We start from the raw sequence: 144,179 nt of genomic DNA, 5'->3' as shown, positions 1-144,179 counted from the left end.
GAGCGTCGGTCACGTGATCCCTGTAAAAGAAATATTTAATCCAAAAGGTGATCCTGAAGGTTAAGTGAACGGCCTTAACTGGCATATAAAGTTTTAATGAAACGGATTTTTGTTTTGATGTACAATTTTCATTCAATTTTCTTTTCATGTTTGCTTGCTTTTCATTTAAACTGTACAAAAGCCGCCATTTATATGTATTTTTCTAGAAAACTGTAAACACCACTACAGTGGACGCCGCTTAATAAAACCGCGGTTAATAGAGCCAGCCGCTTATAAAAGCCGATTTCAGACGATCCGGATTTATCACTATATCTTATGTATTAGAAAAAGCCGGTTAATAAACCCAACCCGCCGCTTATTAAAGCCAGTTTTCTCAGAGAAATCACGAAAGCGCAGAAAAAGATTCTCCAATGAGAAAACGACAGCGGTTTGGTAAAGAAAAAGAAGTTGAGGAGGGTTTTCTCAGATGGTTTCAGCAAATGATCAAAGTACACGTACATGTACATAATTAAAACAAAAGTTCAACATCCTTCGTGAAGTTTTGTTTAGATTCAAACAAGTGTAAATGACGAAAGAAAGTGACTGAGTGACGTAAATAAAAGAGAAGATTTTTTTTCTTTCGAAAATGACGTATTCCTGAACCGCCGGTTAATAAATCCGCCGCTTATTAAAGCCATTTTTGGTCGGTCCAGAAGTGGCTTTATTAAGCGGCGACCACTGTATAAGCATTATGCTTGTTGTTGTTTACTCAATATGCGTTTTTTGTAAATAATGCACAAACGTTGAATAGAACAGTTTAAACCAAATGACACGGGGATTAATGCTTTAATTTGGGTTTGAAATTTGTTGCAATAGTTTGTTTGCCAAGTTTATATGTGTGTGTGTGTGTGTGTGTGTGTGTGTGTGTGTGTGTGTTTTATCTTTGCTCAGATTTTGATGAGATTTTCTTCAGCGTTTGACAGTTGTGTCACTCATTGTCTTTTGCCTGCTGATGTTATGAATAGGCAAGTTTGGCGCAGGCCTTCTGAACAGTTCCCCACAGTTTTACATCTGAAATTGTGATCTTTGACCAGTTCAGGTCGCGCAAGGGGGTGGGATGGGGGGGTGGGGGATTCAAGGTGAGGGCACGCTTGTAGAACGTGTTTCGGAATCTGTTCTTCCTCGCCTCAGTCACACAGAGCTGATGGTGCAACGCCTATCCTTTTGAGGTGTGTCTTCAAATCGCAGTGTCCCGTGCGAAAGCGGAAGATGGCTGTCTGCTCTGTGCGAGTGGGATAGAAGATAGGATCTTGGTTGGGCTGGTGGTCATAATATGTCTTCTCTTTGAAAGTCGACGCCCAGCGGTTTGTGATGAGGGATTTTCCTCTCGGTAGGAAAGGGTTGGTTTGGGCTGTGGTTGTCTTCCGCTCGTTTCCAGGAATGCCACAATGTGCTGGGATCCACTGAAGCACGTTGGCGGATTTCTGTGACAAGTAGTACAGAGTCCCCTTCAGGTCTGTTAGGGACTTCTTGGCCGTGTCTGCTGCTAAGCCCGTCCTTAATATGAGTTATTTCTAATATGCTGACTGTTAGCAAATGATAACAGGCATGTCGGACTTCGTCTAAGCTTCGACGAAGTCTAGTTCCGGTAGCTTCGCGAAGTGAGCTACGCGAAGTCCACTTCGTCCAATTAAGGACAGGCTTTAGAGCTTGAAGTGAAGACAGGCAGTCTGTGAAGAAGGCAACTTTTTCCGGTGTGTTCTCCATTGAGGTTGAGATGTTCCGCTGCTTTTGGGGGCCAACCACGTCTGCTCGGAAGTTGGAGCAAAGGGTTTCATTGGCGGCAGAGACAGTCTCAGAGGGTCTTCCTGGGTGTCAGTACAGAAACCCACTCCCTCCGTTTCTTGTTGCTCCTTCGCCCGAGCCATCGGTGAAGATATGCGTCCACGTTTTGACTGGAAACCTTTGGTGTATCTCGTTCTGGGTGAGGGCTTTCAGAGCTACATCACTCTGTTGTTATTTTCAACCTGTGCAAGAACCGTCTCTCCGATCTCTATCTTGATCTTCTTCTTGGGATGTGGAGAAGGAAAAGTCTGTGGAAAAAAAAGAGACTCGGTTGAGCCGGCTCTAGCCCCTAATCTTCGGTCCACTGTGATGTGCTCTGCAGAGCTCCAGGTGGTCAGATCTTCTGCTATACTTTGCCTGCAAATCAAATGAAAATCCGGAAGAAAAAATGTGGGAGCAAAATGAAAATAGTTACATCGTTATGGATCACCCTGTAAATATCGTATTTACATCTGAGCAAAGATAAAACACACACACACACAAACACACACACAAACACACATTGACACACATAATTATGGATGAACCCATGCACACTGAAATGCACAATAAACATTCTGTGATTTGCTGGCTGACTGACTTTTGGTATTTTCAGTAATTATGATGAGTTAGGATCTGATATTTCTGACTCGAACATGACAAATTTGACAGTCTTTTTTCACTCGCCGGCATTCAACCGGCTTGTCTCGGTAAAGTATCGATATACGATGAGTATGATCAGATAATGAGTAATAATGATGTATGCGCATGTTCATGATTTTCAAGCCCTGATACTTTCGCTGTGAGCCGAGGCTGTTTATGGTACACATGTGTGCACACGCCAGGGGTGTTTGAACAGCTGGGAGAGAGAGACTGAGAGAGAGAGAGAGAGAGAGAGAGAGAGAGAGAGAGAGAGAGAGAGAGAGAGAGAGAGAGAGAGAGAGAGAGAGAGAGAAATTGTAATGTGCCGTGTCGGTGCAGTAAAGTTGTGTAGACTGCACAGTTTTCAGGAATTATAATCTTGCATCATATCATTATCAATCATAGCATTATCATATAATTTATACCATATCATATCATACCATCATATGTACGGCCTATAGGCAAGATGAGCTCTTTGGCTACTGAAGAGATTTTTTCAGGCGCCGACGATTTGAGCTGCGACACCTTAACTACAGCAGAGGCGACGTGTAACACCCAAGGTGGCTATGTCGTGCACAGTGACATCGGCAGCGATACGGAGGTTTGCATCGACGTCGCCTGTTTCGGTACGTGCGACTAAAAGGTGGAATGCGCCTCAGAGCACACAAGTTAAAGAAACGATTTGTCACAGACATATCAACAGTAAAAAGATTCAGACAACTATTAGTCCAAGCAAATAAGAGAACAACGTTGAAGTGACAATGACTAGGTTTAAAATGTCCCTTATCAGAAAGTTCAACCTCAGTCCTTTGATGTTTATTAAACACATTTTCATATAAAGTTGGCGCTTCATATGGAAAAGTGGCTTTGAAATTGACCCTAATCCTTCTTTGGGCTCTGTAAATGTCGTTTGGGGCTATGGTTGTAAAACGGTATCTACTGGTCACCCCAATGTATAAACTGAAAACTCTTTCTGCACCAGAACACGCAGAAAGGATTGTATCTGCCTGATGTCTGATGCCTTTCAAAATCCCCAACCACTAACACCTTCAAAACGGACATTAACTGACACTGTTGTTTTTCCCTATATAATCCTTACTATTTTTCCGAGACGTCGTCGTGTTGTGTATTTAGCTTGCCACAACCTCATACATGGTCCTAAAAGTTAAAGTTGAAGAAAATACTAAAGATAAATGAACAAGCTGACGCAGTGTCATTCGCACCGTGAATCCCCCCATGGGAACATACTAAAGTCTGGTTCCAAATAGGCTCAATTTCCTTCTATTTCTTTGTATTTCTGCATCGTAGGGGTAGGGGTGTTCAAACCAAAGGCACCTTTAAACCAAAATTCAAATCACACATCTTACAATACTAAGACACTCAGCAGTGAAAGGGTGTCTGCTGGTAAAAAATTCCAAACAATCCTAAAAGTACTTCACTACTAAACGTGCTTTTAAAAAGAGCCGTTATTTTTCCCTCTATAATCAGTATTGTGTTTTCTGCGAACATGTAGTCTATTTAGATGGTTGTCATGTGCACATGAGTTGCTAAAGCGTTTTCAGTTGGGCATATGTCGAAAAGCAAAGAATTAGCCCTTTGAAAACCATCAGAACTGTCACACAAAAATAACATTTACCTATCTCACCAACTGACCAAACATAGGGCTTTTCCTTATGTATTATGTATTGTCGTGTTTTTTGTAGCATACTTGTGAAAACAGCCACCACTGTTGTAAATGATACTTTAAAGAGCATTATTTCATTTTTACAGTTGAAGGACAACCTGGACTGCCGTATATTACAGCTGTTTTACAATCAGCCAAAATTTTCTTAACAAACGTATGTTAAGAACAACTCCCATAGTGAAATTGAAGGAAAACAAAGTGAAAACCCCCCTGCCATAGAGGAGCTAAAGAATCAACAATAAACGACTGCATGGATAGCTTGATGCACGAATGCATTGCGGACATGTTTGTCTCCAACCAAGAGAAAGTTCCAAAAAATTCCTTTTGTGCTTCTTATTATACAGTGACGTCAAAGACAGCCTTTTCTGCTGTTCATACATTCAGGGGTTATGGTTACACTAAACGACGTAGTTGTAGCCATACTGCCATCCAGATTTATTTTTTCCTTGCGAGCAGTCACAGGGTGTTTGTGCTGTCTGCCAACCGTCAGACGACCCCGCCCAAGTCTGTTAAGGGACCGTTTGACCGTTATAGAACGCGTCTTTTTGATTTTTTAGCACATTTGGAAACGGTTGATTTTTATCCCAACCATTGTTTCCAAACATTATATAGGAATGTTTTGTGAACAACAGATAATAGCCGCTACTCGCATGTGTAGCAAAAGTGAGCGTACATACTCACCCTGGTCGTACAGCCGTTGTCCGTTGCCCGTCTTCATCTGTCTGGCATTACCTTTCGATTTTTCTCGAACGCTATGAAGTGAAGAAACACCAAATGTTGCAAAATGTTGTATGACCCCAAGAGCTCAAAAAAGATACTTGAGAACCTTGACCTTACCTTAAGGTCAAGGTCACAGGGAGAATGAATGTGGTCTAAAAACTGCAAAATTTCACATTGTGCCAGTTTTCTGGAAAACAAATTAAAAACAGCGGGCTTAGTTTTGTATGGTATACAAGAAAAAGAAAGCCTTATCTTCTGATACCATTTTGGTTGACCTCGCTTCAATGTCAAGGTCACAGGAGTCCTTCAAAGTTGAATTGTATACATGTTTTGAAGTGACCTTGACCCTGAACTATGAAAAAAATCTTTCAAACTTCATAATTGTGTGGGGCACATGTTATATACTGATATTGGGCCACATTTAGTCACATACCATCAAGGTCAAGGTCACTTTGCCCCTTATGAAATGTGACTGAAACGGGCAATTGAATCACTAAAAGTGACAATGTCTCTTTGTAGAAAGTGCCAATAAGTATGTTTATGCTTCCTATGTCTTGAATTGATAGCCTTGTGATGTGTGACCTTTGATGATCTTGACCTTGGCCAAAGGTCATGTGTAATTTGGTAGGAAAAATCTGTAAACCAGTTCTAATAGTGTACAATGTCCTTGCCAGCTTCAGTTGTTAGACCTTCACCTTCAAGGTCACCTGAAGGTCAAGGTCACTTTAAGACAAAGGTCAAGCATGAGAGTCGCATGGGCTTTGCTTTGTTAAGATTTTTTACCAAGACACATGGATTTCTTTACCCGGCTTGGTCACATTTTTCATAGGGGTCAATGTGACCTTGACCCTAACGATATGTGACCAGATGTGGCTCACTATGAAATTCTAACAAACGCCCCACTCAGTGTTTAAGTTTGTAAGAGATATCGTCCATAGTAAAGCTAAAGGGGCAAGCTCACATCAAAATATGTCTACAATTCAACTTTGAAGGGCTCCTCTGACCTTGACATTGAAGCGAGGTCAACCAAAATGGTATCAGAAGATAAGGCTTTCTTTTTCTTGTATACCATGCAAAACTAAGCCCGCTGTTTTTAATTTGTTTTCCAGAAAACTGGCACAATGTGAAATTTTGCAGTTTTTAGACCACATTAATTCTCCCTGTGACCTTGACCTTATGGTAAGGTCAAGGTTCTCAAGTATCTTTTTTGAGCTCTTGGGGTCATACAACATTTTGCAACATTTGGTGTTTCTTCACTTCATAGCGAATGGTGACAGTGATCGACCTATTGCTAAATGCATCGATATTTGTGTCGCGGCAGAAAGGGTCTCTGGGCGCGAGACGGTTCTCGGTGCTCAAAACATCAAAGGTCTATGGAGAATCTACCCTGCCTCCACTGAGGCTCGTAACACTCTTTTGGTCAAGGGACTTTCCCTCAGAGGGGTCTCTCTGCAAGTCGCAGGCACTAACCCCTTCATCTTGCGCAACGAAACTGGAGAAGAGAAACCTTCGACGAAAGTTTGGGTGGACGACATTCCTATATCTGTGGCCGATTCTGAAATCGAAACTGCCCTCATCAGGGTTGGAGTAGAACTCCGATCAGCCATCAAACAAGAAAGGGCCAGAGACGTTGATGGAAAACTAACCCGGTTTCTCACGGGGAGAAGATTTGTGTTCATTTCCACACCAAACACCCCACTAGAGAAAACACTCAAAGTCAGTTTCTTCACTGCCAAAGTGTATCACCGCGAACAAAACCAGAAAAAGACCGTGATCTGTTTAAAGTGTCTGGAGACGGGTCACCATGTCTCCATGTGTCAGGGGGACGTGGTGTGTAGATCATGCAAAAAAACGGGCCACAAGAGTGGCGACCCATGTTGTGATCTTGACGTCAACTCTGGTTCCGCCTCAGGAGACCAGCAGAAGCCAGAACAGCTGTCCGCGGCTGCGGGTAACAACAGCGAACAAAGCAGAAACTCAATATCTCACACAACTGACCGCGGGCGTCTTGGAAACCGCGCTCGCACCCAGAGCAGAAGTCGCTCCTTCACTCCCAAGCGGGACCGTTCTGGTAGCCCGCTAGGAACACCGACGAAGATGGCGAAGGTGGCCTCTCACGATGAAGAAGGCCAGGAGAAAGGCTGACCGACCGACTAACTGACCGACTGACCCAACGACGACGGCCCGGCTTTGGCTTACGGACTTACGTACTACGGCTCGGCGATTTCACCAGTTGTTTTATTAGTATTTACACTATCTCACTCCAGCGATGGCAGATGGTGTCAAAGCGTTCTCCTTAAATGTTAGAGGACTCCGGAATACATTAAAACGCAAAAAGATATTCAGAATGTTAAAGGAAAAGAAATATGACATTGTATGTGTGCAAGAGTCGTACATAATGCCCGAAGATGCAGAGCAGTGGAAGAAAGAATGGGGTGGTGAGGTTGTGTACTGTGCTGGTACTCGTCATAGTAGAGGCCAGGTAATACTGGTGAGAAAAAACTTTCCCCATGCATGGTCCACAGAAATAATTTCTGATAGAATTCTGATGGTAAAAGTTAACATTGGCACTAAAGAAATGGCTATCTTCAATGTGTACGCCCCGTGTAACTTAGCTGACACTAAACATTTTCTGACTTCTCTTTCAGATACAATTAGTGATTGTGGTTGTGATCTTAAAGTAGTCTGCGGTGACTTTAACGCAGTGATGGACAATAAATTAGACATCATCGCAGGCGAAAATCACTCGCCAGCACTCGTTAAACTTTTCAACGACTTTGTTACTGAGTGCGATCTATGTGACGCGTGGCGGGTGCTAAACCCTCTATGCAAGGAATTCTCCTGGTCAAGAATCAGCAACGGCAAACTAACTGCAAGAAGACTCGACTACGTGTTTTTGAACGATGCTGCAATGGACAGTGTGTTGGAAACGGAGATTTACTCTGTTCCCTCCTCTGATCACAGGGGGGTGCTTGTGTCTTTAAAATGTTCCGAAGTGACCAGAGGTCCCGGCTTCTGGAAGTTCAACAACGCCTTGTTAAAGGACAGTGTATTTGTAGAAAGAATGAATAACCTTATTGACTCTTCCCTTCGCACAGACACACCAGAGAGTGCTGAGAACCGGTGGGAATTACTTAAGTTAGAGATAAGGGACGAAACTATTCAGTACAGCAAAAACCTGGCAGTTTTAAAGAAAAACAAGTATTTGCACTTACAAGATAAACTGGCACAGTGTGAATCATCACTTGCCAAACAACCGCTTGATGAAAATCTGCTTCGTAATCGCGAGGCACTAAAGTTTCAACTGGAAGTCTTTGAGCATGAACGCTTAAAAAGTGCCCAAACACGATCTAGAATGAAATGGATTGATGAAGGGGAAAAAAATACAAAGTACTTTTTAAACCTTGAAAAATCTCGAGCCAGTGCAAAATTGTTTCCCAGCATCAAGCTTGATAATGGCGATGTATTAGTCGATCAGTTTGACATACTGCAGGCTCAAAAACACTACTTTGAAAACAAATATGCGTACAGTGACAATAGCATCAACATTGATAACGATACAGATTCTTTTTTGCAAAATTGTGAAACCCCTCGTCTGACAGAGGAGGAGAAGAAAGTTTGTGAAGGTGAAATAAGTGTTGAAGAGGCCTCTAGGGCGCTAAGTAAGTTAAATAACGGCTCATCTCCTGGCACTGACGGTCTTACAACTGAATTTCTGAAATTTTTCTGGGTCAAGCTAAAGGGCCTTGTTGTTCACTCCTATAATGCGTCGTTTCAAAACGGTCACTTGTCGCACTCACAAACGGCGGCTGTGTTAACCCTTATTCATAAAGGGAAAAACCTCCCGAAAGACAAACTCTCAAACTGGAGGCCAATTTCACTGACAAATGCACTAGATTACAAAGTGTTAGCAAAATGTTTAGCGAATCGACTATGTACTGTTATAGATAGCGTTGTACACGAGGACCAGTCGGGTTATATAAAAGGTCGGAACGTTAGTACTCATATAAGAACAATTGATGATGTAATTGAATATTTCAGACTTAAAGAAAAACCTGGTGTACTATTAGCACTCGATTTTCAGGCTGCTTTTGACTCTATTTCCAAAAAATACATGCTTAGTGCCTTTAGAAGGCTAGGCTTCGGTCTAGACTTTGTTCAGTGGGTCCAAGTTCTTTTTGCTAATACAAGAAGTTGTATTGGCTATAACGGGTGGCTTTCCGAAGACTTTGAAGTGAATTCCGGGATTCGTCAGGGGTGTCCTTTCTCACCTCTGGCCTTCGTGATCGGTGTAGAACTTCTAGCGATTCGTTTTAGACAGAGTGTAGAGCTAAAAGGGCTAAACGTAGCAGACAACATATTAAAAGTATTGTTATATGCTGATGACATCACCATGTTTCTAAGAGACGAAGAAGACATTAACTGTGTTTTAGAAATACTGGAGCAATTTACTTTAATATCATGTCTTAAGTTAAACATGCACAAGTCCGAAATGATGTTGATTGGTTCCAAAAGAAATGAAAACATGGATGATTTTGGCTTTAAACGTGTAAACCAGATAAAAAATCTTAGGAATTTACTTCTCAAACGCTAAAAGCGCACCCGAAATTGAGATGAACTGGCAAGAAAAAATCGCTAAAGTTAAAAGAATAATTCTAAACTGGGAAAAACGAAATCTGGGTATTCTCGGAAAAATCTGCGTAATTAAGAGTTTTTTGTTATCACAGTTTGTGTATGTGTTACAGTCCATCTGCTTGCCAGATAAGGTGCTGAAAGAAATCAACACTCTACTGTATAGGTTTTTGTGGAGGAAACGGGACTGTAATAAGAAAGCATTTGAAAAGGTGAAAAGGGTAGTAGTCAACAGTAACACAGACCAGGGTGGGGTAAATATGATAGATATCAAGGTGATGCAAGACTCATTCCTGTGTCAATGGTTTATTAAACTGTCGAGTAAGGATGTGAATGGCACGTGGACATGGATACCAAGAGGAACTTTTCAATCTTTTGGAAGGAACTTAGCTTGTTTTAGTACTACTATAGGAACAAAAAAATTCAAAGGCTTTCATCAGATTAAGTCTGTTTTTTGGCAACGTGTTGCCTCGACATGGCTAGATTATAGTAAAACTCCATGGCATGGATCGTTAAAAATAACGTGTCTTTGGAATAATAGTGGTATAGTCTACCAGAATCAGGCTATTTATTATCAGAAATGGGCTCAGAAAGGGTTTACATATGTGAATGATGTGTTGCATAACAATGCTATTATGCCATTTGAAATGGTAAATGAAATTTTAGGGCCCTCGCCAAATCTCTATCTGGAATACTTGGTCGTTAGAGCCGCTGTCTCCAGATACTTGAGAAACAACCCAGAGTTTGTGACATCTGATATTAACGAACAACACTATTTAACCTTTAACGGTACGAACCATATGACTGCAAACCTGATTAGGCAATTTATTGTAAAGACGAAGTATTCCACTCCCTGTTCTGTTTTATTTTGGAAAAATACATTTAATTTTGACGTCAATGAAACATGCTGGTCTATAGCAAAAAACGCAACAAAAGAGTCAAGACTACGAGAATTGCACTGGAAAATTGTTCACAACATCTATCCCACAAACATTCTTCTACAAAAAATGGGACTGTCTGACAGTGAATATTGTCCATACTGCACACACGAAAGAGACTACATCGAACATTTTTTCTATGAGTGTAGTAAAGTTAAGCCTTTATGGAAACACGTCGAAAACACTATACTAGATAAAACTGGTGTACGTGTTAAACTTAACGCAAAATCTGTACTACTTGGGGTTGTTTGTGTTGAAAATGCAGGCAACGTATGTCTAGATATCATTAACCATTTAGTTCTTATTGCTAAAATGTGCATTAGCAAATTTAGATACGGTACTCCCGTAAATTTAACACTCATGTTTGAAAATGAAATGAAACTTCGTGTTTCATAATAATAAAAAAAATAAATAAAAAAAGGAAAAAAACAAAAAACTTAAAATTAAAAAAATCTGTGGTGGTTTACATGCTTATTTACACAGGTTGGAAGATTTTTTTTTACTTCTGTAGACTTTGTATCTTCTTGTTGTGGCGATAAACCTCCATCTCCACATTGAAGCTGAATCTTGGTTTTTGAGCAGAGATGTTATTACTGAACTCTTCTCATCCTTTGTCTTTTGGGTTTTTCCATTATTGATGAAAACTGTCACTCCTGCTTATAATTATTATATATTGTACATATGGTCATGCATGATATTATTAGAGAATAAAAAAAAAATAAAAAAATAAAAATAAAAAAACGGTTGGCAGACAGCACAAACACCCTGTGACTGCTCGCAAGGAAAAAATAAATCTGGATGGCAGTATGGCTACAACTACGTCGTTTAGTGTAACCATAACCCCTGAATGTATGAACAGCAGAAAAGGCTGTCTTTGACGTCACTGTATAATAAGAAGCACAAAAGGGATTTTTTGGAACTTTCTCTTGGTTGGAGACAAACATGTCCGCAATGCATTCGTGCATCAAGCTATCCATGCAGTCGTTTATTGTTGATTCTTTAGCTCCTCTATGGCAGGGGGATTTTCACTTTGTTTTCCTTCAATTTCACTATGGGAGTTGTTCTTAACATACGTTTGTTAAGACAATTTTGGCTGATTGTAAAACAGCTGTAATATACGGCAGTCCAGGTTGTCCTTCAACTGTAAAAATGAAATAATGCTCTTTAAAGTATCATTTACAACAGTGGTGGCTGTTTTCACAAGTATGCTACAAAAAAACACGACAATACATAATACATAAGGAAAAGCCCTATGTTTGGTCAGTTGGTGAGATAGGTAAATGTTATTTTTGTGTGACAGTTCTGATGGTTTTCAAAGGGCTAATTCTTTGCTTTTCGACATATGCCCAACTGAAAACGCTTTAGCAACTCATGTGCACATGACAACCATCTAAATAGACTACATGTTCGCAGAAAACACAATACTGATTATAGAGGGAAAAATAACGGCTCTTTTTAAAAGCACGTTTAGTAGTGAAGTACTTTTAGGATTGTTTGGAATTTTTTACCAGCAGACACCCTTTCACTGCTGAGTGTCTTAGTATTGTAAGATGTGTGATTTGAATTTTGGTTTAAAGGTGCCTTTGGTTTGAACACCCCTACCCCTACGATGCAGAAATACAAAGAAATAGAAGGAAATTGAGCCTATTTGGAACCAGACTTTAGTATGTTCCCATGGGGGGATTCACGGTGCGAATGACACTGCGTCAGCTTGTTCATTTATCTTTAGTATTTTCTTCAACTTTAACTTTTAGGACCATGTATGAGGTTGTGGCAAGCTAAATACACAACACGACGACGTCTCGGAAAAATAGTAAGGATTATATAGGGAAAAACAACAGTGTCAGTTAATGTCCGTTTTGAAGGTGTTAGTGGTTGGGGATTTTGAAAAGCATCAGACATCAGGCAGATACAATCCTTTCTGCGTGTTCTGGTGCAGAAAGAGTTTTCAGTTTATACATTGGGGTGACCAGTAGATACCGTTTTACAACCATAGCCCCAAACGACATTTACAGAGCCCAAAGAAGGATTAGGGTCAATTTCAAAGCCACTTTTCCATATGAAGCGCTAACTTTATATGAAAATGTGTTTAATAAACATCAAAGGACTGAGGTTGAACTTTCTGATAAGGGACATTTTAAACCTAGTCAATGTCACTTCAACGTTCCCTTCACTAAAGTGGCTAAGATGCCTGGACTATATCCCACAAATCACAAGTGCATATGATCATCTAACACTTGAAGTTCTCTTTGCTCCTCATTGTCCCTATGGACGCCCGTTTTCAATCGATTGCTTCCCTTCATATTCACGACTTGTTTGCTTGACCTTTCGGATTTCATGGGGGCTGCCTTTTTGGTTTTGATGCGCTTCCTTATCCGGTTTACGTATTTTCCGGTTTAACATAGAACTTGCGTGTTTTTGTCAGAAGAGTGATATTTGGTTAAGAAGGAAGTCAAGTCCGCCATTACCTGCAACCTCAGTTGAGTGTTTACTTTGAACTTAAACTTTAACCGTAACAGTGTGTAGCCAGTTCGCAAGACCTGTTCATCTTCCTACCAGTTCCAACTGTTGTTATCAATGGGTCGCGCAGCTGGAGGAAGTGTTTATTTCCATTCGGAGCCCAACTTCAGTTCAAAACAAGAGGCGAAGCCATCAAGGCTCACGTAAGAAATCGACAAACAGTAACACAAACTCAATCACTCCGTCACACACACACACACACACACACACACACACACACACACACACACACACACACACACACACACACACATACACACAGAAAGAGCATAGGTGAAACTGTGCAAGAAAGCGAGACACTAGATCTAGATCTGTCTGTCTGCATGTAGCCTACTTACAGGGACACGATTGCCAACTAGTCTCGGCCCGCTCAAAATAATAATGACCGAGACTTTCAGTACTTTCTTCGCGTGACGTCTAACCCTCTTACGTCATAATGTGACGTCAATGTAATGTGACGTCTTCAAATGTTAGAGTTTCTACCACAGACATACACACGCACGCACGCACGCACGCACATACGCACGCACGCACAGACAGACAAAGTTACGATCGCATAGGCTACACTTACGTGAGCCAACCAGTCAAAAACTGGCCTTGACATTCCCACCCTTGAATGACATTAGATCTACGTCATTTCCGCTTGCCAAAATCCCACATGTTACATGTCTGCTCTTCGAGTTGTTTGGAACTCGCGCGAAGAATGCTGAACGGGCAGCGAGGACTAGCTCTTCTTCAAAGTAATAAACTACCCCCCAAACCCTGCAAGTTTGTGCGATTTACTTTGTGGACATGAAGCCAGCAGAGGACTCAGGAATGCCCACTTAATTCCTTGATTTTACTTCCGTCACAAGAACTAAAAGAACATTCAATGTTCGTTAAATCTGTGGATCAAGTGACTCACGAAGCGGAGGAAATGAAAATCACCGGCAGATCTGTACAAGATGTTGAATTCTGCCAGGGAAACGAAGCCGCTGTCACGGCAGAGAAGTCTCCGCCTACGAAAATCGGTAGATCTAGAGCAAGGTAAACATACGTTTTTCAACGCTTGTTCACAAACACACACACACACGTACACAAACACACACACGCTCACACCATCACACACACACATATGAAAGAGATGGAATAGCTGATCGAGTGATGACAATGTTGATTGATAAGTATTTTTTGGTGCGGTGAACTTGAGGCTATATTGTTCCATCAATCCATCGATATATTTTACACTTTCACCCCAGAAAGGAAGCACGTGTACACATATTGAACAAAAGAATCATGTTAAGCTTCCATTGGCATTGTTTCCTTTTTTCTGCAGACATGTTGGCAGGAAGTGAGTGTTTCACCCCACTCTTGCAAGGTAGGTTGATCACTGATGACAAGTTCTGATTGTTTTTCCTTTTTAAACGGATGACAATCCGTACTCTGCAGATGGATCTAACCGAGATGGATCTAACCGATACACGGAAGCAACATTGGGAACAAACTGTTATTCAGTCTGTGAATATTTCATGTGTGAGGGGTAGGCTATTACTGCAAGTACGTTCGCTAATGTAGATAAATAATTTTTGACTCAAACTTCAAGTTAAATTGTTTCTGCTGTCAGAGCCATCTTTCTGAAGGAACAGTATTTTACATGCCACTGGATTGTTGTATATTCCTTCTTATTTTGCAATGACAGGCTCAGCTTTCATTTGATTGTAATGTGTTTCTTATTTGAAGCTTTGTATCATAAAAGCTCTGTAGAAGTGTTGCACTTGTTTTGCAGACTGCATTAGGCGTGGTAGCTATTGCACACCCCCCCCACCCCCCCCCCCCTCCCGCCTATTTATCTAACACACCCATACACAGGGTGCTGACAAAGGATTGTTTTCCATTCTCCTTCAAGCCATCGCTTATTTTCTTGCAGACTGAGGAGCAATGGACGTTTGAGCAGCTCCTAAACCTGGGGCACACAAGCCACAAGGTAAATAAGGTATCAGTATATAAACAAATGTTTTCACTTTGATTTTTATTGCATCATTGACTCACATGCGAAGCAAAAGTGAGTCTGTGTACTCACCCGAGTCGTCCGTCCGTCTGGACGTCCGTCCGTCCGGCCGTCCGGAAAACTTTAACGTTGGATATTTCTTGGACACTATTCAGTCTATCAGTACCAAATTTGGCAAGATGGTGTATGATGACAAGGCCCCAAAAAACATACATAGCATCTTGACCTTGCTTCAAGGTCAAGGTCGCAGGGGCCATAAATGTTGTCTAAAAAACAGCTATTTTTCCCATTTTTCCCATTTTCTCTGAAGTTTTTGAGATTCAATACCTCACCTATATATGATATATAAGGCAAAATAAGCCCCATCTTTTGATACCAGTTTGGTTTACCTTGAGTCAAGGTCAAGGTCACAGGAGCTCTTCAAAGTTGGATTGTATACATATTTTGAAGTGACCTTGACCCTGAACTATGGAAGATAACTGTTTCAAACTTAAAAATTTTGTGGGGCACATGTTATGCTTTCATCATGAGACACATTTGGTCACATATGATCAAGGTCAAGGTCACTTTGACCCTTATGAAATGTGACCAAAATAAGGTAGTGAACCACTAAAAGTGACCGTATCTCATGGTAGAAAGAGCCAATAAGCACCATTGTACTTCCTATGTCTTGAATTAACAGCTTTGTGTTGCATGACCTTGGATGACCTTGACCTTGGGTCAAGGTCACATGTATTTCGGTAGGAAAAATGTGTAAAGCAGTTCTTACTGTATGATGTCATTGCTAGGTTTAGTTATTTGACCTTGACCCTGAAGGTCATGTAAAGGTCAAGGTCAAGCATGTGAGTCGTATGGGCTTTGCCCTTCTTGTTTTTTCATAAAACTCTGTAAATTGTGGCAATTACACATTATGCCAATAACATTATTATGAAGAATGAAGATTTTCAACTTATCATTGAAGAAATGAAATCAAGCATTTTTGTTCATTCTGTATTTGATTATTATTTTTCAGTCTTTGGGTTGGCATAGTGGGTGAAATAAGGGTGAGGAGTGTCGGTTGGTGTTATTTTTTTGGTCTTGGTGATGTCATATTTTTCCCACGGTATTATTCGTGGTTATCATTGACTTTAGTGCAGATTCCAGAGAAACATTTTTTTGAACAGCCGCTTAAACTGAAAAGCTACAAGGTCAACAACATAAACACTAAAACAGGTTACTGGTGTCTCAGGCATTGATGTTTTTAAAAAGATTTGCACAGCAATTTTTGTGTGTGTAAAGAGATAATGAAAATAAAGCATTACAACTTTTATATTTTTGATTAAGTGGAATTAAATGTTTTCATTTTTGACTCACATGCGAAGCAAAAGTGAGTCTATGTACTCACCCGAGTCGTCCGTCCGTCCGGACGTCCGGACGTCCGTCCGTCCGTCCGTCCGGAAAACTTTAACGTTGGATATTTCTTGGACACTATTCAGTCTATCAGTACCAAATTTGGCAAGATGGTGTATGATGACAAGGCCCCAAAAAACATACATAGCATCTTGACCTTGCTTCAAGGTCAAGGTCGCATAAATGTTGCCTAAAAAACAGCTATTTTTCACATTTTTCCCATTTTCTCTGAAGTTTTTGAGATTGAATACCTCACCTATATATGATATATAGGGCAAAGTAAGCCCCATCTTTTGATACCAGTTTGGTTTACCTTGCTTCAAGGTCAAGGTCACAGGAGCTCTTCAAAGTTGGATTGTATACATATTTTGAAGTGACCTTGACCCTGAACTATCGAAGATAACTGTTTGAAACTTAAAAATTATGTGGGGCACATGTTATGCTTTCATCATGAGACACATTTGGTCACATATGATCAAGGTCAAGGTCACTTTGACCCTTATGAAATGTGACCAAAATAAGGTATACCGGTAGTGAACCACTAAAAGTGACCATATCTCATGGTAGAAAGAGCCAATAAGCACCATTGTACTTCCTATGTCTTGAATTAACAGCTTTGTGTTGCATGACCTTGGAGGACCTTGACCCAAGGTCAAGGTCACATGTATTTTGGTAGGAAAAATGTGTAAAGCAGTTCTTAGTGTATGATGTCATTGCTAGGTTTAGTTATTTGACCTTGACCCTGAAGGTCAAGGTCATGTAAAGGTCAAGGTCAAGCATGTGAGTCGTATGGGCTTTGCCCTTCTTGTTTATTTTGAAGTGTTTTTTGTATTCAGGTTTTATTGGATGGGTGGGGGGTGGTTTTGGTGGTTCTGATTTTTTATGATGTAAGGTTTTTGACTCACATGCGAAGCAAAAGTGAGTCTATGTACTCACCCGAGTCGTCCGTCCGTCCGTCCGTCCCCCCCGTCCGTCCGTCCGTCCGGCCGGCCGTCCGGAAAACTTTAACGTTGGATATTTCTTGGACACTATTCAGTCTATCAGTACCAAATTTGGCAAGATGGTGTATGATGACAAGGCCCCAAAAAACATACATAGCATCTTGACCTTGCTTCAAGGTCAAGGTCGCAGGAGCCATAAATGTTGTCTAAAAAACAGCTATTTTTCCCATTTTTGAGTCACTTGAAAAAAAGTGACTCTATGTAATCGGTCAGTGTTAGTCTGGCCGGCCGTCCGTAGACACCACCTTAACGTTGGACTTTTCTCGGAAACTATCAAAGCGATCGGGCTCATATTTTGTTTAGTCGTGACCTCCAATGACCTCTACACTTTAACGATGGTTTCGTTGACCTTTGACCTTTTTCAAGGTCACAGGTCAGCGTCAAAGGAAAAATTAGACATTTTATATCTTTGACAAAGTTCATCGGATGTGATTGAAACTTTGTAGGATTATTCTTTACATCAAAGTATTTACATCTGTAGCCTTTTACGAACGTTATTAGAAAAACAAGGGAGATAACTAGCCTTTTCTGTTCGGCAACACACAACTTAACGTTGGGCTTTTCTCGGAAACTATAAAAGTGACCGGGCTCAAATTTTATGTGAACGTGACTCATTGTGTTGTGAATAGCAATTTCTTCCTGTCCATCTGATGCCTCATATAATATTCAGAACTGCGAAAGTGACTCGATCGAGCGTTTGCTCTTCTTGTTCCCATTTTCTCTGAAGTTTTTGAGATTCAATACCTCACCTATATATGATATATAGGGCAAAGTAAGCCCCATCTTTTGATACCAGTTTGGTTTACCTTGCTTCAAGGTCAAGGTCACAGGAGCTCTTCAAAGTTGGATTGTATACATATTTTGAAGTGACCTTGACCCTGAACTATGGAAGATAACTGTTTGAAACTTAAAAATTATGTGGGGCACATGTTATGCTTTCATCATGAGACACATTTGGTCACATATGATCAAGGTCAAGGTCACTTTGACCCTTATGAAATGTGACCAAAATAAGGTATACCGGTAGTGAACCACTAAAAGTGACCATATCTCATGGTAGTGTGGCAGTTCTCCTAATTCTACAGCTTACTATGTTGTTGTTTCTAAGCTAATTGCCGGCGAGAACTAGTAAAAGTTGTAAAGAGGAACAGAGAGAGATAAATTTGCCTAGACTATATGTTTCTCTCTGCCCAGCGTTGCAGACTAGTGCATGCAGTTGATGTTATTTTTCTTTTATGATGTTACCTCGCGTTGTGTTTTTCCCTATCTCCTAGTGCAATGCAAATCTAACCCTAGTCTATTGCTATCTCTTCGCTTTTCCTAAGATTCCGGCTTGACTGGTCAACAATTAATTCTATAAACTGAACAGGAACTCAATCAACTTGAACACCGATCAAACATGAAGGGAGTCCACACATGGGTTGTAATATTTCGAGCAGGTTTATTTATCAAAACGGTCAAACGACCAGCATAAAATGGTAAGTCAAATACAAATTACATGCTACAAAATTCACCTTACAGGCACACGCTTTCGTTCAAGTAATATGTCATCTAAAATACCTACTCTCCCAACCCCCGAATCTATCTAAGATGAGGTTCTGCAGTCTGACGCCTAACTAACTAATCTTTGATCCACACAGGATATCTTTATTCCCTAACTAGCTAAAGTTGGATATCTAGAATTTCGATAGGGATGCTACTTATTTTTCCTGGCTGCAAACGGAAGAACAGTTCTTTCCTCACCAGGCTAAAGGTTTATTAAAGGGATAGTCTGAGACTTCCTACTGCTATTTTTGATCCTTGGGAGACCCAGGCCTCGGCCCTTATCTCGTCAACGATATTTTTAGTCCCTATTCTCAAAATGCTACTCCTATTTAGGAATGTACAAGACGATGTCCGAACCCGACTGCAATGGGTTTAACCAACGCACATGTACTTCCACTAGGTTTACTGTCGCCTAACTACCTAAGTTTGTCGGACCTACCCGGTCCGATTTGGTTTAGTTTCTATCTGTCTACGATGATTTTTCTCCTAACCTAACTTTTGGATCGCTCGGAACCAGACAATTCGACTGGCCCGAGTGGTGATGATCGTCCTTTGAAACTAATCGTACTCCTACTCTGCCTATTTGAATGAAAGAGAATCTCAAGATTCTTTACTGCTAGCAAATTTACCCTACTCTGTCAAATTTATCCTGCAAAACCTAACGTCCTTTCTTCGCTCCGGTCTTTTATACCCCTTCTTTCCTAGCAACTCTAAAATAATGTTCTGATGTTTCGCATTGGCTAAATTAGCAACAATGGCCGACTCTCTCGCGGACTCATCCGCAGTAAAATATAATCCCTCATTATCCCTACTTTACCCACAATTACGATGTCCGCAGACATCGTTTCATTAACATTTCAACACACTTGCTTGCTCTACAATTTTATTCTATTCAAAAGAGCTTCAATCGCCCATTAGATCAACATTTCGTCTGCTCCGGTCGTCAGACCGTTGTTCGATAGAACACAAACTTTCGTCGGTCGCTAAGCCGATCGTGTCTCCTACCGAGCATTAAAACGGGCTCTAATGACCCGGGAACATATTTATTATAACTTCTCCTACTGCTTAAAATGTTCAACTATTCAACCAACGCTACAATAACAGGTTTGTTAACTTTTCGTCTTATTCCCAGCATCTAACTTGCTGATAAAACAACATGGCGGCCATCGCCCATATCGAAACTACAACTTACTCCTTACGGAAATCCTAACTACATCATTCTCATGCATTATGACATACGGGGAAAAGCTGGCCTTTTGCAATGACAATCCAGATTCCATTCTGGATTGCCTTTGCTATTGCAAACTTTATCGTGTTGACGGCATTCCCGTCACAGTAGAAAGAGCCAATACGCACCATTGTACTTCCTATGTCTTGAATTAACAGCTTTGTGTTGCATGACCTTGGATGACCTTGACCTTGGGTCAAGGTCACATGTATTTTGGTAGGAAAAATGTGTAAAGCAGTTCTTAGTGTATGATGTCATTGCTAGGTTTAGTTATTTGACCTTGACCCTGAAGGTCAAGGTCATGTCAAGGTCAAGCATGTGAGTCGTATGGGCTTTGCCCTTCTTGTTTTTTCTTTCCTTAATTAGTTATTTAATTGGTTTGCTCGAGGGGAGGGGGATTTAAAGTGTGTTTCTGGCTTTCGGAGAAGTGCTAAATCTGTTAAAATGGAAATGAAATAAAACAATTGGTGGTGAGGGTTATTACAAAAAAGTAAGGATTATTTCTCATACCTTTTGAATCATTTAAAATTGATTTTTTACTTAGAAAAATTGAAGTCATGCATCGTCAATAATTATGACTACAATCACAAACTGAATAAGGGGAAATCTTGTCAATTTGGTGGTCTGGATCATCAGCTAGCTAGCTGTTGCTCATTCGCTATAATGGCCTACTTGACAAAGCCCGTCTTCATGTGCTTCTTTGTTTCTGTACACCTAGTGTCGACAACATGTAGGCGTTTGCAGACTGTTTATTGTATTGCTGTTGTTTGTTTGTGAGTAAAACTATGGTGTGACCTCAATTGTTTGGAATTTGTTGTGTATGTTCTACTTTGTGTAAGGTGTTTCTCCGTGCCCCCAGAAGAACCGACATCATATTAAAACCTTCATACCCTGAAAATACTTGAATACTAGATGTTGTTTCTTATTGTAATGATTGGGGACAGGCAAGCTCTTAAATTGTGCAAGCCTTGAGAAAACTGTCAAGTCTGATTTGCTAGAACAAGCGATATTAACACGTTATTAAGATGAATATTTGATTAAATATGTGCAGGAACTACTTCAGCAGATTCATATGGCCAGTCTCACAATGCAAGGAAGGTGAGTAAATTGAATTATGTCTTTCCCACCTGTTCTGTGTTTAGTGTCAGCCGTGATTGCCTGATGAGAATTTGAAAACATGTTGCTAACTAACATGAACCCAACCATGAAACGTGATGTAGGTGAGTAGCCCATCTAAAAAAAAGAACCTGTTCTAATTCCGAATTAGAACAGGTTCTTTTTTCTAGATGGGCTACTCACCTACATCACGTTTTATTGTTGGGTTCATGTTAGTTAGCAACATGTTTTCACATAGAAAATGGTGGGCACCTGAACAAATATCTGCACATTACAATGAAGTCTTACTTTGTGATCTGATGGTTTACTTTAATACCCCCCCCCCCCCCCACCCCCCAAAGAAGAAGCTCACATAACTACACAATTTCATTACAGAATCAAACAATGGGAAGAATCAGGATTCAGCAGTGCTAGGTCGTTGAGGGGGATAGCCATCACTAGACACTCAGCAATGAATAGTTGAGGTTTTCACGGACATTAACAAAATCCGGTAACATACGGACAGTACATTTCACAGAGAAGGGAACAAGAACGTCAAAAATGGAAAAGTATGTTTTTTCTTTAAAACCATTGATAGAGCTCTGAAGCTTCACACGAGTTTTGCAGAGAGAGCACTCGGCCTATTCATTTTTGGCACTAAAACATGCACACACACACAAAAAGAAAGTTTTTAAAAAGTGGCGCCGATGTATTCTCACACTCACAGCCTTAGAATATTGCAGTTTGTACCTGACCAAATCTGCGACAGTCGGGCAAACTTCTTACAAGTCGGATTGGGCCTTCAATCAAATACTCAGAAACCAGCAGCTACTTTAAGTAATACTAGTTTTGTTGTTATTTTTTACAGCTTGTACTGAATGCGTTTTCTTTTATCTCCTCAGAATCGAGTCAGCCAGAGAAAGACCATTGAGAGGGAGAGCGCACAGTAAAGCATATAATTATGGCATGCACTTCGGTGGACCAGTGCCATCATCTTCATAACAAGAGATGCAGATCATATTTTCTTATGTTTAAGTATAGCTGTTAGCAAAAGTATTTGACGATTCTTGGGTACGACTTTCGTGTTTAATCCTATTAGCTTGTTTGTTTGTTTGTTTGTTTATTTGTTGCTTAACGTCCAGCCGACTACGCAGAGCCATATCAGGACGAGGAAGGGGGGGATGAAGGGGGCCACTTGTCAAGCGATTCCTGTTTACAAATGCACTAACCCATTACTTGTGTCCCAGCAGGCTTTAGTAAAACTAAATTAATACCTACTGGAAGATTACCAGTTTCCAGTATGTTAAAATAGGCTTAACCTATCTACTGCTGGACTTACATCAGAACACTAACAGATTAAACTATACATGAATCGCGAGACAAGCGGCAAGAGAAGAGATTTTTGGAAAAAATACAGGTGAATGAGCAAGAAGGCAGAAAAAAGAAAAGAATTCATGAAGAAAAAGAGAGCATTACAGGAAAGAGGAACCAAAAATCTACCTAACAGCAAACTAGAAAGCTCCTGCGGTTCCAAAAACAGGAGGGGCCTTTAATTTCATAACCGCAGTGCCCCACTGCGGGATATTAGCTTGTGCACAGCCCCCAAATCTGTTTTATTTTGATTTATCACTTATAGTTTGAATTTTTTTTTTTAATGGAATTAGTCCAAATGTAAATACATCTAAGGTTGCAATATTGTTTTCTTGTATATATACCCTTAAAACTACCTCTTCGTGTAAACAAATTGTAAAAAGAAGTGTTTGTTCAAGGGAGATAATTTGATGCGAATTTTTTTTAAATCAGTAAAACTGCGTAGTGACATCCTCAATTAAATAAAAAGAATAAGGAATAAAGGTATACACACAGGTTGTACCCATTTTCTTGATTGCACTGCTTTTAAGTAGAAAGCTTTTTTTCTCAGAATTATTTTACAAATAAAATTCAAGGGAGGCAATTGATATGATAAAAAGCAAGAATTTTTCTTTTCTTAGAATACTGTACACATTTAGTGAAGTATAATTTACAAGACAGAACACAGGTTTTTTTTCTGTGCCTACTACTTGACAAGAGAACCACGAGATTTGTGCAGATTATTTAAAATTTTCTGTACAGTATATTTTACAAAGACAGATCCATACAATATATATAATTTTGTAATAGATGTTTACAATTTGTGGGTGTGTCTTTTTTTAAATCAACAGTTGGGATAGCCACAACAAGTGTGTTTGTCTTGTGATTTGAGAGCTTTAGCACTGGATGCTTAGAATCCTCTTGATCATTTACTTCAGTAGGTTAAGCCACCTTCTCCAAAATCTTCTCTCCTATTCTGTGCTTACTGCAGTGGGTTTGACAAGAGAACCACGAGATTTGTTTTTGTACATATGTTGCTTTTATTCTGTACACTTTAATATTTTAATCCTATGTGCAAATTTTTTTTTTAACTGTGTGTTTTTTTATTTTTTTATTTCCTGTATTCAAAGTATGTACGGAAACCACAACCTGTCACAGCAGTATTATTAATCTGGATCTCCCTGCTAAGCACGTAATTAACAGAACGTGTGCATGTAGCTAAAGAACTTAAAAAGAATTTCTGCTACTTCACTCAAAATACGTCCATCCTCACACTCATATTTTCTTAAAATAATATTTGTTCATACAAAAGTGTTTGCGGATTATTCAATTTTGCGTAAAATATTCAATTACGATTTCTTTGTGTGTTGGAAAATTATGTAATATTCAAAATGAAAGAATGTTTACTAAACAGACAAATTCATTATTTAAGCAACAACAAAAAAATGCTTTGCAAGATCAAATTCAAAACAGCAATAAAACTGCTGACGGCAGAATACCTTTGTTGACTTCTCTATCTGTTGGGTCAAACTATGCCACAGACATGTTTCTTCTAGTAGCTCAATATCATGTGATACAGTCTCTAAGACAGAACAACGCAATAACCTTTTTTTGTGTAGATTCGATTGACTTTTTCCTGAAATAAAATATTCATGAAGCGGGTTCTGACAGTTAATATATTTCTGGAAAGCTGAACAACGCAATGCGTCTGTGACTGGTGAAGAAGCAGAGCTGGAGCTTTATGTATTGTTTGTCGTTGGTTTTATTACACACGCACTCACATACGGTCAAAAAATGTTGCATGTTCCTGCTTGACAAACAAATGCCTGCATACATGTGTGCACGTTCGAACATTCATACCTGTGCAAACAATCTACCACTTCAAGTTCAACACCCAAACCCCACACATTCCTCCAAAAGGAGTCTGAAATAGCCTACTGGCATTTGTGTATTGAACGAGGACCTCAACTTCCATTGTCTAGTGCATGTGGGTCTCATGTTATACGTGTGAAACCACTTACTTAAAAAAGAAAAAAATATTGTAAGCTTATCAACTATAAACAAACAAAAAACGAACAATTATATTCTTAAACAAACTGGTTAGAATAACAGATTTAGGAGAATGCAATGCAAGGAACATCTTTATCTAATTCGGTCGATGCTTAGATCTAGAAAAGCACCCACTCATTCCAGTATAATAGAGAAAAAAAAATCCAATTGAAAAAGTTCCAGATTTAGACACGGCAGCACTAGCAGCAATTTTAGCTAGCAAAATCGAACTTGCCCTGCAGTCATGCAAGGTCGAACCACTTTCCCTGCCTAGTGGGGGTTTGGCGGGTAGAGGGCCGGTGCTGGCACACTCGGAGTCAAACGACATGTCACCTACTTCGATAGCTTCTCCGGATTTACGTCAAAGAAACTATGTACAGTGTTTGTTTACGTGTACAAACAGCGTCCGGGCTTACCGCTTCGATTCTAAACCCTAGTTTCTCATGTTGGTAACAACTGGCTATTTGTTTATCAGATGTGTCGTTGTTCCACATTAAACGATGCTAGAATGTAAGGTCGCAATCATTTGGTTATCAAACCAGGTTGTGTTCTTTTTTTCATCACCTTTTTCCGCGCAAACTGTTTTGCGCCATTTCTTCAGTTGAACATAAACTTCCGACTGGGCGGGACCGGAAGCGGAAGCGCATCTCAATTTCTGATTGGACAATGATGCCGACGCCCACTTGATCCCCACTACAATGTCAAGGTCGGAAAGTCGTGAATAATACAGCGTGGGGAGCCTGTCCAGAATTATGCTTAGACCCAAAGAAAATGGTTACAGAAAGTTTTTTTGTTGCAACACATTTAGATAGCCTGTCTCAAAATTCACCAAGAGTTATACCGTTGGCAGCCTCTGCATAACTTTTTTATGACGGTTTGATCACGTCACATATAAAAACCCTTGTTTTCATCAATGACGGTGTAAAACTCCACTCTACAGCGCTTCATTTTAAAGTTCTTAGCCTACCGTCATCTATAATGCACAATTCATTAGGCCGGTGGACGGACAAGGGTCAAGGGTATGAGCAGACTAAAAAACGGTATCCATGTCCCACCCCCGGGTCACCACAGTAACACGTAAACCGGACCTTGGTCATTCTGCCATTAGTGCAGTTAAATGATTACACCTTAATATGCGCACATCTCGGTAGCGCCACTCTTGTTGCTGCAAGCTTTCATTGGGAGGAAGCGACCCGAATTTCCAAGCAATGGGATCATAAAACAATGAACATGAAATAAGCAAGACGTTGTTCACGTACGAATACTAAAAGAAATACGCATTCTTTAATAGGACTATACCTCGTCCACAGCATGCAAGTGTTCACTAAGATCATTAGTCTAGTGATCTACCACCTGTCGAGCTACCGACCCCCCCCCCCCCCCACCCACCCCCTCGACAAAACCGTTATCCACAAACCAATCGCGCGCGCAAAAGCCAGAGACTGACGCCAATTTTCAGAGCAGTGAGAGTCCACTAGACTTGCTTTAAAGGGAGGGTCAGTCTAATGAATCCATGAACCACTGACTCGGGAGGGACGTAACTTCTCCGCTCCTGTCATTAGGCTCATGATAATTACAATTAAACTTCACCTTCCTACCGTAAGCCTAGTTTATTTGTATAATTATCATTCACCCAATGACTGAGTCGCTACGAAGTCACGAGAGAACGTGTTCAGAGCTCAGTCTAGTGGTCACGAAGCAACATTCATTCAAATGAAACATAAGGTAAACCACAACATTTATCCCCGAGTACGCTAGTACTATTGACTTTAATCCCCGAGTACGCAGTACTAGGGTCCTGCAGACTTTAATCTCCGAGTACGCAGTACTAGGGTCCTGCAGACTTTAATTGTGTGTCTGTCTGTCTGTCTGTCTGTCTGTCTGTCTGTTCGTCTCGACTTAACAACTTATTGCTGGGAAACTACTGGGCGCAGTTCGTTCAAAAGTTGATACACTAACTTGATAATAGGTCCGATTGATCGTATTAAAACTTCATAATGTTACCTGGGACCTAAATGCGAAATATTCCACAAAAACGACTCTTAACGGGGGGGGGGGGGGGGGGGGGGAGGTTTGGCGGTGGGAGTACAACTGCCGTGCAGCTAATGGAACAGCCAGCTAGCTGGTGCGAATCACGTCCGCCTATGGCCAAAGTGATCCGGGATCGATTCCCGGCATGGGCGGTCTATATATATATTTTTTTTTAATTCTTGTTTACTATTGTTTATTATGAACGTTTTAATGTTTTATTTCACTCTAATAATTTTTTTAATTGTGTAAAATAATTATTTTTATTTTTTTTTTTTTTTTTTTTAAATCCAAGTGACCCGGGTTCAATTCCCGGCATGGGCGGTCTATTTTTTTTTTTTTTTTTAATTCTTGTTTACTTGCGTGCGTGTACCACTGCGCGAGGAGGCCAGGCACCTATTGCCCCCTATTTCCGGTTATCAGAGAGAGGCTGCCGTGCCCTAAAATCTGATTGGTCGAAACGCTGGGGGCAAAGGTTATACGAAAAAGGTCTATTATAGTTTCGGAGCAGTTTTGAGCGAATCACTGCATGTGTTTCTAAATTACGAATGTCCCTTGAACTTTTTAAGTTCCAAATCGTCGGAAAACTTTCCAAAATGGCGCCTTATGTGTACTTACTTTAAATACAACAAATGATTGATGGTGCGACAAACGGACTGGCGGTTGACTTCAAAGAAACTAGCGACTTTCAGAAACACCGTCTGCTAGGGCAATGGTAAGATGCAGCTCATGTGATGTGATAGTAACCCTGTCGCGGTAGTACGTTTTTCATGCGCGAAATACTAAAACTACCACGCACGTTCAACATCAGTCTCTGTCGACTAGCATCGCAAAAAGGGGAAAGTTGCATGGTTTTCGGTATCTTACTTCCCCGTCATCTAATGAAAAGATCTGCATCTTACACGCACCATGTACCAGTAAACTCCATCAACCACCTCGCTTGACCTACATCCGGGCTCCCTACTTTCAAAACTTCGAATTGCAATGACTTTGTTTTAATTATGAAAGAATTCTTTTGTGCTTTAACAATTTTGGTTTGACAAGGTGTCAATTTATTCTCTAGATTTTAAAAGTTAGGTATAGCGCCATAACGAGTCTCCCAGAACGGACCAATACGTCCACACGAAAAGAAATTCTCTGAAAAATGCTCGCTCTCTATTGAGAGCATCTCTGGTGTTTCCTGCCGGTAAGTGTCACTCAAACGTAAGGGCCGGGTGTCCGTACTGTATGTAAAAGCCTGGCAGTGTTTGTGGTCAGAAACTGATCGTTTACGGGAGGCGGAGTGGGCCTTTAACTCACCTCGAAAAATAAGATTGATAGAGCTGCGCTACAGCACACAAGCAGTAACGGAGCCACTCAAAAACCGACGAGTCGGTTACGCTCCCTCAATGCTGTAGAACTCACGAGTATCTCGTAAATCATTAACTTACTTTTTTTTACCCAAAATATAGTTAGCCCCGTTAAGTTGGCGTCACACGGGCGATTCAATCGTGAGATGTATTCCCGGGATCCGATCGGGAGCCGATCACAGATCAAATCGTAGACCATTGACCCGTCACACGGTGAACGATTGACGAACGATAACTCCACGCGAGCGGAAGTAACGTATTACAGTGAACACGGTAAACGCGCTGCGCGAGAGCAGACGCTAATGTTCAAACATCGCTTTATCGCAAGTTTTATCGCTCAAAGCTACGAGGGAATCTCATAAGACAGAGTCGTAGCTTTGTTGTAGCTCTTTTCTAAGACTCAGTCGCCCGTGTGACAGTGTAAATCTTAGGAAAATCGCAGCGTGTGACTGCCCCATTAGTGCAGCTGGTTTCGCTCCGGACTGCTTGTCCGGTAAGGTCGGGTTCGAATCCCTCAGCAAAGCCCACAAGGATTTTGTTTGTTTAATCTATGATTTCTTATTTTCTTTTTCTAAACCCTTACCATACTCAAAACATGTACTGCGCTCTCTACTCCCCCCCCCCCCCCCGTCGTGGGTCGTAGTTTACTCATTTTACATGCTTGCTTCGTATCCGTAACGTCTGCGCACCCTGACTTTTACCTTCGCCTATTACGGGGCACTGGTGTCCAGATGGTTCATTGTTTTCACGACACTTCGCATTTTGTCCAGTGAACGGCACGAACCCTCACGAGCTGGCCTTGACCAAGAAATGGGACAAAGCGTACGTCACGATGGACCCATGGCCGCCTGTACCCGACAAGGACAACCAAGTGACGTGCGAGGGCAGGACACGTGACACGCTGAGTTCGCTCGATGTGACACTTGCTGGCGAAAAGACCGGCCTGCCTTCCAAGATAGACTTCTACAAAGCAATAGAACTAACACCCCGAGGCGTTACCGGCAAAGTCACCTTCCCTCTCACGATGACTCCGTCACTCCACCTCCAGACCCTCGACTGCGATTTCCTTGATGAAAATGGTGCCCTCACGAAAAACACAAAGGGCTCTATCACACTTTTCTACTTCAGTGAGTCTCTCTCTCTCTCTCTCTCTCTCTCTCTCTCTCTCTCTCTCTCTCTCTCTCTCTCTCTCTCTCTCTCTCTCTCTCTCTCTCTCTCTCTCTCTCTCTCTCTCTCTGTGTACACGCAAACGCCTCAGCATCAAGTAAGCAGGATGTATATACGATATGGCGTACCACAAGGGTCAGTTTTAGGCCCTCTCCTCTTCTCTATATACATAAATTCTTCTTCTTCTTCTGCGTTCGTGGGCTGAAACTCCCACGTACACTCGTGTTTTTTGCACGAGTGGAATTTTACGTGTATGACCGTTTTTTACCCCGCCATTTAGGCAGCCATACGCCGTTTTCGGAGGAATATACATAAATGACCTTCCCCTTCACATTGAGAATTTGTGTGAACTTTTTGCAGATGACACAACCATACATTCTATAGTAGTAGTAACACCAATTTAAGTCGTTTATCAGAATCACTGCAAGAAAGTTTAAACCAGTTGAGTGAATGGACTGAGCTAAATCACATGTCCCTTAACCCGCAAAAAACAAAAAGCATGATAATAACAACTAGACAAAAACGCCAGAACATAACCTCAATAGTTCACGATCTAACGGTTAATGATAAACTTGTTGAAAAAGTCGACCATAAAGTTTTGGGAGTGACCATTGATATTAACAACCTGTCTTGGTCACACCACATCGAACAACTTTCTAAACTCGTGTCCAAGAAAGTTTATTTATTATCTAGAATCAAGCACTTTTTGAATTTGGAAGCCAGGAAAATATTCTTATTCAATCTGTTATTGATTACGCGTCTACCTTGTGGGACTCGGCAAGTGAAAATTCATTCAAACCACTTATTAGATTACATAAACGAGCGCTTAAAGTAGTAAAAAAAACCTATCTGAGTTTGACTACATAAACTTAGGCATTCTTCCTCTGAAGGCAAGGCTAGGTTATAATAAAGGTACCCTTATGCATAACATTATTCAAGGCTGTGTACCTCAAACCATATTTTCCAAATTCACGTTGAAAAATTCACGCCAATTGATGAGATTGAACACTCCTCTGCCTAGGATTGACCTATTCAAATCTGGTTTAGTGTATTCAGGTAGCAGTCTCTGGAACACTCTTCCGACAATCCTGCGGCAAACTACCAGCACAAACGTTTTTAAGACCAGATATATACATGTCGTTCCCAATTCGCGAAATGGGCAGCGTTTTGCCCAAACTGTGTCAAGGCTTCTATACTTGGGGTTTGAAGTTTTCAAATGCCTCGGGTACCACCGCATGTAGACAGCTAGATGCCAGAATAGATCCTGAGATATATATCGCAATAATCGATACAAGTTTTTCATGCATTTTCGGGGTTACGGTTGACACAGACTATATGTAAACCATAATAGGGAGCTAGCAGTGCAAACGCAATGTTTGGTTACACAAAAAAAGCTACGGACTGGCTGCTGATTTTGCGGAATGGGCAAATTTTAGAAGCCTTTACACATTTTCGGCAAAACGCTGCCTATTTCGCCAAATGGCCAGAGTGTTGCCGATTCCGCGAAATGGGCAAACATGTTGCTGATTCCGCGAATTCGGCAATTCTGTGAATTGAGCGCGACACAAACAAACAATCGGCTGTGATGCCAGCGATAAATGAAGAAGGTGTGTCATCGTTGCAGAGATGAGTGACCCAGTCATCTCAGGCCCCGAAGAGACGGAGATGTTGCAGACCGCCACATTCCAGTGCACCACAGATGAGGCCATCTTTCCGTCGACTAAAGATTTCGAGGTGGATTTCAGAACCAACCCGAAGGTTGATGTCACTGCGAAGGAACCCAAATTTGAACGCCTGAACCCAAACAAAGAACCAGCAAGGTCAGTGGTTGGATGCTGGCGTTTGTGTGAGTAAAATGAACTGGTTTCAGTAACTGCCCCCCCCCCCCCCCCCCCAAGACCATTCGCTTCCCCGACTTAAAGGGTTAACGGGATATAATGGACCAACAAAAATGTCATATTGCCCAAAAGCTATAAGGTAATTCCAGCGTCACACACAGACAAATCAGACTCAATTTGCCGTAAAAATCATGTTCATAGTGCTTTTACTAACTCAAATCTGTGCTGACATTTCCCCAAACATGACAACATTCCTACCCAAGGTGAAAATATCTTCAAGTAAAAAACAAAGGGTAGTTTACTTAAATTTGAAAAAAAGGTCATTGAGTCTGAGAGGGCAAATATGCTCACATGTTTTTCAGTCACAATCTATTAGTTTAAAGACATCCGACACCGATTAAACAACCATTAAAAATCGCTAATTTTTTGCCTGATGTATGTTTAAAGTCTGATAAAACAAATGTGTTAAAACCAGAGAAATCGATCGTAGCGTTGTTAAGATACAGCCTCCTGAATATGTTGACTTTTCGCGTTTTTGTTGTTGTAAATCAGTGTAGGCTATTGGATATGGTATCTAACCGATTAAATCCCAACTACTTGTTTTTGCGTGTGGCGTAAATACCGACTTTGTGCACATTAAAATCATGGTTTTTGTTATGAATAAGTGTTACCATTCTTTGTTAATGTACATGACGTTTTACGTGCTAAAATTAGAGCAGCTGCTCACTTCAACTGAATATATTTGCTAATAGAACCATTAAATTTTCCAGAAAAGTTGACATAAAACAAACCAGGTTTAACCTGGGTCTACACAATAAGATATCAAAAAAGAATAAAAATCGATCGTTACATTTTTGCACAAGTTTACAAAACGTAACCCTAACCCCATTTTGAATTTTGGTACAAAGAAAGGTAAACATTATGACACTCGTTGCAAATGAAAAATATGGTTAAATCTAATGATTTTTTGAGTCACTTGAGAAAAAGTGACTCTATGTAATCGGTCAGTGTTAGTCTGTCCGGCCGGCCGTCCGGCCGGCCGTGCGGCCGGCCGGCCGGCCGTCCGTAGACACCACCTTAACGTTGGACTTTTCTCGGAAACTATCAAAGCGATCGGGCTCATATTTTGTTTAGTCGTGACCTCCAATGACCTCTACACTTTAACGATGGTTTCGTTGACCTTTGACCTTTTTCAAGGTCACAGGTCAGCGTCAAAGGAACAAGAAGAGCAAACGCTCGATCGAGTCACTTTCGCAGTTCTGAATATTATATGAGGCATCAGATGGACAGGAAGAAATTGCTATTCACAACACAATGAGTCAAGTTCACATAAAATTTGAGCCCGGTCACTTTTATAGTTTCCGAGAAAAGCCCAACGTTAAGTTGTGTGTTGCCGAACAGAAAAGGCTAGTTATCTCCCTTGTTTTTCTGATAACGTTCGTAAAAGGCTACAGATGTAAATACTTTGATGTAAAGAATAATCCTACAAAGTTTCAATCACATCCGATGAACTTTGTCAAAGATATAAAATGTCTAATTTTTCCTTTGACGCTGACCTGTGACCTTGAAAAAGGTCAAAGGTCAACGAAACCATCGTTAAAGTGTAGAGGTCATTGGAGGTCACGACTAAACAAAATATGAGCCCGATCGCTTTGATAGTTTCCTGTCAAAGATATAAAATGTCTAATTTTTCCTTTGACGCTGACCTGTGACCTTGAAAAAGGTCAAAGGTCAACGAAACCATCGTTAAAGTGTAGAGGTCATTGGAGGTCACGACTAAGCAAAATATGAGCCCGATCGCTTTGATAGTTTCCGAGAAAAGTCCAACGTTAAGGTGGTGTCTACGGACGGACGGCCGGCCGGCCGGACGGCCGGCCGGCCGGACGGACGGCCGGACAGACTAACACTGACCGATTACATAGAGTCACTTTTTCTCAAGTGACTCAAAAATTAGACATTTTATATCTTTGACAAAGTATCTCGGAAAATATCAAAGCGATCGGGCTCATATTTTGTTTAGTCGTGACCTCCAATGACCTCTACACTTTAACGATGGTTTCGTTGACCTTTGACCTTTTTCAAGGTCACAGGTCAGCGTCAAAGGAAAAATTAGACATTTTATATCTTTGACAAAGTTCATCGGATGTGATTGAAACTTTGTAGGATTATTCTTTACATCAAAGTATTTACATCTGTAGCCTTTTACGAACGTTATCAGAAAAACAAGGGAGATAACTAGCCTTTTCTGTTCGGCAACACACAACTTAACGTTGGGCTTTTCTCGGAAACTATAAAAGTGACCGGGCTCAAATTTTATGTGAACGTGACTCATTGTGTTGTGAATAGCAATTTCTTCCTGTCCATCTGATGCCTCATATAATATTCAGAACTGCGAAAGTGACTCGATCGAGCGTTTGCTCTTCTTGTTTCCTGTTATAATTATGTTCAGTGCGTGTTACATCAAATTAATATTGTAAGGCCTCTGTCCGTGTTTCCGTCCGTCTGTCCGTCCGTCCGACGGTCAGTCTGTTCGTCCGTCGGTCCGTCTATCCGTTACACTTTTGACCGCTAATAACTCCTGTGTTTATGGGCCCGTTGTCTTCAAATTTGGAATGACATATACCATTGTTATGGCATATCTGTGGTTACCATTTCTAGCCAATCGCTTCGCGAATACCGAGGTTTCACACGGTTTAGCGCTCACACGTCATTTCCTTTGCCTATACCTCCAGCGTTTCTTGACCGACTCACCACCAATTTCGTGTGAATGTGGATATGCTGATGCTTAAACCTGGTGCAACACTTCAAAAACATCGCTTTTTAGTAGATGGAGTTCTAACTGAAACAAAGCATGGGTGACCGCTCTATCGCCGAGCGCAGCGAGAGATTTTAGACCCAAGCACAGTGTTCCATAGCAGCGTTCGGATAGCCCTGGAGGTTAGAGCGCTTACCTCTCACGCTAGCGTAAGGCGTTCGACTTATCTCTTCTTCTTAGTGATAGGTAGCCAACATCAGCATGGTGATGAATCTGCTACGCTTGGGTGATGGTGGTTCCGGTCTATTGCTTGGTCAGGGGTGAAGTTCAGGGGGGGGGGAGGTTGGGGGTAGGGGGGGATGATGGGTCAGTGGAGAGTTGCCAGCCTGGCCTGAAAGGATGCCAGGGATGGCGCTGTGGCAGTTTCTACAGGCAGGCGGTTCCACTCTGGAATGGTGCGCGGGAAGAATGTTTTCTGCCTGTAGGCTGTCCTAGAGTGGGGGATTTCGTAGGACAGAGCGTGGGTCTGCCTGGTCGTGCACTTGGGTGGGCTTGGCTTTGGTGCGTGGTTGCTCTTCACTGCGACAAGGTCGTGGTGGACTTTGTAGAAGGTTGTTAGTCTCGCTCGCCTCCGTCTGCTCTCAAGCGTAGGCCACTCAAGGTCTTCGAGCATGTTGTTGACGCTGGAGGTCTGGCGGAAGCGATGCGACACCCATCTGGCTGCTCTTCTTTGGACCTTTTCGAGAGAGGCACTGTCTTCAGCGGTGTGTGGGTCCCATACTGGGCTGGCATACTCTAGGATGGGTCGTACTAGTGCCTTGTATGCAGCCGCCTTGACCTTCTTGTTGCTGAGCTTGATGTTGCGTCTAGCAAAGCCAAGTGCTCTGTTCGCCTTGGTGGTGATGTTGGCGATGTGGGTGTTCCACTTCAGGTCTTTGGTCAGGGTGACGCCGAGGTACTTGGCCTGGGTCTCCTCCTGAAGTTTCTGGCCGTGGAGCTGGTACTCGTATGGTAGGGTGGTACGGCGTCGGGTCATGTGTACGGTGGTGCATTTGGCAGGATGGAATGCCATCTTCCACTTCTGTTCCCAGGACGCCAGTCTGTCGAGGTCTGTTTGGAGGTTTTCTTGGTCCGCTGCTGTCTTGACGTCAGCATGGCACGCTGTGTCGTCGGCGAAAAGTCGCGCAGTCGAGGTCAGGTCTGACGGGAGATCGTTTATGTACAGCAGAAATAGCGTCGGCCCGAGCACGGACCCTTGAGGAACGCCACTTTCCACTGGAGCTAGCTCTGAGATGGCCCCGTTGACGACGACGGACTGCTTCCTGTTGGTGAGGAAATCCTCGACCCAGGCGTTAACTTTCCCACCTATGCCGTACTGACGGAGTTTATGCACGAGTAGACTGTGGCTGACCTTGTCAAACGCGCGGGAGAAATCCAGCACTAGAAGGTCCACCTGGTGCCCTTGCTCAAGCGCGAACGAGGCCTCGTCGACAAGCCCTAGCAGCTGGGTCTCGCATGATCTTCCCCGTCGGAAGCCGTGTTGTTCAGGACAGAGTATTTGGTGTTGTTCGCAGTAGGTGAGGATGGCGCTCACAATGATGTGCTCTAGGAGCTTGCAGGGGATAGATGTGAGGGAGATTGGTCGATAGTTCTCCGGCCTGTAACGCTCCCCTTTCTTGAACACTGGCGTTACATGGGCTAGCTTCCAGTCTGCTGGTACCACTCCCGATTTGAGAGAGGCCTGGAACAATAGTGTTAGCGCCGGTGCAAGCTCCGTCGCTACCTCTTTCAGGACGCGGGGGCTGAGTTGGTCTGGCCCACTGGCTTTGTTGGGGTTCAAGTTACGTAGGAGTTTTTCAACGCCTGGGGCCGTGATGGTGATGTCTTCGAGGGGTGGTTGTTGTGGGCTGAGAGGGGGCATGGGGCAGCGGAGCTCAAAGTCTTCTACGTTGAGTTCTTCTTTGGTGCTGAAGGCAGATTCGAACTGGCGGTTTAGCAGCTCTGCTTTCTCTTTGTCATCTGTGATCAGTTTCCCAGACTCCTTTAGCGCAGAGATGCCAGAGTATTCGTTTTGCTTGGACTTGATGAATGTCCAGAATTTCTTGTTGGGATGTGGTTTATCATCACAGTCATTCTGACTGTGCTCTTTCTGTTGTTTTTTCGCACCCCCACACTCTGACTGTGCTCTGTCTGTTGTTTCTTAGCACCCCCACACTCTGACTGTGCTCTTTCTGTTCAGTGTTTCTTAGCACCCCCACATTCTGACTGTGCTCTGTCTGTTGTTTCTTAGCACCCCCACACTCTGACTGTGCTCTTTCTGTTCAGTGTTTCTTAGCACCCCCACATTCTGACTGTGCTCTGTCTGTTGTTTCTTAGCACCCCCACACTCTGACTGTGCTCTGTCTGTTGTTTCTTAGCACCCCCACACTCTGACTGTGCTCTTTCTGTTCAGTGTTTCTTAGCACCCCCACATTCTGACTGCTCTTTCTGTTGTTTCTTCGCACCCCCACATTCTGACTGTGCTCTGTCTGTTGTTTCTTAGCACCCCCACACTCTGACTGTGCTCTTTCTGTTGTTTCTTAGCTGTTAGCACCCCCACATTCTGACTGTGCTCTGTCTGTTGTTTCTTCGCACCCCCACATTCTGACTGTGCTCTGTCTGTTGTTTCTTCGCACCCCCACATTCTGACTGCTCTCTTTCTGTTGTTTCTTCGCACCCCCACACTCTGACTGTGCTCTGTCTGTTGTTTCTTAGCACCCCCACATTCTGACTGCTCTTTCTGTTGTTTCTTCGCACCCCCACATTCTGACTGTGCTCTGTCTGTTGTTTCTTCACACCCCCACATTCTGACTGCTCTTTCTGTTGTTTCTTAGCTGTTAGCACCCCCACATTCTGACTGTGCTCTGTCTGTTGTTTCTTCGCACCCCCACATTCTGACTGCTCTCTTTCTGTTGTTATATGCACCTACACATTCTGACCGCTCTCGTTCTGTTGTTTCTTGACAGGTGGAAAGTAACAGCGGAGATGAACTTCGTGATTAGCGCTATACTCAAACCGCGCTTTTTCGTCTTGTGCTACACAACCAACAAGGGCTTAAACCCAGCGGCAGAAAAATATGCACGTCAACGCGCCATCGATGTCGTCGGTAAGTTGGAATCAATCTTTTCTGCAATCTTCACAGTGAGAACATGGGTTTACTTTAAAGCTCTTTTATTGTTAATGCTGATTGCGTGAGTGTACATTTCCTAGTTGAGCCTGTGATGGTTGATGCTTACTGAAGTTCAAGACATTGTTTTCACTTTCTTCCCGAGAAATCGGAAAGTCGAAAAATGTCTGTTTGTCCAACATTCAAATAATAATGTTTTCTTGAATTGAAATTTCAGCCACACTGGCAAGCAATGACGCTATTTGGGGCTAGAATATTAGAACGTGCATGTGCTAAACACTTTATCGGTTTCTTTTGTATGTATTTAAATGACACTCTGTACAGACAACGTTGAGAAGGCGAGATGATCGGGTAGGCCCTACTATACTTAGCACGGCTGTAACGTTTGTGTGAGTGTTTGCGGAAACTAAGCTTACTTTGAAACGTCGGTGTGTGTGTGGAGCGCATAACACGAGAAAGATGACAAAAAGCTGCTATGACTGTGCAGTAAAGGACCAAAATCTGGACTTTATGTTCAACCTCGTGGGCATCTGCTCTGGCTGCGCCGCTTTCATCCTCGCCGTGGCGCTTTTAATCTTTTACCAACGCAAGCGGAATGAGACCAAAGGTAAGAACTGCCATTCCCACAAACACTGCTGCTTTCAGTTTACTGGCGTGGAGACTGGCTAAATTATCCACAAGGGCTTGTACCAATAGCTTTACTCTAAGAATGTCAGAAAGTCAGAAATAAAGATAACCGGATATGCAAATTATGTACTATGTTCTCATGCGTCACCGAAACGAGCTCTACCTGTCTCGATGTTCGAGTTTCGGCTGTTAAGCCTTACTACATGTGGCCTGGGTGATCTGGGTGATCATGGTTTTTGACTCACTTGAGAATGTATAGGTGAGTGTTAGCCTAGTGCTGAGCCGTGTCTGTCTGTATGGACGTCCGTCCGTCTGTGAACAAAAAAATTGACATGGAGATTATCTCGGATATTTTTTTTTATGCTAGAGCTTTTATACTTTGCAATCTTCTACGGTTTTTCAAATCCCCGACATGACCCCAGTTTGGTCGAACCCTCATCAAATGTTGGTGTCACAGGGGGGTCATTTTCGATTCATAAAAACCTAAAGCCCCAGTATGTCTCAAATGGTTTACAAAACGATTTAAATCTTCTAATGAAAAAAGCAGTTCTAGCCTTATGGAACACACTTGCAATAGCATTTTTAGCATTAAATGAAACAGTTCGTTTGAATTTCTATTTAGCTCGCGTAAACCACACACCAGATTTCGTGGTTTATCTAACCCCTGAGCCATCGTGAACCCGTGTGATCCACTTTCCTTTTTTGACTCACATGCGAAGCAAAAGTGAGTCTATGTACTCACCCGAGTCGTCCGTCCGTCCGGAAAACGTTAACGTTGGATATTTCTTGGACACTATTCAGTCTATCAGTACCAAATTTGGCAAGATGGTGTATGATGACAAGGCCCCAAAAAACATACATAGCATCTTGACCTTGCTTCAAGGCCAAGGTCGCAGGGGCCATAAATGTTGTCTAAAAAAACAGCTATTTTTCCCATTTTTTGACTCACATGCGAAGCAAAAGTGAGTCTATGTACTCACCCGAGTCGTCCGTCCGGCCCTCCGGCCGTCCGGCCGGCCGTCCGGAAAACTTTAACGTTGGATATTTCTTGGACACTATTCAGTCTATCAGTACCAAATTTGGCAAGATGGTGTATGATGACAAGGCCCCAAAAAACATACATAGCATCTTGAACTTGCTTCAAGGTCAAAGTCGCAGGGGCCATAAATGTTGCCTAAAAAACAGCTATTTTTCACATTTTCCCCATTTTCTCTGAAGTTTTTGAGATTCAATACCTCACCTATATATGATATATAGAGCAAAGTAAGCCCCATCTTTTGATACCAGTTTGCTTTACCTTGCTTCAAGGTCAAGGTCACAGGAGCTCTTCAAAGTTGGATTGTATACATATTTTGAAGTGACCTTGACCCTGAACTATGGAAGGTAACTGTTTCAAACTTAAAAATTATGTGGGGCACATGTTATGCTTTCATCATGAGACACATTTTGTCACATATGATCAAGGTCAAGGTCACTTTGACCTTTATGAAATGTGACCAAAATAAGGTAGTGAACCACTAAAAGTGACCATATCTCATGGTAGAAAGAGCCAATAAGCACCATTGTACTTCCTATGTCTTTAATGAACAGCTTTGTGTTGCATGACCTTGGATGACCTTGACCTTGGGTCAAGGTCACATTGTATTTTGGTAGGAAAAATGTGTAAAGCAGTTCTTAGTGTATGATGTCATTGCTAGGTTTAGTTATTTGACCTTGACCCTGAAGGTCAAGGTCATGTAAAGGTCAAGGTCAAGCATGTGAGTCGTATGGGCTTTGCCCTTCTTGTCCCATTTTCTCTGAAGTTTTTGAGATTCAATACCTCACCTATATATGATATATAGGGCAAAGTAAGCCCCATCTTTTGATACCAGTTTGGTTTACCTTGCTTTAAGGTCAAGGTCACAGGAGCTCTTCAAAGTTGGATTGTATACATATTTTGAAGTGACCTTGACCCTGAACTATGGAAGATAACTGTTTCAAACTTAAAAATTATGTGGGGCACATGTTATGCTTTCATCATGAGACACATTTGGTCACATATGATCAAGGTCACTTTGACCCTTATGAAATGTGACCAAAATAAGGTAGTGAACCACTAAAAGTGACCATATCTCATGGTAGAAAGAGCCAATAAGCACCATTGTACTTCCTATGTCTTGAATTAACAGCTTTGTGTTGCATGACCTTGGATGACCTTGACCTTGGGTCAAGGTCACATGTATTTTGGTAGGAAAAATGTGTAAAGCAGTTCTTAGTGTATGATGTCATTGCTAGGTTTAGTTATTTGAAGGTCAAGGTCAAGCATGTGAGTCGTATGGGCTTTGCCCTTCTTGTTTCACAATTTAGTCGTCAGTTTGTGATTTCAATGCGACTGGCAATAGCACGTCATTGTGTACCTCTGATTCTAAAACGCGACAAACGGCTGCGAGTCACACGAACTTGTCGGCGGCTGGCTTCAAAGAAAGCGAGCGCTATGCAGAAAAATCGTCTGCTTTGAGACACGACCTTTCGTGACCCTGCTTCCGGGCTAGCTTTTTTAAAACTTTCAAAACTTCGAATTGTACCGATCTTGTCTTGATGAAAAAAGAAATCTTTTATGATTTAAGAATGTTTGTGTTACAAGCTCTCCATTTATTATTTAGATTTTAAAAGTTAGTTCTACTTCTAGCGCCGAAACGAGGCGCCGGATTGTAGAACAGACGGTCCACGAAAATAAATTCTTTGAACATTTCTCACTCTCGACGGAAAGCAGCCTGGATGTTCCCGTTCGGTGAGCGTTCAAATGGAAGGGTGTTTGTACTGTGTGTAAAGGCCTGACAGTATCTGTGATGGTTTACAGGAGGCTTACTGTGCCTTTAACGTTGAGCTTATCTCGTTTACTTTTGAAGCTAGAGCTTTAAAACTTTGCACACTTCTAGGGTTTGATAATCTCCCGACATAGCCCCAGTTTGGTTGAAGCACAGGCGGAAGGTATCGTCCACTGGACTACTACTATCACAGAAAGACTACAAGGTTTGTCACTCACCTTCGAGTCTTCTGTGTTCTTGGAGTCGCTTCCTGGGGAAAAATATTGTTCAAGACGGGTTTTCCTCTTCCTACAGTCTGTGTAAGGTCAAATAAATACAGTTGAATGATTGTTTAAACTATTATGTGCCTTTAGTTTTCAGCTTCCGTCCGCTGCAGGTTGTTATTATCCATCATTTGGACGAATCTTCGTTCGCGAGCCGCTAATCCACTTGGGGGACAAATCATGTATCCGCATCGAATATGCATACCAGCGCTCATTGGTCTAAAACAAATGTAAATATTGTGCAGCAAAGGGAAGCTACCCACGGGAAAATAATCATCGAATATCCTGTTATTAACCAATGAGCGCTGGTATGCATATTCGGTGCGGATACATGATTTGTCCCCCAAGTGGATTAGCGGCTCGCGAACGAAGATTCGTCCGGTGACAAAAAAATACTTAAAGATATATTGTGTACTAGATGATTACCCGCTTCGCCGGGAAGAAGTAGAGCCGAATACCCGGCGGCTTCGCCGGGAAGAAGTAGACGAATACCCGGCTTCGCCGGGATGAAAGCGTTGTGGACAGTGACCTTCTAAAAATAGTAACGGGAATATCCGGCTTCGCCGGGATGAAAGCGTTGTGGACAGTGACCTTCTAAAAATAGTAACGGGAATATGGATTGACGCCACACGAAGGAAGGGAGATAAACGCAAAACACTGGAGAAGATAAGGAAGAGTTACTGGGAATGGATCTGGGAAGATGAACAGAAAAACCAAAATCGGTTCAGCGCTGCGCGCTGAGAGCACGTGTTGAAAATTCTCATCGACCAGGTTGTGTCCGGGGTGTACCTGAATATGCCCACCAAATTTGAAGCAGATCCATCGAGAACTTTGGCCGTGCATCGCGAACACACACACACACACACACACACACACACACACTCACACACACTCACACACAGACACACAGATACACAGACAGACACACAGACACTAGTCGTATATATATATAGATAGATAGAAGCCACCATTTTCGAGAGTTTTCTGACGATTTGGACCTTAAAACGTTCAAGGGACATTTGCTGCACTGTAATTTAGAAACACCTGCAATGATTTGCTCAAAACGCCTTCGAAACTATGCCAAATAATTAAATGAATTTTAATCAGCGAGCGCCGTTTGTCAGGAGTCCGGACTTTCGGTCGTCATCATTATTTTATTTTGTTTTCATAGATACTAATTCGTCAAAGTAGATAAAGACCGTTGGATTAAGGAAGTCAAATGTACAGTCTAGCTTACACATGCAAATTCCGTGCAATACAGCGCTTAAACGTTTCGCAAAAGCTCTACAGTAGATGGTAGGTACGACTACTGTCTGTGTGTGTATCTGTGTGTCTGTCTGTTCGCGATGCACTGCCAAAGTTCTCGACGGATCTGCATCAAATTTGGTGGGCATATTCAGGTGGACCCCGGGCACAAACTGGTCGATGAAAATTTTAAACACGTCCTCAATAGACTGACTCTACTCGTCCTACCAGCTGTATGTTCACAGACCTATGTTCACAGTCCTATACGTTTGTTCTTCTCTTCCGTTTGGTAACATTGATTTTCAAACCTACCTGAAAGGTCGTCGCAAAAACACCAAAAATGAGTACAAACCTTCTTCTCTTTGCAGGTGCCGCAGCTGGGCAAGGACAATAATAGTGAGGTCACTACTGTTTTCTCATTGCCTCTTTATTTCTCCGTTTGTCCTCCATAGACTGACTCTTTCTTTCTCTCCGTCTGTCCTCCATAGACTGACTCTTTCTATCTCTCCGTCTGTCCTCCATAGACTGACTCTTTCTATCTCTCCGTCTGTCCTCCATAGACTGACTCTTTCTATCTGTTTGTCCTCCATAGACTGACTCTTTCTATCTCTCCGTCTGTCCTCCATAGACTGACTCTTTCTATCTCTCCGTCTGTCCTCCATAGACTGACTCTTTCTATCTCTCCGTCTGTCCTCCATAGACTGACTCTTTCTATCTCTCCGTCTGTCCTCCATAGACTGACTCTTTCTATCTGTTTGTCCTCCATTGACTGACTCTTTCTATCTCTCCGTCTGTCCTCCATAGACTGACTTTTTCTATCTCTCTGTTTGTCCTCCATAGACTGACTCTTTCTATCTCTCCGTTTGTCCTCCATAGACTGACTCTTTCTATCTCTCCGTCTGTCCTCCATAGACTGACTCTTTCTATCTCTCCGTCTGTCCTCCATAGACTGACTCTTTCTATCTCTCCGTCTGTCCTCCATAGACTGACTTTTTCTTTGTCTCCGTCTGTCCTCCATAGACTGACTCTTTCGAGGGACATGAGATGGATAGAAGGATGGATGGATGGATGGATGGTTGGCTGGATGGATGGATGGATGGATGGATGGATGGACGGAAGGATGACAGAGAGACATGAGTGAAGTGCGACAGAGACTGGATTTTGTGCTGATGCATTACTGTCCTTTTTCAAACGTTTTGCTGTTGTAAATGCCTGTTTCCACTGTCGCCATGTCGACTGTCATTACGATGATGATGATTTTTATTGAGTCACTTGAGAAAAAGTGACTCTATGTAATCGGTCAGTGTTAGTCTGTCCGGCCGGCCGTCCGGCCGGCCGTCCGTAGACACCACCTTAACGTTGGACTTTTCTCGGAAACTATCAAAGCGATCGGGCTCATATTTTGTTTAGTCGTGACCTCCAATGACCTCTACACTTTAACGATGGTTTCGTTGACCTTTGACCTTTTTCAAGGTCACAGGTCAGCGTAAAAGGAAAAATTAGACATTTTATATCTTTGACAAAGTTCATCGGATGTGATTGAAACTTTGTAGGATTATTCTTTACATCAAAGTATTTACATCTGTAGCCTTTTACGAACGTTATCAGAAAAACAAGGGAGATAACTAGCCTTTTCTGTTCGGCAACACACAACTTAACGTTGGGCTTTTCTCGGAAACTATAAAAGTGACCGGGCTCAAATTTTATGTGAACGTGACTCATTGTGTTGTGAATAGCAATTTCTTCCTGTCCATCTGATGCCTCATATAATATTCAGAACTGCGAAAGTGACTCGATCGAGCGTTTGCTCTTCTTGTTATGATTAATATTACTATGATTATTTTTCATGAAGCATGAATGTTGAAACTTTGTACACCCCGAATTGAAATGGGCCCAAGGCCTAATCAATAAACCATCCAGACTCCAGACTCCAGACTCCAGACTCCAGACTCTCCGTTTGTCCTCCATAGACTGACTCTTTCTTTCTCTCCGTCTGACCTCCATAAACTCTTTCTTTGTCTCCGTTTGTCCTCCATAGACTGACTCTTTCTTTCTCTCCGTTTGTCTTCCATAGACTGACTCTTTCTTTGTCTCCGTTTGTCCTCCATAGACTGACTCTTTCTTTGTCTCCGTTTGTCTTTCATAGACTGACTCTTTCTTTGTCTCAAATTGGTTGAAAATGCGGTCAAGTAATCTTCGACGAAGCCCGGACTTTGGTATTGCATTTCAGCTTGGAGGCTTAAACACTTATTAATGAGTTTGCTCATTACAGTTGTCATTAAAATCGATGTTTTGCAAACAGATTCAAAATTGATGGCATTGTATTCCTCATCTTCGTCTGACCTCCACAGACTGACTTTTTCTTTCTCTCCGTCTGTCCTCCATAGACTGACTCTTTCTTTCTCTCCGTCTGTCCTCCATAGACTGACTTTTTCTTTCTCTCCGTCTGTCCTCCATAGACTGACTTTTTCTTTCTCTCCGTCTGTCCTCCATAGACTGACTTTTTTATATTTAGTCAAGTTTTGACTAAATATTTTAACATCGAGGGGGAATCGAAACGAGGGTCGTGGTGTATGTGCGTGTGTGCGTGCGTGTGTGCGTGCGTGTGTGTGTGTGTGTGTGTAGAGCGATTCAGACTAAACTACTGGACCGATCTTTATGAAATTTGACATGAGAGTTCCTGGGTATAAAATCCCCGAACGTTTTTTTCATTTTTTTGATAAATGTCTTTGATGACGTCATATCCGGCTTTTCGTGAAAGTTGAGGCGGCACTGTCACACCCTCATGTTTCAACCAAATTGGTTGAAATTTTGGTCAAGTAATCTTCGACGAAGCCCGGGGTTCGGTATTGCATTTCAGCGTGGTGGCTTAAAAAATAATTAATGACTTTGGTCATTAAAAATCGGAAAATTTAAAAAAAAATAAAAATTTATAAAACGATCCAAATTTACGTTTATTTTATTCTCCATCATTTGCTGATTCCAAAAACATATAAATATGTTATATTCGAATTAAAAACAAGCTCTGAAAATTAAATATATAAAAATTATTATCAAAATTAAATTGTCCAAATCAATTTAAAAACACTTTCATCTTATTCCTTGTCGGTTCCTGATTCCAAAAACATATAGATATGATATGTTTGGATTAAAAACACGCTCAGAAAGTTAAAACAAAGAGAGGTACAGAAAAGCGTGCTATCCTTCTTAGCGCAACTACTACCCCGCTCTTCTTGTCAATTTCACTGCCTTTGCCATGAGCGGTGGCCTGACGATGCTACGAGTAAAATGGCATTGCGTTCAGTTTCATTCTGTGAGTTCGACAGCTACTTGACTAAATATTGTATTTTCGCCTTACGCGACTTGTCTTTCTCTCCGTTTGTCCTCCATAGACTGACTTTTTCTTTCTCTCCGTCTGTCCTCCATAGACTGACTCTTTCTTTCTCTCCGTTTGTCATCCATAGACTGACTCTTTTTTCTCTCCATCTGTCCTCCATAGACTGACTCTTTCTTTCTCTCCGTCTGTCCTCCATAGACTGACTCTTTCTTTCTCTCCGTTTGTCATCCATAGACTGACACTTTCTATCTCTCCGTCTGTCCTCCATAGACTGACTCTTTCTTTCTCTCCGTCTGTCCTCCATAGACTGACTCTTTCTTTCTCTCCGTTTGTCATCCATAGACTGACTCTTTCTATCTCTCCGTTTGTCCTCCATAGACTGACTCTTCTTTCTCTCCGTTTGTCCTCCATAGACTGACTCTTTTTTCTCTCCGTCAGTTTGTCCTCCATAGACAGACTCTTTCTTTGTCTCCGTTTGTCCTTCATAGACTGACTCTTTCTATCTCTCCGTTTGTCCTCCATAGACTGACTGTTCTTTCTCTCTGTTTGTCATCCATAGACTGACTCTTTCTATCTCTCCGTTTGTCCTCCATAGACTGACTCTTCTTTCTCTCCGTTTGTCCTCCATAGACTGACTCTTTTCTCTCCGTCAGTTTGTCCTCCATAGACAGACTCTTTCTTTGTCTCCGTTTGTCCTTCATAGACTGACTCTTTCTTTGTCTCAAATTGGTTGAAATTGCGGTCAAGTAATCTTCGACGAAGCCCGGACTTTGGTATTGCAGCCATTTCAGCTTGGAGGCTATGAGTTTGCTCATTACAGTTGTCATTAAAATCGATGTTTTGCAAACAGATTCAAAATTGATGGCATTGTATTCCTCATCTTCTCCTGAATTAAAAAAAATATATAGATATGTCATGTTTACTCTTAAATGTGATCAAAATGAAACAAATAGGTTCAGTAAATACTCCGGACGTGTGCTTCGCGGCGGCTAGTGTGACCCGTCTTGGTCTTCGGTATGGTTAGCCGAGACTATCTGAATGTAGTCTCGACGATGATTGGTTTGTGGTGTTGATCTTGACTAAATGTTTTTATATCGCTTCACGCTTCTTGGTTTTTTGGCTCACGAAGTGTAGCCTATGCGATCGTAACTTTGTCTGTCTGTGCGTTTGTGCGTGTGTGTGTGTGTGTGTGTGCGTGCGTGTGTGTGTATGTCTGTGGTAGAAACTTTAACATTTCCGAGTCTATGTGTGAGTGGTTATCCAAGACTATGGATAAAGCTCGCATAAGATTACGTCACGGTCAAAAGTGTTTGACGTCAATTAATGCATCATGACGGCATGCCTCCCTGTAGTCTTTCTCTCTCGCGTGGTGTGTGTGGTCTCGGTCATTGTTATTTTGAGCGGGCCGAGACTATTTGGCAGTCGTGTCCCTGTAAGTAGGCTACATGCAGACAGACAGATCTAGATCTAGTGTCTCTCTTTCTTGCACAGTGTCACCTAAGCTTACTGTGTGTGTGGGTGTGTATGTGTGACGGAGTGATTGAGTTTGTGTTACTGTTTGTCTATTTCTTACGTGAGCCTTGAAGGCTTCGCCTCTTGTTTTACATTCATTCAAGTAATGACTGAATGTTTTAAAAGCAGTTGCTTTTCTTGTTTATTATTATTATTATTATTTAAGTTATTGAGACATCACAGTGCTCTAAGAGATTTTTAGAGCAAATCGAGAAAATGAATTATTGAACGAAGCGAAAAGCGCTGAGTTCAATAATTTTGTTTCAAGATTTGCTCTATAAATCTCTTAGCGCACTGTGATTGTTTCAATAACGATATTGTCAGTAACGACAACAGATTAGAACGTTTGAAGAGGCACATTTTTCTGCCAGCGTTTGGATAAATTGTGGACAGGTCGAGTTAGATCTACTTTTGTGTCTGTGTCGGCTTTGCAGATTTCGGGGGTATTGACGGTTTCATCGCCGACCATGCATTTTACGATTTGATTACCCTCTGTACCCTTTTATCGATTAGCAACTACACATCTGAGTTACAGTTGTGCGAAATGTACCCGTTAGCATACAGTTTCACTTAGATAGTATTTACTGGAATATAAAACAACACGTACCGAAATGTTCTATGCTCCCAATAACATGAACGACCCCCAAGCAACTGAGTGGTGTCCCCTGATGTCAAACGACTCAAAGTGACACATTCGTTCCCTCATTCGCAAAAAAATAAAGTTGGCATGTTATTTCTCGCAATGTACTTGCATTCATCTGGGATGTTGGTGCTATGATTACATGGTAAGAATGTTTTGAAGCCTTCGCGTGTACTGTTTACATCGTAGTTATCTTGAAATATGCAAAAACAGTTCATTTCAGTCCTGAACTGATGGTGTCTGTTACATATACGAGTAGGACAGTCTATTGAATCAGTCGACTTCCAAATGCTGCTTTGTCCAGCTCGAAATATGTCAGAAAAAAAACCTTCTGCTTTTAGCCGCGGAAAATTTTAAGGTCAAGCATCTTTGTTTGGTAATGTGGAGACGATAAGCTACATGCCACTAACACAGCGGATGAGAAGAATTTTCGCAAGTCGAAAGAAGAGGCGCAGACTCACTGAGGCACAGGCGCATGAAATCTGTCAGAAAAAAACCACTTTTGCTTTTAGCCGCAGGAAATTTAGGGTCAAGCATCATTTGGTACTGTGGAGAAGATAAGCTACATGTCAATAACACGGAGGATGAGAAAAATCTGTTCAAATCAAAAGAAGGGGCACACACCCTCGCTTTGGCAAAGGGCGGAAGAATACGCTCTCTGGAAAAGTTAGCGCACTCCAATTTTAAGCGCATTGCCATTAGCCAACCAACTGTTTCACATCAATCATGTGACACCAGTACTTCCTGACTATTATTATTATTATTATTATTTAAGTTATTGAGACATCCCAGTGCACTAAGGGATTTATAGAGCAAATCGAGAAAATTCATTATTGAACGAAGCGCATAATGAATTTTCTCGATTTGCTCTAAGATTCAAAACGCACATTTTGCAACGCGCATTTGGATAGGCGTAACTGTGTGGTCAGGTTTGTGTCAGATCTACTTTTGTGTTGGCTGTCTCAAGTGTGTCGTGCTTTCGTCACACGCAAACTCTTGTTGGCTCACGTAAGTGTAGCCTATGCGATCGTAACTTTGTCTGTCTGTGCGTGCGTGTGTGTGTGCGTGTGTTTGTGCGTGTGTATGTCTGTGGTAGAAACTCTAACATTTGAAGACGTCACATTACATTGACGTCACATTATGACGTAAGAGGGTTAGACGTCACGCGAAGGAAGTACTGAAAGTCTCGGTCATTATTATTTTGAGCGGGCCGAGACTAGTGTACATGCAGACAGACAGATCTAGTGTCTCGCTTTCTTGCACAGTTTCACCTATGCTCTTTCTGTGTGTGTATGTGTGTGTGTGTGTGTGTGTGTGTGTGTGTGTGTGTGTGTGTGTGCGCGTGTGTGTGTGTGTGTATGTGTGACGGAGTGATTGAGTTTGTGTTACTGTTTGTCGAATTCTTACGTGAGCCTTGATGGCTTCGCCTCTTGTTTTAATTTCTGTTGGTAAATTCCAGTGTAACGTTAAGCTAAAAAGTGATGATCTTTCATAGAGACCTCATTTAAACTCGGAGAAAGGACTGTGCTATTAGTTATTTGCGATTCGAAACCTTCATCGAGCTTCGACAGGTTGACTGTGCAGAGTTTTGCCCCTTGCCAAGGTCGACGGTAAGCACATTTTCAAAATAAATGTGGCATGTTTCTCGTGTGGTATCTTCACTCATCGGGGAGTCTGGTACTAAATATGAACGGTAAGAATGCTCTGAACCCTACACGTATTATATCCCCATCGTTTTATCGTTCACATTTGCCCAACATGTTAATTTGCTGAGCGGGATTTATGTCGTCTGCTACGCTATGGCAATCGAACCACTGCACTGAGTCTCATTTCAAAAACAAAAATTGCTCGTCACGTTGCACTGAGTCTGCACGCATGAGGCAGGCTGGTAATAAGTCTTATATATGGTAAGAACGTTCTAAACCCTACACGTTTTCGATTCCGATTGTTCTTGCCTTGAAATAATAATTCGGAAAACATTCATTTACTGAACAGATGCAGTCGTATTTCAGTGTAGTCTGCTACGTGCTGATCTAGCTGCTACGTTATCGGAATAACACTTGTGTTTTCTGTTAGCTGCTGGGAATTGTATACTAACTCTTCAGTTTGGTAATGTGGATAATAAGCTACATGCCACTAACATGGCATAATTATGAGAGGAATCTTCGCAAGTCGAAACTGAAAAATTAGACACAGCGGGTTCTATTTTTAGATCAGTGGCAACTGTGGCACAGGCACATGCAATCTTGTCAGAAAAAAACCACTTCTGCTTTAATTGAGAAACAGGAAATTTATGGTCATAATCATTGGTATTGTGGAGAATATAAGCTACATGTCATTAATTAATTCTGAGAATGAGAGCACACTCTCGCTTAGGCAAAGGGCGGAAGAATACGCTCTGTGGAAGTGCGCTAACAGTTTTAGCGCATCGCCATTAGCCAATCAACTGGTTCACATCAGTCATGTGACACCAGTACTTACTGACAATTATTATTATTATTATTATTATAATTATAGACTGCATCTTTCTTTCTCTCCTCTCTCTTCCATAGACTGCCTATTTTCTCTCTCCTTTGTCCTCAGTAGACGGGCTCTTCAGGGCGTTCCACTGATACTCAACCTAGAGGGTCCATGGAACCCCCTACCCCCACCACAACTTTTAATGTGTAATTAGTCCTTGGACTTTAGAGGGTCCCAAGATAAAGAGGTTTTACCGTTTATATTCTTGCTTTCTTTCTTTTTGACTCACATGCGAAGCAAAAGTGAGTCTATGTACTCACCCGAGTCGTCCGTCCGTCCGGCCGGCCGTCCGGAAAACTTTAACGTTGGATATTTCTTGGACACAATTCAGTCTATCAGTACCAAATTTGGCAAGATGGTGTATGATGACAAGGCCCCAAAAAACATACATAGCATTTTGACCTTGCTTCAAGGTCAAGGTCGCAGGGGCCATAAATGTTGTCTAAAAAACAGCTATTTTTCACATTTTTCCCATTTTCTCTGAAGTTTTTGAGATTTAATACCTCACCTATATATGATATATAGGGCAAAGTAAGCCCCATCTTTTGATACCAGTTTGGTTTACCTTGCTTCAAGGTCAAGGTCACAGGAGCTCTTCAAAGTTGGATTGTATACATATTTTGAAGTGATCTTGACCCTGAACTATGGAAGATAACTGTTTCAAACTTAAAAATTATGTGGGGCACATGTTATGCTTTCATCATGAGACACATTTGGTCACATATGATCAAGGTCAAGGTCACTTTGACCGTTATGAAATGTGACCAAAATAAGGTAGTGAACCACTAAAAGTGACCATATCTCATGGTAGAAAGAGCCAATAAGCACCATTGTACTTCCTATGTCTTGAATTAACAGCTTTGTGTTGCATGACCTTGGATGACCTTGACCTTGGGTCAAGGTCACTTGTATTTTGGTAGGAAAAATGTGTAAAGCAGTTCTTAGTGTATGATGTCATTGCTAGGTTTAGCTGAAGGTCAAGGTCATGTAAAGGTCAAGCATGTGAGTCGTATGGGCTTTGCCCTTCTTGTTTCTTCTTTTTTTCAAGTCAATATTTATTTATTTTTAAACCTAGGGTTACATGAATTCTATAAAAAAAAAAATTAAAAATTGCAATAAACACGACAAAAAAGATATGTAATAATGAGACACAACACTTCAAATTAACCGAAAATAAATCAAGCTTAATTCATAACTAAATAATTGTAATCATACCTTTTTTTTTAACAGGACTGCACTTGTTTCTGTTTTCGTTTTCGTTTTTGTTTTTAATAAAAAAAAAAAAAACTATCAAATAATCAGAACTCTTTCAAAATATTCTTAATAAAATATATCAAATTCAATAACTTTCGTATTTTTTTTAATTCAAATAAATGTTTAAATTTGACTGCATTTGAATTTCTACGAAAATACAATGGTAACAACTTTTTCCTCAAATTTTCAAAAAAAAGGAAGGCACAATTCTCGCCGTCACAAAACCCCTGGAGCGCTCATGTCATGTGTAAAACTGTATCGGTTTTTCGCGTTGTTCAGTGTAACTGTGTTTTTTTGTTCACCAGATGAGCTCCAACGGATGAATCCTCCGTAGCACCGACTGCAGAGGAGAGCAATTAATATATATATGCAACGAACACCATACTGAAGACAAGATATAAATAGATGTAATATCTCTCACTCTCTCTCTCTCTCTCTCTCTCTCTCTCTCTCTCTCTCTCTCTCTCTCTCTCTCTCTCTCTCTCTCATGGAAATTCCACGAGTCTCTTTTATGGTAAATGGACACCTGTCCTGCAACTTACTGTTTTGTGAACTTGGTTGTCCTCCTAATGAGAACGTGTAGTACTTACAATGCACTTTTTATTCTTTCCAACCTGTAGGAAGTAGCCAGGCTTTGCTTTACATGTATCGGTTGTTGTTGTTTTTGTATCCGTACTGTACAGCATTACAGCTCAGAGTTTCGTGGTCTGATTGGTTTCACTTTGGTGTTAGTGTCTGTATGACATGAAAACAAAATTGCATTCTGTGGTGTCTCATATTCAGCTAAGCTTCTATTCTCTATCAGACAGTTCTGCCAAGAATTCTGACTACCCCAAAAATAAGCCAGTTGCGTGGTTTGCAACATGTGATTAACATTAAAAGAAGTTAATTTTGTGTAATGTTGTCTTTTATTACTGATTTTTGTGTGTGTAAAGTTGAGAAAAAATCGAGTATTTAGTGACAAAAGAAGAAAACAAATCAACGATGACAAAATTAATAATAAATACATATTGAAGAATTCATCTCGCATACTTCAAGTTTTAGATTTTTTTTGTCGTGAAAAAAAACCGCACGCGCCCGCGCACAGACACGCATATAATCACGCACACCGTATAACACTCTCCTGCTGTACAGTGAATATTGGATTGATTAAAAGAAAGAGTTTAGTTTGAAGGAGTAGGTTAATTTACATGGTATTTTGTACGGGGAGGTGATGGAACAAATCTGCGTTACTTGTTCGTTTTGAAGGAAAGTACGAAAGTAGTCTCAAATAGATCAAAGTTATTTCATTTCTTACATTTTGTCCTTACAAATGGCTCTTAATTAAAAAAATAAATGGGAAAACTTTCACAGAATAATGTTTTTATTGTGTGTGCGTGCGTGCGAGTGAGTACGTGCGTGTTTGAACAAGAGAGAGACACAGAGAGAAGTCAACGAGAGCAAAATAATGCTCCATTATTTCACATCTCCAAAACCATTGTTGATTACACGACTTCACTAGACTATCCAACCTGGAAGCTAAGTACCAAGACCTCGGTGTGGTAGCAGGCTAATTGCCCCCCGACAACTGCCCCCCGGACAATTGGCCCCCGGACAACTGCCCCCCGATTCTTTTCTGAGCACTCTTCGTGCAAGTTTAACTGACAAAAGACATTCACTACAATAAGTGTGTGTGTCTTTGTGTGTGCGTGCATGTGTGCGTCTGGTTGAGTGTGCGTGAGTATGTCACGGTGGGTGCATGCGTGTATCCATGTGTGACGGTCTGGTTGAATGTGTTTGTGTGTGCGTGCGAGTGTCGGTGTGTGTTTGCGTAAGTTTTTCTACGTAGGGGAAGGTTGCCTGATATGGACCACCTCCTGTTCTGACAAACTAACGGTGCTGGAGCGCTCAAAGCAATTTCATTCGCTGTATTTACCCTATATGGATAACTTGCTCAAGTCAAAACAGTTGCAGAAACACAAACCACAAGACCGTTAAGCCCGCTACTAACTACAGCCGAACCAAGCCAAACAAGTTCGACGAACGTTCGGCGACGTCATCAAATTAATCAGGGGATTCCCCTATTTTTGGGTTGCACCTGTAACGTTCGCTGTTTGCTGATACAATCCTGCAAACATTCGGCGCGTCATCGGCGAACTGACTTTTCATTGGTTGAATATTTGTGTATCTTCATCCTTGAAGAGTGACACTGCTGACGGCTATAACGCTGTCAACCGATCACGAGTCTTCTCACGTTGTAATTTTTGATCATGTGACCGGTATCGCCGATACATATCGCCGCTAGTTAGTACACCGAACCAGGCACGGTGTAACGTTCGCCGAGCTAGTTTGGCTTGGTTCGGCTGTAGTTAGTCTTTCTTACACTTTTGGCAGCGTTTACTCTAAATGAGACGCTTAAAACGGACTATATAAAGAGAATGATACATGGCTTGCTCTGTCGTACAAGATTAATAACACGAGTTGCTTTTTACATTTAGTCAAGTTTTGACTATCTGTTTTAACATACATAGACAGGGAATCGAAACGAGGGTCGTGGTGTATGTGTGTGTGTTATGCTGAGAAACCCACCGGATCGATCTTCATGAAATTTCACATGTGACTTCCTAGTGGGTATGATATCCCCAGACGTTTTTTCATGTTTTCCATAAATGTCTTTGATGACGTCATATCCGGGTTTTTTGTGAAAGTTAAGGCAGTTCTGTCACGCCCTCAAAGTTTGAAATTTTGGTCAAGCAATCTTCGACGAAGGTCGGTCTATGGGATTAAATCTCAGCTCGGTAGCATAAACATTAGTTAATAAAATCGAATTTCCACAAACAGATTTTAAAATGATTGCATTCTATTCCTCATTTTCTCATGAATTCAAAAATATATAGATATGTCATGTTTACTCCGAACTACCGAAAATAGGTTAAATTTGTACTACGTTCGCACGCTTAGCGGAGACGAGAATGACCGTCTTGGTCTTTCGTGATGTGGTTAGTTGAGACTTTTAAATAGAGTCTCGGCAATGACTGTTTTTTTTGTGTTGAGCTTTTATGCCGTTTGAAGCCGACAGATTGACTAAATGTTTTTATATCGCTTCACGCGACTTGTTTAAATATTGAACTGCGAGCGAAAGCGAGCTTTTCAATATTTCAAAAAGTAATGACTGTAAACCTGATAAACGACACATCAAGCCATGTACTTATCTGTTTATCCTACATACTGTACTTACGTTGTTGTTTTCACTTTATGTCGATGTAAACTTCATGAACATATGTAAAACATGAATACAACATTGTTTTAAACCAACCGTACGAAGCACATTCTTCGATCATCTCTCAAATCCAATCTGCGCTGAGTCAGTCACAGTTCTGCTTACCTCTGCCAACAAGCTCAAACCGTACCGTACCAAACAGCGCAGAATAGCGTCAATACAACCAATCACAATGTCCAGAATAGAATTGTATCTCATTGGTCAAGTACATGTACATCACAATCTTACAGCCACTGGCTGGTCCCGATCGTATCCTTTAACCACAGGTACCACTGTTTATATAGTAATACCGCCGTTCCAAATACTCTGCAACACTTGAACCCAAATACAACATGCGTCCGTACAAAACCGTTTCTTTTATTGTAACACAGCTTCGACCCCTGTTGATTTTAATCAACCAATTTTCTTGTGTTTGGACCAGACCACGTTCCAGCGAAGCGACCAGAGTTACATGCGCAGTAGACTATCCCGACTAGACGAGTCGACCACTGAACTGACTCGCCCCATACCTTACCCTGTGTTCGTCAGATTGTTTAAATGTGATCTAGACAAACCTGTCAGCTCCAAATCAAAACGTGTTGACACACTCAACATGCGAAACGTCCGTACCAGCGGGATGACACTTTGTTTTCATTATTATAGCACTGCATCACACGAGTTTAAAGGGGCGTTACCATACGCTTTCAAAGCAACACCCGGCGCAGTTCCTTCTCTTTGGAGAAATCCATCCACGTTCTTTTTACATTTAGTCAAGTTTTGACTAAATGTTTTAACATAGAGCGGGGGGAATCGAGACGAGGGTCGTGGTGTGTGTGTGTGTGTCTGTGCGTGTGTGTGTGTAGAGCGATTCAGAGTAAACTACTGGACCGATCTTTATGAAATTTTACATGAGAGTTCCTGGGTATGATATCCCCAGATGTTTTTTTCATTTTTTCGATAAATGTATTTTATGACGTCATATCCGGCTTTTTGTAAAAGTTGAGGCGGCACTGTCACACCCTCAATTTTCAATCAAATTGATTGAAATTTTGGCCAAGCAATCTTCGACAAAGGCCGGACTTCGGTATTGCATTTCAGCATGGAGGCTTACAAATTATTTAATGACTTTGGTCATTAGAAATCTGAAAATTGTAATTAAAATTATTTTTTTATAAAACGATCCAAAATTACTTTTATTTTAATTTTCATCATGTTCTGATTCCAAAAACATATAAATATGTTCTATTCGGATTAAAAACCAAGCTCTGAAAATTAAAAATATAAAAATTATGATTAAAATTAAATTTCCAAAATCGTTTTAAAAACTATTTCATCTTATTCCTTGTCGCTTCCTGATTCCAAAAACATATAGATATGATATTTTTGGATTAACAACACGCTCAGAAAGTTAAAACGAAGAGATGTACAGTAAAGCGTGCTAAAGCACAGCGCAACCGCTACCGCGCCAAACAGGCTCGTCACTTTCACTGCCATTTGCACTAGCGGCGGACTACGTTCAGTTTCATTCTGTGAGTTCCACAGCTTGACTAAATGTAGTAATTTCGCCTTACGCGACTTGTTTCTTTTGGTGAGGAGGGGATTGGTCAAGAAGTGTGTGTGTTTGTCTGTCTGTGTGTTTGTCTGTCTCGTATTTCTGACAGTATTTTCTGTATGTGTCATTTTCGTTCACTGTAAATGATTCCGTTTTCTTGTTGTTATGTTCATTTCAAGTATTATCAATAAGACTTTGTTCAACAGAGAATGACACGGTTTCATAAAACAACGAACTGAAGTACAGATATGTGTCGACGGTACATTTATCGGAAATCGACCGACAAGTTTAACCCACAAATAAAACATACATGCACATCTACAAGTACTATACTAGTACCCCACAGTGGGACAAAGAAAAACAACAATATAAACAATGTTGATAATGATGTATCTGACCTAACTACTCACACAGGGGTAAAGGGCCGCTTATTTGTACTGGTGTCCCGAACTGAAAACTCTGCCTGAACAATCCTTCTCATTGCGGTCAATGCGCATGCGCTAACATGGGGAGATTAATCAGGTCGTGAACAACCTAACCCTTACCCTAATCCTAACCCTAACCCTAACCCATGGTTCGTTCGGTCGCATTTTGTAAGTCCAAGATTGGCGCATGCGCATTGACCGCAATGAGAAGGATTGTTCAGCAGACGGGTTTTAGTTCGTGACACCGGCTCCAAATATGGACCACGTCCTGTTCTGAGAAAACGACGATGCTAGTGCGCTCAGAAAGAATGTAATGCGACACGGTTACCTCTCTGGGTCACTAAGGCATGTCAAAGCAGCCGACGACTCACACACACCCCTAAAACAACTACAACAACAAAACTACAACAACAACAACAACAACAAAGACGTTCAGCTGTTTCACCGATTTACACTTTTGGTTTAAACAAAATTTTATTCAGAATTTTTTCGCATGAACAGCTCAAAACACACAGCCAGGACACGCACTCAAGCAAATGCTTATATCACGTGACCAGAACAATACTAAATTACACACATTTTCGTAATGGTGGACATAGGGCCTAACAAAAATAAACCAGAAGAACAAATTGAAAGAATGGGGATGGGGAACTAAATAGGAACAGAAGAATCTACAGAAGATAAAAAAGAAAAGGGAGGGGGAGGGGGGAGAAAGTACAAACAACCACAAGGAGAGACCAGGACGAAAGCGCATAGGAAGAGAGCATCAAGTCCAAGACATGCAAGCGCTCGCTCTCAATGTGACGCTTTCAACAGACTAAATTATGTCCACAGACACACCTGACCGCAACAACAAAATCTGCTGTGTAAGACAACTAAAACTGTCATTGTTAAATTTTAGCAGTGTCGGGCCTGTTTTTCTAGCCTGAACCAAAAAATACAAGCACAAATGTCGAAGTTCGTGTGTTTCCCCTAATATGGACCACTTTCAACAAGTAGAAGCATGTGTGTTTCCAATCGTGGGCCAAACGTGGGAGGATCTCCAGGAGCGTTGTTTGATCGGAGTGGGGTCGGGAAGCTGCACGCACTCCCCACGCTTGCACAAAAGCCGGGTCGTGGCCTAGAGAAAGCGTGGCAAAGTCTTATCAAGAACGTATCGAGAACGCCATTATCGTACAAGCAGCGGTGGTAGCATCGTGGTGAGATCTCTGTGGTCGTGATAAAACCACCATCAGGTCCGTTCATCTTCGAAGGTGGGGTTAATCGCCGTCAAAATCCAGCACATGGCAAATAAAAACAAACTACATCAAGACTGTACTGCGCCACGACCCGGCTACGCTTGTTTTGTGCAGTTCAAAATTAGCTGTAGGGAGAGCGTGCAGCTTCCCGATCTAGCAGATCCTACCCCGACCAAACCACGCAGATTGAGATCATCCCACGCTTGGCCCACGATTAATTGGCCACGTTCTGGATTTTGATGGCGATATGCCCCGATTTGATAACTTTTTCAAATCGCGTGGGTAAGGACGTGGCGCTGTTTGACGGGGCCTTTAGCTAGTTTTGCCAGCCGCACAATCACCCGGGCCCACTCATCACTGACAGTAGGTTTAGTTCAGCGAGTGTCACCTTACCTGTTAGTCGTCTACGTTTTTCAGTGCGAGTAAAATATGAGAAGCAGGACGAACTACAAGTAAGACTAGCAGAGTCTAAGCCTGAAGGCCGAGAACTCTCAGGAAATAGAAGTGTGAGTAAAGTGTGAGTAAAGAATCAGTTAACTGTGAGTGAAGTATCAGTAAGAAGCAGGGCGAGCTACAAGTAAGACTAGCGAGGTCTAAGCCTGAAGGCCGAGAACTCTCAGAAGATAGAAGTGTGAGTAAAGTGTGAGTAAAGAATCAGTTAGGGGAAAGGCTCCTAATATCGGACCGGCTCCTAATATGGACCACCTCCTGTTCTGACAAACTAACGGCGCTAGAGCGCTCAAAACATATTCATTCGCTTTATTCACCCTCTCTGGATAAGTTGTACATGTCAAAACAGTTGCTGAACACAAACCTCAAAACCGTTAGGCTTTTTCGCTTTTTTTCACCTTTGGCAGCATTCACTCTAAATTTGCTGCCTAAAACGGACTCGTTTCTGTCCACAGCCAAAGCTTTCATAACACAAAATTGGCTATATATGACAGCTAAGACAGTATTTTTTACATTTTAACAGTGTGTACCCCGAGTTTCTACTGCAAACAAAAAATAGTAGCAAAACCTCAAAGTATGTGTGAGTCCCCTAATTATATGGACCACCTTCAACAAATCGAAGAAAATAAAAACTAAAGGCAATTTTAATTAATTCATTAAGAAGCTTGCTGAAAATAACCTATAACTAGCCCTCGAGATTTCAAAAAAGTATAACAAATACTCTTTTTTGTGTGGAAGTTGATAATTTCACTTATTTTCACTCTGTTTTTGATAAGCTTCTTCAGTTTCCTGGTGTGCTTCAAAAAATGCTCTCATCAACCCGAAACAGCTACATCTAAAGCATATTTGAATTAGTCTGACTTGCACACTAAGTTGTATCATGTTATTTTGAAGTATAGGAGGCTTTTTACAGTGATTCGTGAAGGCCGCTTCACTGGTCCATATTGTGCGTGAGTATGTGTGCGTGTGGGTGCTCCTAATATGGACCATTTGTGATTTGTGATTTTGTCTGTATTTAATTTTTTCTGAAGGTCTATCAAAGCTATTTCACTCTAATTAGGCCTAACGGTTAAACCGTAAGAGAGAAGGACTACCTTGTGAAGGAAATCACGAATAACACTGTAACAGGCAAAGTTTGACAGTGATATCCTTCACGCTTTTAGAGCGCCAACCAGAGATATAGCGTGACATAGCAAAGTGTGTTGCACGCACTGTGAGTTCAGCTCACTGACCGGGGATAGTTGGCGTTGTAAATCGCAACTAGGGTATTGTTACACTTTACCACTGTCCTTGGACATTGAGGGGTTGTCCAAGTAATCGGCCGGGAGGAAGGAATCCCGGATAGATGCGACAGGAAAGCACTTAACAGGTAAGCATTCGAATATCGCAAGAGTGTTTATCGCATAAGTTGAATCGACTAACACTGTAAACTGTAAACATAGCAGACAGATATCTGAGACAAGATGTCCGATATTTATGTTGTGCAGTGCGTCGTATAACCGGTCTGAGAGGGAGATAGTGACCAGATGACAAGTGTGAAGGATCTGAGAATCCGCCGAAGTATCATAACTCTAGACCAGCATAGCTGAAATTCGACGGGATTTCGCGAAGTTATTGCAAGGTTATGGTTGTCCGTATAGTTGGACCATAGAGGTCACAGGACGAAAGGAACTGAGTAGACCGAGGTCGCCAGTGGAAGGAATTAGTATTCAGATACATTTCCTAGTGAACGGCCATAGACGCTGTGTAATTCTGTGTATGAACAGAGTTAAAATATGTCTATAAGATCTTAAGTACATAAGATATAATGAGTGTTTAGTAGGCAGAGCAGACGGTGATTTGATTCTGCCGGAATATGAACTGTAACTGTTTTTCTGACTACACACGAGCCGCGATTCGATACCAGTAAAGTAGATATCGTGTGCCTGTGAGTTTACGGACTGTTTGTGTATTTTTCTAGATAAGTGAAGGACATAGGGTTTTGTTAGTGAATTTGTGCACGGGATTGTAATCTCGAGTTGTTTTTTCATCCAAACCTGTGAGTACCCAATTTTTGAATACCTAACATTTTGATTGTGTGTATTTGTGTGTATGTTTATTGTAACTGTATAATACAGTGGAGGGAACCTACATTTGGAGTTGTGTTTGTTCCTGTATGATAGCGTACTAACGCATTTGCATTCATTCACATACCTACCACAAAATGAAACTTCTTCGCAAGAAAACAAGCCGCTAGTTATCAGCAATAAACAAAAAGTGGTCCATATTAGGGGCCCTTCCCCTAGCTGTGAGTGAAGTATCAGTAAGAAGCAGGGCGAGCTACAAGTAAGACTAGCGAGGTCTAAGCCTGAAGGCCGGCCAAGAACTTTCAGAAGATAGAAGTGTGAGTAAAGTGTGAGTAAAGAATCAGTTAACTGTGAGTGAAGTGTCAGTAAGAAGCAGGGCGAGCTACAAGTAAGACTAGCAGGGCGGCGCAGGTTCTTGGCCTGAAGACCGAGAACTCTCAGAAGAGAAAAATGTGAGTAAACTGTAAAGTGCATGTGAGTAAAGAATCAGTTAACCGTGAGTGAAGTAGAGTCGAACCTGCCCTGGAGACCACCTGTCCATAAAGACCACCTGTCCATAAAGACCACCTGTCCATATAGACCACCTGCGCATTAAGACCACCCCAAAGGATCCCCGACGGTTTTTGCGACTATACAAATAGTCAACTGTCTAAAGAGACCATTTTTGCGACTATACAAATCAACTGTCTAAAGAGACCATTTTTGCGACAATACAAATCAACTGTCTAAAGAGACCACCTGTCTAAAGAGATCACCTGTCTAAAGAGACCATTCTTGCTCAGTGCCTTGGGTGGTTTCTTTAGACAGGTCAGTAAGGTATTAGTAAGAATCACTGCGAGCATCAAGTAAGACTGAACGTGCGGTCAAGATCTAAGCCTGGAGGCCGAGAACTGTCACGAGAGAAAAGTGTGAGTAAGCTATCAGTAAAGTGAGACTGTTAATACAGTACGAGTAAAATATCAAGTGTAATACTAAAAGTGCGGTCACGATCTAAGCCTGGAAGCCGAGAACTATCACGAGAGAAAAGTGTGAGTAAGCTATCAGTAAAGTGAGACTGTTAATACAGTACGAGTAAAATATCAAGTGTAATACTAAAAGTGCGGTCACGATCTAAGACTGGAGGCCGAGAACACTCAGGAAAGAAAAGTGTGAGTAAAGAATCAGTCAAGTGTGAGTAAAGTATCAGTAAGAAGCAATGCTGGCACCACGGGAAGAAGCTAGCAGCACGATGGAGGAATTAAGCATGTGGTCGGAGGACGATGGGGGGACAGTGGGGGTGCGGCGCAGGCTGAGGCAAGGTGTGATACGAGCGCTGGGGTCACTCAGCTACCTACTGGTCAGCCCTCTCATGGACTGTCGCCTGCGATCTCATCCCAGGTCAGTGGTCTTGGAAAAAGCTGGTACACGGACACAAACTGACAGACAGACAGACAGACATATTCAATTCTTCTTCTTCTTCTTCTTCTTCTTCTTCTTCTTCTTCAGCGTTCCAGAATTGTTCTGGTTACATGTGAGCTCGTTTGCCCATTTGAGTTCCCCACACTACTCTGAGAGCATAGTCAGCTCACTCCGCTTTCGTTGAGTAGGCATGCTGGGTATTTTTGTGTTTCCATAACCCACCGAACTCCGACATGGATTACAGGATCTTTTCCGTGCGCACTTGGTCTTGTGCTTGCGTGTACACACGAAGGGGGTTAAGTCACAAGCAGGTCTGCACATAAGTTGACCTGGGAGATCGGACAAATCTCCACTCTTAACCCACCAGGCGGCAGCGACCGGGATTCGAACTCACGACCTCCCGATTAGGAGGCCGACGTCTTACCACCACGCCACTGCGCCCGTCAATTCAAGCACACATTCTCGTGCTTACATACGCGGGAAAAACTGGCACAGGCGCAAGCAAGCCAACCCGAACGGCGCACACATACGAGCTTGGCGCAGACACGCACGCATGCATGGCACATCAGTGTTCACACACACACGCACGCGCGCGCACACTCACGCACCCACGCACACACTCACGCACGCACAGTGCTTAGTTAAATTGGCCGTTGTCATACATTAACATCATGTCTGTGTGCGTGCTTGCGTGCGTTGTGTGTGTGTGTGTGTATTTTTCAGGATAGTGCCCGACTACAGCGTGCTTGTGTTGATGACGTACATGGCCAACCCGCCTCTCGGTCTCCTCCTGTGTCTCCTGCATCAGCACACCAAGAATCTCTTTTTTCGTGAGTTCGACGTCACACCCGATAGACCATGTTCGGATAGAACTTTGTAGGGTTTGAATGGCTTGTGTAAAAGTGAATCCTCTCGCTTTTGTTGGGTCAAACTTTTCCACGTGACATAACAGGCCAGTCACTTTAGCGAGGAAAGCTTGCCTCACTGAAAGCAAGAGTATTCACTCTTTCACAACCCTTATAAAGCCGACAGAGTTATTTCCTCAGTTCGTCCATTTTGATCCCCAAGTTTCTTCTTGCTCTAACTCGGCTGTTTTACACGTCATGTGCAACTTTCACACGACGACCGTTTCTGTGAGAGTCACGTCTGCACAGCGCGATTATCCTGTCATGTATGTTTACTGAGCCATGGACAGTGAACTTTTTGTATCTAAAGGAAAAGATAGTTTACAGGACAGATACTTTTACGTGTGTGCCACTAAAAGAGAAGTTTATGCCCACGAAGTCTAATATAGTGCGTTTCCCCAGCTGTGGGCCGAGAAAATTTGGTTTAACAGAGAGAGAGAAAAAAGTTAAAAAACAAAGGAATACTGTACTCACCAATACAACAACGAGACAAGACGGTACGAATTTTCGCTTATGGAAGCTTCATCAGGAAAAACAAGAACACAAAAGACAACAAAAAGCAGACGCAACACGGAACGAACAAGGTTTGAAAGAAAATGGAGGGGAAACACGCAAAAAAGGGAAGGAACTCTAGGAACGGAAATGAATGAAAGGGGAGAGGAAGAGAGAGAGAGAAGGTTATTCTCTACCACTGAAAGAAAAGTTTATGTTGAAAAAGTCTGGTGACGACTTTCCGTATCGTTGAACATGACTGTTTCGTTTTAATTTGAGCCCAGCACACTTTACACACTGCATTCTTTAACCGAAAGTGCTGTTCACATGGCAGACTTTTCACCAAATTTCCACCAACTTTAATTTGTTTCAAGTCGCTCGATCAGGAGTTTTTGAGACCCTGTCCGCGAACAAAATGTATCATACTGTGAACGGTCCCGACGATTACCATTAAGTTCCCATTTAGCAGCGACTTGAAAACTCAGTAGAGCGCTGATCGACTCCACATGCAGTGATTTACAGCCGACTTGGAGCAGGCTTTTATTATTGTGCCGCTTCGCGATAGGTTCGCTGTGTAGCCCCAAACTGACAACGACCGGACATGCCGCAAGTCCACTGAACATCGTTGATTAAAACAAGTATGCGCGTCAGGGCTGTTCACATAGGTAGCGATTTTCAACCGACTTGGTCCTGACAAAACTCGCTTGAAAGTTTGTGGAAAGTTGGTTGTACATTTGCCATGCCATTCAGTTTGTCTCTTGATCCCCAACGGATCGAGCCTCCTCGGCGCACTCTTGTAAGCATTTACAGGAAATGAGTTGTTCTTTGATTCAAAACTGCTACAACAACTGATGCCGAGTTCGGTTGAAAACTGTCAGTTTTCAGGGACACCAACTCCCCCACCCAAACGCCCACCCATTTAAAAAAAAAGAAAGTGTTAACAATTTACAGGTTGATACGACTTAATTCCTTCGCTCACCAGTGACTGTTCATGTTACCACTAAGACGTTTGATGAACAATGCAGGTAACCGACAGCGGACCGCTGACGTTCTGTATATCTTCATCATCGTCATCTCCCACGTCATCATTGGCGTCACTGCTACCTGCATCTGCTTGACAGTGGCCTATTACGTCATCGGTGGCCAGCATCCACCAGAGCCTTTGCTGTGTGTGTTCGGTGACGCTGACTTTCAGGTGAGTGACATCCAGGAAACATCACAGTACAATATCTGACTCACTGAGTCATTGGTGAGTCTTGATACTGAGCAGTGTCCGTCCGTATACCCACACAGGGAGGGAGCCCTCTAGAGAGGGGGGGAGGGGGGGGGGGGGGAGGGGGGGGGGGGGCACTGAAATAAGACATGACGAAGAGAGTCGTGTAAGCATTTGCTTTCATCTTGTTCTTTCAAATATTAGTATTTTTCTTAGGCTTCCTTCCCACACTCGAAACGCACAGTACTTGCACTGACACACACTATAGTGTGAATGCACACCCACACTGCGACACACACAATAGTGTACCCCCCACACACACACACACACCGAGACCCACTAACCAGTGTACACCCCAACCCCCCCGACACACACACACACAAACAAACACACTAGTGTACACACACACACCCACACACAAACACACTGAGACCCACACACTAGTGTACACCCCCCCCCCTAAAAAAAACCACAAACAAACATGCACACTGAAACCCACACACACACACTGAGAAACACGCACTAGTGAACACCCACCAACACACCTACTGGGTACACGTATACCCACCCACCCACACCAACACACACGCACTAGTGTACATCCACCCATTGACTGGGGAAAACTAGTGACTGGGAGACTGGTTCTGCCTTACTCTTACTTACCATTTGTGTCAGGCTGTTTAAGAGCGCTTACCTATTTGTGTTTGTTTTGTTTATCAACCTTGACCTATATTGATTTGACCTTGACCTGGATGTGGTTTGACCTTGACCTGGATGTACGATTTGGTGTGCAGTACATGGAGGATCGGGGCATGGGAAAGACGGAGTACTGCCGGGAGAAGATGCGCGGCAACGTCAGGTTTGACAGGCCTGACGTCACTCAGCACGTGCGGCTGGTGAAAAACGGCTGTACATGTTACTGACTGCTCGACTGGAACCCTGTGTTCCACTTACATGCTACTGTGAGCTCGACTGGAACCTTGTGTTCCACTTACATGCCTCTGACAGCTTGACTAGAACCCTTTGTTCCACTTTCATGCTACTGACAGCTCGACTGGAACCCTGTGTTCCACTTACATGTTACTGACACTGATCTCGACTGGAGCCCTGTGTTCCACTTTCATGTTACTGACACTGATCTCGACTGGAACACTGAGTTCCACGTTCATACTGCTGACATCTCGACTTAAACCCTGTGTTCCACTTATACATGCTACCGACAGCCCGACTGGGAACCCTGTGTTCCTCTTTTATGCTACCTACAGCCCGACTGGAACCCTGTGTTCTTCTTTCATGCAACCGACAGCCTGACTGGAACCCTGTGTTCCTCTTTTATGCTACCTACAGCCCGACTGTAACCGTGTGTTCTTCTTTCATGCTACCGACAGCCTGACTGGAACCCTATGTTTAATTTTCATACTACTAACAGCTCGACTGGAACCCTGTGTTCCACTTTCATACTGGCACTGCTGACAGCTCGACTGAAACCCTGTGTTCCTCTTTTATGCTACCGACAGCCCGACTGGAACCCTGTGTTCTTCTTTCATGCAACCGACAGCCTGACTGGAACCCTATGTTTAATTTTCATGCTACTGACAGCTCGACTGGAACACTGTGTTCCACGTTCATACTGCTGACAGCTCGACAGAAACCCTGTGTTTCACTTTCATGCTACCGACAGCCTGACTGGAACCCTGTGTTCTTCTTTCATTCTACGACAGCCGGACTGGAACCCTATGTTTAATTTTCTTGCTACTGACAGCTCGACTGAAACCATGTGTTCCACTTTCATACTGCTGACAGCTTGACTAAATCCCTGTGTTCCTCTTTTATGCTACCGACAGCTCGACAGAAACCCTGTGTTTCACTTTCATGCTACCGACAGCCTGACTGGAACCCTCTGTTTAATTTTCATTCTAACAACATCTTGACTGGAACACTGAGTTCCACGTTCATATTGCTGACTGCCAAAACAGAAAAGCAAACAAGAACTGAAATGTGTTCAAATTACTTCAACCAAAGTCTACAGATCTTTGCTGCCCCTTTCAAAGAAATATTCATGACTCTGTCTCCGACCTTCACAGCATCACCTGTAGGGCTGCTTCCCTCAGGCAGATCACTTCAACATAAAGAAGCAAGTCAGACGATGATCCTGTGTTACAGTGTCAACACTTGATGCCATTAGTCATGACATACTGTCATACAATTACTGTACCATTTTCAGTCTCACTAGTTGAAATTGTCTGCTCGTCTATGAACAATACTGCTTTAAGCTCGTCTTTCGTCACATGAGGCATTGCTCTGATTAAATTGTTTATAAAAGCATTATTACAGTTGATGTAATTTATATTAAAAAAAGAAAAAGAACAAAATTGTTATTGTGCTGATGTTGCTTTTTACATTTAGTCAAGTTTTGACTAAATGTTTTAACACAGAGGGGGAATCGAGACGAGGGTCATGGTGTATGTGTGTGTGTAGAGCGATTCAGACTAAACTACTGGACCGATCTTTATAAAATTTTACATGAGAGTTCCTGGGAATGATGTCCCCGGACGTTTTTTTTCTTTTTTTCGATTAATGTCTTTGATGACGTCATATCCGGCTTTTTGTAAAAGATGAGGTGGCACTGTCACACCCTCATTTTTCAATCAAATTGATTGAAATTTTGGCCAAGCAATCTTCGACGAAGGTCGGACTTTGGTATTGCGTTTTAGCTTGGTGGCTTAAAAAATTAATTCATGACTTTAGTCATTAAAAATCTGAAAATTGTAATTAAATTTTTTTTATAAAACGATCCAAATTTACCTTCATCTTGTTCTTCATCATTTTCTGATTCCAAAAACATATCAATATGTTATATTTGGATTAAAAACAAGCTCTGAAAATTAAAAATATAAAAATTATGATCAAAATTAAATTTCTGAAATCGATTTTAAAACAATTTCATCTTATTCCTTGTCGGTTCCTGATTCCAAAAACATATAGATATATGTTTGGATTAAAAACACACTCAGAAAGTTAAAACGAAGAGAGGTACAGAAAAGCATGCTATGCAGCACAGCGAAACCACTACCGCGCTGAACAGGCTCGTCAGTTTCACTCCGTTTTGCACAAGCGGCGGACTACGGTCATTGTGAAAAAATGCAGTGCGTTCAGTTTCATTCTGTGAGTTCCACAGCTTGACTAAATGTAGTAATTTCGCCTTACGCGACTTGTTTGTCTTTCTGTCGCCTGCATGCATGGTTGTATTTGAAAAACATTGCCTTCTGGACACACACCACCACGCACACACACATACAGGCACGCACACACACAGAGGCACGCACACACACAGAGGCACGCACACACACACATACAGGCATGCACACACACAGAGGCACGCACACACACACCAGCACGCACACACACAGGCACGCACACACACAGAGGCACGCACACACACACCACCACGCACACACACATACAGGCACGCACACACACAGAGGCACGCACACACACACCAGCACGCACACACATACAGGCACGCACACACAGAGGCACGCACGCACACACACATACAGGCATGTACACACACAGAGGCACGCACACACACTCCCAGCACAGAAGTAACAAAACAGACCGTATCATGACATGGTAAATATATTTTGTCAACAGCCGCGTTGCTAAGTGACATGTACAGGTACAGGGTGCACAAGTGTCTGATTCCTCCCTGGCAGTTTGACCTTGACAGTGTGCTAACCGGCCCTGTCAACACAACTGTGTCGCTCACTATATGGGTCAGAGTTCATTCCAACTATTCACGACTTCAACACAGGATTTTAACAATACAGGGCTTAACCATCATAATGGATGAATTATACTGCCACTTTTCACCGAGCTAAATATAGCTAGCTTGCCTCCATGTCAAGGACAGCAACTCTTCCACAACACAGATATGCCTGGTTTTCACTACGGCCGCTCTGTTGCCTCGTCCACCCCTTGAGGTCGAACTGGTCACTGACACCCCCCCCCCCCCCCCAATAGTATTCAGGCATCGGATCACCCAATTAAAAAAAAAAAGCCTGAGAGCAAACGCCCCCAACCCCAGAACTTTTCTTTTAAGAAATATGAAGCAAAATCATGCAATCTAGGAATCTCAAGAAAGATCTGTGGCGATTTGAAAATGTCAGCACTCGTTTCTATCTTTCTTTATTTGGTGTTTAACGTCGTTTTCAACCACGAAGGTTATATCGCGATGGGGAAAGGGGGGAGATGGGATAGAGCCACTTGTCAATTGTTTCTTGTTCACAAAAGCACTAATCAAAAATTTGCTCCAGGGGCTTGCAACGTAGTACAATATATTACCTTACTGGGAGAATGCAAGTTTCCAGTACAAAGGACTTAACATTTCTTACATACTGCTTGACTAAAATCTTTACAAAAATGGACTATATTCTATACAAGAAACACTTAACAAGGGTAAAAAGAGAAACAGAATCCGTTAGTCGCCTCTTACGACATGCTGGGGAGCATCGGGTAAATTCTTCCCCCTAACCCGCGGATCCCATGCGTGATAGAAATGCACCTGCCGAGATGGCCCTGCTCATGGGGATGGACACACTGTGTACTGTCAGACACGATACGTGACAACAAGGTCATGACTCTATGATACATGTACAACAAGGTCATGACTCTATGATACATGGACAGTACAACAACACATCAGACTGTACTGCCGTTGCTTAACCAGAACACAACGTCCTGTCAAGACACAGCCGACGACCAACATGGATTTGTATAAGATCTATGTGTAAAAAACAAAGACTGTCACAGTCATGGCAGGACAACAGAAACAAGTGTAAGTGGCAACAATGTCAACACTCAGCTGGTCCAATCTCATTTATGCCCTTCACCAAAGGACAGTTGAACCTGCCCCGGCAGCCACTTCTAAATCACGACCACCCAAAAGGAGCCCCGACAAGGTTTTTTCAATATAATTCACCTTTTTATAATGATTACAACGAAACCCTCCTTTTTAAGACCCCCCCATCCCCAAATTTAAGACTTTTTCCTTTGCAAGACCTTGATGTTTTACATTTAAAAAAATGTTACCCCCAAATTAAGACTCACTCCTTTTTAAGGCCTGATTTTCTCAGATGTTTGTAGGTCTTAAAAAGGAGGTTCCACAGTACCTGTCTATAAGGACTACTGTTGGTTGGTTTGTTCCTTAGGAGGTAGTTATAGACAGGTTGGACTGTCACATCAAGGACACGGGACCCTGCAGAGGACCAAGAGTTGCAACTTGTCCCTGACCCTTGACCACTGTCCAACATTAAGCCTGGGTCAGTGTCACTCACCTCTATGTTATGTCACAAATAGAGATGTCTTTCTTTCTTTATTTGGTGTTTAACGTCGTTTTCAACCACGAAGGTTATATCGTGACGGGGAAAGGGGGGAGATGGGATAGAGCCACTTGTTAATTGTTTCTTGTTCACAAAAGCACTAATCAAAAAATTGCTCCAGGGGCTTGCAACGTAGTACAATATATTACCTTACTGGGCCCTGATACTGGGGAACACCTTACAATTGCATGGGGTGCCTAGACTTTCTGGTTACTGATGAAAATTGCGTTTCCGATTCATGACAAGGTTAACAAAACCAATTGCAGCTGCCGTGTCACCAAAAATGCAAAACTGGCTGCCCACATCTGTATAGGACGAGTAGACTGTATGTCGATGATGTATTTAACATCTGTATGTTGATGACGCATTTGATAAATGAAATGAGAAATTTAGAGGACTCCCATACACCTGTTTTACATACTTATTTATTCCCACTATTGTCCCCGCTTTATTCCCCAGTATCTGGGATGGTCTCAAAGGGATTTTGACACAAAGCTGTAGAACTCAGAGACAGACCTGTTGTAATATCAATTATATTATGTATAAAACAATATGATATAATAATAATACTTCTTCTTCTTCTTCTGCGTTCGTGGGCTGAAACTCCCACGTACACTCGTGTTTTTTGCACGAGTGGAAATTTACGTGTATGACCGTTTTTTACCCCGCTAATAATAATACTTTCTTTCTTTCTTTCTTTATTTGGTGTTTAACGTTGTTTTCAACCACGAAGGGTTATATCGCGACGGAGGGAAGGGGGGAGATGGGATAGAGCCACTTGTCAATTGTTTCTTGTTCACAAAAGCACTAATCAAAAAGTTGCTCCAGGGGCTTGCAACGAAGTACAATATATTACCTTACTGGGAGAATGCAAGTTTCCAGTACAAAGGACTTAACATTTAATAATACCCCATTTGTGCAATACACATGGGAAGGAAGCACTTCATGCTAACAGATCTGACAAAGACACTACCTGAGGTTTACCTCAGAGTGACACAAAAACAAACAACTATAAAAACAAGTGAAACATACACAATAACAAAGATATTCTCCTCCAGTGGGGCAAACATACAAAAATGTTGCCACAAACACAAAAAACTATAAAAATAAGTGAAACAACACATACACATTAACAAAGATATTTTCCTCCAGTGGGGCAAAAATACAAAAATGATGCCACACAAAAACAACTCTATAAAAACAAGTGAAACAACACATACACAATAACAAAGATATTCTCCTCCAGTGGGGCAAAAGTACATACATTTTGACACACACACACACGCACAAAGTTGAAAAAAACCAACAGAGAGTGCTCAAACATCAACATGTCAAACTTACATAAACACAGTAATTCTCATTTAAAAAGAGGCAGGGAAGGAGCTGTAACATTCTAAACACAGTTTGTTTGTTTGTTTATTTGTTGCTTAACGTCCAGCCGACTACGCAGAGCCATATCAGGACGAGGAAGGGGGGGATGAAAGGGGCCACTTGTCAAGCGATTCCTGTTTACAAATGCACTAACCCATTACTTGTGTCCCAGCAGGCTTTAGTAAAACTAAATTAATACCTACTGGAAGATTACCAGTTTCCAGTATGTTAAAATAGGCTTAACCTATCTACTGCTGGACTTACATCAGAACACTAACAGATTAAACTATACATGAATCGCGAGACAAGCGGCAAGAGAAGAGATTTTTTGGAAAAAATACAGGTGAATGAGCAAGAAGGCAGAAAAAAGAAAAGAATTCATGAAGAAAAAGAGAGCATGACAGGAAAGAGGAACCAAAAATCTACCTAACAGCAAACTAGAAAGCTCCTGCGGTTCCAAAAACAGGAGGGGCCTTTAATTTCATAACCGCAGTGCCCCACTGCGGGAAAACACAGTTGCATAAAACACAAAGCTTGTAGAGAACACAAGGGAACTTCTCGAAAACTTTATTACCGAGGGATGATAGCATTAGGTCCATATGGTCCTTTCTTACAGCTAGTCCCTACTATAATACACACATGAAACGAAGAACAAGTGACATACAATGAGACCAACGCTCTCCCAAGTACAAATCTTAGATGCATCAGAGAATAAATTTACTATCTGTTCAAGATTCTTGCTTCAACATTAACGCTATCCCTTCTCAAATGTAAACCATCACAAAATCATAGCTTTGTAAACGCTAGAAAAGATCTTTGAAAGCTGTGTGTGTGTGTGTGTGTGTGTGTGTGTGTGTGTGTGTGTGTGTGTGTGTGTGTGTGTGTGTGTGTGTAGCAGGCAATCTTCCCGGCCAGCAGGTAAATATAATTACCAAAGAAGACAAATTTAATTTTCTTTTCTGAATACATTAGTATGTTTGCCCCAGTATATGGCATCAAAATAAGAAAACCTGATTTTTTTTTTTATGAATAAGAAAGATTAGCAACACGGTTGCAAAACACAAAACTTGCAGCAATACTAAATTAACCTGCTAGCACACTGGTCTTGTTCTTGGACATGCCTACAAAATTAACCTGCCAGCACACTGGTCTTGTTCTTGGACATGCCTACAAAATTAACCTGCTAGCACACTGGTCTTTTTCTTGGACATGCCTGCAAAATTAACATCCCAGCTGCTTTCATTGCATACTGAGAATTTTCTGCGGAATTAAACTTGCAGATTGACAGAGTATCCCTTACAAAACTAATTCAGCACACACAAAAAAACAAAACAAAAACCCCAAAATAATCTCATTCCACACAATAAGATGTAGATTAGCTGCAGAGTTTTGGTAAGCAATCTGGTGGAAGGATGCAGAGTATTCTCCGTGTGAAAGTCTGGACAGATGATCCCCCGTGATTTCAAACACTGTCTATGAAATCACTGTCTACGTGTGGAGGGATGCGCTTATCATCTTACATCTTAACTTGACAAAAATATTGCAAATAACGTAACACATACAAAATGTCACTGATGGAAGTTCATAACATCCTGCTGAAGGAACCAAGACTGTCTAGAATTAACAAGCATCTACTACTCTGAGAGATCCGCACTGTAACAGAGCTTGACCTGAGCTGATTCCATTGCAACAACAGCTTCAAAATCCTTGAGCATATTTCATTCAATGCTTCTGTGATAAAATGCACATGAAGTCATCTTCAATAGTTATGCTTCAATTTCAAACTTCAGAGAGCAAAAGCAGGTCTCTATAGTAATATATTTCAAAACACAAGGATAGGCATTGATAATTATACTGACTATCCATCCATGTTCCTGATTATATTCAACGTTAGCAGACTACAAAAATAATAACAATGTGACAGAATAGGAAGTTGAATCAACAACTTGGTAAAGATCAACACTTAGAGGTAAACTTCATGACAGCTACATAATTAAAAAATCAGCAACTTTCCTCAAATATCAACCCAAATGAATCGAGTAAAGACAAACATCTCTTGGGAGGAGGAACCAGATCATCTTGCAGACCTGGGAACCCCTGTTTTGCACTTTGAGTATTCTCAAACAAACTTGGTGTATTTTAAAAAAAATGAACGTACTCCACACAGCGTTTGCACATCCATGATTAAAAAATGCCTTATGCGCGTCCGTCACACCGTTAATTAAGTTTACCTATACATTTAAAACAAATGGTTTTTTCCAATTTTTACTGACACAAACTGTACCGTATTTGACGGGACTACAAGCCGCGACTTTTAAAAAAAAATCTCATTGCGGCTTATAAAAAGATGCGGCTAAAACGTTACCTAAACTTGAATAGTAATTCACCTAATGGAAGTCGCCGCGGATTTTCATTTCGCTCGATTAGTGATTACCGGTACTTTATTAGCTCTCTACTCAAGACTCGGCGCTTTTCTCTTTCTTTCGCGAATCTTCGTTTGTCAACAAGTCGTCGTGACAAGCGTACAGAGAAACACCGGATGTATCAGGATCTCGCGTGCGCGCGAGATTTCGTTTTTATGTGTCTCGCGATAGTTGGAGGAGCGAGAGCCGCCATGTTGTGTTTTCGTCTGCTCGAAATGTGCGCAAAAGTTGTAAATCATCCCAAAAAAGCTTTTTCCGGGTGGGACTACATGTGTGTGTTGGTTACAAATTGTGTGTGTGTGATATTTTTCTTCAAACTTTTTCACTTTTCTTCTTTGTTTCACTTGTTTATTCTCGGAGCCGATTTCGCCAAATACCGTACTTTCGTTTGCCTGGTTGTTTTGATTGATTGACACGAACCGATTATATTTTTTTCGACGGCGGCTAATATAGCGACGTAATCATGTGCCAAAATACTGGATCGGCTTCAGGATGGGCCTGTGAAGAAAAGTAGTCTAGGAATTTTTCTCGTCGTATTTTTTTCCCACTGACCGTACTCTCGACAATCATGCGTACAAAATACGGCGAAATCGTATGGGTTCCCAGGTCTGATCTTGTCTCTTGCTTATTTCATAAAGAAAATAATTTTTACAAGAAGAAAAATAAGCTAAAACGAGAGACAGAAAAGAACGCATACCCCAACTATACACCCAATTTTAAACTATGCACCTTGTTTCATGAGCCATATTACTTAATACGCATACACAGGTGCCTGTAATGGGAGGCACCCTCTCAAGAGAGTACACCTCTCAGTAAAGGAAACTTTGCAAATGAGAGAAACCAAAGTGCACCTGACAAGAAAGAAAAAACAAAAAAACAAGGATAATGACGTGACATTTTGCTGGTACAATGCCATACCTCACACCACAGGTACCACTGTGCACTTCTGGCCAGTGCAAAGTCTGCACAAACAACCGTTACATGTAATACTTAAAACAAACAACAACAAAAATGAAAAATGAATGTATTGTAAAAGCAAATCATGGGCTGTCATAAAAGAGATGTGTGCAAGATCTCTGTGAACACGCCTCAATACTTGTCATCCTTCAAACACACTCTCATGGCACTGACATGACAGTCAGACACAGTCGATATCAACACAACACACTCTGGCCCACAAAGCACCAACAACTTCAAAATATACAAAGCAAAGCAAAGGTCATTTACATGCACCGATTGATGCACACAACACAATCACACAGTCACTGAACTGAAGATTAACTAACTAAAGTGCACACTTTACCACAAAAATACAATACAGTGCCAAATATGAACCTCATAATAATAGCAAACAATATACACAAAAGCTCAGACAACAGTAAAATAAACAAGAGTCAAAATATTGGTCCTAAGAGAAGCAATACAGTCTTGTGTGTGCCTGGACCGTGCATGTAGCCTCAGTGCTGGCGAAACAATGTACTTTTTTCCGTGACGTTAGCATGTCAATAAGTGGACCCACACAAAAATCCCTGGCAGTATTAAGTGTGGCAATAGGTCTCAACAATCAGTCAACTCTAAGTGTCAACCCTGTGATGACTCAACCCTGTGATGACAGCTGCATGCACACCTCACATTCACAATGCCCAGTGCTGCTGCACTAATGTAGATTGCTCCCTCAATATCAACAGGATCTAAAACGTACAGCCTCTCACATAATCCTAAGCCTATAATCAATATAAACATTGTTTTATCCTTTTCTTTCTTCTGATGTCTTCAAAATGCAAGACACTGAAAATTATCTTCAATACATTTAACAAAAACTCCATAGAGAATACAATTTCATGACCTAATTTTAGAAAACCATTAACAAAGTACAAAATATAAAACCAGTTATCATTTCATTCTGATCTGCAATGTGCTGTATAAAGACTGTCAAAACCTATCACACCGAAAGTCTTCCCACCTTGAAACAAATCAAGATATTGCAATAACCATGGTAACTTTTCTGATGACAAGACCATCCAAGCAACAAGCTCCGAGCATGGTAAAAGCTTTCATGAGAGCCAGATGGAGAGTGAAGCGACATCACTTGCGGTTTTGCTTATCAACAAGATCCACAATCCTGCAATGTCTGCAATGTCCACAGTTCCCTCCCCTGAGTCCGCTCCCCTTCTTCCCCTGTCAATACAGTCGCTTCTCATACCTGCAACAGTAAATGAGGTCATCAACAATAAATGAGGTCATCAACAGTAAATGAGGTCATCAACAGTAAATGAGGTCATCTATATCTATATAGGGCTTGTGTGTGTCTGTCTGTCTGTCTTTCTGTCACTTCGCGATGCACGGCCAAAGTTCTCGATGGATCTGCTTCAAATTTGGTGGGCATATTCAGGTAGACCCCGGACACAATCTGGTCGATGAAAATTTTCAACACGTGCTCTCAGCGCGCAGCGCTGAACCGATTTTGGTTTTTATGGTTTTTCTGTACATCCATTCCCAGTAACTCTTCCTTATCTTCTCCAGTGTTTTGCGTATTTATCTCCCTTCCTTCGTGTGGCGTCAATCGCGTACGGTGCGCCCGGCGAAGCAGGCGTACGGTGCGAAGCCGGGTACCCGTCAAAGCCGGGTATTGGTGCGCCACTCACCTGGCGAAGCCGGGTCCGGCGAAGCCGGGTACCCGGCGGGTATTCATCTAGTCAACAATAAATGAGGTCATCAACAGTAAATGAAATCATCAACAATAAATGAGGTCATCAACAGTAAATGAAATCATCAACAATAAATGAGGTCATCAACAATAAATGAGGTCATCAACAGTAAATGAAATCATCAACAATAAATGAGGTCATCAACAATAAATGAGGTCATCAACAGTAAATGAGGTCATCAACAGTAAATGAAATCATCAACAATAAATGAGGTCATCAACAATAAATGAGGTCATCAACAGTAAATGAGGTCATCAACAGTAAATGAGGTCATCAACAGTAAATGAAGTCATCAACACTTTTCTTCTTGGCTTCTACACACAGCAACCATCACACCTAACAAACAGTAGGGGGCCAGGTAGCTCAGTTGGTAGAGCACTGGACTTGTGATCATACGGTCAAGGGTTCGAAACTATGAGGCTGGGACGGACACCGGTCAACTTTATGTGCAGACTCAGAGACAGTATCAATCCCACCCCCGTGTCACCACAGTGGCACATTAAATACCTCGGTCATTCTGCCATAAGTGCAGGTGGCTGATTTCATCTAAACACGCACACACCTGGGTAGCGCAACTCTTGTTTTGTTAGCTTTCCACTGGGAGGAAGCCACCTGAATTTCCAGGAATGGGATAACAAAGTAAATGAAATTAAATAATGCAGGTATCGCTTAAACCGGAATTTTCTGGTATTCTGCCAATTCAAAATCTCAACAAGAAGGGCAAAGCCCATACGACTCATATGCTTGACCTTGACCTTTACATGACCTTGACCTTCAGGGTCAAGGTCAAATAACGAAACCAAGCAATGACATCATACACTAAGAACTGCTTTACACATTTTTCCTACCAAAATACATGTGACCTTGACCCAAGGTCAAGGTCATCCAAGGTCATGCAACACAAAGCTGTTAATTCCAGACATAGGAAGTACAATGGTGCTTATTGGCTCTTTCTACCATGAGATATGGTCACTTTTAGTGGTTCACTACCTTATTTTGGTCGCATTTCATAAGGGTCAAAGTGACCTTGACCTTGATCATATGTGACCAAATGTGTCTCATGATGAAAGCATAACATGTGCCCCACATAATTTTTAAGTTTGAAACAGTTATCTTCCATAGTTCAGGGTCAAGGTCACTTCAAAATATGTATACAATCCCACTTTGAAGAGCTCCTGTGACCTTGACCTTGAATCAAGGTAAACCAAACTAGTATCAAAAGATGGGGCTTACTTTGCCCTATATATCATATATAGGTGAGGTATTGAATCTCAAAAACTTCAGAGAAAATGGGAAAAATGTGAAAAATAGCTGTTTTTTAGGCAACATTTATGGCCCCTGCGACCTTGACCTTGAAGCAAGGTCAAGATGCTATGTATGTTTTTTGGGGCCTTGTCATCATACACCATCTTGCCAAATTTGGTACTGATAGACTGAATAGTGTCCAAGAAATATCCAACGTTAAAGTTTTCCGGACGGACGGGGGGGACGGACGGACGGACGACTCGGGTGAGTACATAGACTCACTTTTGCTTCGCATGTGAGTCAAAAATACCAAAAATAACAATGGCATTAATGGGCCATACAATACATACCGGGTGCTTATTCGTTTGACCAGTTTATTCTTTATTAGTCTCGGAGAAGAAAAATGATCTCCATCAGCGTAAAATGTCATATTTTGGTCAAAATACAAATAACGTACCCTAAAGGGCCACCACTACCAGAGAGAACGTGAACGTGTTTCAAGAAGTGCATCATGAGAAAAAAGGTGACTTACGAGTGCAGTCCGTGCACGCCACCCTCAATCTGTGCAGACGTCGTGCGCTTCTCAAACTTCAGCTCTCCCGAATACATCATGGACCTGCAAAAATAGCAAACATTTCTTGTGTTTAGTGTGCTTGCTCACTTCTTCCTTTTCCTGCTTTGAGTAAATCTGCAGAGTTCTGTAATTAACTAATATCAAGTGACTTTCTCATCTAAGTGACCTCTATACCGTCAATCCTGGGCATGCAATCAGAAATTTAGTAAGAGATGTGGGAGAGAAAATCACTGACTGTTCATGAGTGATAGATAGTTCCTTACTGTACACGAGAGAGAAAAGCTGACTGACCTTAGGAGTGAGAGACTCTTGGCTCTGATGTCATGATAATTAGTTACTGTACATGAGAGATATATATACTACACATGAGAGTGAGAGACAGTTACTGTACATGAGAGAGAGTTACTGCACCTGAGATAAATAGATAGCTACTGTACATGAGATAGTTACTGTACATGAGAGTTACTGCACCTGCGATAGATAGCTACTGTACATGAGAGATAGCTACTGTACATGAGAGATAGTTACTGTACATGAGAGATAGTTACTGCACCTAAGATAGATAGATAGCTACTGTACATGAGATAGTTACCGTACATGAGATAGTTACTGCACCTGAGATAGATAGCAACTGTACATGAGATAGTTATTGCACCTAAGATAGTTACTGTACATGAGATAGTTACTGTACATGAGAGATAGTTACTGCACCTGAGATAGATGGATAGCTACTGTACATGAGAGATAGTTACTGTACATGAGAGATAGTTACTGCACCTGAGATAGATAGTTATTGTACATGATATAGTTACTGTACATGAGATAGTTACTGTACATGCATGAGATAGTTACTGCAGCTGAGATAGATAGCTAGCTACTGTACATAAGATAGATAGCTACTGTACATGAGATAGATAGCTACTGTACATGAGAGATAGTTACTGTACATGAGATAGATAGCTACTGTACATGAGAGAGATGGATAGCTACTGTACATGAGAGAGATGGATAGCTACTGTACATGAGAGAGATGGATAGCTACTGTACATGGTAGATAGATAGCCACTGTACATGAGAGAGATGGATAGCTACTGTACATGAGATAGATAGCTACTGTACATGAGATAGATAGCCACTGTACATGAGAGAGATGGATAGCTACTGTACATGAGATAGATAGATAGCTACTGTACATGAGATAGTTACTGTACATGAGAGAGATAGATAGCTACTGTACATGAGAGATAGCTACTGTACACGAGATATTTATATATACTACACATGCTAGTGAGAGATAGTTACTGCACCTGAGATAGATAGATAGCTACTGTACATGAGAGAGAACAGCACTGACCTAAGGATAGAGAGACTCTTGGCGCCGATGTCCTGACAGCCATGGCGGATGCCGGAGATGAGGTAGGGAACGAACTTGTGAATGGAGCCCTTGTCCACGATGTTGCCCGACACCCCCTGGGCCACCTTCACCTTGTCTGTCTCACTGAAACACACACACACACACACACGTCAGAAAGAATAACGTACATACATTGTCATCACACTATTCTCTCATGGAAACTACAGTAGTATTTACTTTTTTTGTGCCATATTCATTTCTAAATCTGTTTGTTCGAGTTTGACAAATATATCATGGAAACAGCCACATACTCACTAACATGTTTTCAACGAAGAATGCAGTGACCTACCTGTAGTGGCGCGTCTGACTGGCTTTGAGTGACCTACCTATAGTAACGCGCCTGACTGGCTTTGAGTGACCTACCTGTAGTAACGCGCCTGACAGGCTTTGAGTGACCTACCTGTAGTAGCGCACTTGACTGGCTTTGAGTGACCTACCTGTAGTAGCGCACCTGATTGGCTTTGAGTGACCTACCTGTAGTAACGCGCCTGACTGGCTTTGAGTGACCTAGCTGTAGTAGCGCGCCTGACTGGCTTTGAGTGACCTACCTGTAGCAGCACACCTGACTGGCTTTGAGTGACCTAGCTGTAGTTGCGCACCTGACTGGCTTTGAGTGACCTAGCTGTAGTTGCGCGCCTGACTGGCTTTGAGTGACCTAGCTGTAGTAGCGCGCCTGACTGGCTTTGAGTGACCTACCTGTAGTAGCGTGCCTGACTGGCTTTGAGTGACCTACCTGTAGTTGCACGCCTGACTGGCTTTGAGTGACCTAGCTGTAGTAGCGCGCCTGACTGGCTTTGAGTGACCTACCTGTTGTAGTGTGCCTGACTGGCTTTGAGTGACCTACCTGTAGTTGCACGCCTGACTGGCTTTGAGTGACCTACCTGTAGTAGCGCACCTGACTGGCTTTGAGTGACCTACCTGTGGTAGCGTGCCTGACTGGCTTTAAGTGACCTACCTGTAGTAATGCGCCTGACTGGCTTTGAGTGACCTACCTGTTGTAACGCGCCTGACTGGCTTTGAGTGACCTAGCTGTAGTAGCGCGCCTGACTGGCTTTGAGTGACCTACCTGTAGTAGCGTGCCTGACTGGCTTTGTGCACCTCCATGGCATCCAGGGAGCCCATCCCTCGGTACTTTTTCAGTCGCACGCCGTCAGCAAAGAAATATTCTCCGGGGGCCTCCGACGTTCCCGCCAGCATAGAACCCATCATCACTGCACAAAACAGACACTGCTACTTTAGTGAAGGATGTCTTGGTGTTCTATTCAGAAGACCCCCCTTCCCCCTTTCTCTCTCTCACACACATAAAAATAGAAAATCGCCCAAAAGGAGGGAATAAGGTTTGCCAAATCTTATATAACACAAAATTCAGACTGTGTCTCTGGATTTCTTGGATGTTTTACAACATGGGACAAGACACACACACACACACACACACACACACACACACACACACACACACACACACACACACACACACACACACACACACACACACACACACACACACACACACACACACACACACACTCTTTTTAACATCAAAAAAATTCTACACTGCAAAGGTGATGAATTCAAAAAATGTGGCCCCTGTGGCAGCCAGTGTCTAGCCGAAGGAAGGGAGACAGCTATTACCTGTGGAGGCGCCGAGTGATAAGGCCTTGATGATGTGGCCCACAGAGGACACGCCACCGTCAGCGATGACAGGAACGCCAAAACGCCGAGCGTATTCCGCCACCTTATAGACCGCCGTTGCCTGGGGTCTGCCCACCGCCATCACTGTCACACAACACAATACTGTCACACAACACAATACTGTCACACAACACAATACTGTCACACAACACAATACTGTCACACAACACAATACTGTCACACAACACAATACTGTCACACAACACAATACTGTCACACAACACAATACTGTCACACAACACAATACTGTCACACAACACAATACTGTCACACAACACAATACTGTCAAACATGGGAGTACAGTGGAAACCCTGTAAAGACCTTGACTTTTCACACTTTCTGTTCAGAACCTCTGTAAATCTACCCCGATTTCAAGACTCCCACCTTTTCAAGACTCCCACCTTTTTAAGACTCCCACCTTTTTAAGACTCCCACCTTTTTAAGACCCGATTTTCTCAGATTTGTGAAGGTCTTAAAGGGGGTTGCACTGAATTCAGCAGACTGTTCAAATGTGTAAACACAGTGTTATGCACTGAATTCAGCAGACTGTTCAAATGTGTAAACACAGTGTTATGACTGAATTCAGCAGACTGTTCAAATGTGTAAACACAGTGTTATGACTGAATTCAGCAGACTGTTCAAATGTGTAAACACAGTGTTATGCACTGAATTCAGCAGACTGTTCAAATGTGTAAACACAGTGTTATGACTGAATTCAGCAGACTGTTCAAATGTGTAAACACAGTGTTATGACTGAATTCAGCAGACTGTTCAAATGTGTAAACACAGTGTTATGCACTGAATTCAGCAGACTGTTCAAATGTGTAAACACAGTGTTATGACTGAATTCAGCAGACTGTTCAAATGTGTGAACACAGTGTTATGCACTGAATTCAGCAGACTGTTCAAATGTGTAAACACAGTGTTATGCACTGAATTCAGCAGACTGTTCAAATGTGTAAACACAGTGTTATGCACTGAATTCAGCAGACTGTTCAAATGTGTAAACACAGTGTTATGCACTGAATTCAGCAGACTGTTCAAATGTGTAAACACAGTGTTATGACTGAATTCAGCAGACTGTTCAAATGTGTAAACACAGTGTTATGCACTGAATTCAGCAGACTGTTCAAATGTGTAAACACAGTGTTATGACTGAATTCAGCAGACTGTTCAAATGTGTAAACACAGTGTTATGACTGAATTCAGCAGACTGTTCAAATGTGTAAACACAGTGTTATGCACTGAATTCAGCAGACTGTTCAAATGTGTAAACACAGTGTTATGCACTGAATTCAGCAGACTGTTCAAATGTGTGAACACAGTGTTATGCACTGAATTCAGCAGACTGTTCAAATGTGTGAACACAGTGTTATGCACTGAATTCAGCAGACTGTTCAAATGTGTGAACACAGTGTTATGCACTGAATTCAGCAGACTGTTCAAATGTGTGAACACAGTGTTATGCACTGAATTCAGCAGACTGTTCAAATGTGTAAACACAGTGTTATGACTGAATTCAGCAGACTGTTCAAATGTGTAAACACAGTGTTATGCACTGAATTCAGCAGACTGTTCAAATGTGTAAACACAGTGTTATGCACAAACACACACACATCTGTCCCCCCCCTCAAAATCCCTCTCCCCAAAACAAGATAAGTGAACAAAATCAAACACAAAACAGGTACAAATAAGCACAAAACAGGTACAACTAAACACAAAACAGGTACAACTAAACACAAAACAGGTACAACTAAACACAAAACAGGTACAAATAAGCACAAAACAGGTACAACTAAACACAAAACAGGTACAACTAAACACAAAACAGGTACAACTAAACACAAAACAGGTACAACTAAACACAAAACAGGTACAACTAAACACAAAACAGGTACAACTAAACACAAAACAGGTACAACTAAGCACAAAACAGGTACAACTAAACACAAAACAGGTACAACTAAGCACAAAACAGGTACAAATAAGCACAAAACAGGTACAACTAAACACAAAACAGGTACAACTAAACACAAAACAGGTACAACTAAACACAAAACAGGTACAACTAAACACAAAACAGGTACAACTAAACACAAAACAGGTACAACTAAACACAAAACAGGTACAACTAAACACAAAACAGGTACAACTAAACACAAAACAGGTACAACTAAACACAAAACAGGTACAGTGGAACACCAAATGTAAGACTCCCTCCTTTTTAAGACATGATTTTCTCAGATTGTTGGAGGTCTCAAAAGAAGGGGTTCTAACTAAGCTAAAAACAGGTACAACTAATAGTCTAAAGCATAAAAGGCCCCAAGAGCTACAAGCACCATACCTTCCTTTCTTAGATTGTTGGTTGTGTTAAAAGGGGTTCCACTGTACAACTAAGCTAAACACAGACACAAAATAGTGTATAAGCCCTAAAGGCCCACAGAGCTAGCAGCGACATACCTTCTTGCGTGATGCAGATGGAGCCACTCCCCATCCCCACCCTCAGAGCGTCGGCCCCGGCGTCAATCAGGTTCTTGGCCTGCGCCGCAGTCACCACTGGAACCAAAGCAAAAGGAGGATAAGGATTAGATAAGATTTAATATAGTCCTGTGAGGTAACCCTCATGGAAACTCAGGCTGCTTTCTCACTGGGGAAAGGGAGCTGCCATTCAGTACTTCGCTACCCAGCCCTGAAAGTGGCAAGTATTTTACTCGCCATGGCTAGTAAAACATGTAACTGGTGAGTAAAAAAGGTCCTCTATTCGCCAAATGCGAACAAAGTTGCTGGAGAAAATGGTTATTTTGGCAAGTAAAATTTGCTCTCTGACACCATTTTTTGGACTTTCAGGGCTGCTAGCCTTTTTTTTCTTTTTCCAGCATGAGTGTATTCTTGTTTCCAAGCCCTGAGACTTTCGCTGTGACCCTGGGATTCTTTATCGTGCGCATGCGTGCACACAGGGGTGTTCGGACACCGAGGAGAGTCTGCACAAAGTTGACTCTGGGAAATAAATCCCTCACCGAATTTGGGAATCGAACCCACGCCGATAGCGACAACTGGTTTTGAAGCCAGTGCCGCTACCGACTGAGCTATTTTCCCCCAAAAAGGATTGATTTACAAAACCTCAAGAACCATGCAGCAAAAACAAACACTGAGATAAATCTAAATCATAATAAAATGTTCAACATTCTCAAGGCACTGAATGAAAGCTAGAAAAACACACTACTGTAGTTACATGCAGGCAGATATAACTATTCTGCGCAATTTAAATATCCTCAAGTCTTTTATTTTTGTTTATTTTTGCCGGTTGTGTCTCTTGATCATCTACTTTAAAGGCGGATACGTCTATGTTCTTGTTAATGTTCAGTTTTGTACTGAATTTGACGGGCACAGTGGCGTGGTTGTAAGACGTCGGCCTCCTAATCGGGAGGTTGTGAGTTCGAATCCCGGTCGCTGCCGCCTGGTGGGTTAAGAGTGGAGATTTTTCCGATCTCCCAGGTCAACTTATGTGCAGACCTGCTAGTGACTTAACCCCCTTGGTGTGTACACGCAAGCACAAGACCAAGTGCGCACGGAAAAGATCCTGTAATCCATGTCAGAGTTCGGTGGATTATAGAAACACGAAAATACCCAGCATACCTCCCCCGAAATCGGCGTATGCTGCCTGAATGGCGAGGTAAAAACGGTCATACACGTAAAAATCCACTCGTGCTAAAAACATGAGTGAACGTGGGAGTCTAAGCCCATGAACAAAGAAGAAGAAGAAGAAGAAGTTCTGAATTTAATGTTCCAACAATTTACCTTTTTTTTGCTCTTGGATTCTGTCTCATTGACTAAGATGATGTGCAGCTAATCATAGCTCCTACTCCCTGCAATGACTAGTAAAGTCAAACAACATCCATTTGAGAGCTGGTTCATTCCCAGACGGCTTTCATATGCTCTTATTTTTCCCACTACCCGTACAATAGCACACTACCTCTGCATTTCATGCATTCCTTTAAATCTCTTCCTCCATTCTAAAAAGTGTTCAATCTTTTTGTCTTCTGATAAGCCGATCATTTAGCTGTTTTGAAATAAAGCAGACTGCAAACATGTTTGCCGATTGAGAGTGAGAGTGAAGGCTAAGTAAGCCAAGCCTACCATTTCCTGCGACAACCTGGAGATCGGGGAAGTTCTTCTTGATCCAGCGCAGGATGTCGATCTGGTATATGGAGTTGCCTTGCGACGAGTCCTGTGACAGATGCTTTATCAGTCAATCAGAACAACACTCATCTGAGCAACAGGTTTTACATACATGTACTGATTTTTATCAATGACCATATCTGTCATTATTACTATCCATATAAAACTTGTACACCAAAGCGACATTGTTATGGAATTTTGGGGTAAATAATTTTTGACAGCTATTCAGCAGAAGGCCAAAACTGATTATTTTTTCAATATGAAATAGTGCTTATAACGACAATGATATACTCAGTTTAAAGCACAAAAACATCAAAATCGCCAAGAATCAAGTTAAGCCAAAATTCCAGGACGATGACAAAATACAGTTTTTAAAACTCTTGCTCACTGATATGCTAGTTTGGAGTATTAAAGTTTCTACATAACTCCAATAATTGTTTTGCAAGGAATAAGCTTAAGATCCCCCAGGAAAACAGTTATAAAAATGTTTGCCAACACAATATCACTCCCAACCAAAACATGGTTACCAATAAAATACCACTACTTCACACACTCACTCACACACTCTCACACATACACCCACACACAAACACAAGTTAAAAAAAAACTATATTAGTGAAATCACAGGGTGAAGAGAGAAGCACTAAGAAAGTTACCAGGATAACAAAGTCGACGCCTGCCTGGACAAGGACTTCAATGCGTTTCTTGTCACTTTCGTGTGTGCTCACTGCTGCCCCGACCAGCAACTGTTTCCTGAGGATGCAAAATACCAAATGATATTTATAACACCTTCTTCTCTCTCTCTCTCTTTTTTTTTTGTCTCCCTGAAAGATGTATGTGTGTGTGTGTGTGCATGTGTGTGTGTGTGCATGCGTGCATGCGTGCGTGTCTCTCTCTCTCGTTTTCTTCTTCTTGTGTGTTCATGGACTGCAATTCCCACACACACTCGTGTTTTTCACGAGTGGGTTTTTATGTGTACGACGGCTTAATTTCCCCACCATTTTGGCAGCCATACTCTGTTTTCGGGGGAGCATGCTGGGTATTGTCGTTTTTCTAGAACCCAACGAAATCTTGGTCTTGTGATTATGTGTACACATGAAGGGTGATAAGGAACTAGCAGGTCTGCACAAAAGTTGACCTTGGACATCGGAAAAATCTCCACCCTTAACCCACCAGGCACAGCTAAGATTCGAACCCTGAACGACGGGCGCAGTGGCGTGGTGGTAGGACGTCGGCCTCCTAATTGGGAGGTCGTGAGTTCGAATCCCGGTCGCTGCCGCCTGGTGGGTTAAGAGTGGAGATTTTTCCGATCTCCCAGGTCAACTTATGTGCAGACATGCTAGTGACTTAAACCCCTTGGTGTGTACACGCAAGCACAAGACCAAGTGCGCACGGAAAAGATCCTGTAATCCATGTCAGAGTTCGGTGGGTTATGGAAACACGAAAATACCCAGCATGCCTACTCAACGAAAGCGGAGTGAAGCTGACTATGCTCTCAGAGTATAGTGTGGGAAACCCAAATGGGCAAACGAGCTCACACGTAACCAGACAAATTCTGGAACGCTGAAGAAGAAGAAGAACCCTGAACCTTCCCCATGGAAGGCTGATGTCTGATATCTTAGGCTATTGCACCTGTCTCTCTCTCGCACAGTCCATATAGCAACACACTTCCTGCTGCCTTTCTGATACCACCCGATGGAGTTAATTTTCCTTCTCTCTCACTTAAAAGCTGATGGATGATGTCATTACAACCTGTTTACTAAGCTCTGTTCTTGTCTCAGACACCCAGTTCTACAGTCAACCATGTTTCTTGTTGTCTTGGTAATATATCACCTGATCAAGTTTCCTTCTCTCTCATTTCAAAGACACCGATGAATGTTACCATCAAGCCTTTTCACCAATCCATTATTGGAGTGGCTGTCCACTTCATTTCAAAAGAAAGTTCATCCAAGTTAAGCTAAAACAACACCGTTATGTCTGCAGGTACAGTAAAAAAAATAAAAACTTCTAAGACCCCCTGATGTAAGACTCCCTCCCTTTTACGACCCTGTTTTTTCACATTTTCTGTTCGTAATATCTGTAAATTTACCCCCATTTTAAGACTCCCTCCTTTTTAAAACCTGAATTTTTCAGATTTTTAGAGGTGTTAAAAGGGGGGATGGACTGTAGCCAATGGAGAAAGAGGGCTCTTACCGTTCATCCTTGGAGGCCAGTGGGAACTCTCTGTTCTTCTTGGTGTCTGTGCGGGCGATCAGGGATACCAGCTCCCCTCGCTCGTTCACTATGGGCAGCTTGCCTGCAACACCACAGTCACTCTCAATGCCAAGCAAAACACACGCAAATAAGCCATTCAACTAGTCACTCAAACACACACAAATAAGCCATTCAGCTGGTCACTCAAACACACACAAATAAGCCATTCAACTGGTCACTCAAACACACACAAATAAGCCATTCAACTGGTCACTCAAACACACACAAATAAGCCATTCAACTGGTCACTCAAACACACACAAATAAGCCATTCAACTGGTCACTCAAACACACACAAATAAGCCATTTAACTGGTCACTCAAACACACACAAATAAGCCATTCAACTAGTCACTCAAACACACACAAATAAGCCATTCAACTAGTCACTCAACACACACCAATAAGCCATTTCACTTGAAAAAAGAAGGGTGCTCTCTGGGCAGAGTGGGATTTTTTATCAAATAATGTTATAAAAGCCACTGGCGTTGTTGTTTTTTGTGTGTTTATCTTAGGCCAAAAAAAAAAAAAGGTGTGGTTACGGTAACATAGCCAAAAAAAATAGGGTAGGAAGGTAGGCAATCACTTTTTTTTTTTTTTACTTTTTTTTCTAATGTGTACAAATTAAACCTACTTGACAGGGAAATAAGTGTGCGACTCGGGCGCTTTCGCTTTCATTGCGTTTTTTGCACTGTTTTTTTGTTTTTTTGTTTTTTTTGTTGACAAATGTAATAAAAAGTTATAGGATCGGCCCCTAAAAATAGGGTAGGTCGGGTTACCGTAACCACACCTATTTTTTTTTTAGGCCTTATAAAGAATTTAATTCATGAAATAAATTCCAACTCCTCACATGAAGCATTCAGGGCGTTTGTTTGTTTGCTTGTTTGTTTGCTTGTTTGTTTGTTTGTTTGTTTGTTTGTTTGCTTAACGCCCAGCCGACCACGAAGGGCCATATCAGGGCGGTGCTGCTTTGACATATAACGTGCGCCACACACAAGACAGAAGTCGCAGCACAGGCTTCATGTCTCGCCCAGTCACATTATTCTGACACCGGACCAACCAGTCCTAGCACTAACCCCATAATGCCAGACGCCAGGCGGAGCAGCCACTAGATTGCCAATTTTAAAGTCTTAGGTATGACCCGGCCTGGGTTCTAACCCACGACCTCCCGATCACTGGGCGGACGCCTTACCACTAGGCCAACTGTGCCGGTAGCAGTCAGGGCGTTGATTTTGTGTATGTGTCTAAGTGGAGAGATGTTCTTATCCCATGTAAAAGCCTGGCCAGATCTGAGATTCATGGGAAGGAGTGAGCCTTTAGCAAAGGAGATGAAGAGTGAATAATCTACAGACCTTTCTTGCTCTTCTGCAGAATGGTGTTGGCTTCCTTCAGCGTCACGCCATGTGTTGCTACTATTAGGTCTTCAAACTTAGTCATCACCTGCATGCAGCACACGTCAGAGTGAATAATGTACATACATCTTCATCACACTCATCTCTCATGGACAATGCAGCAGTATTTGCTGTCCTTGTGCCACACACATTTCTAAACCTGTTAAACAGTGATTGTTGGAGTAGAACAAAGAGAATGACAGCATGAATGGGAAGAAACTGTTTTAAATGTCTTAATAATTCTTATTAATACGATGTGTATTTTATAATCATTGACAGGCAGGTTAGACATGTCAAAGACAATATTCCACTTAAATGTATTCATTTTAATGGACAATAAAGTGCCATAATTGTCAAAAAGAGGGAGGGAGGGAAGCAGTGAGAGGAGAAAGAAGAACAAACAAAGAAAAGAGTAAAAAGAGGGAGAGAGAGGGGACAAGAGCAGGAAAAGGAAGAGGGGAAGATGAGGATACAGAGGAAAGGAAGATAAAGAGAAAAAGTTACTAAAGGAATCAACATCCAAAGTGTTTGATAACTCTACAATTCATTTGATTCATTCATTTTGCACGATTGTTTTTTTTGCTATGATGTGAGAATGTGTCCAAATACACATGGGATAACGGAACCCAAAGCATTTTATTCAAGACGGACACCAAACAGTTCTCACCTCAGACAAGGGGGTGGTGTACTGTTCCTGGGTCAGGAAGTCGACGTCTCTCTGGGTGACCAGCCCTACCAGCTTCTCCCCCATGTTGCCGTTCTCCGTCACCGGAATGCCCGAGAACCCAAAGCGTTTCTTGGCCTCCATCACATCCGCCACACGATGCTTCGGTGACATCACCACGGGGTCAAGGATGAATCCTTGCTCGTATTTCTGGAACAAAAACACACCCAAGTTTGCTTAGATGATTGGTTATTATTGTTTATCATCTCTTTAGCAGTTAAGTTTGCTTAGATCTAGGAAACAAAGAGGAGTAAGCACTTAAAACAGAGGCAAGAATGGTAATTGAGAGTTATGCAAAATTCTGCAACAAAAACACAATTAAGTTTGGTTAGATCCAGGAAACAAAGGGGAGAAAACACTTAAACCATAGGAAATAATGGTGGGAGTTATGCTAATCTCTGTGACACAAACACATCCAAGCTTGGTTAGATCTGGGACACAAAGGGAAGTAAGCACTTTAAAGCCAGGCAATAATGGTTAATGAGAGTTATGCACATTTCTATGAAAGAAAGTTCTCAGGATGAATGTCGCATGTTCACTTCAATACTTGTTATTCTCTCAGGTGCCAGCAGAATGGTTCCGAACGACTCTCACTTACTCTATTCACATGTCATATGCATTTAGAGTGCTTACTTCGCTTTGTTTCTTAGATTGCTAATTTCTGTGACACAAATACGTCCAAGTTTGGTTAGATCTAGGAAACAAAGGAAACTAAGGGCTTTTACCACAGGCAATAAATAATGGTAAGTGGGAGAGCGGGATGTTTATGCTTTGATTCTCACCCAAACTGCCATTTTTGCACGAAGACATTTGAACGGACGCTATAATCACACACTGTACCAAAGACATTGCCACTGGATCTAGAATGAACCCTAATTCAAATTTCAAATCCAAAGTCGAACCAATGAAGAAAGATGCTCACTGTCCTAAAATAAGTGTAAATAAGTTAGAGATAAAAAAAAGCCTGCATGCAACTCAGGTAAAAAAAAACACACAAACACAAACAAACAAATCTCTATTCCGATTAAGCACTAAGGCAAAAAAAAAAAAATAGGTGTGGTTACGGTAACATAGCCAAATAAAATAGGGTAGGAAGGTAGGCAATCACTTTTTTTTTTCTTTACTTTTTTTTCTAGTGTACAAATTAAACCTACTTGACAGGGAAATAAGTGTGCGACTCGAGCGCTTTCGCTTTCATTGCGTTTTCTGCACTCGTTTTCTTGTTTTTTGTGGGTTTTTTAACAAATGTAATAAAAAGTTATAGGGTCGGCCCCTAAAAATAGGGTAGGTCGGGTTACCGTAACCACACATATTTTTTTTTAGGCCTAACATAGACGCACACAAAAACATCAAATATTGCAAGCTCTCAGTCAAACTCAGAGCATGTACTTCTTGTTAATGTACTCAAAACATTAAACAAAACAAAAACAAAGAAACACTGACAACAAAACCCTGATTCAGTTGTACAAACTAGTGAATTCAATTGTTTGATCAAGACTTGTGCATTGCATTACAAAGATATGGTTGACTGTGTGAGTGAAAAGATTGAATGTTACACAGTGCTATCCCACACTGCTTCTCTAGAGAGCCTGAACTAACATTAGGCCAACAAAAAAAAAATTGTCTGTTTAGGGTAACCCGACCGACCCTATCGATTTGGCGCCGACCCAAAAACTTTTTTTTGATTTCAAAAAAAAAAAAAGAAAAAAAAAGAGGTAAAAATGCTAAAAAGAGACATTTGGCGTTTCTTTCTCTCCCTTTCTCTCTGTTTTATTTATACGTTAGTTTTGAAACATGTATTCATCAAATATAAGAAGTGAATGTTCAGCCAACATAGCATTTACAAAAAAAAAAAAAAAAAAAAAAAAAAAACCTTTACCTACCTACCGACCCTACTTTTTTTGGTCATGTTACCCTAAACAGACAATTTTTTTTTTTTGGCCTTAGGTGGAGCACTCAGTAAACATTATTCTGTTTTATCAAATTATTGCAATACCATGTAACAGTCAAACTAGGGCTGCTGTTCTTACTTTTCAACATAAAAACAAATCAAATCCACACTGGAATCTTATTTCCCGACTTCTGAAATGCTAGCTAACACAACTATGCTTCAGCTTTCAAAGGAAATAAATGAAACAGTTGATAAGCGCATATCCTCATTACGGTGTTTCTGCCATGATTGCTTTAAAGCATTCTGTTCTTAATTAGAGTACTGATTGTACAATACCTAAAAAGTGTAAAAGTGAGGCACTAATGCATGTGAATAGGTGAAAAAAAGTTGTCAGATGAGACTGACAACACAAACATATCGTACTCATGTCAAAAAATGTGAAAACTAGTCGTCTTTCATCCCTTTTTTTCTAATGTTTGTTCTGTAATCTGGGAAGAGGCTGGGGCCGAAAGGTCTAACATTTTCGAACCGGAAGCAGACTTGCAGCAGCAAGTGGACTGTCCAACCTCGCTGACAGCCAAAAGTTCAAACACCTCTTGCACACACAGCAAACTCAAGTCTCTGTTTAAACAGGTTGCTCAGTGGGTTAAGGTCTCAGGCGGGAGGCAGCAGGGAATTAGGCCAAAGGAAAAACCGGGTCAGGGCGAAAAGGGCAAGGCCAAATGCATAAAGAGTATGTTGTTACGTTTAAAGGTACATTCCTTGCTGTGGGAGCAATCATGTCCACTGCTGATCAGTTCAGGCTTTTACACGGGGCTAGAGCATTTTTACAAGGGGTGAGCATCTTTACACAGGTTCAGAGCATTTGTGGAAGGCGTGAGCATCTTCACACAGGGTTGAAGCATCTTTACATGGGTTCAGAGCATCCTTACATAGGATTAGAGCATCCTTACACAGGGTAAGAGCATCTTTACACAGGCTCAGAGCATCTTTACACGGGGTCACAGTATCTTAACACAGGCTCAGAGCATCTTTACACGGGGTCACAGTATCTTAACACAGGAACAGAGCATCTTTACATGGGGTCACAGCATCTTTACAATTCACGGGGTCAGAGCATCTTTAAACGGGGTCAGACCAGCTTTACAAGGGGTCAGATCATCTTTGCATGGGGTAAGACCAGCTTTACAAGGGGTCAGAGCATCTTATTTTTACAAGCGGTTGGAGAATCTTTAGAGCAGGATATGGGCACTCTACGCGAAAGTCTGGGCAGATCAGAGGCGGTCAACATGATTGTGTGGTCACAAGAACACCAGGACGCTACCTTTGCCACAGGTAACTGGTTATAGGTGTGAACGGAATCTGACATACAGTTGGCAAACTGTCCTGTTTGAGCACACGTATTACAAAGTGAAAATCTGCACACAGCACTCCAACCTCTGCTAACAAGTGCAGAGTGAATCCACACAACTGTCATCAAATGACGACCAGTGACAACATGCCTACACTAACCCTGGCTTATTTGAATGACAACCAGTGTAAACATGCCTACACTAACCCTGGCTTATTTGAATGACAATGAGTGTAACCATGCCTACATCAACATTAAGACTGGCGTATTTGACAAGAGCTGTCAACATCAACAGTACTGCCCAACAATAGCAAAGTACTAGCACTCCTGACATGCAAATACAGTTTCTCATGGGAAACCAAATTAAACTGTTCAAGATCTCATTTATATAGTCTTCTTCGATTTACTAAAAAATGCCAAGAACAAATAAAAACTAAATAGGAAAATCTAAATTTCACTTCAGATGTATGCACTTGCATTTTACGCTTTTATTTTCTGACACCTATGAGTGTTTCCCTCATACTACATGTACTTCCATACCTTTGATGCATCTAATTACTCAATCTCCAAATTATTGGTGAAAATCACAGTCTGAGCAACTATATTCACATGAGTCTAAAACAATAAACTGTCAGTACCATGAGTATGTAACAATCAGTATCTGAAGTATAAACAGACCTTTTTTTTTACAATAGTAACACATGTACTTGAGACTGTGCCAAAAGGTCAGGTGTCATGTCTACTGTCCCGAATGACACACGATTGCTGACATTTCACCATTGCCAACAGAATAAACAAATAAGAAATAGGTAGAAAATGAATGTGAAAACTGACTTTAATTGTTGATCAGTATTTTCTATACCACTAACAAATAATCTACTTGCACATAGCTGTTTGGCAAATGTATGTTGCATGGGACACACTGACATGAAAGTGGAAGATGTTTTTCCCTCTAGAGAAACTACATATCAAGTTACACTTTTTGTGCTCTTCCATTCCAGTTGGCAATCAATTGTTAACGCATGTTATTAGAAAAAATAGAACGAAAACAGATTAGATAGAATGAAAAATGTACTGGTGATGTCATTTGGGACATACTGACATGAAAACGTCACCTTTTGGCACAGTCTCACTTGGTTCTCCGTTCACATTTTTTTCTTACCGTCTTATAAAACATGCTTCTTGTGGAAGACTTTAAAACTTATCTCAGCTCTTGGCTGTTTCTAATTCTAAAAAAATCTTCAATTAAAAACAAGGTAAGTTATTGGAACATTTGATTTATAACAACAAACCAATCACAAATGACTGAAATGTGTCATTAAATAAATCAATCAAACATTCCAATAACTTACCATTCTTGTTTTTATATTACAATTTTTGGAACTTAAAGCAGTATCTCTTTTTGGATGAAAACAATCCCTATGCAAAACACTTTTTATTTATTTATTTATTTGGTGTTTAACGTCGTTTTCAACCGTTCAAGGTTATATCGCGACGGATGCAAAACACTCAACACACTAGACGCTATTCTTCCTATCACACACCCCACCCCCAACTTTTTCCTGTCCTCAAAGGATTACTGGACAGCATGATTTCTTTCTGTTTCACAAATAGTCATTGATGACAGTTGTGCTCAAGCCACTTACTGGTAATCTGAATCGACGTTGCTGTAAATGAAACACACAAAGAGACCTGAAAAGGGTGACAAACAAACACCATTCTTATGCATCGGCTTACCTCACTACCATGTAAACAGTCATGAATAAAAAGTACCTTGCCTCTCACTTTTTGCTCTTGTTCCAGTAATATTAAGCTCCTTCTGGTACCGGGTTTTTTTAAAGTGTAAAAACTGGGATATGTACACTGAGAGCAACACTGAGTCACTGAACTACGTTTTATAATGACCATAGCCCATACTAATCCAAGACGTGGGAAACATTTATTAAATCGATACTTCACTTAGGCAAAAAAAAAAAAAAATAGGTCTGTTTACGGTAACATAGGGTGAAAAAATAGGGTCAGTAGGTCGGCTTTTTTTTTCCAATTTTTTTTTCCAATTTTTTTTTTCTTTTTTTCTCCCCTCTCTATGATGTTTCACAGTTCATTTCTTCTCATCAATCCCTGTTTTTGCCTGTTGAAAAACGTTAATGATACTAAAACTTGCTGGATAGGTACTGATAATTTTCACCCCATCCTTTTCATGACAACATTTATCAAGCTTTACAGCTAGCGGGTGGCGAACACCACTGCATGCATCCATTTTGAAAGGAAGTAACACGAGTGACGACCCTTTACTCCTAACAGTACTTTGAGCTTACCTCCCTTCTGTCGTCTGCTGTTTGAGCGCAAACAGCTCTATTTTGAATGCGTTTTTTGGTTTTATTCAGACGATCCAAAAAAAAGATTAGGGTCGGGCCTAAAAACTAGGGTCGGTCGGGTTACCGTAAACAGACATTTTTTTTTTTTTTTGCCTTAGCACTGATTCCTTCTTAACACTTTCTACCCCACCTATGTTGACCAAGTTTTTTTTAACCGAGACCAGCTGTGCTGCAGCAGGTCACTCGGAATTGTAGTAACTGTGTACTAACTGTGTATCAACACGCTGGAATGCAGGCGTTAGATGGACGTTACAGGAAGCGACTGAAGCTAACAGTCTCAGCGGATATATATCCGTACCTGGTCAGATAGAGCCATATGAGTGGGTACAGATATATACGTAGCCGGGAGACCTTGAGTTAAATGGAAGTACTGCACCTATCACTGATTCCTTCTAACAGTAACACTGAAATGATACTGCTTCATTTAGCACTGATTCCTTCTTGATACTGCTTCATTTAGCACCGATTCCTTCTAACAGTAACACTGAAATGATACTGCTTCATTTAGCACCGATTCCTTCTTGATACTGCTTCATTTAGCACCGATTCCTTCTTACACTGAACTGATACTGCTTTACTCAGCACTGATTCCTTCTCACACTGAATCGGTACTGCTTCACTTAGCACTGATTACTTCTAACACTGAAATGATACTGCTTCATTTAGCACTGATTCCTTCTTACACTGCATCGATACTGCTTCACTTCGCACTGATTCCTTCTTACATTGAATTGATACTGCTTCACTTCGCACTGATTCCTTCTTATACTGAATTGATACGGCTTCACTTATCACAGATTCCTTCTTACACTGCATCGATACTGCTTCATTTAGCACCGATTTCTTCTAGTACTGAATTGATACTGCTTAACTTAGCACTGATTCCTTCTTACACTGGATTGATACTGCTTCATTGAAAGGTAAATATGCGCCGACATGGCTGCAATCTACTGGCCGTATAAAATTTCATCTCACACGGCATCACTGCAGAGCGCCTAGAACTGTACCCACGGAATATGCGCGATATAAGCGTCATTGATTGATTGATTGATTGATTTAGCACTGATCAATGGTTCCAAGAAACAGTCCAGAGCTAAGCCCGAGCATACCCAGCATCAATGGCAATTTGTGAAGACAGACCCCTTGCTTCAAATCTGCATTTGTTAACAAATGCTTCAGTTTTCTATGGAATTCTGCAATGACTTTTACGAATAGTATATATATATATACATATGCATACACTTACTTAGTAAATCCCGCCGCAGAAACTGAATCTATTTGTAAAAAATTTTTTAACAGCCCTTCATAATATCCTTACCTTAGGGCAATGCTGACATAAACAAGCTACACACCAAATTTCAGCTCAATCGTACCAGAGATTAATCTAAGTTTGGCGGACAGACAGACAAGAGTGAAACATATACACCCTGTATTATACGGAGGTGTAAAAATATGCTCCATAATCAACACTGTGCTTCATAAGTAGGTTGGTCACTACAAGAAATGTTGTTAATATATCTAGTCTTGTTTCCCCTGAACCAAGATTCGCACCAACTGACCTTCATTACTTCAACTTCTCGCTTTGTCTCATAAAGATCTGTCAATACAGTAAGTGAGCACCCACCTTGACTCGTCGCACTTCATTGGCTTGGAATTCCGGCGTACAGTTGTGATGAATCACGCCAACTCCACCACACAGCTGAACACACACAAAAGAGACAAGTTTAATGTCATAAGCAATATATATACAGTCAAACCCGTCTATACCTACCACCCTAAGGACCGACCAAACGTAGTTGTTATAGACAGGTGGTTGCCATGGAAAAGTAAATTAGATAGAAGAAAAACATGTCTGGGATTCTTCGCAGTGATCGTCGTGGACAGGTGGTTGCTTTCAAGAGGTGGTTGCAAAGGCGGTTTCAACTGTATACACAAAACGTTCCTTATCAACTAACAAAATAAGAAAAGACTTATAAAATGTTTCTGACTGTTTGACAGCAAATAGAAGGAAAAAATGAAAAAGAGGTAAAAGACAAAGTTGTACGAGTTGAAAATGTCATGAAGGTATTCATGGGAGCTAAGTCGCACAGTTCCCGCAATTCAATGTCTTCTTAATCATGTTAAGTACTTAGCATAAACTTCAAACTCTAACAAAATCATAGCTTATTTACACTTTGGACTTGAGATGGATGCATACAGTGGGAGAGTACGACTGGTAAAAGAACTTAACTAGCAGTAGCAGAATTACTTATATCTGCAGGACGATCGATATTGTGAGTCGTGACAACAATTGCAAGTCATTGTCAATTCATACCGCCCTTCCAATGGCCATTTGTGACTGTGATATTGTGACAATAGAACAGCTAAACGCAGCAACAATTGCAAGTCATTGTCAATGCATACCGCCATCGCAATGCCATTTGGCCATTTGTAACTGTGACAATAGAACAGCTAAACCAAAGAACAATTGCAAGTCATTGTCAATTTATAACACCATCCCAATAGCCATCTGTGACTGTGATATTGTGACAATAAAACAGGTAAACCTGACAACAATTGCAAGTCATTGTCAATGCATACGGCCATTCCAATAGCCATCTGTGACTGTGATATTGTGACAATAAAACAGGTAAACCTGACAACAATTGCAAGTCATTGTCAATGCATACCGCCATTCCAATAGCCATCTGTGACTCTGTGACGGTGTCCATGGGAGACGACACCAGCGGTGCCTTGAGCGTGATGCGTTTGGTCAATGCGGACGCCAGATCCTGCACACACAATCACAATGTCATCTCTTAACAATCCCACTACACGCTTTATAACATTTCAGTCAAATTCAGACATGGGATTATCAAATCTACATTTTCTTTAATTAACTTACAAGAGTTAGCAAAGCTATGGTCTGTACACGTATCTACTTTTTAGAGCTGATTTTGACTTACAAAACCACAAAAAACTTTTAGCTGGGAAATTGTACGCATTTTATATGTAACTTTAGATTTTTGATTCCCCATGTTTAGTTTATATTGTACATGTAGATCTTTAATTGACACGGGACACATACGCGTATGAGGGCAGTAATGTATGTTCGTGGATTTGGATGTGGGCATGTAGAAGTGCGTGTGGAGATAAATTTACAAAGTTCATGAACAGAAAATCTGAAAAATAAAGTCTGAAATCGTGGGTCTTAAATGGAAGTTCCAATGTAGCTGTCCTCTCTATGAGTATGATATTAACAATTTGCCAAATTAAGCTTTCACTAAAATATTAGCCAAATCAATACAATTCTAGTTCAAAGACAACATGCGTATAACGTTTGCTACCAAGTGACAAAAAACAAAAACAAACTACAGAATAAACATGTCAACTTTGTTGGAAGACTTACCACTTCTTCTGCCCCAAAGTCGATGAAGCCTGGCAGGATGAGAAAATCACTGAAAACAGAAAACACACACAGGTCTTTAACATCTAATACAGTAGCAACCCCCTTTTGCACCTCCAAACATCTAATACAGTAGCAACCCCCTTTTGCACCTCCAAACATCTAATACAGTAGCAACCCCCTTTTGCACCTCCAAACATCTAAAACAGTAGCAACCCCCTTTTGCACCTCCACACATCTGATACAGTAGCAACCCCCTTTTGCACCTCCACACATCTGATACAGTAGCAACCCCCTTTTGCACCTCCAAACATCTAATACAGTAGCAACCCCCTTTTGCACCTCCAAACATCTAATACAGTAGCAACCCCCTTTTGCACCTCCACACATCTAATACAGTAGCAACCCCCTGTTGTTTGCACCTCCACACATCTGATACAGTAGCAACCCCCTTTTGCACCTCCAAACATCTAATACAGTAGCAACCCCCTTTTGCACCTCCACACATCTGATACAGTAGCAACCCCCTTTTGCACCTCCAAACATCTAATACAGTAGCAACCCCCTTTTGCACCTCCACACATCTAATACAGTAGCAACCCCCTGTTGTTTGCACCTCCACACATCTAATACAGTAGCAACCCCCTTTTGCACCTCCAAACATCTAATACAGTAGCAACCCCCTTTTGCACCTCCACACATCTAATACAGTAGCAACCCCCTGTTGTTTGCACCTCCACACATCTGAGAAAATCAGGTCTTAAAAAGGACAGAATGGGGGTAAATTTACAAAAGCTACGAAAAGAAAGCCTGAGAAAACAATGAGAAAGAGGTAAAAGACAAAGTCTTAAGACTGATACTGATAGTTTGTTTCTCAGCATATTCAGAAGTATCAACGCTTTCAAAGCTCAACGTCATCATATCAATCTTGATCTGTATCTGAACTCTATTCTCAGCCAGACGATTTGTTGACCGTGTGTGCGTGTATTGGTTGTTGCACTGGTAGCAAAACACGCAATAAGAAACAAGGAAAACTTGATGCTATAGGATTATGATTCAGATTCATATCGTAAATAAAAATGAGTCTTTCCTGTTAATAAGGCCTAACAAAAATCATGTTTAAAGTTCCCTGATTTTTTACAATTTAAAAACAATCCAACAAATTAAAAATGACAAAACTCAATTCTTAGCCAAGTAATACCACATGTAGTTTGTAGTTCGCACGTCTTGTATCCAATCAACCGTCCTGTATCCAATCAACCATCTTGTATCTAATCAACCGTCTTGTATCCAATCAACCATCTTGTATCTAATCAACCGTCCTGTATCCAATCAACCGTCTTTTATCCAATCAACCGTCTTGTATCCAATCAACCATCTTGTATCTAATCAACCGTCTTTTATCCAATCAACCATCTTGCATCCAATCAACCGTCTTGCATCTAATCAACCGTCTTTTATCCAATCAACCATCTTGTATCCAATCAACCGTCCTGTATCCAATCAACCGTCTTGTATCCAATCAACCATGGGACCCATTTGCTAAAGCTCCGTGCAGCCAGCTTCGCGAAGTAAACTTCTCATTGTTGACTTCGCCCAGTTAATTTGAGGCTTAATCCTATAACTATGAGATGCACTCCACAACTTAAAAAAACCTGTGCAAACCATGACAACAAATTATCATAACTATGGTGAAAAAGGGCGACATTCGACATATATATATATAACGCAAATGACATGTACTGATGTAGCGATAGCACACATGCACGTGAAAAAACAACTCTTCCCAGTCACCCTTTCTCTTGTCTAACAAGCACGTGTAAAGGGCAGGTGCAGGTGTGAGGTCACGGCCAAATCTGGGTCAACTGAGGGGATGTGTGCGCCAGGAGTGATCGACACGTGGGTACCTCTAACCCTTTAATTAAAAGGTGCTGGGGGGGGGGGGGGGGCTGCTTCGAGTTAAAGGATATAATCACTCTTCCTCAAACATAAAAACCTCGCACAACACTGACACTGGGTTTGGCAGACATTCAGTGAACACCACGTGGCCGTTACACTGGGTTTTCTTTGAGTCATATATTTACTCACCTCACCTCATTGAGTAAACTGATGAAGACAAGGGAGGCATCGGTTCACAAAATCAAAGTACAGACAACTTGGAGGATAGCATCTACTAGAGAAGATACCATCGTCTGTAACTCCTGAGTTAAGTAACTGCATTAAGCGAATGGTACGCAAATAACATTGTACAAAGACTAGAGAGAGTGATCGGTTCAAACTCAAGGCAGAACTTACTTGTATGTCATTCCACCGCCAGTTGCAAACAGCTGAGACCCCGTCATGCCGTCCTCGGGTACGTATCCTGCTCCTCCAGTAATCAGATAATCTGCCATACTAAAACAAGGCCGGCAATTAGTAATGAGCGTTGCAATCTGCTGCCTGGCGTGCCACTTCTTGGCACGCACTGGTGCTTTTATTGTGTTTTCACCACGCGGGGCCAGCCTCGTTTTCGCTACTCTTACAGGGTACACTTCCGGGTCATTGGCCTTTTTTTGTCGTCTGCAAGAGCTGACGAGTCCGCAGCAACTAGCCTACCCTGGGGGAAAACAAATGAGACCCGTGTTGCTCTGGGTCACAAGACAGAAAACATTAATTCTATAATTCTGTTTACTTCAGCTGTTCGCGCATAGCGATGCTATACGATGTAGCAAAATGATCACATGCTAAGTACGGTACGTGTCACTGCCCAGCCGGCAAACTCCCCATTGCGCCCTCGGGTGCGGCTCGTCGCACTACGACTACATGTATGTCAATTGTCAATTTGTGCAGCAGACCAGCTGGCAAAGTTGTATTCTTTACAAAATTACACAGCTTATGTGATGAGGCGTATGGATTCACTTAAAAGAAATACATGTACAGGCTGCTGTGTGTCGCACTGACCGTGCAACAATATATACACAACTGAAACGACAACTGAAATTGGACGCAATCGGTGCAGATGTTTATTTTTTATTTTGTGCGGCATTTAGGGCAACTACTGAATAAACACACAAGGCACTTCAGCAAAACTTGTTTACCTGGAACCGTCATATTGCTCATGCAGTCAGCGTACACATCATGGTACGACCTCCACACTGACTCTGGCACCTCCCATGGTCATTCAGGAAGTAGTGTATACTATCAGTGGCAGTGCTTGTCACTCAGGAAGTAGTGTATACTATCAGTGGCAGTGCTTGTCACTCAGAAACAGCCCGTAAAACTGAGCCCGGATTAATCGGACACAGAAGTCAACAAGTTCGGCCGCTTGAAGCTTGTAGTAGCCTACTGACACTGGTGTAACCAGAGACTCTGATGTTACACAGTACGGATGGTAAATTAGTACCAGTACGGGTGCAGGTTATAAGCTAAGCCTCCAACTGGATGGATCATCACTCCTACTGCCAGCACTCTGAGGATCGACAAAGACAACAGAAGCAACACGTTAGCGGCGCAGTAATGCGCTACGCATACACCCAGTTTCAATCCGGGGCGAAAACAAGTACAAGTTGGAGCTACAAAATACTGAACTTAAGCAAGCAGAGGCTATCAGCAGTGCTTTGCACAAAGAAACCGGATGTTTTAAAGTCTGTTTGCGCACGATTGCAGCACGGGTGTTAACTCCGAGTCACACACACGGCACACACTGCATACTGCACACACACCGCATACTGCACACAATACATACTGCATACTGCACACACACACTACACCACTTACTGCACACCCACACACACACCGCATACTGCACACACTGACACATCGCATCAGTGCTGCACACACACACTGCATACGGCTGCACACACTGCATACTGCACACACCGTACTGCACACACACTGCATACTGCACACACACACTGCAAACACACACACTGCATACTGCACACACCGTACTGCACACACACCGCATACTGCACACACACACACACACACTGACACACACACACTGCATACTGCACACACACACTGCAAACACACACACTGCATACTGCACACACCGTACTGCACACACACCGCATACTGCACACACCGTACTGCACACACACCGCATACTGCACACACACACACACTGACACACACACCGCATACTGCACACACACATACTGCACACACCGCATACTGCACACACCGATACTGCACACACCGGCGGCATACTGCACACACACACATAACACACACACACACCCCATACAGCAGGGCCGGACCCAGGGGGGGGTTCCAGGGGTTCCGGAACCCCACCCCTGGAAAAAGCATGTACCTTGCTTTGAGTGTTATTTTTTTTTTACTAGTTTTAGCACCAAAACAATGCTGCTCTTAACCCTCAAAACAAGGCCCAGAATGCACCAGATTGCACAGATTTTAACCGTTTTTCAAAACATTTTCCGGGGGAGCATGCCCCCGGACCCCCCTAGTTCGCGGGCGCGCGCTTGTGGCTTCGCCACTTCGCTGATTTGCCCCCCAAAAAAGGAGGAACCCCCCCCCCCCCCTGACCGACAACTCATTTGGTCCAGCCCTGATACAGTGCACCCACACACTGACACACACACCGGCATTCACACTGACACACACACACACACTGGCTGACACACCGGTATTCACACACACACACACACACACACATACACACACCGTGCCACAAACACACACACCGCATACTGCATACTGACACACACACCGGCACATACAGAGCAAACAACCCATGAAAATACACGTCAGTATAACACGTGTATGCCGTAGAGGTCTTCTCTTACGCATTTGCAAGCCTGTCAAATATCGCACATTGTCGGCAACTCTGTCGTACTGCAGTCTGTCTGTCTGTCATCTCTGTGTCTCTCTGTGTGTGTGTGTGTGTGTGTGTCTCTCTCTGTCTCTCTCTCTCTCTCTCTCTCTCTCTCTCTCTCTCTCTCTCTCTCTCTCTCTCTCTCTTCAATTCAAATGAAAGTACTTTGAAATATGGGGTCCCACAGGGATCTGTTTTAGGCCCATTATTGTTCTCCATTTATGTCAATGATTTACCACTTTGCATACGTAATAACTGTGAATTGTTTGCAGATGACACTACTATTCATTCTAGTCACCATTCCATAAATTATTTGTCAAAAACTCTCCAAGAAAGCATTGATGCACTCCTGAATTGGTCAGAGTTAAACCATATGTCTCTTAACCATACAAAAACAAAATTTATGCTAATAACCACAAGACAGAAACGACAAAATCTATTATCGAACATTCCACCTCTTTATATTAAAAATCAAGTATTGGAAGAAGTGTCTCACCATAAAGTCCTTGGTGTAAAGATTGATAATAATTTATCATGGCATGATCACATTGATTACATCTGTAAGATTGCTTCCCAAAAAATATATCAGTTATCAAAAATAAAACATTTCTTGAATTTCCACTCGCGAAAGATTTTTTTTTACAATCACATCTTGTCAAATATTGATTATGCATCCACTCTATGGGATTGTGCAAGTGCTAATGTTTTGAAACCTTTAGCCAGTCTTCACAGAAGAGCAGTTAAGCTTATAATGCTAAAAAATCACACTCCTTCAGAATCTGATTATAAAAATTTGCAAGTATTACCATTTCAAAAAAGATTAATGTATAATAAAGGTGTTATGATGCATAAAGTGATGTCAGGATATGCACCGGAGACATTACGTGATAATTTTATTTTGAACTATAACAGACTAAAAATCATAACACCGACTCCACGTATTGACCTTTTCAAATCAAGCCTTCTTTATTCAGGTGCGGTCCTATGGAACTCACTGCCTATTTTTCTTAAGCATAAAATAAACACAGACAGCTTCAAAAAAAATTATATGTCGCACATAATGCAACTAAACATGTGCTGAATGGTTCATCAATTCATTTAAAATGTATGTGCATGTTAAACAAAATTATAATAATATGCAGATCTAAATTAAAGGCACAGTGCAGCTCACAGCCTTCGTTTTGCGTTTTTGTTGCAGCTGAGTGCATTTACAGTTCAAAAATCCTCATATGGTAGTAAAACAAACCCAAAACTACCCAACGACGACATCTGTGAAGCTCGACAGTTTCTTGTTGACGCGAGTGCATAAATTAACCTAGTTATTACGTGGTGTTTGGTCGGAGTTCGATTCAACTGAGTGATTCCGGCCTCCATTTTGTTTTACACAAACTCATGACGATGTCTGACATAGTTTGCCAGTGACGTGTCTTTTTGTGCATGATGTGGTGATCCACCTGATCTAAATTTAGATCCAAAAATAGGTCAAGACCAGCCGGGTCCGAGTACGAAATTAATTCGTAAAAAAATCGCACTTCTTGACTCTTTGGGTGCAAGTCAATGAAACTTGGTAGTTCTTCTAGCGGATAGCTGCCTGATGTATGACTAAAAGCCCCAGGGGCTCCGTGCACCTGGATTTGACAAGTTCAGTACCTTTAAGTTATGTTAAAAATTGACACTTGGAAATTGTACTTAAAATGCAGCATGACAATTTATTTTTTAAATTTTTATCTGTATATACAGTTATAATGTATTAAGTTTGATGTGATAATTCTTTGATTATATTGTTTTCTGTTCTTGTTGACCCTATATTAGGGCGAGGGCTGGATGTAAAAAAGCAATATTCTTGCTTATCTATTACCCTCGATAATAAAGATTTTGTCTTGTCTTGTCTTGTCTCTCTCTCTCTCTTTCTCTCTGTCTCTCTCCCTCGCGCGCGCGCGCGCGCGCGCAAATCGGCATATCAATATACGCGGCAATTATTTGAACTGTTACAACTACGGTTCAAGTGTTCTCAACATTTTAGGCTTTTGGTTGCACTCAAATAGAGACAAGGGGAGTGCATATCGATATAGGCTATAGGTGTCAGTTATAAACTTTATTGAGCAACACTATTCTCGCTCTGCGCAGAAAGCAGGCTGGAGACTGATATAGTGTGTATGTGTCCAATGGGACGGGTGCTCTTAGAAGTTATCTCACGTAAACACCTGGGAGATCTATGCATGGTAATGGACAACTAGGTCTGAATGGAAAGGAAGGTGCTTTTAAACGTACGGTCCTTCCCGTGAAACACTTGTGTATACTGTATTTTAAAGGTATAATTCTTCCAGTGAAAACACTTGTGTATACTGTATTTTAAAGGTACAGTTATTCCAGTGAAAACACTTGTGTATACTGTATTTTAAAGGTACAGTTATTCCAGTGAAAGCACTTGTGTATACTGTATATTAAAGGTATAGTTATTCCACTGAAAACAGTTACATACATGTATATATTGTATTTTAAAGGTATAGTTCTTGCTGTGAAAACAGTTGTGCACATATAGTTTGGTTGGTTGGTTATTATTGTTTATTGTCTCGTCGGCAGTCCGTTTTATTCGAGACCGATGCGCACACAGGCTATAGTGTAAAGGCACATTTCTTCCCGTGAAAATTAGTTATGCACACTATCTTTTAAAATGACAGCCCCTCACGTGAAAACAGTTATGCACACTATCTTTTAAAATGACAGCCCTTCACGTGAAAACAGTTATGCACACTATCTTTTAAAATGACAGCCCTTCACGTGAAAACAATTATGCACACTATCTTTTAAAATGACAGCCCCTCGCGTGAAAACAGTTATGCACACTATCTTTTAAAGGTATGTCTTTCCAGTGAAAACGGTTATGCACACTATCTTTCAAAGGTACGTCTTTCCAGTGAAAACAGTTATGCACACTATCTTTTAAAGGTAAGTCTTTCCAGTGAAAACGGTTATGCACACTATCTTTCAAAGGTACGTCTTTCCAGTGAAAACAGTTATGCACACTATCTTTTAAAGGTACGTCTTTCCAGTGAAAACAGTTATGCACACTATCTTTTAAAGGTAAGTCTTTCCAGTGAAAACAGTTATGCACACTATCTTTTAAAGGTAAGTCTTTCCAGTGAAAACGGTTATGCACACTATCTTTCAAAGGTACGTCTTTCCAGTGAAAACAGTTATGCACACTTTCTTTTAAAGGTACGTCTTTCCAGTGAAAACAATTATGCACACTATCTTCTAAAATGACAGCCCTTCACGTGAAAACAATTATGCACACTATCTTCTAAAATGACAGCCCTTCACGTGAAAACAGTTATGCACACTATCTTTTAAAATGACAGCCCTTCACGTGAAAACAGTTATGCACACTATCTTTTAAAATGACAGCCCTTCACGTGAAAACAGTTATGCACACTATCTTTTAAAATGACAGCCCCTCACGTGAAAACAGTTATGCACACTATCTTTTAAAGGTAAGTCTTTCCAGTGAAAACAGTTATGCACACTATCTTTTAAAGGTAAGTCTTTCCAGTGAAAACAGTTATGCACACTATCTTTTAAAGGTAAGTCTTTCCAGTGAAAACAGTTATGCACACTATCTTTTAAAATGACAGCCCCTCACGTGAAAACAGTTATGCACACTATCTTTTAAAGGTAAGTCTTTCCAGTGAAAACAGTTATGCACACTATCTTTTAAAATGACAGCCCCTCGCGTGAAAACAGTTATGCACACTATCTTTTAAAATGACAGCCCCTCACGTGAAAACAGTTATGCACACTATCTTTTAAAATGACAGCCCCTCACGTGAAAACAGTTATGCACACTATCTTTTAAAATGACAGCCCCTTACGTGAAAACAGTTATGCACACTATCTTTTAAAATGACAGCCCCTTACGTGAAAACAGTTATGCACACTATCTTTTAAAATGACAGCCCCTCCCGTGAAAACAGTTATGCACACTATCTTTTAAAATGACAGCCCCTCACGTGAAAACAGTTATGCACACTATCTTTTAAAATGACAGTCCCTCACGTGAAAACTAGTTATGCACACTATCTTTTAAAATGACAGCCCCTCACGTGAAAACAGTTATGCACACTATCTTTTAAAATGACAGCCCCTCACGTGAAAACAGTTATGCACTCTATCTTTTAAAATGACAGCCCCTTACGTGAAAACAGTTATGCACACTATCTTTTAAAATGACAGCCCCTTACGTGAAAACAGTTATGCACACTATCTTTTAAAATGACAGCCCCTCACGTGAAAACAGTTATGCACACTATCTTTTAAAATGACAGCCCCTTACGCGAAAACAGTTATGCACACTATCTTTTAAAATGACAGCCCCTCCCGTGAAAACAGTTATGCACACTATCTTTTAAAATGACAGCCCCTCACGTGAAAACAGTTATGCACACTATCTTTTAAAATGACAGTCTCTCACGTGAAAACAGTTATGCACACTATCTTTTAAAATGACAGCCCCTCACGTGAAAACAGTTATGCACACTATCTTTTAAAATGACAGCCCCTCGCGTGAAAACAGTTATGCACACTATCTTTTAAAATGACAGCCCCTCACGTGAAAACAGTTATGCACACTATCTTTTAAAATGACAGCCCCTTACGTGAAAACAGTTATGCACACTATCTTTTAAAATGACAGCCCCTTACGTGAAAACAGTTATGCACACTATCTTTTAAAATGACAGCCCCTTACGTGAAAACAGTTATGCACACTATCTTTTAAACTGACAGCCCCTTACGTGAAAACAGTTATGCACACTATCTTTTAAAATGACAGCCCCTCACGTGAAAACAGTTATGCACACCATCTTTTAAAATGACAGCCCCTCACGTGAAAACAGTTATGCACACTATTTTTTAAAATGACAGCCCCTTACGTGAAAACAGTTATGCACACTATCTTTTAAAATGACAGCCCCTCACGTGAAAACAGTTATGCACACTATCTTTTAAAATGACAGCCCCTTACGTGAAAACAGTTATGCACACTATCTTTTAAAATGACAGCCGCTCACGTGAAAACAGTTATGCACACTATCTTTTAAAATGACAGCCCCTCACGTGAAAACAGTTATGCATACTATCTTTTAAAATGACAGCCCCTTACGTGAAAACAGTTATGCACACTATCTTTTAAAATGACAGCCCCTTACGTGAAAACAGTTATGCACACTATCTTTTAAAATGACAGCCCCTCACGTGAAAACAGTTATGCACACTATCTTTTAAAATGACAGCCCCTCACGTGAAAACAGTTATGCACACTATCTTTTAAAATGACAGCCCCTCGCGTGAAAACAGTTATGCACACTATCTTTTAAAATGACAGCCCTTCACGTGAAAACAGTTATGCACACTATCTTTTAAAATGACAGCCCTTCACGTGAAAACAATTATGCACACTATCTTTTAAAATGACAGCCCTTCACGTGAAAACAATTATGCACACTATCTTTTAAAATGACAGCCCTTCACGTGAAAACAATTATGCACACTATCTTTTAAAATGACAGCCCTTCACGTGAAAACAGTTGTGCACAGTACACGTATCTTTTAAAATGACAGCCCCTCCCGTGAAAACAGTTATGCACACTATCTTTTAAAATGACAGCCCCTCACGTGAAAACAGTTATGCACAGTACACTATCTTTTAAAATGACAGCCCCTCACGTGAAAACAGTTATGCACACTATCTTTTAAAATGACAGCCCCTCACGTGAAAACAGTTATGCACAGTACACTATCTTTTAAAATGACAGCCCCTCCCGTGAAAACAGTTATGCACACTATCTTTTAAAATGACAGCCCCTCACGTGAAAACAGTTATGCACAGTACACTATCTTTTAAAATGACAGCCCCTCACGTGAAAACAGTTATGCACAGTACACTATCTTTTAAAATGACAGCCCCTCACGTGAAAACAGTTATGCACAGTACACTATCTTTTAAAATGACAGCCCTTCACGTGAAAACAATTATGCACACTATCTTTTAAAATGACAGCCCTTCACGTGAAAACAATTATGCACACTATCTTTTAAAATGACAGCCCTTCACGTGAAAACAGTTATGCACACTATCTTTTAAAATGACAGCCCCTCGCGTGAAAACAGTTATGCACACTATCTTTTAAAATGACAGCCCCTCGCGTGAAAACAGTTATGCACAGTACACTATCTTTTAAAATGACAGCCCCTCACGTGAAAACAGTTATGCACACTATCTTTTAAAATGACAGCCCCTCACGTGAAAACAGTTATGCACAGTACACTATCTTTTAAAATGACAGCCCCTCCCGTGAAAACAGTTATGCACACTATCTTTTAAAATGACAGCCCCTCACGTGAAAACAGTTATGCACAGTACACTATCTTTTAAAATGACAGCCCCTCACGTGAAAACAGTTATGCACAGTACACTATCTTTTAAAATGACAGCCCCTCACGTGAAAACAGTTATGCACACTATCTTTTAAAATGACAGCCCCTCACTGAAAACAGTTATGCACACTATCTTTTATAGCTCTGGCGTTTGTCGGCCGATTAGCCCGACATTTGGCAACAGACTTGCCATCTCAGGCTATGGCAAATCTGGGGGGGGGGGGGGGGTCTTACCAATCGCGACACATTACTCAGTAATAAAACATTTGTCTTTGGAATTATTTCTTGGTGCTAGTATGTCGTCATTAATTGTGACGATGTTCCATTCAGATCTCTTACCTGTCCCCGTGACGTAGGCTGTCCGTGCATCGCTGTCCCACTGACGCGTGGCCGTGAGCGGAATGTGACGTCATCACCGTTGACGACATCAACACGTCTTGTGGCTGAGCAGACGGCACCTCTTCCTTTCGTCGTCTGCGCTTCTCGACTTTCCTGCGTTTACTTATTTTGACGGGTAGAGCCACCCGAGGGGGGATATGACAGCCCTGAATAATGATGGTTCTGCAGGCAGTAGATGTTTCAACAAACCCAGGAGCGAGAGTCAACTACTGACTGGTATGAATCTCAGCAGACGATCATGTCACAGTGATTGTCGTCAAGGAAGACAGCGGCGCTCCTTAACACTGGTTTATGTCTCTCGCGGGCTTCGTTTCATTCTATTCACCGTACTCACCGAAGCAGCCAAAAGAAATTCACGAGCCAATGTTTACAGCTTTGTCATCCCGGCGTCTCACTTATCGATCATTCACAAGCGGCAACGGAGAAGTCCGTGAAACCATACCCTTGTCATTTCGTTATGCTCTCGTTAACGTAAATGGGCTTCATACTCTCAGGTTCGATCAAACCAGATCTTTGCATTACTTGCGCTTCAAGGGTTTGCTGTCATTATGTCAGCTTACGCGAGCTGGTCGACAGAGATCGACTGGCTGCGAAGAATATTGTCTGTGGCCTCAAGCACGGATCATCATTGTTGTCAAACTTCTCTGCTACATCAGTCGCACTCGGCATTGACGGCAGTCACACCAAGAGAGTCATATTGTCACAGACACCCAGACCGACACACGGAAAGCCAGTGAAAATATGATGTTGGAGCATACGCCACTACCACTGGTAGCTGTCTCTCACGCTCTGTACGTCAAGTACAACACGCCACCGCTTTTTGCTGCTTCTGCCGCCATCGCGGCTTTAGTTTCCATGGCAACTCGTTACGACGGTGGCGGATTGCAGGTTTCTGCCATCAGCAGTAAATCAGGATGCCAGAAAAGCTTGGTGAGGCTTCTTTCATTCCGCTGATTGACCGGAAAGCTGATTATGTCGCCTGGAACCCCACTTAGGATGACTGAGTGATTGACTGGTCTCTTAATTATGAAGAAGTGACATACCGAGAGCTCCCTTTAGTCGGTCTGGTACTGCGGTCACTGACCACATAGTCGACTGGTCCGCAGTGTTGAAATCGTTACCATGCCTACCAGAGTTCTGAAAGAAGAAAGGAGTGGTTTTTTTTAGTATGTCAGCATTATTTTAGTTGGGCGCCTTGTCAATATGGATTTCAGGACAGTTTTACACAGGACAAACATGTATCCGTAGTGTTAGTTGGTGAGCTCTGCTCATGCTGAAAGACAAGATTTTGACTAAGACCAGTGGCGGATTTAGGGGGGGGGGGCGAAGGGGGCCCGGGGCCCCTCTTCAGGTAAAAAAAATAATTTAAAACAAGTCGCGTAAGGCGAAATTACTACATTTAGTTAAGCTGTGGCCGGAACTCACAGAATGAAACTGAACGCACTGCATTTTTTCACAAGTGACCGTAGTCCGCCGCTTGTGCATAACGGAGTGAAACTGACAAGGAATAAGGTGAAATTGTTTTTAAATCGATTTTGGAAATTTAATTTTGACCATAATTTTTATATTTTTAATTTTCAGAGCTTGTTTTTAATTCAAATATAACATATTTATATGTTTTTGGAATCAGGAAATGATGTAGAATAAGATGAACGTAAATTTGGATCATTTTATATAAAATAAAAAGTTACTACAATTTTCAGATTTTTAATGACCAAAGTCATTAATTAATTTTTAAGCCACCAAGCTGAAATGCATTACCGAAGTCCGGCCTTCGTCAAAGATTGCTTTACAAAAATTTCAATCAATCTGATTGAAAAATGAGGGTGTGACAGTGCCGCCTTAACTTTTACAAAAAGCCGAATATGACGTCATCAAAAGTATTTATCGAAAAAAAGAAAAAAACGTCCGGGGATATCATTCCCAGGAACTCTCATGTCAAATTTCATAAAGATCGGTCCAGTAGTTTGGTCTGAATCAGTCGCTCTACACACACACACACGCACAGACAGACACACACACGCACACACACACACACACACACACACATACACCACGACCCTCGTCTCGATTCCCCCTTTATGTTAAAACATTTAGTCAAAACTTGACTAAATGTAAAAAAAGAGAGAGAGAGAGAGAGAGAAAGAGAGAGATGAGGTCAAATCAAATCAAATCGAGGGTTGTGGCATAAGCAATACAACGAGCTTTTTTTCAACCAGCCCTCGCCCAGAGAGGGGACTAATCTAATCACATATTTACACGAATATTTAACGTAGAAAAAAAGGTAGAAAAAAACAACAACATATGAATATTTACACATTACATATTATACACAAATATAAAGCGTCGTATATGTAACGTAGTGAAAACAATGCTGAATACACATGCCTGAGTAAATGTGTTATTAAAGCTTTGAGTGTTTTTGTGTGGATATAATGAACACTGATGCTTTGGACAAATGAAAAATATAACCAAACGAGAGAGACAGACAGAGAGAGAGAGAGAGAGAGAGAGAGAGAGAGAGAGAGAGAGAGAGAGAGAGAGAGAGAGAGAGAGAGATGGAAATTTGGCCAGATGATTAATAATGACAGTTTCTGGCTGGGCTCAGGTGGCCCTAGATTGCAGCAGTTTGCTTCCTTAGAAAAACAAATTCCGGGGGCGCATGCCCCCGGCCCCCCTAGCATGTTTGGGCGCTACGCGCCCTCATTTAGGGCGCTTTGGGCCCTCAATTCAGGCGCTTTGCGCCTTCAAGTTTGTGCAGAAAAGTTTGGGTGTGCCCCCCCCCCCCCCCCCCCCCTTCCTTAAGATCCTGGATCCGCCCTTGAAGACCCACAGTATATCACGAAAGAAAAGATTAGATTTTATAACAGTTTCAAAACAAAAACATGTTTGTCGATATTTCTAAACTGCTTTTTAACACAAACAAAACGTTATACCTCGCATCATTTTAACAACAACAAATAAGTCTGAAACGGTTTAGCCTTCATGATATCCCCCATCGCTGCAAGTGCATGTGAACCGAGTTAGAGTGTCACCAAAGTGCAAGCATTCAGCTGGGAGTCTGAGTAGCGCCGACGCGATGTTTTCACAGCGATCTGTTTGTTTGACAGGCTAACACTGGGTCGAAACAGCAACATGCCAGATACAAGACAACATCCAGTCAAACACACCGCGCTTTGTGAAAAGGTCTCTTGTGAAATTTCACGATGCAGAATTCACAAAGTGACAGCGGCAGGCCGACCAACCTTTTTAAACTACAACCCGTCCTTGGCGACTCAGCGACACGGAACCTACACAGAAAGAAGCGAACGGGAGTTTCCTATTGCTGGATCATAAAGTGATCACACCGCCCCACAGGTTATTAACCCGTATCATTAAGTCGCCATTACAGAATTGGGTCATTCTATACTGCGGTGTACTAGGGGAAACCATAGTAGAGGGCCCCAAAGGGGGGGTATCATCACGATCACGGGAAGGGAAATTTTAGCTTTCACGATCACAGTTACCTTGATTTTTGTTTTCACGATCACGAACACCAGTGGCAAATCACGGTCACGGTAAAAGTTGCAGGTACAGAAAGCACGTGTCAAAGTAAACACAACCACACAGTAATTCGCTCCTCTGGATCTATTGTTTATTCAACACAAAGTGACAACTGTTGCACTTTTTAATAATTTTTTTTGAATTCTCTTTCATTCACACATAGAAATACATATCATGATTTGTAATCAGTAACAAGAATGTTGTTTTCATTGTTTTTTTCTCTCGCTCTGAGTCTCTCTCTCTCTCTCTCTCTCTCTCTCTCTCTCTCTCTCTCTCTCTCTCTCTCTCTCTCTCTCTCTCTCTCTCATACAGACACTCACAGGAATACACTCCAGGGGCGGAGCCGTTAAGCCAGAGAGGGGGGGTTACACCCTGGGGTCCAGGGGTAGACCTTGTGGGGTACATGGGCAAGGCCCCGTTGGGGGGGGGGGGGGGTCTGGGGGGCTTAGCCCCACTAGAAGCTGAAGAGATTTAGCTATTTTATGAACAATTTATGGCTTATCCTTGATTTTAAACATGATTAATTAACTGGTGTCAGCAGCCACTCATTATTTCTTTTAAAGTTAGTATTATTATTTTTTACAGCCGGGGGGGGGGGGGGGGGGGGTTCCGGAACCCCTGTAACCCCCCCCCCTAATCCGCCCCTGCATTCATACACATTCAACTCCCACACCCTCACTCAAACACATGAATATATATATACTTGCACAATTTCACATTTCCAGAGCTAAATCTTTTAAACCCATTTTCTCAAAAACTATTGGGTGGATTGAAATTAAAGTACATGTATGTGTGATGGTAGAGTCTATAATAACAAAATCCCCAACGAACATGACTTTGATCGACTTTGACATGAGGATCAAGTGACCCAAACTGGCACGTCTCCCCGCCATAGTTCCTGAATTTAACCCATTGTTGATAAGTTCACAGGCGCTAAAATAAATCCAAGCGTAATGCAAAGAAGCGACAATTAGAATCTATGCCAAGCGTGTCCACGTTGCTGGGATGAAAAACACGTTTCTAGTTTCGGTTTTGGCTACACGCAGACTCGATCAGACTCGAGCCAGTCGAGGTTACACTGAGCGAGTGACAGCCGGACGTGGCAATGTCGACAATGTCAATGATCTCAATCAAACTCAAAGATCTTGAACAAATTTCAAGATCTTTGCCTACATTCAGAACAGTCATAGAGCAACATAGACAGGGCCGGACTAGGGGGGGGATTCCAGGGGTTGCGCAATCCCCCCCCCCCCCCCTGGCTTTAGCATACGTACCTCCCAAACGCTTTTTTTTGTGTGGGGGAGGGAGGGGGTGGGGGGGGGGGGGTTGCATCTGGATCATCATGAAATCCGAGGAGAAATCGCACCTCCTTTCGAAAGACATTTTTCTTCAACGATTTTTGTGATGAAAAGTATGAGTCCTTACAATCTCAATTCTTCTTCATTGCCTATTGCTGTCGAATTTACCTTTTTTCGTTCAAGGAGAGGCTTCCTTTCCCTCCAGAAACATCAAAAAACGTTCAGCTTCACCCCCACCAAGGGCCCACCAAGGGGCTTTGCCCCCTGGACCCCCATCTGTAACCCCCCCCCCCCCCCCCCCCAGTAATTACCTAGTCCGGCCCTGAATAGATCATCATACCTTGACATTTCTTCTTCGGAAAGACGGACCCGTAGCCTGACCTTTCCATCAAGGAAGGCATTCTCGCCGCCTGCTTTGGTCTGGTTTGAATCCACAAAATATAACAGAGGTTCGATGACAGTACCGCTGCACGCCATTTTTGATCTTCGAATTCGAATTTGACTGAATGCACTCAAAAGGCTTTAGCACGAAGCCTTTCCATTGGATGAAATTTGGCAGACTTTTGCAATTCGCCTTCTGATTGGATTTTTTGTGTGTGTGTGATTGGTTCTCTTAAAGGGAAGCAATCGCTGTCAAAATCATATTTCTGAATGTGTTGTTGCTTCCCTTCAATCAGGATTGGCTCCTTGACGAATAGAGGATCATAGAGTGATACAGCTGTGAAAAATGTACGTTGAAAATAAAATGCTTTGCAATAATGCCCATCACGATCACGAAAACAAATGACGATCACGATCACGAGACTTGATTTTGTTGTCATCACGGATCACGGGCAAAGTCCCATCACGATCACAGAAATGGAAATTTCGGCAATCACGGTCACAGAAAGGTAAAAAAACGCCAATCACGATCACGATTTTAAACCCGTTGGGGCCCGCATAGTACGTGACAAATAGCTTGATGTTTTTTAGAGGTTGGTTGTTTTTTAAAAATATTTTTTATTTATTGAATATGTGCATTCGTAGACGTTGATTTCAGTACAAATGCCGTCTCCAACTATTTCCCTGGTCTGCAGAGAAAGATGTAGGAATACTTGCACAGGTTTGGACATTGGGTTTGTTTGGTTCATTGCAAGCATTTTAAGAAACAGTACTCGCGTCACTGCCGGTCGTAGCATCTAAACCAGACGGTGTGACATGGTTTGCAAACAAGTTGGACAGACAGAAAATGTAGATATTTTGAAAATGTTTGTATAGCTGGAGTATAAATGACAGAAATCAAGAGAATGAAATGCATTCTCCATTTAATATGCATTACAAGCATTAAAAGAGCGATCAATACAAACCATCCGCCGCGACTGCTTTCTCAAGAATTCACTCCTGTGCGTTTCTCATTTCAATACTGCGTATGACCATCCAATAAACAGGGTTCGTACAGGTCATGGAAAACCTGGAAAGTCATGGAATTTGATTTTTAATTTTCCAGGCCTGGAAAGTCATGGAATTTCAATTCAAGTCATGGAAAGTCATGGAATTTAACAAAAATAAGAAAGAAAAAAAATTAACCTTTAGCACGCCAGCGGCTATTTTCGTCGCCCAGCCAGTGGTCCCGTGAACAATACCTTCCGCCTGTGGTCCAGTTTAGTGAAATGACAGGACCAGCAAACATTACCGATAATCTGACTGCGTAGCAAATGCTTGACTTGCTTGTCGAAGAGACACTGCGTAGAAACTGACTCAAATTCAGTGCAAAGCAAACCAGTGTCAAAACTGGCAGTGACAAGACGTAAAAAGTTTGCGTGTTCGGAAATGGCGACCTGTGGATCTAGTCATGGAAAATGTTATTGAGGCTCATGGAAAGTCATGGAAAAGTCATGGAATTTTGTTTCTAAAAACCAGTGGGGACCCTGAATAAAAGACCTATCTCTCTCTAACCATCTGCCTATAATTATGAATCTTCATTCAAATCCGAAAGTCCATGGATTTTGTTGTTGTTGTCGAAACAACCGTCAGCAACTTCTTTCTCAAGACTGAACTCACTCCAGTATTTTTCCATTTTCAATACTGCGTACGACTCTGTCTAACGAAAGGCCAATCTCTGTAATCATGTGGCCTATAATTATGAATCTTCCGGAAAATCTGGCAGTCAGTGAATCGTTTGACAAACTCACGTTTATGATGTTCTTCGTCTCTCAAGACTTCACTTGTGAAGTACGAACTTCTCTCCTTTCATACTGCGTACGAGTGCAGAACGAAAGGCCTTCCTCCATAATTATGTGGCCTGTGATTACGAACCAATCTTCATTCAGATGTGACAGTCAATATATAATCTTTCTTTTAAACGAACATGTTATTATGTACTTCACCTTAGAAACCGGTAATAAAAAGATGACAGCCGCGTACGCTACGCTTTCACTTGTTGACAGAAGCGAAGCCCCTGTGACAGCAGGTCTTTCAGTCATACATATAAGTATGTTGTTGTCCGATTCGCTTGGCTGATCCTCCAAAGTGCGAAATGTAAAATCAGTGCAGCCAGCCTCTATGCTTGAACCATCACTGCCACACCTAGTTGCCGGTGGGTCTTGAGCCGTGAACACTATCTGACAAAAGAAGATGCGTGCCTCAGTAGGGAGATTCAAAGGACAGCACGTTTCGTTTTGCAGCTCGTTTCGTTTGGTGAATGAGTCACCCCGCGAAACGGAACGTGAAACGAGACGGCATAAGCCGCAGACAAGATTTAGATGTATTCACGTTTCGTTTCGGAATGAAGGAAGGGCAATAAATCTTCAAGTGAAATTATCACGTCTGTCCTCGATCAGAATGGAAAAAAAAACCCTAGGAGGTGGTCCAGAATCGGGCATACTTTGATTATTTTCAGTCCAAATAAATCACACAGACTTTGTTTATACAAAATCACATACGAAGCCAGAATAAAAATTCGATGCGATGACCTACTTCTGCTTCGCCATTTGCTTTCTTCACCATGAAGTTGGATAAATGTACCAGGATCAGCACCCTTCAAAATATTTCAGTTCACAACAGTTGTCTACCTCCAATGAACACATTCTCAGCGCTGAAATACTGTGAAAGGGTTGATGAATCTAGCAATGCATAAAATGGCCAACAAATAAAACTGTTAGTGTGCAAAAATACTCACAAAAGTTGACGAAATATTGTTCGTTTTTTGGGGGTGGAAAACGTGACTGCGTTTTGACGTTCCACGTTCCGTTTCAGTTGACCTTCACCTTTCCAGCGAGAGACCCCCGAAATGATGACGTTTACCACAACTTCAAAACGAAACGTCCCGACGTTTCGTTTATTAAATCTCCCTATTATCATACGCTTGTGTTTTCCTAAGCAGATGACGACTCTAAAACTACGAAGTTTGACAGCATGCATGATACATGTATTATGGTCCCGCTATGAATGTTGGCCGCATGAATGATACATGATTTTTAGTTTCGCTCTGAATATCACTAATACTTCGCTTCTGTTTAATTCACTTTGATAAAACCAGTAACGGCTTACGGATGTCATGCGAAAATGTTTATCACTTCTGGGCGATATTATCATTATTTTTAAAATTAGTTTGTTGTGGGGGGGGGGGGGGGGCGGTAGTGCGACCTCCTCTCTCTCTCTCTCTCTCTCTCTCTCTCTCTCTCTCTCTCTCTCTCTCTCTCTCTCTCTCTCTCTCTCTCTCACACACACACACACACACAAACACAAACACACACACACACACACACAAACACAAACACACACACACATAAGAAGAGAATGAAAGACAAGTCGCGTAAGGCGAAATAACAACATTTGGTCAAGCTCAGTCGAACTCACAGAATGAAACTGAACGCATTGCATTTTTTCCGCAAGACCGTACACTCGTAGCATCGTCTGTCCACCGCTCGTGGCAAAGGCAGTGAAATTAACAATCCAGAAAAGCGCGGTAGTGGTTGCGCTGAGGAGGATAGCACGCTTTACTATGTCTCTATTCTTTTTAACTTTCTGAACTTGTTTTTAATCCAAACATATCATATCTATATGTTTGGGAATCAGGAACAGACAAGGAATAAAATAAAATTGTTTTTAAATCGATTTCGGAAATTTAATTTTAATCATAATTTTTATATTTTTAATTTTCAGAGCTTGGTTTTAATCCAAATATAACATATTTATATGTTTTTGGAATCAGAAAATGATGAAGAATAAGATAAACGTAATTTTGGATCGTTTTATAAAAAAATAATTTTAATTACAATTTTCAGATTTTTAATGACCAAAGTCATTTATTAATTTTTAAGCTTCCAAGCTGAAATGCAATACCAAAGTCCGGCCTTCGTCGAAGATTGCTTGGCCAAAATTTCAATCAATTTGATTGAAAAATGAGGGTGTGACAGTGCCGCCTCAACTTTTGCAAAATGCCGGATATGACGTCATCAAAAACATTTATTGAAAAAATGAAAAAAACATCTGGGGATATCATACCCAGGAACTCTCATGAAAAAATTCATAGAACGGATCGGTCCAGTAGTTTACCGTGCTCTGAATCGCTCTTCACACACACACACACACACACACACACACACACACACACACACACACACACACACACACACACACACATACACACATACACACATACACCACGACCCTCGTCTCGATTCCCCCTCTATGTTAAAACATTCAGTCAAAACTTGACTAAATGTAAACAAGTCGCGTAAGGCGAAAATACAACATTTAGTCAAGTAGCTGTCGAACTCACAGAATGAAACTGAACGCAACGCAACCGCTCACAGCATTGGCAGTGGAATTGACAAGAAGAGCGGGGTATTCGTTGCGCTGAGAAGGATAGCACGCTTTTCTGTACCTCTCTTCGTTTTAACTTTCTGAGCGTGTTTTTAATCCAAACATATCATATCTATATGTTTTTGGAATCAGGAACCGACAAGGAATAAGATGAAAGTGTTTTTAAATTGATTTCGAAAAAGAAATTTTGATCATAATTTTTATATATTTAATTTTCAGAGCTTGTTTTTCATCCAAATATAACATATTTATATGTTTTTGGAATCAGAAAATGATGGAGAATAAGATGAACGTAAATTTGGATCGTTTTATAAAAAATTTTTTTTTTTTACAATTTTCAGATTTTTAATGACCAAAGTCATTAATTAATTTTTAAGCCACCAAACTGAAATGCATTACCGAAGTCTGGGCTTCGTCGGAGATTACTTGACCAAAATTTCAACCAATTTGGTTGAAAAATGAGGGCGTGACAGTGCCGCCTCAACTTTCACGAAAAGCCGGATATGACGTCATCAAAGACATTTATCAAAAAAATGAAAAAAACGTTCGGGGATATCATACCCAGGAACTCTCATGTCAAATTTCATAAAGATCGGTCCAGTAGTTTAGTCTGAATCGCTCTACACACACACACACACACGCACAGACACACACACATACACCACGACCCTCGTCTCGATTCCCCCTCTATGTTAAAACATTTAGTCAAAACTTGACTAAATGTAAAAAAGAGGAAAAACCCTTGAAGGTTAGTTACGCCTTAGTCCTAATTCATGAATCTGTAGAACACAATAAAACCAACATTGCGCCGCAAAAACACGCCGGTGTCTTTTCCTTTTTTTGCTAATGCGACAATGTGAAAAGCTTTCTTCAAGCTCAAGTTTATGATGCTGGAAACACGTGTGAGTTTGCTACTGCTCTTAAAGCTGCCATGTCACCTTGCATGAAACTTCATCTCGTGTAACAGCGATGCACTGATTTGTCACCAAGATGACCCCAATAACACCGTGGGTTCGGATCAAGGGAAAATAATGTCGTTTGACAAAGCAATGTGCTGAATTTATACAAATGCTTCCGTCACACACACACATACACACATACACACACCCCTTCCCCCTACAATCCCCCCCCTCCTCCCCTTGTACCCGCACATTTTGGAGAAAATCAAGTCTTAAATGATACGACGGTGGGCCTGTCATTGAAGATTAATCTACAGACGGTATGAACAGAAATAGTCTGAATAACGTAAGGTCATGTCTTAAAATGGGGGGAGTCTTAATTCGGGGGGGGGGGGGGGGGGGCTTAATAGGGTGGTCCATTTTAGTAGGAGATAACCGGCCGCTATAGATGGAAATAAACACCGCGTGTAACACTGAACGACGTGCCAATGTGTCGCACTGCCCAATGTCACCAAAAGACAAAAGTACAAATGAAACTGACATCCTCAGTGATTACCAGCGACAGGTGTTAAAAGTAAACTAATGACAATTACATCGTATTTACCGTAGTTTCCACCAGCACAGAGGCAGCCAGCATTAGTGCTGGCACCGCACACGCCAGCGAGAGTCAACGCACTGTCATCCCGTATATTACGTGCACCCTTCGCGTCACACAGTTGGTCCGGATCTGTCAAATTGTCGACGATTGAAATCACAGTTGTTGACACGCTGAGAGGACACCCGAGGTGTAAGATTGCTCGTAGCTCACACAAGTGGACACAGCCATAATACGTGTGGTCTGCCAGCTGCCAGTGTCGGATTTTGGAAGCAGTGACCTTGACCGACAGGCTCCGAGACTCGACGACCGTGCTGCAGCCCAGAATAATATTGATTGGATGCTGCGCGCCTGTATAGCCCTCTCTCTCTCTCTCTCTCTCTCTCTCTCTCAATTGCACTTCCGTCCCGGCCTGCAGATTTTTAATGTAAGTTTTTGTCCAGAAAAAAGTGTAACTGCGGTAGAATTATATGTTTATTTTTTCGTGGAGAACATTGCTACCCATATCTCTGGGTCATCTGCTAGTAGTTAAAAAAATAATCCATGGGTCAGCAAAAATTAATGATTTGTGATGATGAACAATGCATATATATATCCACCTCTCTCTCGCTCTGTCTGTCTGTCCCCCCCCCTCTCTCTCTCTCTCTCTCTCTCTCTCTCTCTCTCTCTCTCTCTCTCTCTCTCTCTCTCTATCATTCTATTCTGATAACATCATCATAATATTATCATTCTTCTTCTTCTTCTTCTTCTTCTTCTTCTACGGTATTTTTCATGACATGTATCAACAGCTCGTACCTCGATACACTACAAAATATTCCTAATCAAAAAGAACGCGTAGTTTGATTATTTTCTTGCACAATTTGTCTTAGCTGTGCTCACCACCGTTCAACTTTTCTGTTGCCTGCGCCCTGTATCGCGTAAGGATCGACTGGAAGACAAGGCGCACGTGCTCAGTCCTAGCTATCTCCTTTGGATCCTGAAACCCTTTCAAATGCGCCTCGTTAAGTGAATTACCCAGTCTCTTTGGTCGAACCAGATCCTCTTAATTATTTACATTGATCGCGCAAGGCGCTTTGTGAAGCGGCATGAACTAAAGGGCAAGTAGAAAATATTCCGTAAACCCGATCACGTCACGGGGACCGTTCTGAGCAAGGTGTTACATGAAAACCGATAAGACCAACAACAACAAAATGTTGGTTTAGGGTAACCCCAAAAAATAGGGTCAGTAGGTAGGCTTTTTTATTTTTTTTTTATTTTTAATTTAGTCGAGTTCGAAGGAGGTTACTTCTCTTAGTCTCGGTATGGTTTGCAAAATGTGCCAACAATTTTTTGTTTTGTTTTGAGAAATGAAAAATTTTAGAGTTGGCGGGAGAAAAAAAGGATCGGTCGGGTTACCCCAAACTAACTCTTTTTTAGTGTGCCTTACATAGCGGAAAACTCCGGTTATGGTAAATTTTGAAATACAGAGGGTCATTTCTTCAAGCAAAGTAACGCGTGCACTTACTGCATGGTTTGGATCATTAAGCCAACGCTTTTTCTCATTTCAACAGAAAGTTCTTTTCTCTCTTTATTTTGGTTGGTTGGTTGGTAATGGTTGGTTGGTAGGTGGGTTATTTTTTTCTTTATGATGAATATAATGACTATGGAGAGCATCTCTGTAACTTAAATTCATTTTAGTGAAAAACATAGCATTTAAGTCTGAGGCGTGCATAAAGTGCGTGCTACGAGACGTAAACAAGTCTGCCATGTATTAATTAATTGTGTCGTTGTCGTCGTCAACAACAACAACAACAACAACAACAACAACAACAACAACAACAACAACAACAACAACAACAACAACAACCATAGCTGCGGTAGCAGCAGCAAGAAAAAAGTGAAGACAGAAAGACAGAAAGACACAAAGAATATAAGTATGCAGTTTAATAAAGAGTAAATGGATTATTGTGTGGACTGCAGACGCTGATCGAAGTGCAGGCTGTATGATTATGCGGAAGCAGCAAGAACGGACCCTCACTGGAGGCTTCAGACGATTCAAACGCCAAATCCACCTCGTTAGCAGGAAAAGACCCTCACTGGAAGCTTCAGACGATTCAAACGCCAAATCCACCTCGTTAGCAGGAACAGGCCCTCACTGGAGGCTTCAGACGATTCAAACGCCAAATCCACCTCGTTAGCAGGAAAAGACCCTCACTGGAAGCTTCAGACGAACAGATGCAATACTAACGAAATGCTAGGTGATCGATGTGCTAACATTTTGCACAGCAGAATGAAAAGCGTGGCAGAACAGATACAATACTAAATACTAGATGTTCAATGTGTTAACATTTTGCACAGTAAAATGAAAGACGCGACAAAATCGATACAATACTTAATGCTAGAGGTTCGATGTGTTAACATTTTGCACAGCACATTGAAAAGCGTAGAAGAACAGATGCAATATTAAATGCTAGATGTTCGATGTGTTAACATTTTGCCCAGTAAAATGAAAGACACAACAAAACCGATACAATACTAAATGCTAGATGTTCAATGTGTTATGTTTGAAATGGCTGTCAGATTGCTAGAATGAAAACATATTTAATACGAGGACTCATTTTTATAGTTTTAGTATTCTAACCACTGCAGGGTGGGTGTGGATTTGTTGGAGGAGGGGGGGGGGTCAGGGGCAGTCGCAAGGGGGGGGGGGGGGGGGGGTCGAAAATCGAGAGAAGGTCCTTTAGATCTATCAAGCAAACATCGCGAGACTTTATACCAAAAAAATCAGATTGATGAGGGGGGTTAGCTCAGATCAATTACCTGCAATTAAAAATAAGATACCTTTTATAACAGTTCATGTACGTTCAACACGCGTGCTTGATAACGTTGTCAATGTAAGCTTGTCCGGAACGACTGAGACAAACTGCACACACTAGACGTTGAATTTAGGAGACTGAAATTTCCGATCATGGGAAACACCGACGTTGAATACTGCATTGGTGGAACTACCGGTGCCGCCAACCTATTTAGGTCACGTGACGGTCAGCAGGATACGGGTACTTTTGCTGTTAATTGCCCGGTTGGCCCAACTCATTTCCGGGCAAACACACGTTTCTTTTCTGCTTCGCATTAAGACTGGGAAAGTCAAAGAAGAAGTTTCCTCTTCCACTGACTTTGAAAGGGTCTGTATGACAAGAACATTCTGACGCCATGCAGAAATGAATGACAATTAAACAAGTGAGAGGCGTGATCACACAAGGCATGTACTTCGGTAACCATTGAGTCGGGTATTTTGTCGTTATGGGGTCAGTTCCTTGACCCAAGTTGACTGACCTTTCTTGACCCAATTTGACTGACCTTCCTTGACCCAAGTTGACTGACCTTTCTTGACCCAATTTGACTGACCTTCCTTGACCCAATTTGACTGACCTTCCTTGACCCAATTTGACTGACCTTCCTTGACCCAAGTTGACTGACCTTTCTTGACCCAATTTGACTGACCTTCCTTGACCCAAGTTGACTGACCTTCCTTGACCCAAGTTGACTGACCTTCCTTGACCCAATTTGACTGACCTGGTGGCAGAGGAACGGAGAGAGGAAAGTCGTTCATGCTGTGTTGTCTTTTCTCACCCGTTTCTGTGAGGCTTTTCAAGTTATGAGCGTCAGTCTGAGACGGATCTCGCAGGAGGGTGGAAAACCTTCTCTCGCTTATTGCGACTCAGTGTGTAGAATGATTTTGACTTGAGTTCGGAGGTGCCCTATTTAAAACTGATCGTATTGGGTTTTTTAAATTTCCACCACTAATCTGCGTTTCTGTTTGTGTGTTTAGGCCTACTGCATGGCTTGCTTATCCTACAACCTAACCTAAATCTACGCTATTAAACGCAAATTGTTCGTAGTAGAAAAACAAAAATCAACGAAACAATGGGATTATTCAAGGAACTAGTTTTGGAGTATATGGACTATTTCAAGGCGACCTTTGCGCGCTGCATGTTTTTGATGCACGCGCTGGTGATAATGTGGCGGACAGTGGTATTAATGGGGGACACCTACTGGTTCATCGCTCTCGGCATCCTCCTCATCATCGTCGAATACATCGTCACCATCATCGTCCGCAATGGACAAGAGTGGAACTGGTAAGAGTCGGCCATGGGTAATTAAAACTCACCAGCAATTTTGTTTGTCATGTAAAAATTAGTACACATACGGCGCCATTTTGGACAGTTTTCTGACGATTTGGACCTTAAAAAGTTAAAGGGACATTCGCTGTACTGTAATTTAGAAACACCTGCAATGATTTGCTCAAAACTGCTCGAAAACTATGTCACATAATTAAATGAATGTTAGTCAGCGAGCGGTTTGCTTCGCCCAGGAGTCCGGACTTCCGTTCCGATCATCATATTTTCTTGGATTCGTGTTCGTGTTAGGCTAATTAAATTGATTTCTTGGTGACATCTGAGACGAATCGTCAAAAAAGATGTATTGTGATCCTGTAGTGAACCTGAATTTTAAAAGTTCTACCTCTTCAGCATCATCTGAATTCGTGTCAGTGTTTTTGGACCATAGACACTTCTCTCTTTTCAAACTCTTTAAACATAGGACCTCTAGTTCTTACACAAACTGTCTCGTGTTCGTATGATAAAGCTATTTGTGGACTTTTTTTTAGACGTTGATCATTACTTTTGCACAAGTTGACTTTTATGTTTTTTGTACACAGGGTGAGCCCCGCCACGTTTTGTTACCTGGTGAGCGCGGTGCCCGGACTGTGGGTGCAGAAACTCTATCACCTGGGTCACCTGGGAACCGCCACCAGTGACGGCCTTGCCATTGTGGTCAGTATACCAACACACACCGACACACACAGGCAAACAGACAGACTGACAGACAGACAGACTTATTATTATCACCTGGGTCGCCTGGGAACCTCCGCCAGTGACGGCTTTGCCATTGTGGTCAGTATACCCACACACCGCTGGCTGATGCCCAAAGGTCACATGACGCACAACGAGGTGGCCAACCTCCTGCTGCTCTTCCTCTCGCTCTCCTCCGACATAATCGACTTCTTCTCCATCTTCACTTTTCAAGAGGTCTGTCTGGAGTTGTCTTTTGTTTGTTCGCTTGCTTGCTTGTGTGTTTGTATGTCTGTTCTTCTGTCACTATCACCAAGGTCTGTCTGGAATTGTCTTTTGTTTGCTCGTTTGCTTGCTTGTGTGTTTGTATGTCTGTTCTTCTGTCACTATCACCAAGGTCTGCCTGGAGTTGTCTTTTGTTTGCTCGCTTGCTTGCTTGTGTGTTTGTATGTCTGTTCTTCTGTCACTATCACCAAGGTCTGCCTGGAGTTGTCTTTTGTTTGCTCGCTTGCTTGCTTGTGTGTTTGTATGTCTGTTCTTCTGTCACTATCACTAAGGTCTGCCTGGAGTTGTCTTTTGTTTGCTCGCTTGCTTGCTTGTGTGTTTGTATGTCTGTTCTTCTGTCACTATCACCAAGGTCTGCCTGGAGTTGTCTTTTGTTTGCTCGCTTGCTTGCTTGTGTGTTTGTATGTCTGTTCTTCTGTCACTATCACTGCCAAGGTCTGTCTGGAATTGTCTGTTGTTGTTTTGTTTGCTTGTTTGCTTGCTTGTGTGTTTGTATATCTGTTCTTCTGTCACTATCACTGCCAAGGTCTGTCTGGAATTGTCTGTTGTTGTTTTGTTTGCTTGTTTGCTTGCTTGTGTGTTTGTATACATGTCTGTTCTGATGTCATCATTTCGACTTCACCAATATCTGTCCGGATATATTCCCTTTTCTGTGTGTACTTGTTGGTCTGGATAGCCTACTTGTAATTGTGTTTTCTTCTGGCGCCATTTTCGGTTTCGCTTGGATCTGTCGGAAATTTGTTTGTTTGTTTCTTTGATTTTTCTTCTGTCACCATTTCACAGCTCAGTGAAAATCTGTTGTTGTTTTTTCCCTTTTACGGGCCCCCCTTAAGCCTTATATGAAGTGTTCGTGGTCAGGATTGTTTTTCTTGAATATTTACTGGATTCAGTGAGAACAGACGGTCTGTTATGGGACCGCTGACATGCCTATGACGTTTAGAAACACCGCAGAGCCAAAAGTCAATACTTTATCGCCACCTGGTGTTCAGATGCATACTCGGAGAACACGGCCATGTGCTCGTTGATTTATTCAATGGGGACAGTTTATTTTGACTTCACTCTAGACATGGTTTATCGCGCCTGTTGTGAACAGCAAGATTTCTAGCCGAAGACTTGCCTAACGCTTTGTATTTCTCTACAGCGCATGTGTTCGCCAGCAAATCATTTACTGCCCTATCGGAGTGCTTTGTTATCCATTCTTGCATGGTCAAAATTGTGTTTCACATCACGACTAAAAATTCGAGTTTTTCTCTGTTTCACATCACGAGTACACTGGAACTTTTCTCTTTTTTATGTAACGAGTATATATTCGATTTCGTGTTTGCTTGACATGAAGAGTAGGGTAAGGGCCCCCAATATGGACTACTTTTTATATTTAGTCAAGTTTTGACTAAATATTTTAACATCGAGGGGGAATCGAAACGAGGGTCGTGGTGTATGTGCGTGCGTGCGTGCGTGTGTGTGTAAGTGTGTGTGTGTGTGTGTGTAGAGCGATTCAGACTAAACTACTGGACCGATCTTTATGAAATTTGACATGAGAGTTCCTGGGTATGAAATCCCCGAACGTTTTTTTTCATTTTTTTGATAAATGTCTTTGATGACGTCATATCCGGCTTTTCGTGAAAGTTGAGGCGGCACTGTCACGCCCTCATTTTTCAACCAAATTGGTTGAAATTTTGGTCAAGTAATCTTCGACGAAGCCCGGGGTTTGGTATTGCATTTCAGCTTGGTGGCTTAAAAATTAATTAATGACTTTGGTCATTAAAAATCTGAAAATTGTAAAAAAAAATAAAAAATTATAAAACGATCCAAATTTACGTTTATCTTATTCTCCATCATTTGCTGATTCCAAAAACATATAAATATGTTATATTCGGATTAAAAACAAGCTCTGAAAATTAAATATATAAAAATTATTATCAAAATTAAATTGTCCAAATCAATTTAAAAACACTTTCATCTTATTCCTTGTCGGTTCCTGATTCCAAAAACATATAGATATCATATGTTTGGATTAAAAACACGCTCAGAAAGTTAAAACAAAGAGAGGTACAGAAAAGCGTGCTATCCTTCTTAGCGCAACTACTACCCCGCTCTTCTTGTCAATTTCACTGCCTTTGCCATGAGCGGTGGCCTGACGATGCTACGAGTAAAATGGCATTGCGTTTCATTCTGTGAGTTCGACAGCTACTTGACTAAATATTGTATTTTCGCCTTACGCGACTTGTTGTTTTATGCTGATAGCGAGCTTGTTTTGTTGCGAAGATGTGCCACTTTGTGTTTGGTAGATGTTCTCTCTTTAGTTAACCGTCAGGCCTAATTAGAGAGAGTTAGCTTTGATAGACATTCTGCAAAAATTGAATACAGAAAAAAATCGCAACTTGTCCGTATTAGGAGCTTGGGCGCCCAATATGGACCAATGAAGAGGCCATCAAGAATCATGGTAAAATGCCCACAAGACTTCAAAATAACAAGATATAACTTAGTTTGCAAGTCAGACTTATTCAAAAATGCATCAGATTGATGTGTTTCGTTTTGATGAGAACGTTATTTGAAGCACAACAATTTACAAAAGAAACGTTTAAAAAAACAGAGAGAAAATAGCTGAAGTTATCAACTTTCACGCGAGAAAGACTGTTTGATATGTTTGTTGTTTATTTTCAGCACGCTTCTTAATGCATGACTGAAACCAGTCGTTATGTTTTAACTTGAGTTCTTTTATTTCATGACGGTGGTCCATATTAGGGGACACACGCAGACTTTGAGATATTGCTATAATGTTTTGTTTGCAGTAAAAAGGCAGGACCAACACTGCTAAAATGTAACAATTACAGTCTTAGCTGTCTCTATGACCGGACGCTACAGTCCTACGCGAATCTATCAAAGCAAAAATACAGAGTTATCTCCCATATGTTTTTCGCGAGCACTGATCTAAATTTGATATCAGTGTTCGCGAGACGAAAATGATTGCATATTGGCCGACTTCGACAGTGATATGCGTTCTGTTCTTCACAGTTATGATAAAGACATCGTTCTAAGGTCAAAACAAATCGAAATTTTGGGACTGCTGCCGGAAGGAGACCGTAATATACAGGGCCGGACTACCGGGGGGGTTATGGGGGTTGCGCAACCCCCCCCCCCCTAGCCTAAACATGTACCTTACTTATTTAATTTTTTTTATTATTGCTTATTTTATGCCGTTTCATCCAAGGAGCGACCATTTTCCTATCTCAGAATATGACCTACCCGTCAGCTTCAGGGGGCTTCGCCCCCTGACCCCCACAACGAGGGGGGTGGGGGGTGGGTTCTAGGGTTTCCGGACCCCCCCCCCCAGCCAAAAAATAAAAATATTGAATGAGGTATGCATTTTTTTATTTTACATTGAGTTTCAATTTTTGGGGTATTAATCAGTGACAAAATCTGCTGCCTGAAACTGGTAATGATCATCCTCAGAATGCACCAGATTGCACCATTTTGCATCCTTTTTTTCAAAATTTTCCGGGGGGGCATGCCCCCGGACCCCCCTAGCAAGCTAGGCGCTTCGCGCCGTCGGCTCGGCGCTTCGCGCCTTCACACCCATATCTTCACAATATACTTTTGAAAAAAACCAGTCATAAAATGAACTGATCCGCCCCTGCCGCCAGGGGGGATGTCCCCCTGGGCCACCACTGGCAACCCCCCCCCTCCTCTTCGCCTAGTCCGGCCCTGATATATGGTTTCATCACTGTCAACTGGTTACAAAAAAAAATCGTCTGCTCCAGTGAACGCCGAAACCAAACGGTTGATTATCACGTGACACTTTTGCCATATTTAGAGTTGTTTGCACAGTAAATACAGCCGCGAAAAATAGCTCGCTTGAAACTGTCTTGCATATCAATTCCTTTGTAATTTAAAAATTACAAAACTCCATGAAAAATCATTATCGACGATCGCGAATCTGCTTATATCAATAATACATTACAAACATTTCTAAATATGTATAAAAAAAAAATCGGTTTCCTTGCCAGACAAGGAAACTCAAGGCATCCTGTCAGGGAGAGAATGAGCCGAACTCATTTTGACCTGAGTTCAGGATGGAGGTGGTCCATATTGGGAGCCGGTCCATATTAGGGGCCCAACATCAGCAGGTATGGTATGCCTAGCATATAACCACGTCATGTCCCAAATAGACACTAGTTCTGCCTAGCATATAACCACGTCATGTCCCAAATAGACACTAGTTCTGGGGACAGAAACACCAAGTTAGCATAGCCGGTATGGTATGGCATTCATGATTGTCTGTAGCCGCTATTTTGGTAACGCCAGGTTGTATCAGACGAGAGTTACTGCTGTATGGTATGGCATTCATGATCGTCTGTAGCCGCTATTTTGGTAACGCCAGGTTGTATCAGACGAGAGTTACTGCTGTATGGTATGGCATTCATGATGGTCTGTAGCCGCTATTTTGGTAACGCCAGGTTGTATCAGACGAGAGTTACTGCTGTATGGTATGGCATTCATGATTGTCTGTAGCCGCTATTTTGGTAACGCCAGGTTGTATCAGACGAGAGTTACTGCTGTATGGTATGGCATTCATGATTGTCTGTAGCCGCTATTTTGGTAACGCCAGGTTGTATCAGACGAGAGTTACTGCTGTATGGTATGACATGTATGATTGTCTGTAGCCGCTATTTTGGTAACGCCAGGTTGTATCAGACGAGAGTTACTGCTGTATGGTATGACATGTATGATAGTCTGTAGCCGCTATTTTGGTAACGCCAGGTTGTATCAGACGAGAGTTACTGCTGTATGGTATGACATGTATGATTGTCTGTAGCCGCTATTTTGGTAACGCCAGGTTGTATCAGACGAGAGTTACTGCTACGTGCTGCTCTTCTGGTGGAGCTGGGCCCTGGTGCAGTTTACTGTGGTGCTGACCTCCACACGGACCGACGACGAGCAGGACGACGAGCAGGACGACCTCGAAGACGCAGTAGACGCTCCTGCCAGCGATGCCGGCAGCGAAGCGGAAGACATCCGCATCGACTCAGCCTCGACATCCCGACGTGTTTGTGAACGCACCTTGACCCCCGAGAAGCAGGAAATGACGTCAAAGAGGGTTGATTCCAGGAGTGCGGCTGACACGGCGGATGACGTCATCTCGAGGGACGAAGAGGAGGGGTGTGCGGTGGTGGTGTCGGAGGACCAGAAGGTGAAGAGCCTGACGCTGCTGGAGGTGCGTTGTTCCAGCGAGCTGTGGTCCATCCTGGTGGTCTTCTTCCTGCAGGACGGACCCTTCCTCGCCAACAGACTGGTCTTACTTCAACGTGCGGCTCTATACACTGCCCATAACTTCTTTTTCTCTGTCTATTTCTTTCTATCTCTTCTTGACTTTTTCTACAGTTGATTTTTGTTTGTTTGTTTTGTTTGCTTAACGCCCAGCCGACCACAAAGAGCCATATCAGGGCGGTGCTGCTTTGACATATAACGTGCGCCACACACAAGACAGAAGTCGCAGCACAGGCTTCATGTCTCACCCAGTCACATTATTCTGACACCGGACCAACCAGTCCTAGCACTAACCCCATAATGCCAGACGCCAGGCGGAGCAGCCACTAGATTGCCAATTTTAAAGTCTTAGGTATGACCCGGCCGGGGTTCGAACCCACGACCTCCCGATCACGGGGCGGACGCCTTACCACTAGGCCAACCGTGCCGGTTTCTACAGTTGATACTATTTTCTTTTCAAAACGTCAGGCCAGAAAGGGCCGTGTCGTGCCACAGAGCTTGCTGGATTGGTTATTGTATGGACAATACATAATCTCATGTCTTATGAATGGGGTAGGTGTTGGACACACAGTTCCTACATAATTGTCCGTCCTTTGTGCTTGAGACATGTTTGAAGGTCATTTGTACAGGAGACATGTCTGAAGGTCATTTGTACAGGAGACATGTCTGAAGGTCATTTGTGCTTGAGACATGTCTGTAGGTAATTTGTGCTTGAGACATGTCTGAAGGTCATTTGTACTGGAGACATGTTTGACGGTCGTTTGTGCTGGTGACATGTCTTAATGTCATTTAAGCTGAAGACATGTCTAAAGGTCGTTTGTGCTAGAGACATATGTCTGAAGGTCATTTGTGCTGAAGACATGTCTGAAGGTCGTTTGTGCTAGAGACATGTCTAAGGTCATTTGTGCTGGAGCCATGTTTGAACATTTGCTTTCCAAGATGATTAAATAATTTTAAAAGGAGACATAGAGAGAGAGAGAGATCGAGACAGAGAAAGAGAGAGAGAAACAGACAGACAGACAGACGGGCAGAAAGAGGGGGAGAGCAAATCTGGGTCAGCTTTTTTCTTCAAGCTGTGAATCTTTTCTCTTGTTGATAAAACTTTTTAAGGAGATTCTGACAGTTCTGTGCCGAAGAGAGGTTTGCCACTGACAACAATATTTTTTTGTTTTCCAAAAAAATTGCCATATTGTACATGTATGTAAAAACTGGATTAATGAGCTGTGTGTGTGTGTGTGTGTGTGTGTGTGTGTGTGTGTGTGTGTGTGTGTGTGTGTGTGTGTGTGTGTGTGTGGTTTTCCAGGTATTCAACTACACCATCATATTCTTCGTCTGCAAGAACCTGCTGGTGTTGCCTTGCAAACCTACCGCATGGTGGCGCTGTGCATGGAGAGCAGGGCCAAGGTCAAGGACTCACAGCAGCGGGTGAAGACCCACGTAACCGGCAGACGTTACTCCACCATCACCCTCCGCACCGTCGCCAGCCTGGACTACGCCAACGACACGGACGACGACGACGACGGATGGGAGGGAAGAAACGAGTCCCGGGCTTCGTGGAATCGTAGAGGTACACCGGAGGGCAAACAGGAGACGGACGACGAAACGACGGATGGTCAGCTCCACAAGTCTACGGCCAAAGATCGACAGGCTCTCAACTCGACTAGCAGAGATAGCACAGAACCACACGCACACACAGCTGTAGCCCGGCCCCGGTCGACAAGGAGCTAGCTCCATAGCCTCGCAAAGACGTGCCTCCGGTGCTGCTGGCAGGACTCCCGGGGAACACAGACCGACACGCGCCCCACTTCACGAGTAGAGGACCACCACAGACACACATCCCGACTTCCAGAGGGCATTGCTCTGTGGGCTCAAAGTCACGCGAGCAGCAGTGCAAGCCGCCTCCCCCCACCCATGCCCCGTCCCCCGACTCTGTGTTCCTGGCCATGCCCACCCTCCGTAGGAAGCGACTGTCCCCTCTCAACAGACCCTCCGTCGCTCCGGGCCATGACACGGAGCCACAACACGCGCCCAGCACCAGGTCTCCAACACCGTCAGAGAGCGGCGCGGGACGCAGGGAAGCCCCAGGACTCATCTCCACTCGCGCCGTCAAGGCATCAGATTCCACCATCAAGGCATCTGATTCCACCATCAAGGCATCAGATTCCACCATCAAGGCATCAGATTCCACCTTCAAGGCATCAGATTCCACCTTCAAGGCATCTGATTCCCCCATCAAGGCATCGGATCCTAGAAGTATCGTGGGCAAACCGGGCACAGCACCGAAACCGTCCGCCATCTTGCCATCAGATGAGAGTCCACATTCCGTTCAGGAGCGGGAGGCAGACAGGGGACCCTGCGGAAGGAAACCGTTTTCCTGGAGGAGGACGCCTCCTGTTAGCAGTGCTAGGGTGCACAGAGACAGCAGAGGGGCAAAGGAGTCTGGCAGAGTACAGGCGTGGTTAAGTGGTTCAAGCACACCGCAAAGAAGAGTGTCTCACGAATCGAACGATTCTCGCCTGTCTGTGGCAGAGCAGTCGTCACGTCACAGCTTCCAGTCCGAAGACGAAATGTCGCTGCCTGTTTTTGAGAGCCCTTCCTCGCAGCGTGCTTCTGACTGGTCCTCGCGTTCCCCCACGACGCCTCCCGTCTTATCGCGTCACGCGCTTTTTACCGGTCCGTCAGATGCAGACGACAGGAAAGCTGATCCCACCGTCACGTCATTTCAGAACCGTTCCAAACCCGTCTCTCAGTTGGTTACGAGAAAAAGTGCTCAGAGTTTGGAGTTCTGATTCGGTTAATCAATACATAAACGCTATACGAACAATGACATGACCAACATTTAACTTTGTTTGGTTTCTACGCATGCTTACAGAGCTTGCAATTCTGATTGTTTTCCCATCTACATGTAAGTTTACCACAATGATAGTATAAGTAACAAGAAATTCCTCCTACGAGGTAGGAAAAACACCCCCGTCAAAGGGAAATAACCTTCTCAGTTGGTGGCAGTGACTGAGTGAGAATGGTTATTTCCCTTTGGCCATTAAGATGTTCCTCTATAAGTCCTTGTATAATTTTAATCTACCAATAACTCCCTAACCGTGTGTTTGACTGGTCCCAATTTTTGTAAGGACCGTCTCAGGAATGTATAGAACCTGTTCACCAAGTTTGGTGACGATCGGTCCGTTCATTCTTGAGATCTATATGCGAACACAAACAAACAAACAAACAAACAAACAAACACATCGAGCGAAACCTATACACACCCCTATACCGGGGGTGTAATAACGCACTGTGTGCATACTATAAGATGTTTGGTGGCTTGTTGACAGACCAGCTTTTTTGTTGGTCCAAGGGGACCATATCGTCTTTTGTTTCATCTTTATCGACCAAGACCGACCCTTTTTTTTCCCGCCGACCCTAATAGTGAGTAATACTTTTTTTTCATTCAAGTTTCTCCCCAAAAATCCCCAAAACACAAACTCTGGCACATTTTGCGAACCGTACAGAGACTAAAAAAAAATAAAAATTAAAAAAAAGTTTAAAAAAAAAGCCGACCTACCGACTCTATTTGGGGGGGTCATGTTACCCTAATCCAACATATATTTTTGTTTGGCCTTATAAGTGTGAGAGGATGGAGTGGAAGGGGTGCACAGATCAGGAAGCATTCAACTGAGATGCCAAGCGGACAGGGGTTGCAGAACATGTACTGTCTTTTATTTAACGTGTACCAGAAGGCAGTGTCTGTTGACACATGAAAAAAAAACCCATAGTAAGTACATGACATAACAAGCATAGGTCACCATAGGCCTACATAACATTGCATCGTAACCATAACAAACATTCAGCAGTAGTAAACCTGAACTACCAAGTCGCTCTTTGTTATTATTACTGCCTTCGTCATTGCATGTTAACACAGTGATTACAGCCAAGTGTGTGTGTTTGTGTGTGTTATTACTACTTAGGAAGTTAGCTTAGGCCAACAACAACAAATATGTTGGTTTAGGGTAACCCGACCGAACCTATTTTTTTCCCGTCGACCCTAAAACTTTTTTTTCATTTTTCAAATTTTAAAAAAAACCCACACAAACTGATATAATTAGCTCCAACAAAACTTCTTCCAAAATTAAGTTCGTTTCAGACACACCTCGAGTATATAGGCCTACTCCGCCAAAAACGAAATTATTGGCTCAAACTACACTGCATTATGTAGAGGTTACATGCCGAGTCTCAGTGATTATCAAAAATAATGGTCGAAGTTAGCGGATCATGAAAAATGCGAGCTTTAGCGAGCTTTTTCATGACCGCGAACTGAGACCATTATTTTTTATAATCACTGAGACGAGGTGTGTAACCTCTTTATTCCTCCTTTCTTCAGTTATTCAAAGAAAAGAGGAGTTTTTTTGCGAAAGTTTGATCGAATCCTATTCTCTCAACCAGTCAACCTGCGCAGGCGATCGATTAATGCGCGGTTGTATAGTTCCGTGCAAATCATTCCATTCTGTTAACAATTCTTGTCAGTTTTCCTATTTTGGGCTAAAATCAAGTACACAGATATGCTGTTATTCTGCTGTGGCGGCAAAGGCAGATATTGTGTGTTCTGTATATGTTTTGGTATCGCTTTGGATAATGTTTTTTCGTCAAATGGGACTAGCAGACGAACTTTTGCACCCGTGTTCCAACGTTAAAAACTGTATGAAGTTCAGTTTTCTGGGGAAAATAGTGTATGAAACCCCTTTATGTTGTTTAAATTGATGAGATGTGTGCATTTGGTTGCGTGTGATCTGTTTATTAAATGAAATATTGTTGAAAACTGACCGTCGGATTGCAGTCTGTTGTCGAAGGAACTGAGTGAAAAGAAGGGGAACTACTCTTGTCGCTAGACAAAGTATGAGTTACTTGCCTTGGGAAATTGCTTGTGATGAACGGCTTGAGCACAGCAGATGAGATTCAGAAAACAACCGAACTCATGGATTTTATATGGAGATTCATGTGTTCAGGCCTGTAGTTGTTAATTTAAATGCGGTATGTTTGTATTGTTTGCTCCAGAGATGTATACTTCGTACATTAGAGCGTTCGGAACTTTTCAGTCACAAAAAGTAGTACCGAAACAGAACAACCTCTCAACCCATTGCACTATCGAGGATTCAGGCTGTTGCTGGGTCGTTATTTGTTTGGTTGCTGGGTCATTATCGAAAAATAACTACCCCTACAAGTTTACAGAGGTAAAGAAGCAGAGGGGGGAATAAAGTAATTTATACAGCAACACATTCATGACCGCACAAGGGCAACGCTATCAGTAGGATAAGCGCGCGCATCCTTTTAAACAATTAACCAATCAGGACGCAGCATCTTCGCACAAGTTCACAACACAGCAACAGACAGTACGCGTTCATGGGTCAAGGGAGATAATTCAGTCAGAGACTGAAAGAGAAGAACAAGACATGAGACAGACAATGATCGTGATTCTCCACCCTGCTACTTAAGCATAAACAAACTAACTGTAAAAGTGATGCAAGTTTTTTCATTTTCAGTTAAAAGATCTTTCGAACTCACTTAGACTTAATTTTAAAATCAACAACAGGGAACGGGGAAAAAATTAAAACAATATAATGTAATAGCACCAACTGGGCAACAAACATGGACACACAATGTCTTTGGTTATTGGTTTGGTGTTGTGTTTCTGTGTATGTAGCCTATGTGTTTTATTTCGTTCATGCAGCAATGAGCAGTATAGATGCTCCCCATAAAACTGAGATGGTGTGTGTGTGTGTGTGAGTGTGTGTGTGTGTGCCGGTGTGTGTATGCGTGCGTGCGTGTGTGTGTGTGCGCGCGCGCTCGGACAACTGACACCCCTTCCTTGTGTTTCATGGTCCGACATGGCTTCCCTTTAGAACTTGTAAATTATATAACGGGGCTCAAAAATAACATCACTGTTGAGGAAAGAACAGAACAATCAATCAATCAATGAGTCTTATATCGCGCATATTCCGTGGGTACAGTTCTAGGCGCTCTGCAGTGATGCCGTGTGAGATGAAATTTTATACGGCCAGTAGATTGCAGCCATGCCGGCGCATATTTACCTTTCACGGCCTTATTCCAAGTCACACGGGTATGGTAGACAATTATTAACTGTGCCTAAGCAATTTTGCCAGGAAAGACCCTTTTGTCAATCGTGGGATCTTTAACGTGCACACCCAATGTAGTATACAAGGGGGGTGCTTCGGACACCGAAGAGAGTCTGCACACAAAGTTGACTCTGTGAAATAAATTTCCGCCGAACCTGGGATCGAACTCGCGCTGACAGCGGCCAACTGAATACAAATCCAGCGCGCTACCAACTGAGCTATATCCCCGCAGGACCACGTCCATGCGTTCACATCCTTTGCTCATCTCTGTTTACAGCTTCAAAGCAGCCTTTGTGTCCTCCGTTCCGCTTCCTTTGAGTCCTGTGGTTTTCGTGACGTCATTCACATTAAGTCACCTCTGGTAATGACGTCACCATAGTCTAACCACAGTCGCGTCTTGATCTCTCACTGGCAGTTAGCTTGTTTGGTTTTCACAGACGGTTTGTCGTGCTGTCTTTCTCAGTCGGAGACCTGAAACAGTGCAAAGAACCAATATAGCGCAGATACGAGTTGTCAAAATATGATAAGTTTACATTTCTTGTTCAAATAGTTCGTTTAAGAAGCACAACTGATTTAAAAAGAAAACAAAAAGCTCATAATTATGACTCAGCATCGCCATGAAGAAAATGAATTAGAATCACATTTTCTGCTGCTGTGTGTCCCGAACTCGACCCATTTAGTTTGTTTGTTTGTTCGTTCATGGGCTGAAACTCCCACGGCTTTTACGTGTATGACCGTTTTTACCCCGCCATTTAGGCAGCCATACGCCGCTTTCGGAGGAGGACCGGCACGGTTGGTCTAGTGGTAAGGCGTCCGCCCCGTGATCGGGAGGTCGTGGGTTCGAACCCCGGCCGGGTCATACCTAAGACTTTAAAATTGGCAATCTAGTGGCTGCTCCGCCTGGCGTCTGGCATTATGGGGTTAGTGCTAGGACTGGTTGGTCCGGTGTCAGAATAATGTGACTGGGAGAGACATGAAGCCTGTGCTGCGACTTCTGTCTTGTGTGTGGCGCACGTTATATGTCAAAGCAGCACCGCCCTGATATGGCCCTTCGTGGTCGGCTGGGCGTTAAGCAAACAAACAAACAAACAAACAAAGCTATCGCAGGAAGCATGCTGGGTATTTTCGTGTTTCTATAACCCACCGAACTCTGACATGGATTACAGGATCTTTTTCGTGCGCACTTGGTCTTGTGCTTGCGTGTACACACGGGGGTGTTCGGACACCGAGGAGAGTCTGCACACAAAGTTGACTCTGAGAAATAAATCTCTCGCCGAACGTGGGGACGAACTCACGCTGACAGCGGCCAACTGGATACAAATCCAGCGCGCTACCGACTGAGCTACATCCCCGCCCGACCCATTAATTTTAGTGACTCAGTTGAAAGAAAAAGGGTGTCACATTGAGAGGACGCCGCATAACAAAAACATCAGAGGTAGTTGTTTAGCCAATGGGAAGCCTGATACTTGCTTCGTCTTGTTTTGAGAAAAAAAACTTGACTTGTCCCCGTACTCTACGACACCGCTTAAAAATCCTGACAGAGTAATTTCCGGAAAACGTCTTTTGCAATTCTCTGGCTCCATAACGTCAAAGATGTTGATAATGTTTTCCATTTCATGACCCGAACTGTGATCGTGAAATTTGACACGGGTCAATCAGATGGGGTCATTCGGAAGGTCACAAAACCCTCGAAGTGTGTAATGTTTTAAAGCTCTAGCTTAAAAAACACCTAAGAAAACGTCAACGTTAAGTTTTTATGACCCGAATTTGACCCCGCTGTGACCTCGACATTTGTCGAGGGTCAACCAGACAATTTGGTCAATATGTTGAGAGGTCGTCAAACCATAGAAGTGAGTTAAGTTTCAAAGTTCTAGCTTTAAAACTTCAACGTTTTTGTTCAAGGATCTAGGACGGACGGACAGATTCACTGATTACTCAGATGAGCCAAAAACTATTCAACACATTAAGGATTTTCTTCTCGTTTGTCTCCGTCAAAAACCGTCCTTTCAATTCCCGAAATGTGACGTCATATAATTGTGACGTACCTTGAAGGAGATCGTGACGGGGTTCTGATGGCGACAGTTGGTGAAGACAAAGATCCCCTCATACTGTCATCATCAGAGCTCCCGAGTTTGTTCTTGCCGACCGAAATCTGTAGACAACAGCATAAGGGGGTGACGTGATTATCAAAGAAATAAACAAAGAAAGAGACCAGCAAGCACATACAAAAAAACACCCAGCACATTTGGATTCCTTGACTAACAAAGAAACAAACAACAAGTCGCGTAAGGCGAAAATACAATATTTAGTCAAGTAGCTGTCGAACTCACAGAATGAAACTGAACGCAGCAAGACCGTATACTCGTAGCATCGTCACTCCACCGCCCGTGGCAAAGGCAGTGCCCGTGGAATTGACAAGAAGAGCGGGGTATTCGTTGCGCTAAGAAGGATAGCACGCTTTTCTGTACCTCTCTTCGTTTTAACTTTCTGAGCGTGTTTTTAATCCAAACATATCATATCTATATATTTTTGGAATCAGGAACCGACAAGGAATACGATGAAAGTGTTTTTAAATTGATTTCGAAAAAAAAATTTTGATAATAATTTTTATATATTTAATTTTCAGAGCTTGTTTTTAATCCAAATATAACATATTGATATGTTTTTGGAATCAGCAAATGATGGAGAATAAGATAAACGTAAATTTGGATCGTTTTATAAATTTTTATTTTTTTTTACAATTTTCAGATTTTTAATGACCAAAGTCATTAATTAATTTTTAAGCCACCAAGCTGAAATGCAATACCGAACCCCGGGCTTCGTCGAAGAGTACTTGACCAAAATTTCAACCAATTTGGTTGAAAAATGAGGGCGTGACAGTGCCGCCTCAACTTTCACGAAAAGCCGGATATGACGTCATCAAAGACATTTATCAAAAAAATGAAAAAAACGTTCGGGGATTTCATACCCAGGAACTCTCATGTCAAATTTCATAAAGATCGGTCCAGTAGTTTAGTCTGAATCGCTCTACACACACACACACACACACACACACACGCACAGACAGACACACATACACCACGACCCTCGTTTCGATTCCCCCTCGATGTTAAAATATTTAGTCAAAACTTGACTAAATATAAAACCAAGATAGTAACCAACAAAAACACCAAGGAACAAACAACAGCACAAGTGGATGACTTGACTAAATAAATGAAAGACTCCCTCCCTTTTAAGACTCTGTTTTCTCAGATTTTCTGTTCGTAAATTCTGTAAATGTACCCCCATTTTCAGACTCCCTCCTTTCTAAGACCTGATTTTCTTGTATGTGTCCAAGTGGAGGGATGCTCTCGTTGACATCATCATCATCATCATCATCATCATCATCATCATCATCATCATCATCATCATCATCATCCTCCCCCCCCCCCCCCACCACAACCCCAATACACCCACATTTTCATTTTTTATTATTTTTATTAAAGGCACAGTACGCCTCCCGTAAACCATCACAGACACTGTCAGGCTTTTACACACAGTACAAACACCCTTTCGTTTAAACACTCACCGCTTGAGAACATCCTAGGTGCCCTCCGTAAAGAGCGAGTCATTTTCAAAGAATTAAGTTTGCGGATTGTCTGATCAGACATTTGGACGATGCGTTTTGGCGCTAGACCTAACTTTTAAAATCTAAATAATAAATTGACAGCTTGTTACACAAACATTCTTAAATCATAAAAGAATTCTTTTTTCATCAAGACAAGATCAGAACAATTCGAAGTTTTGAAACTTTAAAAAAGAAAAGCCCGGAAGCAGGGTCACGCAAGGTCGTGGTTCTCGTAGCAGACGACGGTTATGCCTTTCGCCAGATCCTCTGAACAGTCAAAAGCCATCGCTAGAGTTCGTGAATCGCAGCCGTTTGTTGCGTTTAGATTCAGAGGTACATAATAACGTGCTATTGCAGATAAGCTTACAACGAGTCGCATTGAAATCACAAACTGACGACTACATTGTGGAAAAAAAGAGAACTGGATCACACGGGTTCACGTTGGCTCAGGGGTATGATAAACCACGCAAAAATAAATTCTTTGAAAATTGCTCGCTCTTTATGGAGGGCACCTAGGATGTTCTCAAGCGGTGAGTGTTTAAATGAAAAGATGTTTGTACAGTGTGTAAAAGCCTGACAGTATCTGTGATGGTTTACGGGAGGCTTATTGTGCCTTTAACAAGCTACGTACAACACCAACTTAAAGGCCCAGTCAACCTCAAATGGTTAACAGAACGATTTAAATCTTTTCACGAAAAAATCTGTTCTAACTCTATGGAACACACTTGCAATAGCATTGAACAGCATTAGATGACACAGTTCGCTTTAATGGCTATTTAGCTTGCGTAAACCACACACCAGTGTTTGTGGTCTATTTTACCCCTGAGCCATCGTGGACCCATGCCACACACTTTCCTTTTTTTCACAATTTAGTCGTCAGTTTGTGATTTCAATGCGACTCGCTGTATCTACAATAGCACGTAATTTTGTACCTCTGAATCTAAAATACAACAAACGACTGCGAGTCACATGAACTTATTGGCGTCGGTTGGCTTCAAAGAGCAAGGCAGCGCTGATGCAGAACATTCGGCTGCAACACGACCTTGCGTGACCAAGCAGCTGTTTCCGGACTCCCTTTTTTAAAACTTTCAAAACTTCGAGATGTACTGATCTTGTCTTGATGAAAAACGAAATCTTTTAGGATTTAAGAATGTTTGTGTTACAAGCTGTCAATTTATTACTTGAATTCTAAAAGTTAGTTCTAGCGCCAAACGAGGCGTCCGAATGTGGTACTGTATCAGACAATCCAGCTGGCCACGCAAAAATAAATTCTTTGAAAAATGCTCGCTCTTTACGGAGGGCACCTAGGATGTTCTCAAGCGGTGAGTGTTTAAACGAAAGGCCGTTTGTACTGTGTGTAAAAGCTTGACAGTGTCTGTGACCAGAAACTGATGGTTTACGGGAAGCTGAGTGTGCTTTTAACATATCCGCGACTCAACCAGTATTATGTGGGGGGTTTTCCGATGAAGGACTGAGGCAAAACGCCACGGGCAAACGGAGAGGAAGGATTTGAGGCGGTCGTTAAAGAGCCAGAAGTCGACTTCGCTAAGTCTTTCTACCGAAAACTCAGTACTAACGCTCCATACGGCCAGCTTCGCGTAGTAGACTTCGTCCAGTTAATTTGAGTGAGACGTACCCCTGTGTCGAAGCTGCCGATGCGTGACGCCTTGCGCATCATGCGTGTTTTCATCACCTGCCAGCGCTCCTCCAGATTCTCGTCCTGCTTCTGGGCGTGACGCGCCACCAGGGTCGACACCCCGATACACGTCACCAGCACCATCGTCCCAACCTACACACACAACGGCTTTTTTTTAATTTATTTATTTATTTTTTAAAGCGGACAAACACTCAAGTCCTTAATGGCAAAAAAACGTAGGACTTTTAATATCAATTTGACTACTACACACAACGGTTTGGCAATCAACACAACGGCCTTCACGAAGAAAACCGAAGTGTTCCACTTTTGAACAGCCTTTCTGTAACCATTTTTGAACAGCCTTTTTGTAACCATTTTTGAACAGCCTTCTTGTAACCATTTTTGAGCAGCCTTTTTGTAACCATTTTTGAACAGCCTTTCTGTAACCATTTTTTAACAGCCTTTTTGTAACCATTTTTGAACAGCCTTTTTGTAACCATTTTTGAACAGTCTTTTTGTAACCATTTTTGAACAGTCTTTTTGTAAGCATTTTTGAACAGCCTTTTTGTAACCATTTTTGAACAGCCTTTTTGTAACCATTTTTGAACAGTCTTTTTGTAACCATTTTTGAACAGCCTTTTTGTAACCATTTTTGAACACAGCGTGACATAGTACATAATTCTACAGTGGAACCTCCCATAACGACCCCTCCTCAAAACGACCCCCTCCATTTGCCGACCGATTTTCTGGAGCGGAGAAAGCCGTAACAGAAACTGAACATTCAAAAGGAAGTTGCCTCCCCTGTGACGAAATTCCCAAGAAACACCGTTCCTCTTTACGACAAGGTCGTTAGTTGGAAGCTTTACTATACATTGAACTAACAAAAGTAAAACACAATTATGGTAAACACTAATGTTCACTTGAACGTTTGTGTTTACAATGTGTACAACTTTTGCTTGTAGAATTCTGTACTATTTCACACTGTGTTCACAAAGGTTACAAAAAGGGTGTTGAAAAGTTTAGCACTCCAGAGAAGAGTGATAATTGGAACTCATAATATCAGCTTTCTCTTTAGTAGCAGTTCTTTTAGTGTGGAAACAGTGATGACATAGGCCTACCCCTCCGCGGGGTTGCAATCGCAACGAGGCATCGTCTGAATGTAAACTTCTTTGGGCTGGACCTCTTGACTGGATTAGTGAGGATACACTACA

The 144,179-nt window shown here is 42.0% G+C and overlaps 4 protein-coding genes across 11 annotated transcripts in view; 2 read left to right on the top strand and 2 right to left on the bottom strand.

Annotated features, from left to right (window-relative positions):
• Nucleotides 1-51,985, top strand: part of LOC138965305 (uncharacterized) — a 64,165-nt gene extending 12,180 nt beyond the window's left edge. Inside the window, exons 4-10 of one of the 2 annotated variants that reach the window (XM_070337437.1) lie at nt 2,946-3,071; nt 28,731-29,087; nt 30,752-30,947; nt 36,726-36,865; nt 37,374-37,493; nt 42,197-42,224; nt 51,397-51,985. In XM_070337437.1, coding sequence (XP_070193538.1) covers nt 2,946-3,071; nt 28,731-29,087; nt 30,752-30,947; nt 36,726-36,865; nt 37,374-37,493; nt 42,197-42,222 — 965 coding nt within the window. In that variant the 3' untranslated portion in view covers nt 42,223-42,224; nt 51,397-51,985. Of the gene's footprint in view, nt 1-2,945; nt 3,072-28,730; nt 29,088-30,751; nt 30,948-36,725; nt 36,866-37,373; nt 37,494-42,196; nt 42,230-51,396 lie in introns of both variants that reach the window. The other variant, XM_070337436.1, reaches the window with a different exon arrangement.
• A 5,886-nt stretch (nt 51,986-57,871) lies between these two features.
• On the top strand, nt 57,872-66,426 carry LOC138965307 (uncharacterized). 2 transcript variants are annotated; one of them, XM_070337440.1, is made up of 5 exons: nt 57,872-58,050; nt 60,864-61,437; nt 62,182-62,288; nt 63,881-64,050; nt 64,863-66,426. In XM_070337440.1, the coding sequence occupies exons 2-5, from the start codon at nt 61,256-61,258 to the stop codon at nt 64,989-64,991; spliced, it is 588 nt and encodes a 195-aa protein (XP_070193541.1). In that variant the 5' UTR covers nt 57,872-58,050; nt 60,864-61,255; the 3' UTR covers nt 64,992-66,426. The 2 variants fall into 2 exon arrangements, with proteins under 2 accessions (XP_070193541.1, XP_070193540.1); XM_070337439.1 differs by having other exon boundaries at nt 57,872-58,175.
• Nucleotides 66,427-67,689: 1,263 nt separating this feature from the next.
• Nucleotides 67,690-117,395, bottom strand: LOC138965304 (inosine-5'-monophosphate dehydrogenase 1b-like). Of its 6 annotated transcripts, none has more exons than XR_011455402.1 (18): nt 116,265-116,849; nt 110,018-111,214; nt 100,723-100,821; nt 98,431-98,479; nt 97,712-97,813; nt 96,667-96,741; nt 89,366-89,572; nt 88,660-88,747; nt 87,249-87,351; nt 85,712-85,808; nt 85,014-85,104; nt 83,337-83,432; nt 80,817-80,960; nt 80,251-80,395; nt 79,125-79,268; nt 77,729-77,812; nt 72,047-75,446; nt 67,690-71,954 (listed from the first exon to the last, which is right to left on the bottom strand). XR_011455402.1 is itself a non-coding variant. In XM_070337431.1 (18 exons), the coding sequence occupies exons 3-18, from the start codon at nt 110,104-110,106 to the stop codon at nt 75,425-75,427; spliced, it is 1,635 nt and encodes a 544-aa protein (XP_070193532.1). In that variant the 5' UTR covers nt 110,107-111,214; nt 116,265-116,368; nt 117,285-117,381; the 3' UTR covers nt 67,690-75,424. The 6 variants fall into 6 exon arrangements, 5 of the variants coding, with proteins under 5 accessions (XP_070193532.1, XP_070193534.1, XP_070193531.1 ...); XM_070337431.1 differs by adding an exon at nt 117,285-117,381 and having other exon boundaries at nt 67,690-75,446; nt 116,265-116,368; XM_070337433.1 differs by lacking the exon at nt 116,265-116,849 and adding an exon at nt 117,285-117,395 and having other exon boundaries at nt 67,690-75,446.
• Nucleotides 117,396-137,960: 20,565 nt separating this feature from the next.
• LOC138965295 (uncharacterized) overlaps nt 137,961-144,179 on the bottom strand; it is a 12,496-nt gene continuing 6,277 nt past the window's right edge. The window contains exons 4-6 of the mRNA XM_070337423.1: nt 142,969-143,121; nt 139,771-139,877; nt 137,961-138,196 (exon numbers count right to left, since the gene is read on the bottom strand). Of these exons, the coding sequence (XP_070193524.1) occupies nt 138,157-138,196; nt 139,771-139,877; nt 142,969-143,121 (300 nt within the window). The 3' untranslated portion in view covers nt 137,961-138,156. The remainder of the gene's footprint in view (nt 138,197-139,770; nt 139,878-142,968; nt 143,122-144,179) is intronic.

Source organism: Littorina saxatilis, linkage group LG4 (assembly GCF_037325665.1).
Source record: "Littorina saxatilis isolate snail1 linkage group LG4, US_GU_Lsax_2.0, whole genome shotgun sequence".
Classification (NCBI taxonomy): Eukaryota; Metazoa; Mollusca; class Gastropoda; order Littorinimorpha; family Littorinidae; genus Littorina; species Littorina saxatilis.
Note: the sequence above shows the minus strand (reverse complement) of the source record. Positions and strands in the feature narration are given on the sequence as shown.

Excerpts from the sequence above, each read along its gene's own strand:
- LOC138965307 (XM_070337440.1), top strand. The coding sequence starts at position 61,256 with ATGCTGGCACCACGGGAAGAAGCTAGCAGCACGATGGAGGAATTAAGC. Across the intron at positions 62,289-63,880 it reads CACCAAGAATCTCTTTTTTC|GTAACCGACAGCGGACCGCT; the intron begins GTGAGTTCGACG and ends TGAACAATGCAG. Across the intron at positions 64,051-64,862 it reads TCGGTGACGCTGACTTTCAG|TACATGGAGGATCGGGGCAT; the intron begins GTGAGTGACATC and ends TTTGGTGTGCAG.
- LOC138965304 (XM_070337433.1), bottom strand. The coding sequence starts at position 110,106 with ATGTCGTCAACGGTGATGACGTCACATTCCGCTCACGGCCACGCGTCA. Across the intron at positions 98,480-100,722 it reads GGCGGTGGAATGACATACAA|TGATTTTCTCATCCTGCCAG; the intron begins GTAAGTTCTGCC and ends TTCTGTTTTCAG. Across the intron at positions 80,396-80,816 it reads ATCACTCGGCGCCTCCACAG|TGATGATGGGTTCTATGCTG; the intron begins GTAATAGCTGTC and ends TGTTTTGTGCAG.